The sequence below is a fragment of the Carcharhinus amblyrhynchos genome, chromosome 27 (assembly GCF_965287045.1).
Source record: "Carcharhinus amblyrhynchos chromosome 27, sCarAmb.v2.hapA, whole genome shotgun sequence".
NCBI classification, from domain to species: Eukaryota; Metazoa; Chordata; class Chondrichthyes; order Carcharhiniformes; family Carcharhinidae; genus Carcharhinus; species Carcharhinus amblyrhynchos.
The window spans coordinates 7,846,729-7,963,485 of NC_137350.1; the positions used below are offsets into that span (position 1 = coordinate 7,846,729).

Here is a 116,757-nt window from a genome sequence, read left to right on the forward strand (position 1 = left end):
ACACACTGTTCAAGGAAACTATCCCAGCAGCATTCCAAGAACTCATCCTCAAGCCCACCGCGTCCAACATGGGTCGACCAATCAATATGTAGATTGAAATCCCCCATAAATCCCACTGTATACTTCACTATGTGGATGCTGCCACTCTCCAATCCTCCATTGATCCTTTTCTGTGTCAAGCACCTTAATATGTTACAAGTAGGCTTACATTAACACTGCAACAAAGTTACTGTGAAAATCCCCCTAGTCGCCACACTTCGGTGCCTGTTCAGGTACACTGAGGGAGAATTTAGCATGGCCAATGCACCTAACTAGCACATCTTTTCAGACTGTGGGAGGAAAGCAGAGCAGTCGGAGGAAACCCACACAAACACGGGGAGAACGTGCAAACTCCTCACAGACAGTGACCCAAGCCAGGAGTCGAACCCAGGTCCCTGGCGCTGTGAGGGAGTGGTGCTAATCACTGTGCCACCATGTCACCCTTGCCAGCTCATTCTCAACCTCAGTCTGTTACTTGTGAAGGAAATGGTCATGGATCTCTATTTCTGATGCTTGAGTTGTGTGAAAATGTTCCTTATCTTTTTACTGGCTCCATTCCATCGACCATTTGATCAAACTGGTCCTTGTTCTATTAGTTATTACTGTATTAGTGTGACTATTTCAGCAACCTTGTTCTGGTGTACGATCTCAGTTTCTTTCTCTGTCTGAATTGCTGCTTTCTTGCGCTCTCTCCGGCCCAACTGGGTGGCTTCGTTTACCACCCTCTTCCTTTCGTTCTCTGCATCAACCCATCCTCCTCACCTCCTCCACCTGGAACGTTACACTCAGCCTCTGCCAGTCCAGTCTGAGCCGGTTCCAACTCCACCTCCACACAGTTACTTTTTCCTTCATCTCAGTATTCATCTGAAGTCCCTTATGACGAACGGACAATTTTAAGGGGCTCCTCTCTGTTAAAAGAGTTTTTTTGCAATGATTACAATCTTCAGCCTCTTCCTGAATTTATTCCAGAATTAATTTTATTTCCCTACGATTGCTGACCCAATCTGTCACGCAGGATTTCGTTATATCCAATGATTAGCTGCTCTGCTTGGCTTCAGGTTCCCATTCTCAGTATGTGCTGGTTTTACTCTGAGCCCATTGCTCTCAGTTTAAAATTCATTCAGTTTATGCATTTCTGAGCTCCTTCTAAGGTGACCTCGACAATTTCTTCTCACATGAAATAACAATCTCTCCTTACTCATGGAATTATAGAATTTTACAGTGCAGAGAAAGCCATTCGGCCCATCGAGTCTGCACCGACCACAATCCCACCCAGGCCTTATCCCCATAATCCTAAGCATTTACCCTGGCTTGTCCCCCTGACACACTAAGGGGCAATTTAGCATGGCCAATCCACCTAACCCGCATATCTTTAGACTGTGGGAGGAAATTGGAGCACCCAGAGGCTGGCACCTTGAGGCTGCAGTGCCAAGTGCTGTCCTGAGATCTTGCATTTCCACCCAAGCGGGCAGACTGGTTTAACATACAAGAGACAGAATGAGAACCTGTCTCTCCACCAGCACAAAGTAATGGCAAAGTGTTCACAACCATTTAAACCTTTTTCCCATCCTGTTATAGCTGTTCTGCATGTTTAAAAATTTAAAAGAGTTTTCATTAAGGCAAGGCAGCTTTAAGTTCATTCATATTTCAAAACCTGTAAGAAATAGTCGTCTATATATTCATACACGGAGAGTCATACATGCCCCAGTCACAGGGGCACTGTGATTCCCTCAGGGATACAGCATCCAAAATAAAACGTCTTTCATCCTGTAAACCATGTGTAACAATCCTGACACGGCGGAAGCTTTATTTAATCTTGGCAATGTCCCAAGAACTCCTTCCCCTGGTTCGCAATAACGTGACCTGTAGTCACAGGAAGGTTAGGCTGGGTAGGGCTGGCAACTTGAAATAAAAACAGCAAATACTGGAAATACCCCAAGTGGTGCATTTCTGTAGCAATTTCCACGACCACAGGAATTATCCAAAGACAATTGAGTATCTTAGAATCGTGGTCACTCTTATAATATAGAAAATGCAGCAGCAACCCTGCACACAGCAAGATCCCATAAACAATAACAAGATAATAACCAGATAGAATGTATTTTAGTAATATTGGCTGTTTTTTAAAGTTTATTTATTAGTCTCACAAGTAGGCTTACATTAACACTGCAATGAAGTTGTTGTGAAAATCTCCTAGTTGCCACACTCCGGTGTCAGTTTGGGTACACTGAGGGAGAATGTAGCACGGGCAATTCATATAACCAGCACGTCTTTCGGACTGTGGGAGGATATCAGGGCAACCGGAGGAAACCCACGCAGACACGGGGAAAATGTGCAGATTCCGCAGAGACAGTGATCCTAGCTGGGAATCAAACCCAAGTCCCTGGTCCCTGTGAGGCAACAGCGCTAACCACTGTGCCACCATGCAATCTCAAGAGATAAATATTGACCAGGACACAGTGGGTTCCTTGTTCAAAATGCAGCCATGGGATTGCTTGTATCTACCTGAGAGACTGGGCAGCCCACAGGTTTAACGGAAAGTTCTGGAAAAATCTCAGCAGGTCTGGCAGCATCCATGGAGGGCAAACAGAGTTAATGTTTCGAGTCCAGAATGTGACTCTTCTTCCAGCCAGAGTAACATTGCTTTAACTTGCTTCAACATCTCTCTCAGTACCTTTGGAAAGTGAGAAAGGGTTGAACGTTTCAGGTCCGTGATCTTTTCTTGAAAGAGGTGAAAAGATAGGAATGTATAGATTCATAGAACATAGAACACTACAGCACAAACAGGCCCTTCAGCCCACAAGTTGCACCGATCATATCCCTACCTACTAGGCCTATCTATAACCCACAATCCCATGTACTCATCCAGAAGTCTCTTAAAAGACCCCAATGAGTTCGCCTCCACCACCACCAATGGCAGCCGATTCCACTCACCCACCACCATCTGAGTGAAAAACTTACCCCTGACATCTCCTCTGTACTTGCTTCCCAGCACCTTAAACCTGTGTCCTCTTGTAGCGACCATTTCAGCCCTGGGAAATAGCCTCCGAGAATCCACCCTATCTATCAACACCTTATAAACCTCTATCAGAGCAAGTGACTGAGGGAGTGGTCCAGGGGAACGAAAGGGAGGGTTCAGGATGGAGTGGAGGGCAGGGGTGATTAAATAACACAAGGCTTCAGGGCGTAGGGTCAAAGGGCATATGTCATGTGACAAGCAAAGAAAGGCAACATGCGGCTAGAGGAGGTGTGATTGGCGAGATAGCGACTGTCTGAATGCAATAAAAAGTTCCATGCTTGGACAGGCGCTGGTCATTCAGCAGCTTAACCTGGGCCAAATCTACAGATGATTGGATTTAAACATGGTCAATCTCATCACTGACCATAGTGAGATCTGGGGCAGGATTTTCCAACCTCACTCGGGCGAGGCTCATAAAATCCCACCCGGGGCCAACTGAGAATTCCGTTCTGTGAGCCTTGTCCGTCCTGATTCTGGAGCGGGTGAGTCTGTAACATTCCGATCCTGAACTCTGGATTACCAGTCTGGTACCATAACCGCTAAACTACCACAGCTCAAACCATTCATCTTTCGTTTGCCAGTCAGTGAGTTGTCCTGTTTCCAACCAGGAAGGAAAGGACTGCGCAGTTTTTTTTATTTATTTGTTCACAGGATATAGGCATCAATCACTAGACCAGCTTTTATTGCCCACCCCTAATTGCCCTCGAGTCAGTGGAGAGATAACCAGCCTGTCATGTTGTATGCTGATCCCTTAGCGCTAGTGAAATACGCTTTATCAGGTCATTATCCCATTACTGCTTGTGGGATCTTGCTGTGTGTAAATTTGCTGTTGTGTACAAGACTGAAATATTCTAAAATACTCTATTGGCTGTCAAACGCTTTGGAAAAGCTGCAAAGAGCTTTTGACAAAGGGTCATCTGGACTTGAAACATCAGCTCTTTTCTCTCCTTCCAGATGCTGCCAGGCCTGCTGAGATTTTCCAGCATTTTCTCTTTAGGTTTGCTGTTCTTATTTCAATCTGCCAGGCCACCCTAGTCTAACCTTCCTGTGGCTACAGTTCACATTATCTCGAAATAGGGGAAACAATTTCTCGGGACATTGCCAAAATTAAATAAAGCTTTTTCGAACCGCTGCAGTCCCCGAGGTGTAGGTACATCCACAGCGCTGTTAGGGAAAGAGCTCTAGGATTTTGACCCAGTGATAGGGAAGGAGTCTAATTGGTGGCTAAATCTTAAATCATAATTGCCAGGATCTGTTACTATTCGACAGCTTAAAATATCTGAGGAATATTGGGGAAAGGGATACACTGGCAATGTGGATTCCAGTAAGAAGTCTCACAACACCAGGTTAAAGTCCAACCAGTTTATTTGATAGTAATCTCTACATTTCTACATCAATGTGGATCCCCACAGACTCCCAAAGCAGCTGTCTTTTATTTGTCTGCTTTCTCTGGTGGGTGAAAACCATCCCCTAATTTGAAGAAGAACAGGGGGTTCCCGAGTGTGTCCTGGTCAAACTTTATCCCTTAGCCAACATTACTAAAATACACGATATTATCCCAGGATGGTATGGTGGCACAGTGATTAGCACTGCTACCTTCCAATGCGAGGGTCCCTCGTTCGATTCCCAGCTTGGGTCACTGTGCAGAATCTGCACATTCTCCCTGTGTCTGCATGGGTTTCCACCCACAGTCCGAAAGACATGCCGGTTAGGTGCATTAGCCATGCCAAATTCCCCCTCAATGTACCCAAACAGGTGCTGGAGTGCGGCAATTACGGGATTTTCACAGTAAATTCATTGCAGTGTTAATTTAAGCCTACTCGTGACACTAATAAATAAACTTTAAATATTACTGTTTGTGGGATCTTGCTATGTTAAAATTGGTGGCTGCATTTCCTACATGGCTGCATTTTAAAAGTATTGGTGCCCTCTAGCTGTCAGCAGCCAGCTCCCTGGCGAGAATACACTCTGTCCACTCCCCCTACTGGAGTGAATCACACTTTGCCTTTTTTTTGCACTATGCGGCATAAGATCATGTCCGAGAGACTGCTAAAAATACAAACACAATTCTTTCCCATTTTCACTCTCATTTGGCACTTAGAATGTTTTTGTTAAAATCGCCCCCTTAGTCTTTCTTACCATGGCTACATTTGTAACTGGGTGTCCCTAGAGAGGGAGCATGTGGAGTCGGGCACTATCAAGGCCTTCTGTGCCCATTGAGCCCCACAGGGGCTGGGGCGTATTATTAAAACCTTTAACCACATCTTGATTCAATGTTTTAAGTTCCCTTTACACATTGGTTTATTTTGCTCTGGGTGGTTGCCACTCTTTTTAAGGAACCGCCCCTTTCATTTTGTCCCTCAGTTTATTTGATTTAGTTTATTTGATTTGCCAAAGTGATGCCTTAGTCCTTCTTGCTCTCAGTTGGACACTCTCTGTGCAGAAAGGCATCACTGCCATTAACCTCCTCTAGGCCTCAGGCATCTCCCTTCCTCCCTCCAGAGAGAGAGAGACAATTTTTGGCGACTCGTAGGCACCTCCTCTTAAGCACGAGGTAAGTTTGGGAGAATATGATAGATAGTCCAGGAAGTACCACAGCCACTTTGGGGATGGAGCCCTCACCACTGGCATCATTCTGCATCACATTCTGGCTAACACACTGTGGGGCGGCATGGTGACACAGTGGTTAGCACTGCTGCCTCACAGTGCCAGGGACCTGGGTTCAATTCCCAGCTCGGGTCACTGTGCGGAGTCTGCACGTTCTCCCCATGTCTGCGAGGGTTTCCTCTGGGTGCTCTGGTCTCCTCCCAATGTTAAGTGCATTGATCCGATCAGGAGCCAGAATGTGGCAACTAGAGGAATTTCACAGTAACTTCGTTGCAATGTTAATGTCAGCCTTACTTGTGACCAATAAGTAAACCCAACCTTACTTTAACTGGGCTAACCAAACCCCGCAGAAAGGCTGGAGAATTATATTTATAGTTGAACAGGTCCAAACATTCCAAAATTCTGATCATTCCAAACTCGTAAAAAAAACTAACGATTCCCCAAGTACAGATGTGATTATGTAATTGTTTACCTGAATATATTACAGCAATGAAACAACCAACAAACTGAGCAATTTGTCTGCAAAGCTTTGACCCTGAATCTGGATGGAATAAAAAGTTGGACATTTGAGGCCTGATGTGATATTTAACCCCAATTTCTCAGCTAACCAAACAGCCAGTTAGGTTATGAATCATTTAATACATCTACTTAATATTTCATGCACAGTTCTCTGGGATATTGAGAGCTTTCTCGGTCTATATCAGCGTCAGTGCAATTCAGGATTTCAGCTTTCCTTCTCGATTGTTTCCCAGCGAAAAGTCCAGGTTCATCCATCAGAAAATACTTCCAGTTTGTCGCTTGTTTTCAACTAGTGGCAACTGTCAGCGTAGGAGAATGGGTACACCTTTCAACAGCGATCCAGACAGATTTAAGAGCGGTACTACTGAGAAACAGCAGGTGTACCGAGAAACGGCAGCTGGACCGAGAAACGGCAGCTGTTTTTGCGAGCTCTGAAAATCACACTGAATCAGTGAATCCTACACAGAGAGCGAGGCCTTTGGTAAATTCTGTCTGTGGTGAATCTTTGAAAGAGCTCTCCAATATCACCCCAAACTCCAGCTGTTTTCTTGTAACTTGTAGATTAAGTATCATAGAATCCTACAGTGCAGAAAGAGGCCATTCGGCCCATCGAGTCTGCACTGACTACAATCCCACCCAGGCCCTATCCCCATATCCCTACATATTTTATCCACTAATCCCCCTAACCTAAGCATCGGGACACTAAGGGACAATTTTAGCATGGCCTATCAACCCTAACCAGCACATCTTTGGACTGTGGGAGGAAACCGGAGCTCCTGGAGGAAACCCACGCAGACACGAGGAGAATGTGCAAACTCCATACAGACAGTGACCCGAGCCGGGAATCGAATCCAGGGCCCTGAGCTGTGAAGCGGCAGTGCTAACCACTGTGCTACCGTGCACATATCCAATACCGAGTGCATATCCAATTCTTTTCTAACAGTTTCCCTGATCTCTCAGTCCACCAGCCTTTTCCATTGTGCTTTCCAGATTATAACAAGTCTGAAAGACGTGCTAGTTAGGTGCATTGGCCATGATAAAGTCTCCCTCAGTGTTCCCCAACAGGTGCTGGAGTGCGGCGACTAGGGGGATTTTCATAATAACTTCATTGCAGTGTTAAGATTGGGGGAACGGCAAATTGTGCGGAGGGTGTGGAGAGTCTGCAGAAGGATCTAGATAGGCTGGGCGAATGGGCCAGGAAATGGCAAATGGAATTTAATGTTGGCAAGTGTGAGGTGGTCCACTTTGGTAGGAAGAATGGTAGGAAGGACTATTACTTACGTGGCGAAAAACTGCAGCAGGCGACGGTGCAGAGGGACCTCGGGGTCCTTGTGCATGAGTCGCAAAAACCCAGCTTGCAGGTGCAGCAGGTGGTCAGGAAGGCGAATGGGATGCTGGCCTTCATAGCGAGGGGGATTGAATATAAAAGTAGGGAGGTCTTGCTGCAGCTGTATAGGGCATTGGTGAGGCCGCAGCTGGAGTACTGTGTGCAGTTTTGGGCGCCGCACCTGCGCAAGGATATTTTGGCCCTGGAGGGAGTGCAGAGGAGGTTTACTAGGCTGATACCGGAGTTGAGGGGATTGAGCTATGAGGAGAGGCTGAATAAACTAGGCTTGTACTCGTTAGAGTTTAGAAGAATGAGGGGAGATCTCATTGAGACGTATAAGATGATGAATGGGATGGATAGGATAGAGGTGGAGAGACTCTTCCCGCTCAAAAAAGACAGTAGGACTAGGGGGCACAGCCTCAAGATAAAGGGGAGGCGGTTTAGAACGGAGTTGAGGAGGAACTTCTTCACTCAAAGGGTGGTGAATCTCTGGAATTCTCTGCCCGTTGAAGTGGTGGAGGCTGCCTCGCTAAATATTTTTAAGAAGCGGGTTGATGGGTTTTTGATAAGAGAAGGGATTAAGGGTTATGGGGAGAGGGCGGGAAAGTGGAACTGAGCCACGACAGATCAGCCATGATCTTATTGAATGGCGGGGCAGGCTCGAAGGGCTAGATGGCCTACTCCTGCTCCTATTTCTTATGTTCTTATGTTAATGTAAGCCTACTTGTGACACTAATAAACAAACTTTAAACCCTCAGCCCCATGCCAGTCTCTCAGCACCTGCACCACATTGAAAATTGTACATTTAAGTTCACGCTGCCTCCAATCAGTTTTTTGAACAAAACGAACCACTTCACGGATCTCAGTGTTACATTTCATTGGCCCCTGTGTCTGCCCCATACACCAGTCTGGCCACAACTCACTGCCGTTTGGTACTGCCCTCCTCGCTGTTTACCGTCCCCAGCTTTGTGCTATCCACAAACATTGAAATGATATCCTGTCCTGTCCGTCTACATCTGCTCATTAGCAGGATAAATGTTTGGGGTTACAGGAATGGACCGGGGGGGGGGAAGGGAGGGGGGGTACTGGGTAAGATGCTCTGTTAGAAAGTCAGTGCCAACTTGATGGGCTGAATGGCCTATTTCTGCACTGTAGGAGTTAAATGATTCTATTCTACGATTGTATAGAATCATCATAGAATCCCGACAGTGCAGGAGGAGGCCATTGGGCCCATCAATTCTGCATGGATCACAATCCCATCCTGGCCCTATCCCCATAACCCCGTGCATTTACCCTGCAGGTCCCCTTAACACTAAGGGGCAATTTAGCATGACCAATCCACCTAACCCGCACAACTTTGAATAGTGGAAGGAAACCGGAGCAACCAGAGGAAACCCACACAGACATGGGGAGAATGTGCAAACTCCCCACAGACAGTGATGCAAACTGGGAATCAAACCCAGATCACTGGCACTGTGAGGCAGCAGTGCTAATCACTATGCCACCATGCCACCCCTAGGATTATAGATAGGAAGTGCAGGGGTCCTAACAGCCCCTGTTTAACTGAAGAACAACTGTTCACTTAATCTCTGACCTATGACCTTTTAACTCTCAGCAATTTATCTACCTAGGTTACCCTAGCACTTTCCCCCTCCCCCTCCCCCTGAATAAGTCTCTGAACTTTGTCACTTGCTCATCAACCCTCTTCATCACATTACATTACACCCCCTCCACCATCATCCTCAACACCAGTGCCCCACAAGGCTGTATTCTCAACCCCCTACTATACTCCTTATACACCCATAACTGTGTTGCTAAATTCCCCTCCAATTTGATTTTCACGTGTGCTGACGACACCACCATGGTGGGTCGGATCTCAAACAATGACAAGACACAGTACAGAAATGAGATAGAGAATCTGGTGAACTGGTGCGGCAACAATAATCTCTCCCTCAATGTCAACTAAACAAAGGAGATTGTCATCAACTTCAGGAAGCATAAAAAGAGAGCATGCCCCTGTCTACATCAATGGGGACGAAGTAGAAATGGTCGAGAGCTTCAAGTTTTTAGGTGTCCAGATCACCAACAACCTGTCCTGCTCCCCCCATGCTGACACTATTGTTAAGAAAACCCACCAACGCCTCTACTTTCTCGGAAGACTAAGGAAATTTGGCATGTCAGCTACGACTCTCACCAACTTTTACAGATGCACCATAGAAAACATTCTTTCTGGTTGTATCACAGCTTGGTATGGCTCCTGATCTGCCCAAGACCGCAAGGAACTACAAAAGGTTTCAAATGTAGCCCAATCCATTATGCAAACCAGCCTCCCATCCAGTGACTCTGTCTACACTTCCCACTGCCTCAGCAAAGCAGCCAGGATAATTAAGGACCCCATGCATCCCAGACATTCTTTCTTCCACCTTCTTCCTCCTGAAGAAAGATACAAAAGTCTGAGATCTTGTACCAACTGACTCAAGAACATCTTCTTCCCTGCTGCTGTCAGACTTCGGAACCTTGCATTAAGTTGATCTTTCTCTACACCCTAGCTATGACTGTAACACTACATTCTGCACTTTCTCATTTCCTTCTCTATAAAAGGTATATTTTATCTGTATAGCATGCAAGAAACAATACTTTTCATTGTATGTTAATACATATGATAATAATAAATCAAATCAAATCAAATCACATCATATTGCTGCAACCTTCTAACACCTCTCTGTGCTGCAGTGATAATCTCTCACAAGCAGGCTGAGTGATGAAGCTTCATTCTAAACGTGTTAATTGATGTAAAAGGATGTAAATGTAGAATCACTGCCTCATTTCAGCATCATCCGTCACTTCTTACATCACAAGGCCCTTTGCAAAGCTGTGCAGTGAAACAGTGAGAGAGAGAGAGAGTGAGAGACTGCACCTCCTCTTGTCCCTTCACCCTCACCAGACAGAGCGTGGATACTCCCAAGGGTGAGCGCGGGCACTCCCCATGCCGAGCGCAGTATTCCCCTGCTTGGGAGTGGATATTTCCCTGGGTGAGTGTGGATATTCCAGGACTGATGGCCCGATTCTCCCATCATTTTGTGCTCATTTTCAGGTGCGAAAACTTAGTGAAGTCGGGCGTGATTAGTGCAATCCGTACCCATCTCCACGTCGGTTCACCCTTTACCAAGGCCTGAAAAGGCAAGCATTTGAGTGTATTTAAATTGAATTACTAGGCTATCCGCCCAACTTTATAAGAACATAAGAAATAGGAGCAGGAGTAGGCCATCTAGCCCTTCGAGCCTGCCCCGCCATTCAATAAGATCATGGCTGATCTGTCGCTGCTCAGTTCCACATTCCCGCCCTCTCCCCATAACCCTTAATCCCCTCTCCTATCAAAAACCCATCAACCCGCGTCTTAAAAATATTTAGCGAGGCAGCCTCCACCACTTCAACGGGCAGAGAATTCCAGAGATTCACCACCCTTTGAGTGAAGAAGTTCCTCCTCAACTCCGTTCTAAACCGCTTTACCACAGCACTCACCAATGCGGAAGCGACACAAAACAGACTTCCTCCATAAAAGTCCGATTTGGGCGCTCCACCAGTGAGGATGTAAGTGTGTCGTGTCCTACGGCTCACTATAGCTTACTGGTGTCCTTTCGTTGTGACCATTTTCTTTTTCAGGTGGGTGGCAGCTCTGCGAGTGTGTGTGCGTTGGGGGAGGGAGGGGGGGCTGTTGCTCAGCAGGGTCTCCGATGCCCGACTTGCAGCACGGACCCTGGTCTCAGCACTGACCTTGAGTACTGCGGTGCTGCTGGGTCCTAGTGCACTCAGCACACTTCCAGCTGAAGAATGTGCACAAAACACTTGCAAATTACACTGCTGCAACCCCTCAAATTTGCAAAGAGCTGCTGTGATTGTGGGGAGCACATGGCTGGGGAATTGGGGGGTATGGACAGTGGCTGCAGATGTGCTAGGGGCAAGTGGCGTTCCTTAACCTTTACATGCTTTCCTCTTCATCTCCCCCCCACTTTCAGAGTGACGAGATGGTTTTTGCAATGCAGCCAATCGATCTTGCTGTTCTTTTGGTTGCTGCTGGAGCTGAGGACGAGGAGCTGGAGGAAGAATTCCGGGCAGAGGAGGCCCGGGCCCTTCCACTTACAGGATTAGAGGGAGAATGACCAGCAGGGGGAGGAAGTGGCTGCCATTCATCCAAAGTGGGGGGGGTCACAGGAGAAGGAGGGAGTGAAGACCCCGGCAGCTCCGAGCACAAGTGTCATTTGAACAGGTGTCGGACACCGAGTGCCGCCCACATCCCCGCCTCCGAAAGGAGAGAGTGCAACATCTGTGCCCCTGCTGCAGGACCCGGCACCGAGAGGCAGGGTGGTGGTGGTGGTGGTGGGGGGGGGGGGGTTTCGGGGGGGCACCCGCTCTCGGTGGCTGTCAAATTGACAGCCGCTCTGAACTTTTATGCGACTGGCTCCTTCCAGACCCCTAGCGGAGGTGTATGTGGCACCTCCCAGTCAGCCGTCCACACCTGTGTCAAGCAGGGTCCCTGTGTGCCCGGGGGCTGGGCAGTATCTCAAATTTAACCTGGACCAGGCCCCAGCAGGAAGCCCGGGCTGCGGGGTTCACAGCCATTACGGGGATGCCTAACGTACAGGGAGCCATCGGCTGCACCCACATCGCCCTCAAGGACCCACAACAGAATCCATGGAGATTCATCAACAGAAAGGAGTTCCACTCCCTGAATGTTCAACTAGTGTGTGACCATAACATGAATATTATGCATGTCTACGTAAGACACCCAGGCAGCGTGCGTGATGGCTTCATTGTCAGGAGCTCAGACATCCCGGAGGAGGAGCCCAGGGTGTGGGGGTGGCTCCTGGGTTACCCGCTTCGGACATGGCTGATGACACCTGTGAGTGAGACGGAGACCCGCTATAATGAGGCCCATGTAGCCACCCGCGCAATAGAGGAGAGATGCACTGGGCTCTTCAAGATGTGGTTCCAGTGCTTGGACTGATCTGGTGGGGCCTCCAATACAGCCCAGTGATCTCTTCCTGCATTGTGGTCATGTGCTGTCCTTGCACAACCTGACTCTGCAGAGAGGTGACCTATTGGAGGAGGAGGAGGAGGACGTGGAGGCTGACCAGCCTAGCATCGCTAGGGAGGCTGACCAGCAGGAGGAGGAGGAAGGGGAGGAGGAGGAGGAGCATGCCAAGGAATACCACCCAGGTGTTGGAGAACTGGCAGCCCAAATGAGGCATGTGAGGGCGGCAAAGGGAGGCCCTGATCACCAGGCGGTTCAGTCACTAGGGGTTTGTGTCTGTGGGTTCCATCCTCCTCCAAAACTCCTTCTAGCTCCTGCAACGTCGTCACGCCAGAGTGGTGGGCCTGAGTCCTCTGTGTTAGCGAGTTTCTTTGGCAGGCAGGAGGGTGATGATACCTCGCGAAACGTCCGACGCCCACTCCTCAAAGGGGCGAGGACCCGGAGGCCCAGCTCACCACCTCCTGTCTTCGCCGTCTCACAGGTGTTATAGTCGGTCTTCTCCTGTGGAGACAGACGGAGCCATGAGTGAAATGATGGTGTGACTCCTGCAGAGTATCAGGTGGTGGGCCTTAGAGGGCAAGAGCAGTGGGGCTCTTGGGCTGGGAAGGAAGGAGGTGCCGGGGGGTGGGGGGGTGGGGGGGGGAGCTCAGGAGCTGGAAGTATGCAGGGTGCTGGGGATAGGAGGATCTTGGGGGGGAGAGTTAGGGGAAGATGTAAGGGGTTCAGCACTCACTCTTGCTTCACAGATGAGGTCATTGATTTTTTTCCAGCACTGCCTCGCGTTTCGGTGGGGGGGGGGGGGGGGGGGGGGGTGCCAGTGCCCTGGCATTGACCGAGGCGGCGACTTCCTCCCAGGCCATATTTCCAACAGCCTCCCTTGGACTGCATCCTCCTGGGGGAACAGGGTGTCCTGTCTCATCTCTGCTACATCCAGTAGCCTGTCTAGGTCGCCCTCAGAGAATCAGGGTGCTGGTTGTGCGCGCACATTGTCCTGTACTGCCTGACTGTCCACCCTTGAGTTTTTAATGGATCTGCCCCTTGTTAGGGCAAATCAGCTGCAGGCAGTTTAGCAGAGCACGCCAGCAAGTTCCACGCAGTTTGCTTGTTAACGTTGAGGGGAAACAAGTGAGCACTTACAGGTGCACCGACGGGGAGAGGGGTGCGGGTGGATCAACTGGATCAGCTGGAGTACTGTGTGCAGTTTTGGGCGCCGCACCTGCGCAAGGATATTTTGGCCCTGGAGGGAGTGCAGAGGAGGTTTACTAGGCTGATACCGGAGTTGAGGGGGTTGAGCTATGAGGAGAGGCTGAATAAACTAGGCTTGTACTCGTTAGAGTTTAGAAGAATGAGGGGAGATCTCATTGAGACGTATAAGATGATGAATGGGATGGATAGGATAGAGGTGGAAAGACTCTTCCCGCTCAAAAAAGACAGTAGGACTAGGGGGCACAGCCTCAAGATAAAGGGGGGGCGGTTCAGAACGGAGTTGAGGAGGAACTTCTTCACTCAAAGGGTGGTGAATCTCTGGAATTCTCTGCCCGTTGAAGTGGTGGAGGCTGCCTCGCTAAATATTTTTAAGAAGCGGGTTGATGGGTTTTTGATAAGAGAGGGGATTAAGGGTTATGGGGAGAGGGCGGGAAAGTGGAACTGAGCCACGACAGATCAGCCATGATCTTATTGAATGGCGGGGCAGGCTCGAAGGGCCAGATGGCCTACTCCTGCTCCTATTTCTTATGTTCTTATGTTCTAATGCCTCAATGAGTGGGGATGGGGAGAGAGAGGGAGGTATCACACAGCCATCCGGCTCAGGAGGAGATGGGGGCCTTGTGCAGGAGGGTCCTGCGTGGGGGTGAGGGAGTCACCCTGCCTGATAGCTGTAGGGTGGAGGGTGGATCTCTCTGCCTGAGAGCAGTGGGGTGGGGGGGGAGAAGGAGTGGAGGGGCCTATGATCTATCTGGAGGGGGAATAACGTTGTAGGGGTGGGGCAATGTCTACGGGGGGCTGGGGGAGGCACTAGCTGGCCCGGGCTGATGTGGCAGGGGAGCAGCATTTTATCTCTTTTTTCTCTGCGCACGCGCAGTTGGAAGCGCCGATCGGAGCTGCAGGATTTCGGGGGCGTTTCGCTCCCTCCACAAGCTTGTGCAGCGCGATTCGGAATCACTGATATTTTTGCAGGCAGAATGCGTATGGTGAACGGGTCTGAAAGTCGGATCTGAAACACTCCCAGTTTCAAGTCCGCCCAGCACTTAGAATCAAAATGGTAAAATCGGGGGCCTCAGTGCGGATCTGTCTGATGCAGGGTTTTAAATGTATACACAGCTCACAATTTCATTCTGCAGTAAAGAGCTCCCTCTCGAGGATATTTACTGAACAGCAGCATTATCTGGATACACTGATCGAGCAAGAGCTGTACCCGCTGCTGGGCAGGAGTACCAGGTAAAGTAGGACAGGTAAGCACCTACCATCTTCCAGCCTACTACCAAACCCACCCCCAAAACAGCATCCCACCCACCCTATTTAAATAAAGAATCAACTGATCTTGTTCACAAACCAATCCTGCCCAATGATATGCTCAGTAAGGAGTCTTACAACACCAGGTTAAAGTCCAACAGGTTTATTTGGTAGCAAACACCACTGGCTTTCGGAGCGCTGGCTGCCCCTTCCCCAGTAATCTGAAAGCTAGTGGTGTTTACTACCAAATAAACCTGTTAGACTTTAAACCTGGTGTTGTGAGACTTCTTACTGTGTTTACCCCAGTCCAACACCGGCATCTCCACATCGATAACATGCTGCCATTGGCATGACACAGTGTGGCCAGTCACGTGACAGTGCTTCTTAAAGAGAATTTTTTAAAAGTCAGGAAGGAAGGGAGCTTTGGAGGGTGCCCTTTGCACATCGGGGGGTGGGGGCGGAATGGGGAAGCTTCCTAACTTTGTACCCACCCCCTGCCTTCTTCCGAAACTCCTGCTCACTAAGTCCCACCAGCCCATTGCTCCCTCCCTAAGCTGCCCATACCCTCCCTGGCCCGTATCCCGGACACAGCTCACTCTGGGATCCATTCCAGATTTCTTCTCGCGATTGGTTGAAGCCATGGCAGCGCCCACCAATGAGCTGCCAGAACCGCTAGAGCTATGGGCCAATAGGGTTATCCAGTAGCTCCCGAGGGCGGGGACCTCTCCACATTTGGAGGGGGGGGAGGGGTGGTTGGGAGGGGTGTGGGATACTAGGGACACTGCCAGAGGTTATGGCTGTGGGACACTAGGGACACTGCCAGAGGTTATGGCTGTGGGACAGGCTAACCTGGAGCTAGTCCACTTACAGCCAACCCACATCACCCCTCCCAACCCAGTGGGATGCAGACCCGCAATACGCAGCCCAAAGTCCTACATTTCTATAGGCCCTTTTACAGCCTCAGGACATCCCAACATGTATATTAAATATCATTATAAACACAGGGTTTCTCTCCAGCTACACATTACCTACAGACACTTCTGCACTGAAGATATATTTGCAAATGCTTGGAGTTGGGGATGTGAGTGCTGCATTACATCTGTCCTCTGTTGTGCAGAGTAAAACAGACCTAGTGCCCAAGCTTCAGTCGGACTGATTTCTGAAGTTTGGCGAGTGGTGTGGCTAATTCTGGACCACAAATGGTCAGCAGTGCAGCAGCGACTCAGTCAGAACCGATCGTCCTTGCTGAATCTGGTGCCTTCAGCCATTCCTTCCTATCACATTACTGGGCCTAATTGGTTGAAGACTGGTATCTGTGATGTTGGGGACCCGAGGAAGAGGCTGAGATGGATCATCTCGCCGTCTCCACAACAGATTGCAATGTAGCCCAAACAGCAACCCAAACATACACAGCAAGGCCTCACAAACAACAAGGTGATAATAAGTTAATGACCAGGTGACTGGTTTTAGTGATGTTGGTTGAAGCTTGGCCAGTCCAATGGGGAGATCTGATAAAGGAAAAGAAATTGATGTGATGTAATGCCTGTCACACCATAGGTGACCCCAAAGTGCTTTCCAGCCAATGCAGGGTGAGTGAAGTGTAGCTGCTGTTATGCTGTAGGGAACTCCCCAGCTCCTCTTCAAGATTGTATTATATTACCTTTCACATCCATCTCAGATACAGACAAGGCCGTGCTTTAACATTTCATCCGAAGGACAGCACCTGTGGCCGTGCAGCACCCCCTCAGCGCTCCACTGAGTGTTAGCCTCGATTTTAAGCTCGAGACTCTACACTGAAGCTTGAGCTCATAGTTTCCCACACTGAATTTTGATTCGATTTATTATTGCCACACGTATTAACATACAATGAAAAGTCTTGTTTCTTGTGCGCTATACAGACGAAGCATACCGTTCATAGAGAAGGAAAAGAGAGAATGCAGAACGTAGTGTTACAGTCATAGCTAGGGTGTAGAGAAAGATCAACTTAGTGCGAGGTATGTCCATTCAAAAGTCTGACAGCAGCAGAGAAGAAGCTGTTCTTGAGTCGGTTGGCATGCGACCTCAGATTTTTGTATCTTTTTCCTGACAGAAGAAGGTGGAAGAGAGAATGTCCAGGGTGCACGGGGTCCTTGATTATGCCGGCTGCTTTCCCGAGGCAGCAGTAAGTGTAGACAGAGTCAATGGATGGGAGGCTGGTTTGCGTGATGGATTGGGCTACATTCATGACTTTTTGTCGTTCCTTGCAGTCTTGGGCAGAGCAGGAGCCCATACCAAGCTGTGATACAACCAGAAAGAATGCTTTATATGGTATAAAAATTGGTGAGAGCTATCGTTGACATGCCCAGTTTCCTTAGTCTTCTGAGAAAGTAGAGGCATCAGTGGACTTTCTTAACTATGGGGTGGGGGGAAGAACCAGGACAGGCTGTTGATGATCTGGATACCTAAAAACTTGAAGCTCTTGACCCTTTCTACTTCAGCGCGACTCACTGAGCTGCAGCGAAAGCACACAGCTGGCGGATGGTATCTCCAACAATGCAGCACTCCTTCCAGAATGCCCCTGCAGACCAGTCTGGGTTATATTCACAACTCCTTGAGTAGCACTCAAATTCATCAGCAATTGACCCTGAGGTGATATAGGTGCCAGCTAGATTATAAGATTATACAAAGGTGTGGGAGAGGCAATTCTTGCATCCCGCTGCGCTGCTTTTGAAGCACAGCAGACTGGGAGACTCGAGTGGCAGTAAGCACATAATTCATAGTGTCAGCTCTGCGCCTGAGCGTGGGGCTGCATCATGTACACAGAAGGTAATTTAAATAAATTTTAAACCAGGCCTGGGACTGAAGTCTCCAGACCTGCTAGAATCTCCCCCTCAGTCAGGAGTGCTTCACTCCAGTAGGGTTTAATATAGCTTCCCACATGAAGGGACCCGATGGTCCGACCCCACTGGACTGAAGGGGGGGGGGATGCAATCAAGGCCCCTCACAGGATCAGGTAGTTGGGGAGGGTGCCCCCTGGGCATTGCCACCTTGGCAGTGCCAGCCTGAGCCTCTGGCACTGCCCAAGGAGCAAAGTACCAATGCCCAGTGGCACCTTGGCACTGCCCATTGGGCATCGGGCAGTGCCAAGGGGTGGGGCTTAATGGGGTGTGGGCATAACGGGGAGGGGGGGGAGGGGTCGATCACTGTGGGAGGGGGTAGGAAGGTCCCACTGCCACTCTGAATTTGGGCTGAATGAGAGAGTTGGGTGGCTGGGCATCGGGGTGGGGGAGGGGAGGGGGCAGTGTGGTCAGCCTGCTTGGAGGGATTGGGGCTGCAAGGGGTTGGGGGGGGAGGGTTGAGGACAGCTGTTTGGGGGGGGCCAGCCAACAGGCTGTGGGAGGTGCAGGGGGGGCCAGCGATGGGGAGTCGTGGGGCTGTTCAGCAATCAAGCTGGCCAGCGATTGGGAGGTCAGGAGTGTGGGTCTATTGCACATGCACTAATCTCAGCTCTGACAGAAAAGGTACATGCGCAGTGGCCCACTCAGCACTCTGCTGCCGGTCTCCCGGCCAGAAATAGGCCCCGTCCACAGCACTTTAACATGATTCACACTAATGCAGTCTGCAGGGTACAGAGTGTGGGAGATCCACTTTGAAAATCCCATTGAAAAATCCAGCATGATTTACGTGACGTTTTACGTGAATTTGACACTTGGAATTTTTTTTGGGAGAATCACCCCATGAATTTGGAGTAGGAATGGGCCATTCGGCCCTTCGAGACTATTCTATCATTTAGTAAGATCACAGCTGGATTTGATTGTGGTTTCTACCTCAGCTTTGGCCTTACCCTGATAACACTGACTCCGTTATTTGTCGCCTCTGCTTCAGCAATTAGTGTGGGAGCTGAAAGCTCCCAAAGTGATGGTGAGCTGACAGATAATTGTTGAGTTTTTCTCTGGAGCTGCGTATAACATGTGAGCTGGAATTTTACCGCCCCACCTGCCACGGGGATCGCAGCAGGCAAGGGACAGACAACGGAAAGGTCTGTTGGCCTCAGGCGGGATCTTACGGTTTCGGGATGAGCGAGGCTGTAGAATCCCACGCACGTACTATAAATTCTGATAGTTAATAGCTGGAAATGCAGGATGCTTCGCATGGACTATAAATACTGATTAAATAAGAAGGAAACTCTGCCTATTAGTAACTTTCCCAAGTATTCGCTCTTAAATTAAACTTCCCTTTAAACTGCGTCAGATTGGTTTAGTCACCATTACCTTCTCTGTTGTGTCAAATAAAACTGCCGCTGGAAAAGATCCTCAGTTAAAAAAAGATCTGAACTGACTCAGAGCTTTTCACTGATACTTGTTTGGGTTTTGTAATGAGTTCATTTTAGGTGACTGCAGAGATAGGGTCTCCCAGAGTTTGTGTTCCTTCTGTACAATCAGCTTCTAATTAGTTATCATCCCAAGCCTCTCAAAACAAGATGATTTTGGGATAAAGCAATTCTCAAAACAAAACATAACAAACAGGAAGGTCTGGCCTTATTCCTAGCAGTGCTTTCATTTCCTCTCTCTTCAGAGGATGTTTGACTTACTTTGGACTTGTACATCATCTCTACATAACAATAAATTTACCATGGATGTTCCAGCAAATTCTGCATCAAAAGCAAACCAGGATCTGACAGAAATCAACAACCTCCAAAACTGTTGATGTCCACGTACCTAACATGCTGATGCTTTCTCCAGAACAAGACCGGGTGACGTGGTGGCACAGCGGTTAGCACTGTCTTGCAGTGTCAAGGACCCAGATTTGATTCTCAGCTTGGGCCACTGTCTGTACAGACTCTGCCCGTTCTCCCCATGTCTGTGTGGGCTTCCTCCAGGTGCTCCGGTTTCCTCCCACAGTCCAAAAGACAAGCTGGTTAGGCCATGCTAAATTCTCCCTCAGTATACCGAACAGGTGCTGGAGTGTGACGACTGGGGGATTTTCACAGTAACTTCACTGCACTGTTAATGTAAGCCTGATTGTGACACTAATAATTTAACTTTAAAACTTTGCTTTACACTTACACACCACCTGGAATGTAATAAAACAAGCTGAGGTGCTTCATGGAAATATTATACAACAAAATATGACAGTGAGCCACGTAGGGAAGTATGAGGGCAGATAAACAAAACTTGGTCAAAGGCAGAAAGATGCAGTGGGGGAGGTGTGGTGATGCAGTGGGCATGTGGGGGTGGGAAGTTCAGAGCTTGGGCCCAGGCAACTGAAGCCACCAATGATGGGGTGACTATAACTGGGAATGAACAAGAGAATAGAATTAGATGGTTGCAGGTATTTCCAAGGGTTGTGGGGTGGGAGAGGATTACAGAGATAGGGAAGGCATGAATCTTGGGGGGGACACGGGGGGGGGGGGGAATTTGGAAACGAGGATGAGAATTTAAAACTCAAGGTGTTGTTTGAGCAGGAGAACACAAGTGATCGAGTGCAGGGTGTGATAGGGGAACGGAACCTGCAGCAAGTTAAAAATTTTCGATGATCTCAAATTGATGGAGGGTGAAATGTTGGAGGGGCGGGGGGGGGGGGCGGGTGTTGCGATGAGGGGCCAGGAATGTTGGAATGGTCGAGTTGAGAGGCTACAGGCACAAGGATGAAGTTTTCAGCAGCAGCTGAGCTGATGGGGGTGAAGTGAAGTGAGTCATGGTAGTGAAGGTACAAGGCCTGGAGTGATGATGCTAAAATGAGGTTGGAATTTCATCTCGGAATTAAGTGGGACACAAAAGTTGTGATCAGACTGACTCAATCTTAGACTGTTGGTAGGGAGATGGAGTCTGTTGCTAGGGCACATTAAACTACCTTCCCCTCTCTAACCACTTCCCCGAGACTATCCTCCCCTCTCTAACCTCTTCCCCCCCCCAGACTATCCTCCCCTCTCTAACTGCTCTTTTTGCCTCTGGTCTCCTGTGCCCCCATCAGTTTCCCCATCCAACAGTCATTGCACCTTCAGCCATGGAGGTCCCACCCTCTGAGGTTCCCAACGTTCTACCTGTCTATTATTTGGCTTATAAATCTCAGGATAAGGATTGGATAGGGTGGACAGTGAAAGCCTTTTTCCTCAGATGGTGATGGCTAACACGAAGAGACATAGCTTTAAATTAAGGGGTGGTAGTTATAGGATGGATGTCAGAGGTAGGTTCTTTACTCAGAGGGTAGTAAGGGCGTGGAATGCCCTGCCTGCAGCAGTTGTAGATTCGCCAACTTTAAGGGCGTTCAAATGGTCACTGGATAGGCATAAGGATAACATTGGAATAGTTTGGGTTAGAGGGTCATTAGATTGGTTCCACTGGTCAGCGCAACATTGAGGGCCGAAGGGCCTATACTGCGCTGTAATGTTCTATGTTCTATATCTCGAATTGGTGCAAAGTTTCAAGGAGGTGTCACAAGTTTCATTTACAACACTTTCAAATGTCTGCTGCAGCCTCCAGCTCTTTCAATGGATTTGTTTGCTTTTCTCTGAGTCTGCGCCCAATCAACCACAGCGAACATCAATAGTAAACAGATTCACATAATTAAACACAGAACAATTCACTGTTACCTCTTTTCCCCTTGGTAAAAACCAAAAACCTCATTTTAAATTAAACCATCCTAATAACAAACACATGTACACCGAGTCATTTCTCAGAATGAAGCTGGTCTGTTTTCTCCAAGTACAGAAATGTGAAGTGTTCTGATGAGATCTACAAGCTTGAGGTTGTGGTTCTGTGCAATCAGTTCGATGGGGTGGATGATCAACATCACAACCGCTCATTGGAAAAGGAAATGCATCCTCAGAATCATTCTCCTGGAAATATCCTAGTCTGCTTCCAATTTGTGTTGCTATCCAACAGCTATGCATTGGGACTGAACGGTGACTAATCTGCTCAGTCCCTGGTGCTGTGGGATAGCAGTGCTAACCACCATGCCACTGCACCACCCCTCTCCACATGCTCAAAATCCAGAGAGCACAATTTGTGCTAGTGAGTTTCTGAGTTCAGATCTTACTGGCCCCTCGCTGGTGGAGTGGCCTGAAACACTCTGCGGGATCTCATGTCCACATGACTGATGTCAGATGGTGAGGAATTCCAATAATTTGCTCAGAACCCAGTGAACTAGATAGAATAGTGGGTAAATATAGATTAGTGGGTAAATGTAGATTAGTGGGTAAATGTGTGGGGGGGTAGGGTCTGGGTGGGATTGTGGTCAGTGCAGACTCGATGGGCCAAATGGCCTCTTTCTGCACAGTAGGGTTTCTAGGAACTGACTGGAAACTAACTGCAGCCCATTGTCTCTGGAAAACCCCGTTTTCTAACAAGTTGCCAAGCACGTCAATGGTTATGGAATTTGCTGTGGCGATTTCCGGCCATTTGTTACATCGATCATGAACAACAATCAGAAAACGCTGCGTCCGAGAGGCACTTCTCCTAAAGTGTCAAGTCGGAGTTGTTGTCATGGTTTTCCTGGGCGGAAGTTGAGTTGAAGTGGTGTGGTTCATGATTTCTCACTCAGTGTACAAACTCCAGTGTTTCTAACAAACTCTTCAAACAGCGACCTACTGCTGACCACCAGACTGCTTCACTGGATCATTGCTTCTACATAACAAACCCGGGTCTACTGCACGGGCACGCCCAATACATGTTGATATTTACGAGATAATTTCTCGAGGTGTGTGTGCATAACTGTATGAGACAAACACACCCTTGGTTCCATGTCACTTGGCTTTTGGTATTCCTGCAGTTTGCTGTCTCTGATGCCGCCCTCAACTCTTCTCCCATTACAAAATTCACGATCGCTTGCAAAGGCATTAGCATCATGTTATTTTCAACATGACTAATGCGGCCTTAGGAAGTAGCATGGCTCAGCATGTCAGAAACTCAACCGACCAGTGAACCTGGGCGACACCCAGCCTTGGAGCTACACTGATGAAGACAATCTGACCATCTGTAGACACACAGAAGTCAATGACTAATCAGCTAGCAGACGATCCACTTATACAGTTTAATCGCAGATCTGGTGACAATGTTGTAGTGGCCAACGGGGGAGGGGGTGGGTAACCCTCAGGGAAGTTTCTGGAATTGCAGTGGGGTAAATGTGCTTCCTATAAGGACCATCATTTCCGAGTGTGAACCATTTGTCTGCACAGCAGTTTGTGAATCAGTAAGTTGTCCTCAGCAGCAGCACAGCTCCTTGTTCCACGTTGTAAGCTGTAGCATGAAAGGAATTGCTCAATCTGGTTCAGTGAAACCGGACTTTAAAAATTTGCCTCGATAAAAGATCCAGAGAGGAGATGAGGAAAATGATCTTCAGGCAGAGCTGCTCCGATCTGGAAAATTCCGGAAGCAAATTAAACACGGAGTTGGATGAATAATTGGAAAGTAAACATTTGCATGGGGACAGAGGCAGGATCTTGGATGAATTGAATAGCTTTATCCAGAGCCAGCAGAGGCAGTATAGGTTGAAGGGCCTCTGAAAAGCCGGCACGATGGCACAGGGGTTAGCACTGCTGCCTCACAGCGCCAGGGACCTGGGTTCCATCCTGACCTTGGGTCACTGTTTTTGTGGGTTTCCTCCAGTTGCCCTGGTTTCCTCCCACGGTCCAAAGATGTGTAGGTTAGGTGAATTGGCCATGGTAAATTGTCCCTTGGTGTCCCAAGATATATAGGTTAGCGGAATTAGGATAAATATGCGGGCGTACAGGAATGGCCCTAGATGAGATGCTCTGTTAGAGAGTCAATGCAAACTTGATAGGCTGAAAGGCTTCCTTCTGCACTTGCAGGGATTCAATATTCCACTGTAAGTAGCCATAACTCTGAGCCTGTTTGCATCCTTTATAAAATCCCATGAGAAACTTATACTGAAGAATAAAGAAATAGGATGACCTTTTGTTTCATCTCTAGCTAATGCATGCATTACTCTCAAAATCCTGCTAAAGTATGTTTGTGTGGCATCAAAGAGCTCTAAAAAAAGATGGAGTCAATGGGAATCAGGGAAAACCCTCGCTGGTTGGTGTCATACCTGGCACAAAGGAAGATGGTTATGCTGGTTGGAGATCAATCATCTCAATTCCAGGACATCACTGGAGGAGTTCCTCAGGGAAGTATTCTAGGCCAAATCATCTTCAGCTGCTTCATCAACAACCTTCCTTCCAAAATAAGGAAGAGGTGGAGATGTTCACTAATGTTTGCACAATGTTCAGTACCATTTAAGACAGTTCAGTCCATGTCCAAATGCAGCAAGACCTGGACAACATTCACACGGGGGTTGGGCTGGGCAAAGTGACATTCACACCACACAAGCACCGGGCAATGGCCATCTCCAACAAGAGAGGATCTAAGCATCTCCTCTTGACATTCAATAGCATTACCATTACTGAATCCCCACTATTAACATCCTGGGGGTTACCATTGACCAGACCTGAACTGGACTAGCCAATGTAAACACTGTAGGCAGCACAGCAGGTCAGAGGCTAGGAATTCTGCAGAGAGTAACTGCCCTCCTGACTCCCCAAATCCTGTCCATCTTCTACAAGCAGAGGTCAGGAGTGTGATGAAATACTTTCCATCATACTCTGGACTTGTGCTTGGAGAAGGGTGGTATGGTGGCACAGTGGTTAGCACTGCGGCCTCACAGCACTAGGGAGGCAGCCTCGGAGCACTGTCTGTGTGGAGTTTGCACATTCTCCCCGTGTCTGCGTAGGTTTCCTCCAGATGCTCCGGTTTCCTCCCACAATCCAAAGATGTGTGGGTTAGGTGGGTTGGCCTTGATAAATTGCTCCTTAGTGTCAGGGGGATTGGCAGGATAAATATGTGGGTCATGGGAATATGGTGGGATTGCGGTCAGTGTAGGCTGGGTGGGCCAAATGTCCTCCTTCTGCTCTGTACAATTCTATGATTCTCTGACATATGGATGAGTGCAGCTCCAATCAGTCTCAAGAGTTTGTCAACTTCCAGGCAAAACAGCCTGCTTGATTGACACCCTATCCATTCCCTCTCTCACCTATGCACAGTGGCAGCAATGTGTACCATCTACATTGCAGCTACTCTCCAAGATTCCTTATTCGCCAGCACCTTCCAAACCCACAACCACTGCCACCGAGAAGGGCGAGGGCTGCAGGACATCATCTTCCAAGTCACTCAGCTTCCTGACTTGGAACTATATCGCCGTTCCTTCACTGTTGCTGGGTCAAAATTCAGAACTTTTTTCCTAACAGCACTGTGGGTGTACCTACACCAGATAACTGTAGCAGTTCAAGAATATGGTTATGGACATTTAGGAATGGATAATAATTGCTGGCCTAGCTGACTATGCCTACATCCTGAGAAATAAAAATCTGAAGATGCTTCATTCCAGTTTACTCCATTTTCAGAGAAAGTTTCCAGCCTCCTGTCATCAATTTGATGAGTCATTTACCATTTCTTTAGACACTGTTCCTCTTGGATTCCATGATGTGGAGATGCTGGCGTTGGACTGGGGTAAATACAGTATGAAGTCTCACAACACCAGGTTAAAGTCCAACAGGTTTATTTGGTAGGAAAAGCCACTAGCTTTCGGAGCACTGCCCCTTCATCAGGTGAGTGGGAGTTCTGTTCACAAATAGGGCATGTAAAGACAAACTCAATTTACAAAATAATAGTTGGAATGCGAGTCTTTACAGGTAATCAATTCTTAAAGATACAGACAATGTGACTGGAGAGAGGGTTAAGCACAGGTTAAAGAGATATGTATTGTCTTCAGCTAGGACAGTTAGATTTTGCAAGCCCAGGGAAGTTGTGGGGGGTACAAATGGTGTGACATGAACCCAACATTCCAGATGAGGCCATCCTCATGTGTACAGAACTTGGCTATCTGTCTCTGCTCAGCAACTCTACATTGTCATGTGTTGTGAAAGCTGTCTTGGAGAAAGCTTACCTGAAGATCAGAGGCCAAATGCCTATGACTGCCAAAGTGTTCCCCAACAGGATGAGAACACTCTTGCCTGGTGATTATCGAGCAGTGTTCATTCATCCGTTGTCGTATCGTCTGCACGGTCGCGTCAGTGTACCTTGCCTCGGGACATCCTTTCCTGCAGCAATATTGGGTAGACAACGTTGGCCAAGTTGCAAGAGTATGTACTGTGTACCTGGTGGATGCTGTTCTCTCATGAAATGATGGCATCTGTGTCGATGATCCAGCATGTCTTTTCACAGCTTTTGCTACCAAATAAACCTGTTGGTTTCGCCATGCTCAGATTTGTTTTCTCCAGCAATTCCTTTAAAACTTTGTATGTTCAAACAGAAGGTCATGGGGCGCCCACAAGTTTCACACCCCTCACCAGAGCGCTTTCGCAGCCACCTCCTTGGGAGCTCCTGGATTACAGTTTCATGGTCACCATTACTGAATCTGATTTTAATTTCAGATTACCATGGCAGGTGTAGGAGGGAATGAACAAACTGAGGCTTCCAAGACCACATAAAACTTCAACAAAAACAGCTTTATTCAACAAGTATGTAGGGGAGCAGAATTCACAACTGTAACTCCAGCTATCTTCCAATCTACTTTACTAATAATCAGTTCTTATATATTCTTTATACCCTTGCAAATTAAAAAATGAATGCTATGATTCAATGTCATAAATCTTCCCTACCTTTTCCCCAAGCAGAGACCTGTCCTCCACCCCACCCAGCTCCGTTCCTTCCTCTGGAATCACTTAAAACCTAGTACACCTCCAGCTTAGCTCTATTTCTTACTCCCCAGTTGCTATCAGACTTGCTGAGTATTTCAACCACTTTCTGCTTTTACTTCTAACATCTCATGCAAAAGGTTGCTAAATTTTTCTTGATAAAGCTTCTAAACAGTATTTTACTATATTAAAGATGCTATATAAATGCAAGCTGTTATTGCTGCTTGAATTCCTTGTGTTTATTAAGTCATTCTGTGAAGATGTGATCAACTTCCATCTGTGGCCTGTTCGACATGGAAGGGGGAGGCGATGGTCCAGTAGTATTGTTGCTAGACTATTAATCCAGGAACTCAGCTAACACTCTAGGGACCCAGATTTGAATCCCGCCACAGTAGATGGTGGAATTTGAATTCAATAAAAAAAATCTGGTATTAAGAATCTACTGGTCACCTGTCGGATAAACCCATCTGGTTCACTAACGTCCTTTAGGGATGGATGTTTACCCAGTCCGACCTACATGTGACTCCAAAGCTATAGCAATTGCCCTCAGGCAACTAGGGATGGGCAATAAATGCTGGCCAGCCAGTGATGCCCATGTCCCACAAATGAATAAAACCCAAAAAAAAATTGAATCTTCAGAGGATGCAGTAATCTAATAAATCTTTGCACATCTACCTCAAATTTGTTGTGGACTCTAGACAGTTGAAAACTTAACAGGATAAATAGAGAGAGTGAAAGAGAGAGGCAGAAAGGATGGAACTGGGGGTGGAGGGGTGGTTGAGTGGTACTGAGCTGCAATTGATTGTTGGAGGCGATGATGAGCTGCTTGGTAAACAGATTCACTTATTATAAAATGTCAGACCACAAACTGGCATCATTTGTACAGATTTGTGCATCTTCTGTATACGTCCTGTGTGTTGAATTTCTGTAAATAAACTGAGTTGGTTTATTTACAATCTGAATCCAGGCATGGAGTGGTTTGTTTATAGCATCTACTGGAATATTCTTATTGCACTAAAGTGCAACAACTACAAGTTGTTACCACAACAACAAGTGATGCAGAGTTGTGTGGATTATAAGCAGGTTATTGTCCCACAAGCTACAGGTTCCTAGAGGATAAGTATTTTACATTGTGTCTGTACTGGGTCTGGTGCAATGCCTGTATCCAATGCCAGGTGTTAGACTAACAACTCCACTGTTGCTAAATCCATCTCCGACTCCGTACTGGAGATTAAACTATCATTGAGGTTAACATTGATGGATAATATTAGCATCTCAAAATGGATTTATTGGAGAGGCAGCAACTATTATAGACCTATCTGCATAAAATTGAGTATTTTACAAGATAGAACTGGTTGAATAAGTTAAAAGGTGTTTCCCTTCTGTGACTCAGTGCCAATGTCTGCGGCCTGACCTGTGAACTCAGCAATGAACCAGGATGATGACGGACAGTGGCTAACTTCACAATCCTCAATAATTGATGTTTTTAATCCCCAAAATAAAGAGAAATTCCTCTCCAGTCAGGTCTTGGCCAGACTGGGCTTTCATCTCAGAGGGTGGTGATAAACAGTCTGAGAGAGGAACCCTCAGGCTGCAAACCTGCAAAGGGATTCTCTTCAGCTCTGAACTAAAAGACATTCACTTAAAGGCGAACTCTCCTCTCTGAGCAGCTGAGTGTAAAGTCATCTCGTTCCATTAAGTGTTACAGTGTGAAAGGCTCCAGGCCACTGATTCTCACCAGTGTTTTTTTTCCAGTATTGAAGAGAGTTGCAGGATGCATCTTACACAGCACCTAACAGTCAATAGAGTACATTAACTCAACATCCACAAAGCACTGTTCTGGTACTGAGTATACCTGACTTGCTATTTTTAATCAGAAGTTCCATCTTAATTAATGGTTACCTGTGTCTGAAGGCTGCAACTCCAAACCTCATTCCAGGATCTAACTGCAGACAGAAAACGTTGGAAAATTTCAATAGGTCTGACAGCATCTGCAGAGAGAGAATAGAGCAAACGTTTTGAGTCTGTTGGCTCTAGTCTCTCTCCGCAGATGCTGTCAGACCTGCCGAGATTTTCCAGCATTTTGTGTTTTTGTTTCTAATTCCAGCATCCGCAGTAATTTGCCTTCATCTAACCGTGCAGTCTGGGTTCAACCTTCAGTGCAGTGCTCAGGGAGAGCAGCTATGGTAAAACCATTAGTCTGAGCAACCCTCCCGCCCAAGCTCCCAGGTGGATGTTCAAGAACTAGAGGCACGATTTGAAGATGACAAGGGAAGTTGTCCCAGACGTCTCCTCCTCTTTTTAGGCAGTCCCTTGTAGTCGAGGATGATTTGCTTCCACACTAAAACTGAGTTCTCAGGTGACTAAGGCGTCCAACGTGTGATCTACAGCCTCTGTCACTGGCAGGGCAGATGGTGATTGAAGGAATGGATCAATGCAGTGCCTGGTGGGTGGTGAAGGGATGCCCTGGTTGCCATGTGTTCCTTTCCCTGGTGACACTTGGCTTCAGCTTGTTCTCAGCGAAGAATCCCAAAGTGTTTGGCTCCTTTCTGGATGCTTTTCCTCCACTTTGGATGGTCTTAGCATTCCCAGGTGTCAATGGGGATGTTGCATTTTTTTCAAGCAGGCTTTGGGGGTGTCCTCAAACTGTTAAATCTGCCTTCCTGGAATCTGCTTGCCATGTCGAAGCTCTAAGTAGCGCGTTGGTTTTGGGAACATCAGGCATGCGGACGATCTGGCCCATCCAGTGGAGCCGATCGAGGGTGGTCAATGTTTCAATGCTGGGGACGTGGCCTGAACGAGAACACTGATGTTGGTGAGCCTATCCTGCCAATGGATTTACAGGATCTTGCGGAAGCGGCACTGGAGGTACTTCTCCACAGTTTTGAGGTGCCTGTTGTATATATTCCACATCGCTTGAATCACATAGGAGGGCTGGTATCCCTACTGCTCAGTAGACCATGAGTGTTGTTGCAATGGCTGGGTCCTGGTCTTCAAACAAACATTCTCCTCCTCGGGTGACCGAAGGCTGTCCCGGCACGCTGAAGTCAGTGTCGCACCTCATTGCCCATGATAAGAGAGGGGATTAAGGGTTATGGGGAGAGGGCGGGAATGTGGAACTGAGCCACGACAGATCAGCCATGATCTTATTGAATGGCGGGACAGGCTCGAAGGGCCAAATGGCCTACTCCTGCTCCCATTTCTTATGTTCTTATGTCTACCCTCATTGACATTTTTTATACTACAACCACTACCAATACAAGCAGATAGACTTGTTACTCAGTTTCATGCTTATTCTGGAACTTGGCTGTATATAAATGTGTCTGTAGATAACAGCGATTCCATCTTCACAAACAGTTAATTGGCTAAGTAGTACTTTGGGCAGTCTGAAAATGTTAAATGTGCTATATCAAGATGCTGTTTTTCTTTGACTATTTAGGTAAATTCAGAATATAGGACCTGATTGACAGAACAGGTAAAATAGATCGTTTTATAGTCTGGAGTTCATACTCTGTATATTTATCAGATATACTGAGTGATTTCAGAACTGTTGCTGCTTTGTCATTCTTTCAATGGAACCCTCCTCTGTACGTTTACACAATGACTTGCATTTTGAAAGTGCCTTTCCTGTCCCTCTGGAAATCAGAAAGAGTCTTACACTCGGTGAAATATTTACTGGGCAATTACCTTGTAATTATAGGGAACATGGACAGCCACAAGATCCAACAAAAAAAAACAAGTAATTCAATTACCCTGCAATGGGCAACAGTGGTTGAGAAATTAATTTTGGCCAGGACATTGGGAGAATTCTGCTGTTCTTCCAAGATTGCCCCAGGATCTACACTACCCATGGGACATCAGTTTAACCAGTCTTGGTTTTACCCAAAAGATTGAACCCACTCCCTGACTAACGCACTGAACCATCAGACCCTGGAGTAGGGCTTGAATACACAAGCTCCCACCTCAAGAGTGCTACCCAACTAAGCACAGCTGACATTTCAGCCTGAAGCCTTTGACAAAGCTCACACTTCGGCACTGTTTAAAAAAAACTGACAAATAAATATTGTGGAGTTTTACATCAAGTGACTACCAAGGGACCATGCGGGCAAATATTTGTTGTTATTGAGGGAACTAATGAGACTCCAAGGCCCATAGTGAAGAAAACCACTGGGTTAACTGAAATTAGTTAAGGCCAAGCTTGAGTTTTGAAAGCCAACAGAAAGAAGAGCAATGGGAGAGATAACAATTTCCAGTTCGACATTCCCGTGAAACAATCAGCTGGAGTAATAAACCACACAAATCTGTGCTAACTCTACAATTAGAACAAAAGTACAAATCTGCCACTTACCTCATTACTCAAGCCCTTTGGCTGCAAATCTATAAATAAGTGTGACAGTCATAGTGTACCCAGGTACATCTCCAGGGTATTTGAGCCCAAGCAGAGACAAGTTATTCTAAAAATGTATAGTACACTGCTCAGACTTTTGGGATGTTGGCATGACTGCCCAGTATCTACTTCCATTATGCAGTGTGTACCAAGACATGTGAGCTCTACCCCAACTCTCTGCAGCTTTTGACATCCTACCATCCAAAAAGCATTTTAAAAAAATATTGCAACACTGAGTTCAGAGAGATACGAGGTATGATGAGAGACTCATGGAGATTCCAGTGGGGAAATGATAATTGGAAGTGGACATCATCCAGATTTGTGAAATACTGAGGGGCACAGATATTTTTTCATTTATTAATTGGTCACAAGTAGGTTTATATTAGCATTGCAATGAAGTTACTGCAAAAGTCCCCTTCTGTAAATTGCCCGCTTTCACTCTGTCTCAGCTCATCTGCTACTGAAGCCTTCGTTCGTGGCTTTGCTACCTTAAGACTTGTCCAATCCAATATACGCTTTTTGGCCCCTCACATTATACCTGCCATGAAGATGAGGTCGGCACCACTCTGCCACCTATGTTGAACCCACTGGCTCCTAACACCCTTATGCTTACTGATCTATGTCGCCTCTCACTTAAACTTTGTGATCCGATGATAGAGATCATTCCTAAGGCCATGGTTGGGAAGGAACTACAACAAAGACCGCAGCAACATGGTGGCGGCCAACAAGAATAGCTATTCTCAACTTAATACAATTTGTGTTGCAATGCCAAGTATTGATCGATAAGCAAGTTTGCAGCTGAAAAACCACTAATGCTGATTGTATAGTTTGTCCAGGATATTAATAGCTCATTTACTTGTTTAAATTTGCTAGCATTTCTATTCATCATTGAAAATTATCAGGTAATCAGGTGCCAAATATTCACAAACAATTAATAATCAAACAGATTTAAAACAGTAAAGTAAATGCATTCTGACTCATTTGAACCATCAGATGCATGGGGCTCACAATAAACACTGTTCTTAAAATGCTTTATCACACTTTACTTTATTAAGGCAAATGATAACATGTTCCTTTTTTTTCGCTTTAACTAAATGAAGTTCGTAACCAGAATGGCCGACCAAGACAAACAGGTCACAGGGAAGGGATCAAGCATTCGGGAAAATATTTTGCCTGTTCTCTACGAGTTCAGAAGAACATGTGATGATTTTTATTGAAACATTCAAGATTCTGAGGAGGTGAAGAGTGGAAGCTCAGAGGATGTTCTCTCTGATGTTAGAACTAGGTGGACAGTTTCAACATCAGGAATCTACCATTTATAAGATGGAGGCGAGTAGAAATTTCACCTCAAAGGATCTTTCATGTTTGGAATTCTCTCCCCCAGAGCAGTGGAGGCTGGGTCATTGAATAAATTCAAGACTAAGTTTTTTTTTTGTACAGATTTTTTACAAGAGAGTCAGAGGTTATGAGGGGTAGGCAGGAACAGAGTTAAGGCCACAGTCCGATCAGCCATAATCTTGTTGAATGGCAGAGTAGACAAGAGCAGCCTACTACTATCCCTGAGCGTCATGATGGCACAGTGGTTAGCACTGCTGCCTCACAGCACCAGCCACTTGTGGCTTGGGACACAGTCTGTGCAGAGTCTGCACATTCTCCCCATGTTTGCATGGGTTTCCTCCGGGTGCTCCGGTTCCCCCCCCATTGTCCAAAAGACGTGCTGGTTTGGTGCACTGGCCATGCTAAATTCTCCCTCAGTGTACCCGAGCAGGGGGCCGAGCATGGTGACGAGGGGATTTTCACAATAATTCCATTAACATAAGCCTACTTGTGACACTAATAAATAAACTTTAAACTCATGTTCTTGTGAAAACACTCCTCACATGTAGTGATTCCTCAAATTGATGAGGAAAATAGTAGTTTGAGGGAGTAAACTCTGAGTTGAGTGAAGACTGCAGCTCCCTGTTGCATTACATAGATTGCTTGGCTAATAACTTTCAAATGACTTCAACAAATAAGTATTTTCTTACTGATTGCTACACATAAAGTAAGACAGTAGCAACTGACAAAAGATGGAAAAACAAAATGTACAGAACATTGAAACCAGCGAGGGCCCTCCAAATCAGAGGCCTGAGGCACCCTGTCACAAGGGCCAATGTTATTGCAATAAAGCTCTTGTCAAAGGAAATGGGACAAAAGCAAGAGCAAAGCTGAACAGAAGTGAAATAGAGATTACCAGTAGGGTAGCCATCAAATAGAAAGTCTTACATTACCTCAGGGCCTCCCAAATGCTTAACAGCCAATTAAATATTTTCTTTTATCTGCAGTCACTGTTGGAATGTAGGAAAACACAGCAGACATGGTGCGACACTGGAGTGTTAGCCTGTAGAGGGACTTGAACCCCTAGCTTCTGATTCAGGGGGCAAGAATGAACCAAGTTTACACCAATCGTGCCTATTAAAAGGATTCCATCAACAATGAAATAGTTATTTAAAAACCAACAAGTGTGACAGAAATAGTTCTGAAATTGACATCAAACCTGAATGAGGATATGGAAATTAAGACATTCCTCAATATCTGGACAAATTGAAACATAAATTTGATCAGATTTATTATTGTCATGTGTATTGTTTCTTGCGCCCCACAGACAAAGCATACCGTTCATAGATTAGAATGAGAGTAAAAGGTAGAATTAGAGGGTACGCTGGGGGAGGCTTGCGAGAAGTCGCCCCACTCCAGCACCATCTTGAAATTTTTCTTTTAAATTCTGAATAACCTGGCACGAAGGTCTCAAAAGGTAATCAACTCTTTGGGTCATACAATCCATACAGTGCAGGAGATGGCCATTCAGCCCATCAGCTCTGCACTGATCACAATTCCACCCACGCCCTATTCCCTGAACCTCTCATATTTATCCTGCTAATCCCACTGACATTCCGGTCAATTTAGCATGGCCAAGCCACCTAACCTGCATATCTTTGCACATTCTCCCCGTGTCTGCATGCGTTTCCTTTCACACTCCAAACCCCACACAGACTGTGACCTGAGGCCAGAATTGAATCTGGGTTCCTGATGCTCCGAAGCAGCAGTGCTAACCACTGTGCCGCCCCACTAGTCACATCTATAAAATATTTTTAGCAGTAATCTGTCATATCTATTCCTTCCCAATTAAGCTCTAAGGGAACAATTTGCAACTGCAGGCACCTATTCTTGTCCAAGTGGGGAGGAGGTTTTGAAGCTGCTCTCTTAACATCCCACGCCTGTTTGAAGCAATTTTCAGGATGGACAACATGCCTTCCTGTTTCGAGCAGGGTTACCTAAATATGCACATTGTGATACCACACAAGTAATACAATGTTGAGGCACAAAAGGAGAAAAGGCCCAAAAATTTCTCTGGACAATTTCTGTAGGGCCAGCAGGATCAGAACTGCTGCTCCTGGATTCACAGTAATACTCTCCAATTTGTGTGTCATCCTTGCGCAGGGACTATGCTAATCTGCTCTGTATCGTTCCAATTTTCATGCACTTGCTGCTGAAGCGAGCATTCTCTGAGCTACTGAGACTGCCTCAGATCAGCTCCTCCTCACGCCTGACTCGCTGGTTCAGTGTAAGAGTTGGCCAATTTCCAACCCTCCCATAACTGATGGCAGGTTCCCACACTTCACCAGTTGCATTCGTCTGTGGCCTGGACCCCAATTTCACGCGCAGACGTAATGCTCCCATCCATAATAAGTGTGGGGCAGAACTTATGAACAAGCTGCGTTTTGCCCTCACTATTAATGGCGTGCATTTGCAAAAGATGTTCCGAGCCGCTTGCCTTCACACCTGTTTCAGGTGTTAAAAACCGCCCACTTCCTTCCAAAGAGCTTTCAATGCACTTGTTGCTTTAACCCACTTGTTTGATGACTCTCACTGATCAGCGGCGGCAGCAAGCTCAGAGACGTCAATGGGTTTATTAAGAAATATATTTACCTTATTCAGTTCAATACGATCCATTGGAATTTATCACAAATTAAATATTTAAAACAAGCACTTAAGAACAGATAATAACAAAAAATGAAAATAAAATCAAGATAACTCCAAAGCAATTAAATATTGCTTTCCGAGAACAACTGCCCAAAACACAGACCAATTCTTCAAAACTAAAGAAACACATACAGATCAAACGTCAGCCATGAAATTGTTGTTTCTTTTGCCACTTCACCCCCTTTAAATGTGTCTGAATGTTCTTCAGTATTTTTATGTTTTACTGGTTCCCCCATATTACTTCCTCACCTACATGCTTTGGACAAGGCATCATTATTCCCAGTTAAACAGCAAATAATGTAAATACAATCTACCTCCTAGTGGCCTCACTTTTCCAGTGGTATGTTTGACTTCAGTGCAAAATATCTCCTTTTACAGGTGTTTATTTTAGAAACAAAAAGCATAATAATGAAAAAGACAAAATACTGTGGATGCTGGAATCTGAAACAGAAGCAGAAAATGCTGGAAAATGACAGCAGATCCAACAGCATCTGTAGAGAGACAACATTTTGAGCCTGGATGACTCCATCAGAGCTAAAGACAACTGGAAATAGGAGGAGGTTTATACTGCTGTGCAAAGGAGAGGTGTGGAGCAGTAGGGGCTGGATGGAGGGCCAGAGATGGAGGCAAGGGAGAGATTGACAAAGATGATATGGACAAGACGACAAACGGAATGTAAATGGTGGTGATCGTGGTTGAGAAGTGTCCTGAAAGCGGGACATTAAAGGGATCAGAATGTGTTAATGGCAGAATAAAGTCCAGCAGTGTGCCAAAGGACAACCTGAAGGGGTAACAGATGGTTCTGGTGGGAGGGGAGACAATTGTGAGGGAAAACCAGATGGAAAGTGACATAGGAAAGAGAATTGAAAAATGAATCAATGGAAGAAGTAGAGTAAATTGATTGAAATCAAAAATGGGGTGAAGGTGGAGGAGAGAGTTCATGCTGTGAAGTTGTTGAACTCCATGTTCAGTCCGGAAGGCTGTAAAATCCCAATCGGAAGATGAGGTGCTGTTCCTCCAGTTTGCGATGGGCTTCAGTGGAATGTTGCAACAGGCCCAGGATGGACATGTGGGCATAAAAACAGGATGGCGTGTTGAAATGGAAAGCGACAGGAAGGTCTGGGTCCTGCTTGCCGACAGGACGAAGGTGGCTTGCAGAGTGGTCACCCAGTTTGTGGTTAGTCTCTCCAATGTAGAGTAGACTGCACTGGGAGCAGTGAATACAATGGACCAGATTGAAGGAGCTGCATGTGAAATACTGCTTCACCTGAAGAGTGTGTTTAGGCTTTGGATGATGAGCAGGGACAAGGTGAAGAGGCAGGCGTTGCACCTTCTACGATTGCGTCAAATCAAACTTATTAAATAATCCACCGAAACATTTTGCAATTATTGAGATTAACCTGTTTTTAAGTGCAGAATGCTTGCATTCAGGGCAGGCAACTTCATAACTCGAAATGATCTAATAAGAAAATAAAGTCAAATTAATCTGTCAACCATCACCAAATATAGCAATGATTTATCAGGGTGACAGGTACACAAACATCATGTGACAGTTTAAAGCACGCTCATTTGCAAAGTTAATCAAGGGCCTCGGGGCAGTGGAAAGGTTTACAGGGCAAGAATTCCTGAGCTTTGGGCTACTTGTTCACCTGGGTGTAGGGAACACACAGGAAAACTGGGTGGGAAGTGCATACTCCCCGACTGGAGTCAGCCTAATTTCCACTATTACTTTAAATAGACAAAAGATCAGACAAGCTCCCTTACTGTTGTGCACTCCTCCCAGCCCAACTTCCTGCATGTTCTCAGTCCAGGCAATCCAATCATCCCAGGCACAGGAAGTGGAACGCCTGCCTCCTAAGACTTGGATTAAAATCTACATTACATATTCAAAACCTATTGAGTTAGAAAGACAGGATTCACAGTCTGATGGACAGAATGTCAAAATAAATTACTGCCCACATCTCGTGCAGTGGTAGCATGAAACCATTAAAATTTTAAGTATGCACAGTCACAAGTCGAACCATTTGTAGAGCCATTCCATCACAAGACACACGAGGTATCGTAACACAGTCAGAAGCAACTTTGGACTTTAATAGACATACAGGGTATCGATGAATGTCTGAACAGAGATTATTTTAATGTTTCTAAAATGCAGTTTAGGCCAGTCTACATTCAGAATGACAAGTACAATCCTTTTAAGCATGAAAAGAACATTGAACTCAAAACAAAAGAGCAATGAGCAAAGGTGGGAGGGTGAGGGGGTGGAGAAATTTAATTTTTTTTATTGAGGGCACAGTAGCTATTTTCTAGTCATTCCAGAGCATCCTGCAGGCTAAGAGTCAATACCGTGGAACATGATCACACACTCTGGAATAACCTATAAGCCCACTGTGCGTCAAAGAGGAACAATTCACGTCACATATTTTCTCCAACTCCATTCTGTTCTGGTGCAGGCATGCTAAGGATACCATTTCTCATCCTCACACTGAATTGTGATGATATCTAGGCACCATATAAACTGAATAAGTAAAATGTAGTCTGCTGCCTTATAATAAATAGGGGCTTGAACAACAAGGGTAGAATCCTTCATTAGGAGGAGCGTGTTCTTTTAAGTCTAACTCCTGTTTCTCCCAAGTCTGTAATTTTTTTTTGGAAATGATTACAGGGAGAATACGGAGGGGAGGAGAAGGAGAGCTTGTGCACTGTCCTCTCAATGCTGATTGGAACTCACCGTTAGATGGCGAGGGCGGGCGGCCTGAGTTCACTCGTCCGAGAGTTTCTGGTAGACCATATGGAAAACCACTCCCAAGTCAGCAGTTGCCATGACCGGAATCAGGAACTTTGTTCTCCAGGGGATTGTGGGGTCAACAGCGTAGCGGGATAATGCAACTCCAGGCAACTAGCCAACACCTGAAGCACCAGGTTGCAGTGTTTGTCAGGAGACATATGGAATGCTTCATGAGGTTTTGTTGAATAATGTTCTCTCTGAAATGGTCAGCTCAAACACCTGGAATTACTTGATTTCTTTCCAAAGGGAAAAGCCAGGGGTGGAGAGGAGGAGGAGAAACAATTACTATAAAGTGGTTTCCTGCTTTCTCAATGACATGCTTATTAAGTGAAGGTTTCTTCTCCTCCAGTTGCCACAAAACTAAAATGATCAGAATCCTGCAGTGTAGTTATTGAAATCATTGGCCTTTATCAAATCTTTGATCAATGGTTCTATCCGAAATAATTGTAAGCTTTATTACAAATCATGTAGAGCATTTCATCCAGAATGGCAGTCCAGATTTTCTGTGTTAACTTTCAAATAGGGAATTGAGGGCAGAAGTCTGAAAGCAATGAGCCAGAAAAGAACTCGGGCAGTCCTTTCATGGACTTGTTTTTGAGAGTCCACTGTCTACTCATGTCAAGTACTTAACCGCCAAGACCATGATGATACAAGTGACGACCATCCCTCCAATCATGATGAACTTGTCCTGGAAGGACCGTTTCTCAATTAGCCGCATCACAGTGTTTGACATTCCCAACATATTTGCCACATCCAGAATCTTCTTTTGTGCTCCCTGCAACGATGGATAAATTATTAGACAAAGCGCGACACAGTCATAAAAACAGAGTACAACTTCAAAACCTTCAACATGGGCAGGGTCATTCTTTTCTGATCAAGAGGCTATTAAACACCCAGATTAGCCAAAACATTGATTCAATTCTCTCTCAGGTGGATGCTAAGCAGATTCATGGAAACAGGCACAAATTCCCCTCCTCTTCACACACCATCCCAACTCCAAAATATATCACTGCTCTTTCAGTGTTTTGGAACTCTCCCTCTAACAACGTGGAGACATTGACACCACACGGTCTGCAGTGATTCAACAAAGCTCACCATCAACAGCTTTGTAACGATACTCAGATCCCTGAAGAGATTAAAAAAATGTCTTGAAGTCCTGTAAGGTAGCATGGCTTCACAGTGGTTAGCACTGCTGCCTCACAACACCAGGAACCTGTGTTCAAAACCAGTCTTCGGCATCTGCTTTTAGTTTGCATGTTCGCCCCACGTCTGTGTGGGTTTCTTCCGAGTGCTCTGGTTCCCCCCCCCCCCACAGTCCAAAGATGTGCAGGTTAGGTTGATTGGCCATGATAAAGTGCCTTAAATGTTCCAACAAGTACAGGTTAGGGGTAAATATATGAGGTCACTGGGATAGGGCCTCAGTAAGATGCTCTGATGGAGAGTTGGTGCAAACTTAATGGGCCGAAAGACCTCCTTCTGCACCGTAGGGATTATATGATAAGTTGCCATCTAAACATTTTTTTGTTTATAATACCAATGTTAAAAAGTACAGACGACTCCTTGGTCAGTAGAGTTGCTCTTGTAGATTTACAGGACTTGTCCATTCAAAACTATAAGGTGCCAACGAAAACCATCAATGAGTTCCAAGGGCAATTTGGGATGGGCAATAATTGCTGGCCCTGCGAGCGATGAAAGAATACCTAGCAAAGCAGATCAATTCACCACTGATTTTACTGCTGTCTGTGAGCTTGCACTGGCTGAATATTTGCTTACATAGCATTAGGCGCTGCACTTTAAAGTAATCAATTGCATAAATTGCCTTTTGATGTCTGAGTGCAATTGTAATATGAACGGTACCACGGTAATTACATTCTATCACTGGAGGCATTGTGGTACCACTGGCAGAAGTAATAACAGTGTGACAATTTTAAACACTGCAGTTCAACAGGTTTACGTAGACAGTTCCCATTATAAATGTGTAATTTATAATGGAAACTTTAAAAGTTAGGACTAAAAGTATGACTCTAAAATGAAAATGGAATATGTATGCATGTTCCAGCCCAATTATACCTTGGCATATAATCCCATTTCAATTGAAGATTAAACAAACAACTGAGTAATAACAAAAGTAGCACACATAGACAAAATGTGCATAATGTATCATCTGTACAGCAGCATACTTCAAAAGAGTAAGCAATCCCATAATGTAAAGTGAAATCTGGAATACTTTTGAGACCTATAAGACTCATGAGGAAAGGCTGTCGAGGACCATGGAAGATGGGTTCCATACATTAAAAGCTAGGTTTTGACATCCCCAAACATTCAGATATGTTAACAATGTTTGTTTTGGTAGGATATAGCATGGTCAATGGATTGATGCCATGGTGGCTAAATGACAAAGTCATGTTTTAAAGAATGTGACTGAGCATCGGGAAAAAAAACCATGATGCTGTGGACAGGAATCAAGTGTAGGACTGGTTGAAAGAAAAGTAGATTCTGGAATCCAATTGATGTAGGGATGCCAGCATTGGACTGTGGTGGGCACATTAGGAAGTCTCACAAAACCAGGTTAAATTCCAACAGATTTATTTGGTAGCCACGAGCTTTCGGAACGCTGGTCCTTCATCAGGTCATTCACCACTCACCTGACGAAGGAGCAATGCTCCAAAAGCTTGTGCTACCAAATAAACTTGTTGGACTTTAACCTGGTTTTGTGACACTCCTTATTGTGGAATCCAACTGGTCAGTTTCAGGGTGTGTTTTTGAAGAGATAGTGATTTTTTATTCTGCAATTTGATGATTCAAAAAAAAAAACACAATTTTAATATATTTATGATTTAATTAATTTGAAAGGGCACCAACAATGAAGCTGCCATTTAAAAGTTTTATACATTAAGCAAATTATATTTCAGTCATTTTTTTCTCATGCTACCAAAATTGCCCTCAATTTGCTTCTATTAGCTAGAGAGTCAAGGTTCAATTTAGCATACAGACATATGAAATGCTTCAGTAAGTCACATCTATTAGATTGTTTCAGTTATCAGCGGAATCACATTATATTATAAGGTCATTAAGTAAATCAATTTGCAAACTTCCTGATGTTAAAACTAATTTTGGCAAATCTTCATTCACTCCTGCGGAGGTTCAATTATAGAGCTCTGTACCCATATCAACATAAAACTATCGCCAAATCTGCAGAGATTTAAAGCAAACAATACTGCCAATTCTTCCCACAGGAGAAATGTACAATCGTGGGTTGGCATAAATTATAATCTGTAACACTCAAGTATCCAGATGTAGATAAATACAAGGCTGTGCATATTGGATAAGGTACCAGGTACACATGATGAATTGGCCAGAATAGCAAAGATGGCTAAGTATCTAGGTTTGATTATTGATCACCACGATCAGTAATTATCGCTCTGAAATTAGAGGGATTTTGGACAAAATTACAATATGCTCAAAAAGCACTTTGGTAGCTGTACAAACTGAATATCCACTTGTGGGAAGCAGTCCTCAATATGGTTCAATGACATTTGATTAAAAACTGAAACACATTATTCCAGGATTGTGCCAATCGCTGTTGAACCACATTGTAGAACAGGCATGTACACTCGGATGCCACCCTTGTAAAATCACAAGGGTACGTTTAAAGAATTCAGGGAAGAGCGTGGAAAAGGATTGCAAGTTTTAACTAAAGAGAGAGAGAGAGAAAAGCAAGATGCACCCAGTGCTGATCTGCAAGGATCCTCAACCAGTCACCATGTTTAGTAAAGACTTAAATGATTGTTCAGAAACTCACTCAAAAAGGTAACAGGCATGATAAGCAGTGCCGAGTAACCATAACATTTTTAAGTGATATTAACAGATTAAGCAAATGATTTCAGTATCAGTCAATATGAGGTCATCTACTCTGGTATTAAAAATGAGAGATCAAACTACTTTCTAAATGGTGAAAGGATAAAACAGTGAAGGTGCAAAACAAAAACTTGGAAGCCCAGATATATAGATGATGGAAATGTCATTGATAGCTATAACAGTCAGCATTTCATCAATCTTTCTTGTACCCAAGTTTATTTATTAGTGTCACAAGTAGGGTTACATTAACACTACAATGAAGTTACTGTGAAAATCCCCTAGTCGCCACACTCCGTTGCCTGTTCGGGTACACTGACGGAGAATTTATCATGGCCAATGCACCCAACCAGCACAGCTTTCGGACTATGGGATGAAACCAGAGCACCCGGAGGAAACGCACACAGATATAGAGAGAACATGGAGATACCGCACCGACAGTGACCCAAGCCAGGAACTGAACGCAGGTCCCTGGTGCTGTGAGGCAGCAGTGCTAGCCACTGTGCCACCGTGCTGCCCTGGAAGACAGAAAATATTAGGAATGGGTGGGGAAACTTGAGCAAAAGTTGGACAGGTTAGGTTTGCATCTGCTGAAGTTTAGAAGAGTAAGTGGTGACTTAATTGAAATATACAAGGAAGGTCCCGAGGGGTCTTGGTGGGATCGCTGCAGAGAAGGTGGTTCCTCGTGGAAGAATCTAGAACTTGGAATGACTGTTTAAAAATAAGAGATTGCCCATTAAAGACAGAGATGAGGAGAAATCTTTTCTTTCTAAGGGTTGACAGTCTTTGGAATGTTCAAAATGAGGTGGCAGCAGAGCTTTTGAGTATAGAATCACAGAATCCCTACAGTACAGAAAGGAGGCCGTTTGGCCCATCGAACCTGCGCCATCAACAATCCCACCGTACCCCCGTTACCCCACATATTTACCCTGCTTATCCCCCCCCAAAACTAGGATCAATTTAGCAGGACCAATCAACCTAACCCGCACATCTTTGGAGTGTGGAAGAAAACCAGAGCACCCTGAGGAAACCCACGCAGACACAGGGAGAACGTGCAAACGCCACACAGATAGTGACCTAAGCCAGGAATCGAACCTGGGTCCTTGGTACCTGTTTGGGTACAGTGAGCAAGAATTCAGCATGGCCAATGCACCTAACCAGCATGTCTTTTGGAGTGTGGGAGAAAAATCAAAGCAATTTCTAAGGTAAAGGTAGATAGATACTTGGTAAGAGGGTTCTGCAGAGGAGGTAGGTGGGAATGTGGAGTTGAGGTTACAATTGGTGGAGCAATTCTAAGGGCTTACAGGCCTACTCCTGCTCTTAATCTGTAACACAAAGGAGTGGAAATCATTCTTCAGAGGTGAGAAAGGGCAAGTCTGGACTTTCTCAGCAGGCTAGAACCAGAGGTGCTCAGCCCTGACCAAATAAGGACAGTGCTTGTGCATTCCCCAGTCTTAGCCTCTTGTTCAAAAAATGGTTTGAATGAACTGAAGAAGTTCTATTGAGCACTTTGATAGAGGTAGCTCACCAATGGAGATAATGAACAATTGATATGGAGTTTTTGTTGGACTGGTCACTAACTGTGCAATCATGCAAGAGACCATTCAGCCCATTGCATCATAGCCAGCTCTTTGAAAAAGTTATCCATTTAGCCTCAGTTCCCTTCTTCATGTTCTCATAATTCTGCAAATCAATATTTTCTCAACTCCTTTTTGAAAGTCACTATTGAATCTTCTCCCGACACCCTTTCAGGCAATGCAATCCTGATAATAACAACTATCTTTTTTCTCCACGTATCACTCACCAACACATGGAGGGGTTGGGAGTGATTTCCCATTTGGCCGCCATCGGAATCATAGCAGGCAGGCGTTGGCAGGGGGGCATGGACTATACAAAAGGCATGTTGATTGTGGGTGGGATTTTTCCATTCTCGGGCTAGCGCAGCAGCAAAATCCCACCCGCAAAACTCCCCTAGTATTGAGCACCTTCAGAAGAGCCAATTTATTTCTTGGCAGTTAGAGGATCTGAAAGTATATTCCCATTTGATGTGATGAAGCCTCTGTGTTTATGGCAATTTAACACAGCGTACTGCCATTGTGCGCACCATAGACAGAAGTTTCACCTTTGTACCACACTACGCAACAAACAAGCTGACGGGCACCATTGAGGTCATCATGCACAGAGCATGTTAGGAGGGCATTTATGATTTATCTGCATAAGCTACAGAATTCTTTTTCTACGCAATTAAGTACATTTCATTCACCAATTATTAAGAGGAAATACATTGTACTGAACTGGGCTAATTTTTAAGGCCTGTCAATTGTAGGATTTTATAAAACATTATAAATGATTGTAGTAAGGGAGGTGACACTTTCTCCACCTTCATGTCCCTGGAATAAAATCTATATGAGCCAGTTCACTCCTCCTGATGCTGGGGAACACAGGGTGCAGACATTTCCCAGTCTCTGTCTCTCCCTCCAGCCGTTTCTTTCAAAATTTCATCTCCTATTGGCAGGTTCGATTCCTGGCTTGGATCACTGTCTGTGCGGAGTCTGCACGTTCTCCCCGACAGGTGCTCCAGTTTCCCCCCACACAGTCCGAAACATGTGCTTGTTAGGTGCATTGGCAATGCTAAATTCTCCCTCGGCCATGCCGAATGTGGGGACTAGGGGATTTTCACAGTTACTTCACTGTAGTGTTAATGTAAGCCTACTTATGACACAAATAAATCAACTTTAGTATGTTTCTAAATCGACACAATCATGTGTCCTCTTAGTTGAGGGTTGGGGCTGAGGATGGGTGAACAGAAGTGGACCCCATTTGCCCCTTGCTCTTTCTAGCCCTGTATGACAGATTTGGGTGAACTGTGGATGGCAGGCATTGTTTGAAGTATTAACTTCATGCTACCAGTGATGACTGTGCTGCAAAATGGCAGTCAAACAACTGCACATGCAAAGAGAGCAAGAACAGGAAAGAGAGGTTAGAACACCATGCCTACTCCATAAGCTATACAGAAGAGGTACCAAGACACAAGTGTTAACTAGTACCAGAATATGTACCAACTGGTAACCAGGTACCATGTCTGGAGTCCACCGATAAAGACCATCTCAGAACGTGATGGCAGCAGTGGAGACATCAATGTTACTGAAGGAACCCTAGAGTGAAAGAAAGCATGATAGCAGCTCATACTTATGACTGAAGGGAAGGACGTGGCAAGCTGGAGAGACATAGTGATGACCATACCTGCTGAACATTCTCTGCCCCTACCCTACCCATTTGACTATCTTGAGTGTCCATTGAAGGAAATGGTATTTCCAAAGCTGTCAATGTCGAACAGCATCATGCTATACAGCAAGAGCATCAAGTCAGTTTCTTCCTTTATGCTGTAGTTCCAGTGGCAATGTTCTCCTGAGACAGGGAATGGAGGGTCCATCTTGGACTTTGAGACCATTCTCAAAGCCTTTGATACCTATGTTAGCCTGCATCAAAACTTAAATCACAGAGCAGGTATGTTTTAACCAATGGAAGTTTGGTTGGGACCCAACAACTTGGGGAATCAATTGAGTTATTTGTACCAATCCGCATCACCTAGCTAGCTCTTGTGGACAAGTGGTGTTGAAGGATGAGCTAACCCGCATTCACATAGTCATAGAGTCGAGACAAAAATCTCTCCAACTCTCTGCATACCAAAGATGATCTTACTTTTGAAAAAGCAATACAATATGCGAGACATGTTGAGCTTAGAGAATTCAACCAGTCTCTAATTCAACACGACTGTGAGGCTTCACATGACTCAGTTGATTGGATTGACTCACAGACAGCAATCCTGCCCGTAAAAAAAAAACCATCAACCCAACTGAAAGAAAGAGGGCAACGTTCAACAGTGGCAGCCCTCGAGGTGCTTGTGCTGTGGTGTGGAGAACCGACAGAGACACCAGGACTGCCCAGCAGGGGGTGCAGAATGCTGCAAAACTGGACATCAAGTATTTCTGCACTTCCAACAACTTAATCAAAGTTGAAGACAAGGAAACATTTATGAAATGCTCCCTATCAAAGAAATTATTAATCATGTAAAAGGTGAAATTACAGAATTTCCAAGGGAAGTTAATAGTCCAGGCTGCTAATCAGTGACAGTGCTTTAATACCACCTTTAGCATTGATACTAGGGCTGCTAACATACTAGATAATCTCAACTGCCTTCCACAGATACTTCATCCATCAAATTATCTACAAAGAGATATAGACAGGTTAAGTGAGCAGATAAACAATTGTCAGGTGAAGAATAATATGGGAATGTATGAACTTGTCCATTTTGGCAGGAAAATAGAAAAGCAGTACACTAGTGAGAGAGAGAGAGAGACAGAGAGAGAGAGACAGAGAGACAGACACACAGACTGTTGAATGGTACAGAGGGATCTGGGTGCCCTGGTACATGTATCATAAAATGCTAGAATGCAGGTACAGCAAGTGATTGGGGAAGCAAAAGAAATGTTGGTGTTTATTGCAAGGGTAACGTTATATAGAACTAGGAATGTTTCACTGCAGCTGTACACGGCTTTGGCGAGACTGCATCTGATGTACTGTGTACATTTTGATCTCCTTATTTGAAGGAGGATATAACTATGTCAGCAATTAAGAGAAGTTCACACAATTTCTTCCTGGGATGAAGGGCTTATCTTAGGAACAAAGGTTGACTCCCCAAAACCTGTCCACAAGCCAGGAGTGTGATGGAATATTCTCACCTTGACTGGATGGGTGCAGCTCCAAAACACACAAATAGCTTGACATCATCCAGGACAATGCAACTCGCCTGATTGACACTCCTGCCACAAACATTCACTCCCACCACCAACAACAACAGTAGCAAGAGAGTGTGTATAATTTACAAGACATATTGCAGGAACTTGCCAAGACTCCTTAGACAGCACCTTCCAAACTCACGATTGTTACCATCAAGAAGGACAAGGACAGCAGATACATGAGAATATCACCGTCTTCAAGTTCCCCTCCAAGCCACTCACCATCCTGATTTAGAAACGTATCGTCATTCTTTCACTATCACTGGGTCAAAATTCTGGTACCTATAATCATATGGATTGCAGTGGTTCAAGGTGGCAGCTCACCGCTACCTTCACAAGGGCAATTAGGGATGCATAATGAAGGCTGGCCGAGCCAGTGATGCCCACATCCCTTGAACGAATGAAGAAATGCAAAGGTTGGTTGCTATTTTGTCAGCCTGAATCCAGTTCACTATCTGATCCTTCCAGGGAATCAGTTACAACTGAAAACAAGCCCATTGCTCTGTAAGATCCAGAGTTGAGTTGGAGTCAACACTTAAAGAAAGAATTTCTACAGGGATTCGGCGGCTGATCACATTCAGCAGAAATAATCGCAAACCTTTTTTAACTGGTGAAAAAGCAAACTGCCGCAGGTTCTGGGGCTTTGAGATAGGAGATGACTGCTGCATGACTACAATACGGGCACAGCATGCCCCTGTGTATACTGAGCATGGGGTCTCCCAAGAGCTCAACTTTACTGCTACCTGATAAGGAGGCTGTACGACAATAATCATTGATGGAGCTGCTGCCATTCAGGAAAGTCTCTTGTAACGGACCCCTGCATTGGTTGCTCCAAGTGGCTCCATAGTTGGCAGAGTGCACTGACAAACCACATTCAACACCGCAGCAGTACAGCAGAATCTCCTTTTCATAGAATAGGATACCCACAGTGCAGAAGAGGCCATCCGATCCATCAAATCTGCACGGATTCTCTCAAGAGTACTGCTAGGAGCAATGCATAAACATCAGGTCACACTGTGCTCTAACTTTTTAAGCTTGGTTTTCTACTTGAGCTATTATTTCTCAATCACTTCTATTCCTCAAACGTTAGTATTTATAGTTACCGCAATAGCGTCCCTTCAGCAGGGTCACAGAAATAACAACAATGCAGAATGATAGAGCTGGCAAGAATATCTCCTTCCATTCAAAAAAAGACAGGAACAAAATCTGAAACACCTTTACTGCAGACACTTGTTAACCAGAGAGAACATGAAATGAGTCTTCTGCATGCATTCAGCAAAGTTTGCTGTGGCCGTCTAATTGTGGTTAGACGCTATCTGTTGTTTATATAGTTTACAGTTTAGATCATTTCTGAAGTTGCAAAAACACCCCAAGGACACAGATGTTTTCTATCTGGAGGAAGCCACTTTGGAATTGATGATTAAATCTGTGGCGTGGGAACCAAGATCTACTCATCAAATCGATAGATCGGAGCCATCCGATTCCAAATCCAAACCAATAGCTAGGTAGCTTGGGATTTCCCTTTCAAAAGGGAAACAAGTGTAACACGTGCATTCCTGTTGTCAGACTGTTCAATCTAATAGCCAGATGCCAGTATATTGGTAAGAATATTCCAGCCTGCCATGGAGGTTTAACTACAAGAGATTCTGACTTCATTTAATTCTCTGCTCCCTGATAGAAGCAGACAGGCCTTGTGTTTCTCACAGTTCTGCTGTCTGCTCCTCAGTTCCCAGGGACCACACCTTAGATAAAGAGACTGACATGCTTCCAACTGGCTGCCAACACAGATACAGAAAAGGGCTATGACAGAAGTGAGGGGGGGGTAAAATTCAACTGAATGCTGAACAAACACAAATAAAAGCCAAGTTACATTCTCACACCCATCTTGGCAATTGGGCAAGATTTTTTTCTACACACTACATAATCCAAACTTCAAGTAACCCATTAACATTTATAATCTGCAGAATGCCTGTGACATTACAAGAACTGTAATTGTTGGAAATGTACCATTTAATCAATGGGAAAGTTACATGGTTTGATAAGTATTCTTGCAATCATTTTTAAATATGTATAAAACAACTCTTATCACTGAGATTGACAGAATGGGCAGAGTGGACTTTTCAAGATTTGATATTTATGATTTACATCAGGTCTATCAAAGCAAGTTCCAAAGTAATCATTGCCGAAGTGACAATATTGCAGCACCTTCTACTGTACGAATACTAACAACTGAGGAATAAAAGTGATTGCGAAATAATTACAAGTTTAAAATCAAGTTAAAAGGTTAGATCGCAGTGTGAACTTATGTTTATGTATTACTCCTCACAGTACATTCTGCAGTACTAGTGGGACATATGCATGCAGTTTGCCAGCGCACTGTGCCAAGTATGGAGTCACTCAGCTTGTCTTGAGGCAGCCAATGCAGGGGTCAGCTACAGGAGGCTAGCTGAACGGCAACAACCTGGAGGAATGTACAATTCAAATTCTTGTAACAGGATAGCAGCAGAGGTTTCATTCTCCTAAACATTCAAATGCATCATCGATTACAGACTGCTTTTGCAAAGGTGACAATTACCAGGCAAGACCCAAAGAAAAATCTCACTGGCCAGTTCTGAAGTTTATAATATTGTAAGGAATTATGTAAAATTACAATGAGTACCTCACATAACCTTTCTTCTGCGAACACACTGAAGACTTTTGCCCAAAGAGTTCAACAAGAGGAATAGTGAATGCAGCTACATTTGCGAATTTGTTTAAGTCATGGGTAGGTAGATTTCTGATAGACAGGGGAATTAAGGGTTATGGGGAGAAAGCGGGAAAGTGGAACTGATCCACTTCAGATCAGCCATGATCTTATTGAATGGTGGGGCAGGTTCAAAGGGCTAGATGGCCTACTCCTGCTCCTATTTCTTGTGTTCTTATGTTCTAATAGACTGGGACTTTTTTCTCTGGAGTGTTGAACACTGAGGGGTGACCTTAAAGAGGTCTATAAAATAATGAGGGGCACAGGTTAGCTAGATAGTCAATATCTTTTCCCAAAGATAGGGGAGTCTAAAACTAGAGGGTATAGGTTTAAGGAGAGAGGTGAGAGATACAAAAAAGTGTCCAGGGACCCAAGTTTTTCACACAGAGGGTGGTGAATGTCTGGAACAAGCTGCCAGAGATTGTAGTAGAGGTGGGTACTATTTTGTCTTTTAAAAAATATTTAGACAGTTACATGGGTAAAATGGCTGTAGAGGGATATGGGCCAAATGTGGGCAATTGGGATTAGATTAGGGGTTTAAAAAAAAAGGGTGGCATGGACAAGTTGGGCTGAAGGGCCTGTTTCCATGCTGTAAACCTCTATGACTCTATGGAAACCCAGCAGCCACAATGATGCAGCTTTCAGGACATTACACAGTTGACAGAGCACATACAAGTAATATCTGCCATAATGTCATAATGTTCACACTAAGTACATTTCCTCAGAATCAATGCTTCATCCTGTCAACACAAACATTCAAGTAATGCAGAAAAATATCTCTAAATTTCACCCAACAGCATCCACTTTCAGTTTTTATATCTTCTACAGAAACAAGAATGATGATTTCCATCACCAAAGAGAGGAGAAGGAATTTCTTCCTCCTTCTCCCCTATCCTGCACACCACATATCATCTTTAAGCTGAAGAGACATCCCATTGAATTTCACAACTAGAAGCATGGAAACTCAGATAAGGGAGGGTGGGATGGGTTTGCGGTTGAGTGGGCTGAAAGCTTGATCAAAGAAACAAGTCCTAGATAGGTTTTTGAAGGTGGCGATATCTAGGGAGAAATTATCAAAGGCAGAACACAAGAACTAGAAGCTTGAGTAGGCCACCATGTCCTTCAAGCCTGCCCTGTCATTCAAAATGATCATGGCTGATCTATGCCAGCCTCAACTCCTTTTCTGCGCCATTTCCCCATAGCCCTCTAATACTCGATCTATCAAATATTTATCCATCTCCACTTTGAATATTTCTAATAATCTAGCCTTCACCATCCTTTGGGGCAGAGATTTCCAGAGATTCACCACACTCTGCAAGAAGAACTTTCTATGCACCTCAGTTTTACATGACTGGTGCTTTATCCTGTAGTTACATTTGAGACTCACCCACTGGTGAAAACCATCTACCCAGTCAAGCCCCCTCAGGATCTTATTTGTTTGAATAAGGTCACTCCACACATTTCTTAATGCCAAGGAATATAGACGCAGACGGGTGGCACACTGGTTAGCACTGCTGCCTCACAGCGCCAGAGATTCAGCTTTGATTCCGGCTGGGGTCACTATGTGTGGAGTTTGCACAATTCTCCCCGTGTCTGCATGAGTCTCCTCTCAGTCCAAAGATGTGCGGGTTAGGTGGACTGGCCATGCTAAAAAAACAAAATTGCCCTTTAGTGTTAGGGGGAACAGGTAGGATAAATGCATAGGGTTATGGGGATAGGGTCTGGGTGGGATTGTGGTCGGTGCAGACTCAATGAGCCGAATGGCCTCCTTCTGGACTGTATGATTCTATGATTCTAGACTATTTGGTCTCTTGATAGGACAACCCTCGCATCTCAGGATTTAGCCTAGTGAATCTCTTTTGGGCTGCCTCCAATGTTACTAAATTTTTTTTTCAGGTAAGGGGATCAAGACTGCATGCGATATTCCTGGTGAAGTCTCATCAACACTGTACAAATGCAACAAAACCTCTCTATTTTTCTTCTCCAACCTCTTTGCAATAAAGGCCAAAATGTTTGTCTTTTTAACCAATTAGAAAAGATATACTCGGATGCTGCCGGGACTTGATGGATTGAGTTATAAGGAGAGGCTGGACAGACTGGGACTTTTTCTCTGGAGTGTAGGAGGTTGAGGGGTGATCTTATAGTGGACTTTAACATAATGAGGGGCACAGATCATCTAGATAGTTGATAACTTTTGCCAAAGTTAGGGGAGACTAAAACTAGAGGGCATAGGTTTAAGGTGAGAGGGGAGAGATACAAAAGTGTCCAGAGGGGCAGCTTTTCCACACAGAAGGTGGGGAGTAGTAGTAGAGGGGGGTACAATTTTGCCTTTTAAAAAGCATTTAGACAGTTACATGGGTATAATGGGTACAGAAGGATAGGGACCAAATGCATGCAATTGGGGTTAGCTTAGGGATTTGAAAAAAAAGGTGGCATGGACAAGTTGGGCCAAAGGGCCTGTTTCAATGCTGCAAACTTCTATGACTCTACTTGTGGAACTGCCTGCTCGTTTTTTGTGATTCATGCACTAAAACACCTAGATCCCTCACCTGCAGTGTCTCTCCATTTAGATAATAATCTGCCTTTTGATTTCTCCTACTGAAGTGCATGAACTCACTTCTTCATATTAAACTCCATTTGCCAGATTTTCACCCAGTCACCCAATCTACCTCTCTCCTGCTGCAGATTCAATATCCTCATCACAATATGCCCTTCCACCTATCTTCATACCATCAACAACTCTGGAACCTCATATTCTGTTACTTCCTCCAGTTCATTAATATAATGAGTGAATAACTGTGGGACAAGAACTGATCCCTGTGACACTCCATTAGTTACATCTTTCCACTCTGAAGAGTACCCATTTATTCCAACTCTCTGTTTTCTGTATGACAGGCTCGATCCAATGCTAACATACTTCCATCAATTTCATGGGCTTTTACTTTGTGTACCAGCCTCTTAGGTGGCACCTTGCCAATTCTCTTTGAAATCTAAGCATATCACATCTACAAATTAGGGTGGCACAGTAGTTAGCACTGCTGCTTCACAGCTCCAGGGTCCTGGGTTCGATTCCCAGCTCGGGTCACTATCTGTGTGGAGTTTGCACGTTCTCCTGTCTGCATGGATTTCCTCCGGGTGCTCCGGTTTCCTCCCACAGTCCAAAGATGTGTGGGTTAGGTTAATTGGCTGTGCTAAAATTGCCCCTTAGTGTCTTAAGATGCTTAGGTTAGAGGGGTTAGCTGATAATAATACGTGGAGGTAGGGCCTGGGTGGGATTGTCGTTGGTGCAGACTCGATGGGCCGAAGGGCCTCTTTCTGCACTGTAGGGTTCTATTATGATACAAGTTCCTTGTATAAGGGACTTTATAAGTCCCCTGTCAGGCCCCACTTGGAGTACTGTGTGCAGTTCTGGTCGCCTCACTATAGGAAGGACGTAGAAGCTATTGAAAGGGTACAGAGGAGATTTACAAGGATGTTGCCTGGATTGGGAGGCATGCCTTATGAAGATAGGTTGAGGGAGCTGGGACTCTTCTCCCTGGAGAGACGAAGGTTGAGAGGCGACCTCATAGAGGTTTATAAAATGTTGAGAGGAATAGATTCTCAGAGGCTATTTCCCCAGGTTGAAATGGTCGCTATGAGAGGACACAGATATAAGGTGCAGGGAAGCAAGTACAGAGGTGATGTTAGGGGTAAGTTTTTCACTCAGAGGGTGGTGAGTGAATGGAATCGGCTGCCGTCAGTGGTGGTGGAGGCGAACTCGCTGGGGTCTTTTAAAAGACTTCTGGATGAGTATATGGGATTTAATAAGATTGGGGGTTATAGATAGGTCTACGGATTGGTAGGTATTGATGTGATCGGTGCAACTTGTGGGCCGAAGGGCCTGTTTGTGCTGTAGTGTTCTATGTTCCCCTCTATCTACCTTGCCTATTACATCCTCAAAGAATTTAGGCACATTTACTTTTCATAAACCATGTTGACGAGGTTTGATTATATTCAGATTTCCTAAGCAATTGACTATTTCCTCTTTGATTATTGATTCGAGCATTTTGCCAATAATAGATGTTAAATTAATTGGCCCATATTTTCCTGTCTGTCTCCCTTTTTGAACAAAGGAGTCAAATTGGCTATTTTCCAATCTTCTAGTGCCCTCCCAGAATTTAGTGTGTAATGAAAAAATTCAACCAATGGATTCACCATGTCTGCAACCACTTCCATTAAAACTCTAGCATGCAGTTCACTGGGTCCAGGCAACGTGTCTGCCTTTAGTCCCCTGAGTTACTTTAATACTCTTTCCCTTGTGATTGGGATTTTTGTAAGTTCTACCGTGTTATTTGAAAATCAGCCCATCCGATATCTTAAGGATATTTGTAATGTCTTCCATGGTGAAGACTGATGCAAAAAAATTTATTTAGCATATCCACCATTTCTTTTTTTGCTGTTAGTAATTCACTCGCCTCATTCAGAAGAGGTCCCATATTTACCTTAGCCACTGCTTCCTATTTACATATCCATAGAAACGCTTGCTGCTTGTTTCTATGCTGCATAAAAGTTCTCTCTCGAAATTCACTTACTCCCTGCTTATGAGCTTTTTAGTCTTTTGCTGCTGGATCCTAAGAACTTCCCAGTCCTCTGGTCTTCCACTATCCCTTGGCACTCTGATATCCTACTTTACAATTTAACATTATCCTTGATCTCCTGCGTTAACCATGGATTTTACCTCTTTCTCAGGTAGCCCTTCTTTTTGATTGGGATAAACTCCTGCTGAGGTGTTTGAATATCTGCTACTCCTCATCTTAGCCTGTTTATCCAGTTCACCTTAAACAACTCCCCCTTCATACCAATATAATTGCCCTTATTTAGCATAAAGACACTGGTTTTGGATCGGATGGTATTCACCACCCTCAAACTGTATCTGGAGTTCCATCACATTGTGGTTACTACACCCCCTAGGGGATCCTTCTTCATTACACAAAATCAAATCTAAAATAGCGCATTCCCGGTTAGGTTCCACAACGTACTGCTCTAAAAAAAAAGTCCCTAATGCACTCCACAAATCCTTCTTCTACGCTACCCTTGGCAGTTTGGTTTGTCCAATCAATATACAGGTTAAAGGCTCTGCCACCAAAAGTGGGGATGGAAGAGAGCGCGAGAGAGAGAGAGAGAGAGAGAAACAAGGAAGGAGGGATTGCACCATAGACAAAGGAAAGGATTGTAAATTGAACATGCTGCAAAATGTGTAGAAGATCAGTAGCTGGGAATGGAGCAGGACAGACAATTAACATTCCACCAAGTATTAAATTACTGCAGGGCAACCAGGAGTACAGATAGGTAGGTTGGCCACTGACGTTTTTGCTGGGAGTGGGTGCAGAAACCACTGTGCACACACAAAGATGTGCTGGTTACGTGGTTTGGCGGTTTGGCTATGCTAAATTGACCCTAGTGTCAGGGGGATTAGCAGGATAAATGGGTGGGATTGTGGTTGTATGGACTTGATGGGCTGAAGGGCCTTTTTCTGTGAAGGGCCTTTTTCTGTACTGAAGGGATTCTGTGAACATAAAATCCTGCCCGTTGCATCCCTCTCTGTAGTCAGTTGACCTTTGCATCCTAATCAATTCCCATTATTTCCTTCAAATTCAATCTGCAAGCTTCTTTCTTAACTAAATTTCCTCAATCCTATACCAATTCCTTGCTGACAAAATAATCTGAAAAGAATCTGTAATACAAGTATAGTGTTTGCTGTTTACATTTTCTTTAATTTTATAAACCTGGCCTCTCTCCTTCAGTGATTATTCAGAGATGGGAATTTTCTAAAATCTAAAAATAGAAAATCCGTTCTTTGCTAAAATACCACTTTCCCCAAGAGATCACATGAATTGATGGCAACTGCTGGTCTAAAGATCCTGTTTGTTTGTGTGTAGCCCAAGTATATGACAGAGCAGTGCTCTAAATACTCTTCATAATAACAACAACAAATGCTGACCATACAATATGACATTAATAACAGTCTGTTTTTATATAATGCCTTGGGTGGCACAGTGGTTAGCACTGCTGCCTCAGAGCACCAGGGGCCTGGGTTTGATTCCCAGTTTGGGTGACTGTCTGTTCTCCCCGTGTATGTGTGGGTTTCTCCTGGTGTTCCAGTTTCCTCTTGCAGTTTGAAAGATGCATTAGGTTAGCTGCATTGGCCGTGGTAAATACTGTCTGTGGAATTCTGTATATGGAATATGCCATAGGTCCATCACCCCTTTATCCCAAATACCACATGTTCTGTTATATCGTTTACCAACACCATTTTTCAATCACCTGAGATAGGTGACTGCTTTAAAATAATCGTTCTGTCAATTCCTGAAAAGACTCCAAAACAAAAAATATTTTCAGAGGAGCATAGTCAATAAGCCAATATTATTCGGCTTCCATAATTCTTTTACGTTTTGCATGGATTGTAAGCAGATGCATTGCAGGAAGTTTTCTAAGTCTGTCCAAAGCAAGTAGGCGGGAAGGATTTATTCCATCTCACCCACATTCAGGAAGATATCGACAGGCTGAAATGTGGCACCGTTATAATTGAGGGGGGAGAATTGCAGGGAGGAAATTGAAAAATTAAACAATTAAGCTTAAACAGATGTGCAGCCCATGATTTAGGACGTGACGATGGAGATTTATTAAAACTAACAGAACCACAATGTCTCCAGTTCAGTAAGTACAGTGCAGGCAGGTTCTTTTGGAGACAATATTTACATAAGGGAGCCCAGCTGAATGATTGGAAATGCTGTATGCAAAATATTGTGTTCTTATTTCAAGCATTTGCAGAATTTTACCTTTTGTTTTAGACTGAAGAATTTTTGAGTCTGTTACATCCTTTCCAACTTATTTAAATGGAATATTATTCAAACTTGTTCACAGTTTAATTTTGGGAAAAAACAAACATCTATTTGTGCTGTTATCCAGTTTGAAGCATTAGCAAAACCATTACTGAGCACTTCAGGCTTTTTAAACTTGATTCAGGAGAAAATATACACATATATTTCAAGACTGATACAAGGATTGCGGATTAGAGAAAATGGAACTTTTCTCCTTAGAGCACAGAGGGAGGGGGTATAATAGAGGAATGCAAAATCATAAAAGGACTTTGGTAGAGCAAACAAGGAGAAAGAATTTCCATGTGTAGGGGTAAAAACAAAAACAAAACCTGGACATACTCAGCAGGCCTGACAGCACCAGTAGAGATAGAAACAGAGTTAACTGCCGGGATTTTACCAGGACATCTGTCTGAGGTTTGTATGATCCCACCTGAGGCCAAGGGAGAATGCTGTTCTCTGAGCCTCGCCCGCCCCAAGAATCAGGGCCAAAAAATTCCAGCCAACATTTCAAATCTGTCACTTCATCAGAAATAGGAAACACTGCACGAGAGTCAAGAAGCAGATTCAAGACAATTTAAGAACTAAGAGGGGATTTTTAAAAACACAACAAAATTATTTCAACTGTGCTACATGTATCAGGCAAATTCAGTAACTTCATTGCAGTGTTAATGCAAGCTTCCCTGTAACACTAATTAATAAACTAAACTAAAACAATAGTAACATTCAAAAGTGAGTTTGATATTTAGCTACAAACAAAAAGTTTTGTAGGACTGCAGGAGAGATGATGGGAGTGAGGATAACGAGTAGTTTTCAAAGAGCTGGCACAGATATGGTGGACCAAATGGCTTCCTTACAAATAGTTACACTACAGTTGCGCACATAATGGGAACAGAGCAAGGCACTCAAAAGCATTAGGCAATACTACCTGGCTTTTGGCTAGGTCAAGGGATATCAATCACTGTCTTAAATGCTGTCAGGTTTGATTACTGCAAACACTTGCTCTTTTATTTTCCTTGTACGGCAGCAACAATTTATCCAACAATTCTAGTTACAAAAACCACGGTCTGACATTGTCAAGCTTGCTGCTAATATTGCTATGTTTTACTTGAGCCAAAGAGAGGTGTACATCAATATCTTCTCTCTGATTCTACATGGATATCTGTGCAAGAGTGTTGACACTTGTGCTGGCAATGTGTTGTACAAGAGTGATAGTCTATCTATACAGCTCTACACAATTGTGGGAAACTGATGGAAGCCAATGTACACTTGGATCAAATGCAAAACAAAGAGTCCTGGCTGCTTAATTTATTAACTGAACTGGATACTTCTTGAAGTAGGCAAAATCCAACATCCACATCTAAGTCTCCTCTTATCACCCTTGGAGAGGAAATCAAAGGTTTTCATTTGGTCTGAATCAGGCCTGATGGGTCAGTGGATGCACCATGATAGCGCATCAACAACATACAAATGTAGCCCCTCAAGGCTGTTCCACCATTCAATAAGGTCATGGTTGATCTAATTCTGGCCTCAACTCCACACCAGACACATCTACCTCAGCCTCCACTGCCTCTCTTCCCTGGGGAAGAGAGTTCCAAAGATTCAGACTCTCAAACATAAGACTTCTTCTCATTTCCGTCTTAAATGGGAGACCCCTCTTTTTTAAAAAAAGTTACGTCCCCTAATTTGAGTCTCTCTTACAAGAGGAGACATCCTTTTAGCATTCACCCTGTCAAATCCCCTCAGGATCTTACATACATTAGATCACCTCTCATTCTTCTAAACTTCAACAGAAACACACCAACCTGTCTAGCCTGAATTTGTACTCCCTGGTTCCAGACTCTCAATCAAGAGAAAACATTTTGCGTGCATCTCCCCTGTCTATTCCTTCAAGTATTTTGCACTTTTCAACAAGATCACCATTGATCTTTCCTCGTAAACCATCCCCATCCTAGGTTATCAGTTGAGTGGACCTTCTCCGATCTGCCTCTAATTCTTCTTAATATGGAGACCATAACTGTATATAGTCCTCTAGATGTGGGTCTCAGAGCCCTGTACAACTGTAGCAAAACATCCCTACTTTTATATCCCCACCCTTACTATAAACGACAACATTCCATTTGCTATAACTGCATACTAACTTTTCTTGATTCATGTACCAGGACACTCTACTCCCTCTTCACCTTAAGAGTTCTGGAATCTCTCTCCATTTAAATAATATGCTGCTTTTCTATTCCCCTGCTAAAATGAATAGGTTCATATTTTCCTCATGAAACCCCATACATATGAACATACAGATTAGGAGCAGGAGTAGCCATTAGCCACGTTTTTGCTACCTCATGTATGCCCCTTTACAGACTCCTTATGTTTTTTTCACAACTTACTTTCCTAACCATCTTTGTATCATCAACAAATTTAGCAAGCATACATTCGGTCCCTTCATCCAAGTCATTGCTATAAACTGTAATCTTACTTACTACATGGTAAGAAATTACAAAGTGTAGATATACGAAGAGACCTGGGTGTCCTTATCAAGTCACTTAAGGCTAGTGCACAGGTGCAGCAAGTTATTGAAAAGAATAGCCTTTACCACGAGAGGATGAGTACAGGATAGCGAGGTCTTGCTTCAATTGTACAGGAGCTTGGCTAAACACATCTGGAGATGTGCGCTCAGTTTTGGTTCCTTTACCACAGAAAGCATACTATTGCCATAGAGGGAGTGCAAAGGTTCACTAGACTTGTTCCAGGATTTCAGGACCATCTTATGAAGAGAAACTGGCAAAACTAGACCTGTATTCTCGAGAGTCACGAAGACTCAGTGATCTTGTTGAAAAGTACAAAATACCTAAAGGAATAGACAGGGGAGATGCAGGTAAGAGGTCTTCTCTTGATTGAGAGTCTAGAACCAGGGAGTACCAATTCAAAATAAAGGGGGATACTACTGAGGACCAAGATGAGGAGACATTGCTTTACAAAGAGGGTTGTGAATCTTTGAAATTCTGTACCCCAGAGAGCTGTAGATGCTTGTCATTTGGTCATATTTAGAACAGAGATTGATCGATTTCTGATTAACAATAAAAGGTTATGGTAATAGTGGGTGTAAAAGGCATTGAAGTGTTGATCGACCATGACCTCATTAACTGGCAGGGTAGGCTTCACAGGCTGAATAGCCTACTCTTGTTCCTATGTTCCTAAGTAGTCGAGGTTGCAGCGCTGATCCATACAGAACTCAACATCACATCTTGTCAAACCAAAAATGACCCATTGATGCCTATTCTCCATTTCCTGTCAACTAATATATTCTCTATCTATGCTAATATGCCCCAACAGCAGGAGATTTTACTTTGTATCATTGATCTTGTCAAACATACCAGTGGCATCTTGTCAAATGCTTTCTGGAAATGGAACTACAGCACATCCACAAGCTCTCCTTTATCCACATTGCTTAATATTTCCTCAAAGAACTCCAACAAATTAGTCAAACATGATTTCCCTTTTACAAAACCATATTGACACTGCTTGATTGCACGAGATTTTCTAAGTGCCTCCCCAAAATAGATTCCAGCAACTTTCCAGAGATAACTGTTAAAATTTCCTGCTTTCTGTTTCTCTTTCTTGAATGTACAAGTCACACTCAGATTTCCACACTGGTGACATACCTTTTCCGAATCTCAGAAATTTTGGAAAATTGAAACAAATGCATGTACTACCTCAGCAGCTACTTCCAAGACCTTAGGTGAAGCCCATTAGTTAGTTTAGTTATTAGTGTCACAAGTAAGCTTACATTAACACTGCAATGAAGTTACTGTGAAATTCCCCTAGTTGCCGCACTTCAGCATCTGTTCGGGTGCACTGAGGGAGAATGCCGCACGGTCAATGCGCCTAACCAGCACAGCTTTCGGACTGTGGGAGGAGACCAGAGCACCGAGAGGAAACCCACACAGACATGGGGAGAACATGCAGACTCTGCACAGACAGTGACCAATACCGTGAATCAAACCCGGGTTCCTGGCACTGAGAGACAGCAATGCTACCACTGTGCCGCTGATGGTAGACTTGTCAGTTTTTAGTTCTAATCATTTTCCCCTGGTGATTGTATTGGTTTTAAGTTCCTCCCTTCTTTTCACCTCCTAATTCACAATTATTTCTTAGATTTCCTGTCCTTGAACATTCAGGTCTCAGTCATCTCACAGCTATGTCTCTGTAATGGTGATCAGGTCATACATATTTATTTCTATTTGTATTGTCAGTTCATCTACTTTGTTATGAATAAGACATTCAGATACAAAGCCTTCTTTAATTCTGTCTTTTCACTATTTTTGTAAACTCTAGGTTTTAGCTGCTGGGGCATTCTTGGATTTGTCTTGGAACACACTGTCCCTTCCTGCCACACTCTGATCATCAATTTCCTTATAGCTTCTTTGCTCCGTTGTCTCATCTTTCTCCATTTCATTTATCACATCTTCCTAAACTTGCTCCCACTATTTTGTTTAAAGGCCACTCTACCACCCTAGCTGTGTGGCTCGACAGAACATTCCTCCCAGCACCATTCAAGTGAAGACCGTCCCAACAGTCCAGCTCCCACTTTCCCCACTCAGACTAGGGAATTAAGGGTTATGGGGAGAAAGCGGGAAAGTGGAACTGATCCACTTCAGATCAGCCATGATCTTATTGAACGGGGGGGGCAGGCTCAAAGGGCTAGATGGCCTACTCCTACTCCTATTTCTTATGTTCTTATGTATCGAAACCCATTTCTCCCGCACCATTTTTTAAGCCATACATATAATTCTCTAATCTGATTCACTAATGCTAATTTGTGCATGGATCAGGTAGACATTTATTATCTTTGAGCTTTTGCTTTTTAATATAGCCCTGAGCTGCTCATTTTCCCTCACTAGAACCTCTTTCCTAGTCCTACCTATGTCATTGGTACCTACATGACGTGGAGATGCCGGCATTGAGAACAGTAAGAAGTCTCACAACACCAGGATAAAGTCCAACAGGTTTATCACAAGTTCTCAAAACGCTGCTCCTTCATCAGGTGAAGTCACTCACCATTGAATCCAACCATAACTATCGAATCCTAAACTCCTCTCCAAAGCAATTTCTCTCTAACCCTGAGCAGATGTCCCAAACACTGGCATCAGACAGACAACACAGCCGCGTGGGCTCCCACTCTTACTGCAGAGAACAGTGTCTAACCCATTAAACATGTACTCTGTCCCCAAATATGCAACATTACTATTACTTCCTCAACCGGAGAGCTTCATGATCATTTTGCTACAGCTTATCACAGCTACTAAAAACTTACAATTAACTAATAAAGTTGTACAGGTTTTGAAGATAAACAAACAAAGTAGTCACAATCCAATCACTTATCTAGTTTCCTCTGACGTTACACATTGAATTGGAATAAAAACAAAAAAAAAAGAGAAATCAATCAAGTCCAATTCAGAGTCTCAACAAGTTGAGACATTCCCCATCCAAGCTGATAAGACAGGGCTCTCACTTCCTGTCTTGGGCTTGGTCTACATGATCCAAGCTGATTGGAGTAGGCATAGCTCCCCCTCCCAGGCTTGACCTCATCTGCATCTTAGCCAAAAAGCCGAGATGAATGCAGCCCCTCCACTCTGGGGGCACATACTGGGCTGCACGGCCGGGTGGTGGCTACTGTCTCTGGATCCTTTTGACCCTACTCTTTCAGGTGGTAATTGCTGCCTCTTTCTTCTAGGTGTTGGTTACTGCCTCCAGGTCCTCTTTTTGCCTGGTCTTCTGGATTAATAGATCTTGGGTTCAAATGCTGCCTTGTGCCATTTAATCAATCTCAACCAAAGCAACACTAGGAGCATAATAGCCCCGAGCACTACCTGATGACCAATTTGGAAAGTGTGTGTGTGTGTGTGTGTGTGTGTGTGTGTGTGTGTGTGTGTGTATATAAATAAAAGGACAAAACCATCCATGGTCACAAATTACCTCACTGCACATTAGTGATTTGGCATTCAGTCCAGATCAAATGTAAAAACACCCATTTGAACAATCTACAGGTGTATAACCTAAGATAGAAAAAAAATGAAATTTGGTTTCCTGAAAGCTGCAACACTGCATAATACAGTCCATAAATGCTGGCCAGCCAGTGACACCCATGTCCCACGAATGAATAAAAATAATGCAGAACTGAACCATACAATAACCAAACAACAATTTGCTTTTATATAGCACCTGCAACATCCCAAAGCACTTCATTAAGTGTAATCAAACAAAGCAACATTGAGTCAAATGTGGAAGTGACAAAAAAAATCTAAAAGTAAAATCAAAGTTTACTTATTAGTCACAAGTAAGGCTTACATTAACACTGCAATGAAGTTGCCATGAAATTCCCCTAGTTGCCACACTCCGGCACCTGTTCAGGTCAATGCGCTTAACAACACGTTTTTCAGACTGTGGGAGGAAACCGGAGCATCTGGCCGAAACACACGCTTAAAACGGGATGAACATGTGAACTCCACACAGTGAGACCCAAGCTGGGAATTGAACCCCCAGGTCCCTGGCACTGAGGGGCAGCAGTGCTAACCACTGTGCTACTCAGCAAAGAGATAAGTATTACATAATGTCTAAAAAGGAAGAGAGGCAGAGAAGTTAAGGAGGGGGGCAGGGGGCATAATTCTAGAGAGCTTTTAGTGTTTAGGCAACTGAAGGTGCAACTGTCAATGGTGGAGGTGGTGAAAATCAGGAACGTGTAAAAAGCCAGAATTGGAAGAGTACATATAATGGAAAATTGCATGGCTATAAGAGGCTAGAGAGAAAGGAGGCATTTCAAAACAAGGATGAGAATTTTAAATTGAGGCATTGCTAAACAAAGTCAACGTAGAGTCAGTAAAAAAAAAGAGTAAGTGGCATTAGGTACAAGTTAGGATACAGCTATAAAAAAGGAGAAAATACACAGCAAAATCTGAAGGAGAGACAAGATTGATATTTTAGGTTGAAAACTATTGGGACTGAGTAGCAGTAAGGAAAATCTGTAATCATTTGAAAAATGTACAGGGTATCTTTAATTGCTTTATTTTTGAAAAGTTAATTAAGAGAATAATTGTAAATTTTCTTAAGACAAAAAATATGATCTATGTTGCTGACACTTGACCTGGAAGCATCACCAAAGAGAAGGAAATTAAGATATGAAAGCTAGGTGGCAAGGCAGACCAAAGACAAGGAAACTACTGCTGTAAAGAACACAAGAAAGCTGTGGGCAGGAGGTGATCAGCACTCAGATGCAGACACAAGCAAAAAGCAGAGAAAAACCGAGGGAGGAACTGACAACTCGTATGAGAAGCCAACAAAGCTCTCAATGCAAGGGTCAGTTTTCTGCTGGGCACAAAGGAAAATAGAATTCCAGAAGTACTGGTGAAACAATGTTTGAGCAAGGAAAAACAGGCTGGAATACTGCTTGGATAAGCTGAGAGACTGAAACTGAGGCTAGAGGCAGAGTAGTCAGCTTAATAAACTCAATAAGATAGTCCCTGCTGTATCTGCTACCCCACGTGAAATTTATAGCTTTTTTCCTATTAATTCACATTTAATTTGCAGTGATTCTGATTTGTGTTAATGTGACTATCACAAAAAGTGAAACCAATGTTGGCATTTTCTTCATCGTGAGAGGCTCTTTAGTAAATTTGGGTTATCGTCTTCCCCCGGGATTCTGGCAAAACTGGAAAACATTGGACGTAGGTTTTAAACAAGGCAAGGCACTAAAAGGACCAAAATATGGATGGTGAAGTAAAAAAAGGAGTCTAAAGACACTTCAAATGGCAAGAGAGAACCATTACCAACACCTGCCGTTATAAGAGAGACATGATTATAATCTGAAATTGCTGATCATAATGTTGAGGCCAGAAGATTTTAGGTGCTTACTTGAACAATCAGGTGCTGTTACTTTAACTTCTGTCAAGCTTCACCAAAACAGCATGCAAGGCAGAGGACAGAGAGGTCAGAGCGAGACAGAGTATTACAACAGCAAGCGATCTGAAGCTCAATGTCATGCTTCCAATCTAACTTGAGCAAAACTGATCAAACTGCATTTGGTCTCCCCAGTATAAAAAACAGCATTGTGAGCATGGAATAAAATTGGAAGTAAAATGAGTAAAATGCTCTTTAGCTTGGAAGGAGCGTTTGAAGGCCTGGATGACAGGAAGTGAGGAACTCAGAGGGCAGGACTTGCGTCCCATGCACTTGCATGGAAAGCTGCAATAGGAAAGGAACGACTGAAGTATGGACCAAGACACTGCAAAGGAAGCAGGACTTTCAGAATGCTGAAAAGGGAGCGGGAAATTTAGTAGAAGCATCAGGTTGGGAGGATGATCTGTTGAATGTGATGGGGTGGAAGGAGAGTACATGCGGAACCCATCGTGGTTCTGGAAGAGAGGGAAAGTAGTGTGGGAAATTAAAACAAACTCAATTGAGGGCCTTGCCCACAAACCGTCAGAATGCAGGTATGTTGGCTTTTATTGCAAAGGGACTGGAGGACAGGAAAAAAAAAGTTTAGCTACAATTACATAGAGTTTTGCTGAGGCTGCATCTGGAGTGCAGTTTTGATCTTCACATTTAAGGAGGATGTACTTGCATTGGAGATAGTACAAAGGTCCACTAAAATGGTCCTTGGGATGAGGGGGTTGTCCTATGACAATAAGTTAAGTAAATTGGGCCTACATTCTCTGGCGTTTAGAAGAATGACAGGGGATCTCACTGAAACCTACAAAATTCTGAAGGGGTTTGTTAGGGTGGATGCTGAGAGATTGTTTGTACTGGTCAGGAAATCTGAAAGTCTCAGGATAAGGGGCCGATCATTTCGCAGAGGAGGAGGAGGAGAAATTACTTCACTCAAAGGGTTATGCTAGGAAGTTGGAGTGAAATGAAAAGTAAAGAACTAGATAAAGAGGAAACTGATAGGCAATTAGCTTCGCTGAGGGCTTGTGAGATGCAGATTAAACTAGTAGCAGGGTGAAACCCTGTTAAGCAAAGTGGAGTCTAGCAGTTTAGTTTCCCAAAATACAGTCACGTCCTGGTTGTAAACAAGAGGTTTTTTTTTCCTCCAAGTCAAGTTGTTGCACCAAAAGCAGAAGTAGTTATTTGTATTAGATCCCAGAAATTCTACTCTAAACTAAAAGGGTTCCTAAAAGAAAACTACAGCAATTGGATTTAGGGTGAGATAGTTCTAGGTTTTGATCCCTGTTCAGCGACCCTACTAGAAAGTATTCAAGTGTGAGGATATCTGGAGGGGGCTGGCACCAAGTGCTTTGGCCTCTGCTTGAATAGTTGTCTTTGTAACAATGGGCAACAAAGGAACCGTACAACCACGAGACAATCACCAGAGGACAGTGAAATAATCCACATTACAAAGAAGTTTATGTGAAACAGAAAGTTATACTGCTTCAGAGGTTGAACAAGCTGTGCATTTATCCATGGGCTTCACTTAATACAAGATTCACAATGGAAAGCTGTGGCTTATTCCATATTAACTATAGTCCAGGATCATATCACATATGTGGAGAAATAATTAAGGTGTCAGATAATTGTTGAAAAACTATACTCTCACGTAATGAACACTAAGTAAAAGGAACTGACGTTTTCACATTGATCTAAATTTCAATAAAACGTGCTCTCAAACTGTACAATCTTTGCTGATTTACGATAAACAAAACCTAGCAGAAGCCAGCTTTCCAAATCTTCCCAGTGCGCTGACGAGGTTAAGGCGTTATATTATTATCATACATAAAGAGTTCATTGTATCAATGTGCTTTAAACTATTCACCATTAGATTTCTAGTCTGTGGCATCTTAGATCGAAGGTGAATTCCACTCACGTTGTTTAAACTTAAAATGACTGCTCAAGACTCATTTATCCAGTTTCCAGAATGCTGAGTGAATTAGGTCATTTGTTTAAAATTGCATTAATATGGTTCCAAAGTGTGCATTTTCCTTCTCATTTGCATTCCATGGGATCATTGTAGTGCAGATTAGAAAAAAAAGTTGAAGAATGTAAGGCATTAAGAGTACAAGACAATGTAATCTGTTGAAAGGGTCTTTGTTGCTTTGATCCCAACAACCACATCTTCAAAAGAACTGGGAATAAAACTAGGTTTGGGGTGCCTGGTGTTCACCTTGAAGAAATCCTTGATGCATCTGACTGTATTTTGCCTGTTAAAGACTCACAATTCATAAGGCTGATTCAAAAGGAAAGCCCAAGTATTTTTCTTAATTCATTAGTGGGACATGTGCATTGTTAACTGGTATTTATCGCCCATCCCTAGTTGCCCTTGGAGGGCAGTTGATAGTCAACGACATTGCTGTGGCTCCGCAGTCATACGTCGGTCAGACCAGGTAAGGACGACAGATTTCCTTCCCTAAAGGACATTAGTGAACCAGATGATTTTCCGACAATGAACAATGGTTTCATAGTAGGTTCTTAATTTCAGTTTTTTTTTTACTGGATTCAAATTCTATCATCGGCCGTGGCAAGATTCGAACTCAAGTCCCCAGAACATTAGCTAAGTTTCTGGATTAATAGTCAAATGATAATACCACTAAGACACTGCCTCCCTCCCCATCCACTAATGCAAGTAGTATTCAACTGTAAATAACTAAAAGGAGAGAATTAACCCTTGTGCACTATTTTTAGATGTTTTACATATATTTGTGCTTTACAGTACTATTATTTAAATATGAATATCTTGGTTTTTTTTAATGATTTATCATGAATTTTGTTTTTGCCTTTAAAGACACTCAACAGAATGGGAATTTAAATCAGAATAATTAAACATGGTCTCTATTCATTCCTGAGAAATTAGAAAGTGAAAGAGTGGTCACAGATTGAAAGGCACACAGCTCATCAAGTTGCTTCAAGCAAGAAAATTGTGCTCAAGAATTCTACACTTAACTATTATATAAAAAAAAACTGGTTCCCAGCAATAGACCAACTCTAAATCTGCATAGAGTTTTAATTTAATAACCAAGGCAGATCTAACCCTTTCAACTGTGGAAATTCAATTATTAATTCACCGAGAACAATATCAGCAGGCCAACATGAGATGCTATCTTCCTTTTGCTTATGCATCCAAATTGGAAGGAAGGAAAGCAGGCAATCACCCTGAGCCAGTCATGTGCACCTTTGTATCATTGTGCTAGAAATGCCACTTGCAAAGGTAAGAACCCAGTCCATTTTTTTCAACAAACAGGGAAAACATTTAAGGAGGCAGGAGACACGAGACACCAACTGAAATCCTTTCCCTTTTTAATCAAGGACATTAATAATCTGCTTCTTCCATCCTCTTCTCTTTTATTGTTTTTTTTTTGGTTGTCAGGTTCTTTGTTTTCCAGTTTTTGCCTCATCTGATCCAAGGTTAGCATTCAGCCCTTTCTTCGACCCCTCTCACCTAAGCCGAAACAATGCAATACCAGGCAAGATTACAATAGTAGTACCTGAATTACAGGAAATAGAGTTCTATTAAAACTGGAGATAATTAGAGGAACTTCACCCATGTTGTATCAGTTGATGTAGTCTGACTTTTAACAAAATAACGGGCAGATAAAAAAAAGAGGCTGAATTCTAGTTCTACCAACAGCCCACAGCCTAGCAGTGAAGAGGAATAACAGATAGGTGTAGCAGCTGACCTCTAAAGCTGGCAGCTAAAAGGAAAGCATTCTCTTTCCAACTCAATGGCTTGCGTTTGACTTTAGAGCAAAGTACAATAATAAGAGCCTTCTCTGTCTGGGTGCCATTTGGGCAATGCAAATTTGGGCAGTCATAAATTACAGCCCAGTCCAGCATTAAGATGCACTTTCAATTCTTCTGCAGAAACAGAGCCACAAACATGGCTGAGATCTGAACAATTGAAACAATAGAGAACCTGTCTATACACTATAGAACAAAGCCCTGTTTGATAGATTACATATATTTATAACACATACATGAAATGCCATGATATTGCGCTTGCTGCATTTGCTGTCCATCTTGCAGAATCATAACAGGTAAATTTTGACTTGAAGCTAAACTGAAACTAATTAAACATTACTCATTCCCACAAAAAAACTATACTGCTGGAAGGTTTTTGTGAACGGCAGTTGGGTGGGGGATGAGTAACATTTATAAAATGACCCTAACAGGGAGGTAATTCATTCATTTGGAACTGCACCCTCTGCACATAAGTGGCACAAATTTCAGAGGATGGGAGTGCTAAAGGTGGAGAAAGCATAACAGGCCAGTCTACTAAAGGCATCACTTAAATCTCTGCAGTAATATTTCACGAATTGCAAGGGCTGCTTCACAAGTATCCTATACATCATCAAAAGGGAACATGATTTAGTTATGCTCAGGAACAAATAAAATCATCGTCAAGTCTGTTCCTCAGCTTCCTTCCTGCAAAATGGCTTTAGCAGAATTGGATGAACTTAACCATCCATTGGTTACTGTTGCTTAGTGACCCAGTTACTTTGGTTCTTTGAGCCATGAGCAAAGAAAAACTGCTGAGGTGATCTATGTTTCTTTGTGAGAGGTCTGGAGTTCTGACAATTATCTACATCAAGGAGATGATGTCCCAATTCTGTGCCCATCACAACAAAAGCCAACGATAAAAATGATTTTTCTACCCAACAACATTAGGAATTGATCCAAGGGAAAGACTCCTGTGGAGCATTTTCCCAGCTGCAACACAACGACGCCATTTCCTTTTATACAAATTACATTGGTTCCAAACCGAGGGAGTGACATTAAAGCTCCTACATTATGTTGAGGATACTAAATGAAGATACAATACAGTCAGGTTATATTAAAAAGATTTCATTCCAGATAGAAAATATAAATTAAATGACATATAAAACACAGGTGTGAAAATAAAGTAAAAATTCAACATCATCAGATTCAAACTGATCTTGTAAAATAATCAAAGTGTTGGAATCTTAAGAACCAAGTAAAACAAAAGTAGCAGTTTAAAACTGTATGGCAAGTGAACATAATGGCAATGTTAACCAGATTATATGATTGAAGAAATCATAGAACTCCTACAGTAAAAAAAAGGCCATTCGGCCCATTGAGACTGCACCGACTACAATCCCAGAGAGACCCTATCCCTATAATCCCACACTTTTACCCTGCTATCCCCTGACACTAGGGTCAATTTAGCCTGGCCAATCAACCTAACCAGCATGTCTTTCGGACTGTGGGAGGAACCCGGAGCACCCAGAGGAAACCTAGATCTGTGCGAAGTCTGTACATTCTCCCATCTGTGTGGGTTTCTTCCCACAGTCCAAAAGGCGTGCCGGTTATGTGCACTGGCCATCCTAAGATCTCCCCTCAGCATAATCAAACAGGCACCAAAGTGTGGCAACTAGGGGATTTTCACAGTAGCTTCATTGCAGTGTTAATGCAAGTCTATTTTTGACACTAATAAATAAACTTTAAAAACATTTCCATCCTCAAAAGCAGGATAGAAAGGAAATATATGAGAGGACATTCTCACCTACCTAAAGATTGAGACTTTTACTTCAGAAGTGCAACCAAATTGGCGAACGCTACAAAATTATTCTTCTTAGTTTCTAGAATATTGACTTCTAGGAAATCCACAAGGAATTATTTCATCTTATTGAGGCAAAGGGCATTAAAATTCCTTCATTTTTACACAAGTGAAGGAAACCATTTATGCAAGATGTATATAGAAACATTGGACATAAAAAAAATGTGGATTTCACTTGGTTCATATGTGAAAAGTCTGGAGATAATGGCCTTTCTCTGGAAAATATTTTTATCTGTCAACATTACAAAGAGGATACTTTGATTCTCCTCTTCCACATCAGATAAATCCTCCATCTACAAGCCCCTAATCAACAAATGCTCCATTAAATTTACATGGTCAACAGGGGTTCAATATTGCTTTTCAACTGTTCAGTATTTTATTGCTGTACTATTTTGTTGGGAATTGCTGGACACAAAGATGAACTGCTCTTAGGCTCAAGACATTGAACTGAAAAGATGGGAGACCCCACCATAAAAAACTAACAAAAAAAAATCCAGGAGATTTATGACACCAGTTAGTAACAGGAGTAAGATAGAACAATCTGATTGGGCCATACCGGCCCATTCATTTATGTTGGAAAATCTCAGCAGGTCTGTCAGCGTCCATAAGGAGAGAAAAGAGGTGACGTTTCAAGTCCAGATGACTCTGTCAAAAAGCTTTTGACAAAGGGTCATCTGGACTCAAAATGTCAGCTCTTTTCTCTCCTTATAGATGCTGACAGACCTGCTGAGATTTTCCAGCATTTTCGCTTTTGGTTTCAGATTCCAGCCTCTGCAATAATTTGCTTTCGTTCATTTATGTTTCACTCCCTCTCAAGTTAGTAATCTTATTCAATAGAAATGTTATGAAATATTGTGTTAAAAGCCAATGAAAGATAATTCAACATAAAAAGATTACAATCAACAGGGTCCTTTCAGAGATCCTGTATGTTTTGTTTTGTCCCACCTTGAGTGTCATCCGCTGATCCCGCAGTCCAGTTAGAATAGAAGCCCCGCTCCCCAGGAGATCATCCATTCCTCTGTGTGCATTGATTATAGAAGTGTTAAACTGCAAGGACTCGTCTATTGCTATTGAGGTGTCAGCATCCTGCACAAAAAATGGGAGGTCCTCATTACCCGCTCCGATTCCTCTCGGTATCAATATAAAACAAAGTGTATACGGTACAGTCTAGTACTTTTATTCAAACATTTGATTATTTGGGCAATTTTGCTTACAGGTTATCCTTAGTCCTTATTGGGATATTGTGTTTCTTCTTTTCAAAAAAGTAGATTGTGGAAATAAATTAATAAAAATGTAAATGTCAAACAATATGAAAACACGAGGCCTGCACTCATTGCAAAGTTGAGGTAATTATCTACTTGATCCATATTATCGTGATACTATTCAGGAGCAAAGAAGAGCATCCGTCTCATCATTCATTGAATTTGTTCCTATGAAAATGTGTGCGAGGTTTAATTCTGCATCTGCACCACAACTATAATATAGCGCAAACCTGTTTTGTGGTTTTGACTAAGACTTCCTGTTTCTCTCAAGTTATCCTGACTCAGGATTTACCTTGCAACTTAGCACTGCTGAGAGATGCAAAGAGTCAAACCAAATCTACTGTTGTAGTGATTAAGCTCCGTCAAATGAAATTCAAATGTGCTTCAACCTGCTAATGCAGCCAGTTGGTCATCTGTACTGAATTAGGTCTCAGTTAGGAAGGCGAGCAAGGACATCAAGACATTGTTTGTGGTTTTGGGAGGAGGGACGATGGTAGGAGGAGCATGAAATTTCACTGTGACGAAGGGTCATCTAGATTTGAAACATTGGCTCTATTCTCTCTCTCTCTCTCTCTCTCTCTCCACAGATGCTGTCAGGCCTGAGATTTTCCAGCATTTTTTGTTTAAGATTCCAACATCCGCAGTATTTTGCGTTTAGTGTGAGATTTCTTGTTTGCTGTCAGTAACTGATGGAAATACACACTTGTGGGTTTCAGAGGACAGATATCAGACTCATGGTTGAGTTCCACATCAACACTCATGTGACAAATAGTCACTCAGACAGCACATATCCACAGAACATTACCGTTGTAATGTGTCAAAGGCGTGGATTTTCCAGTCCCGCGTGGTGGATTTTCAGGCAGTGCAGGAGAGTCACCACTAGCTGGCGGCAGGATCTCCTGGTCCTGCTGAAGACAACGGCCATTTGCATTGCTCACCGGCCGCACTGCCAGGAAACCTGCCAACCCTCCTCCATCGGCAAAGGGAGGTAAAATTCTGACTAACGTCTCAAAAGGGGAAGAGGGAATGAATTATTGGGAAAAATGGTTGCAAAACATAGGGAGAGACGGGCTGCGAAAACCAAACCCGACAGTTTGTTCAAGAAATGAACAGTGATCAATTCTTTGATAAATCAAGGTCTCTTCCAGTGTGGTAACATTTCAAAGGGTCAAATAGAGAATAACTGTAACAATGCTTTCAGATACTCCTAGCCAGCATTAGGTGAAGCAACTTGGGTTCAGATTTTTAGCCAAAGAGAATTTCTTCACAGAAGATGGGGGTCAAGGAGGGTGGTGGAGTAAGATCAACTCCTTCAAGAAACTTAGGCAATGATGGAAGTTTAACAAGGTCATATTCCAGAAGGATAAGATCAAATAGGTTGAAGGGCTTTCTGCATCCAAACCTATTGCTGATTATGGTCCACCCTATTTAGTAACACATTATATTCCTCAACATTGCATCTTAACTTCGTAAATTACCTTTTTGCTTTGTTAATTGGTGTGCAAAGTTGCAAATATTATAGCTACTCAAGTAGCCTGCCAAAAATGAGAGTAATTTTTATTACATGGCATGAATGGAGCTATTTTGCCAGAATACCGGCCATCATTCACAAAAATTCAGAGAATAAACATATACAAAACTTTATTAAGCCACTGCACTCCGAGATCTAGCAGGATGATCGGTATTTCACACAGATTTGCATTTCCCACTTACCTTTTTATACAAGTTTTTCTTTTAAATCACTTGATACCTCATGAAATGAGCATCAGGACAAACAGGTTGTTCTGTAACTGCACAGGCAATGCTCTGGTTTATAATACTACTGCTCAACTTACAACCAATTTCCTCCTCCAGTTACAGAAACAAGCAGCAGCAGCATCCTGATTGCAGGAAAGTGGGAATCTGAATCTTCTAGTTCTCAAGTTTAATAAAACTTTTAATATCAGATTATTTTTTGCAAAAGGCAACTGACTCAATAACACTGCATGGTTCTATAGTGGAAAGTAGCAGCTTTCATGTGCTATCCACTAATTTAGTTCTGCTGTCAGAAGAAATTAAAAATGAATGTGATCTTACACATTCTTTTTGAGATAGCAATCCAATTCCCTTTTGAATACCTTAATCAAACTTGCCTCCACTACCGTCTCAGGATGTTTGTTCCAGACTCCAACCACAATCAGGGTTTTTCCCTCATCATTTTTGTTGCTTTTGCCAATTATTTTGAATTTGTGCCCTCTCGTTCTTGATGCTCTTTTGACTGAGAACAGTTTCTCTTGAAAGCCTCTATCAAGTCTCCTCTGTCTTCATTTCTCCAAGGAAAATGGTTCCAAACCTCTCCAACCAATACTCAGCCACAGTTTTTAACTGACGTATACAATTGTTCTTGATTCGCGAAGTGCCACTTCTGTAGTATTCCTCTGCCAAAGCCTACCGTTTTGACTGGGCTTGCAAAATCCTACCAACTGCCCTAGCTTGTGACAATTCACACCTCTAACCTGCGATTATCCCCCTCTTCACTCACATTGTCTGTACTTATAAAGATTTGCATTCCAACCATTATCTTGCAATTGCGTCTCTGTCTATATATACCGTGTTTGTGAACCCAACTCTCCACTCACTGAGGAAGTAGCAACACTCCGAAAGCTCACAATTCCAAATAAATCTGTTGGACTTTAACCTGATGTCGTGAGACTTCTTACTGTGCTCACCCCAGTCCAACACTAGCATCTCCACATCAAAGCTAATGTCGTTGTTCTCCTGTTTAAAAAGAGCCCAGCACACATTCTTCAGTTCAGTCTGGTGGCTGCTTCATCTGGCAAGTGTGCCATTGCCATCCCTATCTTCTAACCATTATCGTTAAATCTGTCCTCACCATGTCTTCGATTCCATCCACCATACAGAGAAGAATATAGTTCAAGGAGTCAAACGTATTTTTTATCAGATTGTAATGGTGGATTTTAAACCCTCCCAGCCTTTCCACAGTTTTCTGTGGTGATGACTCATTCTAACTTCACCACCATCCATCTCCAACACTGTGTCAGTAAATAAGAGCATATTCTACTCACTGATTCACTTCGTGCCATCTCCAATAAAATGTCCTATCATGTTTCTATTTCCACCTGTCTGAACAGCAGTCAAATTAGTCCTTCAAAGTTCAAATGGACAACTCGGACAAGCTACCTCTCAATATTACCACCCACAGGCACACTGCCGAGATCCAGCTTTCCTTCTCTGCGTACACTCTCAAATGCACAAAACTTTGCTGACAATTGCTTGCTCATGATAAGCCAGAATTTCCTTCAGTTGAAAACTGGAAAACAGGTGCCATTCTTTGTAGCCTTCACCTAACAACGCTGCATCTTAAACACAATCTTAACCATCTCATTAACTATGAGAATCGAATTCAGGCTGAACCTAACAGTGTACAATCTCAGACCCCTGCATAGCTAACATCTTCCACATCAAAAATTTGCCTTTATGCCACACACTTAACAAAGTAAAGCACCCTAAGGTGCTGCACAAAACATGCACACAAAACAGTAAGCCACATAAGAGAGAAAAGGTGACCAAAAACCTGGTCAAAGGGGAAAGAGGTTAAGATAGACAGAGTGGATGGTGGCTTTGGGAGAAATTTCCAGGGAGTACAAGTTTAAGGTTTCATCAACTGAAGTCATGGCCTTCAACAGTGGAGCTATTAAAATCAGATATCACAAGGAACCAGAATTGGAAGAGAGATCAGAGGACTTCCAAGTGATAAAAGGAGTTGAAAACAAGTTAGAGTTGGACACAATTTTAAAATTGTGGTATTTTGTGATCAGAAGTCATTGCAGATTAGTGAGCGCAGAAGCAGTGGGTGAACAAAAGCTGGTGCATTAGGACGTAAAGTTTATGGAGAGTAGAAGATGGCAGGAGACCACCAGGACAGGCAAGTGTCAAAGTAACAGAGACATGAAATGAGGGTTTCAGTTGCAGATGCCCCTAGATAGGAGCGGAGACAGGTAATGTTATGCAGATACAGGTACGTGGTCTTAGCGATGGAGTGAAGTGGTCAGGCATTGAGGTCTATCTTGGAACATCTATTTCCAGCTCTGCAATATTTCCCACCATCTCCACCACTTTAGTAGCACTGGCACTGAAACTCGATCCACATCTCCACGTCCAATGTTTCGAAAGCTGTCAGCTACCCAAGCATTCACTTTCACATTGATCTCACTGCAGTACACAATTCCAGTTGGACACACTCTTCAGCTAGTCATTCTGTTCTAAATATGTACACAGCAGCTTGAGAAGCACCTACGCCCATTTTAGAACGTAGCTGCGGGTTATATATAACAAACACAACAGATTTCACAGCAAGGGTGAGGTAATGGTCAGCCAAAGCAAATATAACATGTGGCAAAGGCCCCTGAAGGAGAATATTTCTCATGCACTTTGAAGAAATAACAAAACTTCTAGAATCAAATTAGACTATTCTTTAGCAAGTGAAGAATGATTTTTCACACTGCCTTTCTCCTGTTTAATCTGAAAGGCACGGGCATCATAATCTCCTAGAAAGAAGCACTAACTCAGGAGAATTACATTTTTCCAAATTTACTTCAGGCACAGTTTATTTAATTTATTGGTGCACAAGTAGGCTTACATTAACATGGCAATGAAGTTGCTGTGAAAATCCCCTAGTCACCACACTCTGGCGCCTGTTCAGGTACACCCAGAGAGAATTTAGCATGGTCGATGCATCTAATCAGCACGTCTTTTGGACTGTGGGAGGAAAGACTGGAGCACCTGGAGGAAGCCCACGCAGACATGGGGAGGAAGTACAAACTCCAACAGTGACCCAAGCCAGGAATTGAACCTGGGTTCATGACAGTGAGGCAGCAGTGCTAACCACTGTGCTACCGTGCCGATAGTGGCGATTACAGTTAACTACAACATGACATTTTCTTCTGTTCCCTTAACTAAGGATTGACTAAACTCCTTCAATAAGGCCTAAAACACTCTCTCTTTTAAAAAAAGGTAAGACTTAAAGCTGCAGCATCTAGGCTGTCCTGTAACTGTAAATGAATGGCATAGGAGTCTGAAGCAGTTAGCTTCTCTCCCTTAGAAAAACAGAATCATAACAGTAGTGGTTATAAAATGGTCTGGCTTCAGGAACAAACCATAATCTGCAGTATTGCTGTCATAGCAATCTCAGTCCAACCATGCAGGCCGACAAGAGACTGGGTTATAAGAAATAGTGGTTAGCACTTATGCCTTACAGTGCCAGGGACCCAGGTTCAATTCCAGCCATGGGTGAATGTCTCTGTGGTGTTTACATGTTCTCACGGTGTTTGAGAGAGTTTCCTCTGGGTGTCCTGGTTTATTCCCACGGTCCTAAAGATTAGTGCAGGTTAGGTGGATTGGCCATGCTAAATTGCACAGGGTTACGGGGATAGGGCAGGGAGTTGGGCCTGGGTAAGATGCTTTTTCAGAGAGCCTGTGCAGAATTGATGAGCTGAATAGCCTCCATTGTACCATAAGGATTCTATGGATAATGAAGTTTAACTGGTTTTTGCCAGATATTTCATCTGTTGAGCATATGTTGCAGATTTTGAGGACAAAACACATTCAGGAAACAAAGTCTGAGAATAAAGGGCACGCCATTTAGGATTGAGATGAGGAGGAGCTTCTTCATTCAGTGATTAATCTTTGGAACTCTCTGCTCCAGAGAGCTGTGGAAGCTCAGTCATTGAACACGTTCCAGGCTAAGATCAACAGATTTCTACATATTAAAAACATCAAGGGATAAGTGGATCGTGCAGGAAAATGGTGTTCAAGATCAGCCATGATCTCATTGAAAAGTGGAGAGGACTTGAAGGGCCGAATGGCCTACTCCTGCTCCTATTTCTTATGTTCTTATTATTTTTAGAAAGTGTTTTTCAATCAATAACCAGTTGTTAATCAACAGGAGCCAAAAGGGGAACAGGATCACAAAAATTGCAAATTCTGACATTAGCTCCCATTCAATTACGAATACCTGCATAATTTCGATAGAAAATATTTTTTTTTAAGAGCTTCTTAGCTTCCTAACAAAGCAATTTAGAAATGGAGACAGTGTGTGTGTTAATACTACCATTACAACAGGAGTTGAGGAGGAACTTCTTCACTCAAAGGGTGGTGAATCTCTGGAATTCTCTGCCCGTTGAAGTGGTGGAGGCTGCCTCGCTAAATATTTTTAAGACGCGGGTTGATGGGTTTTTGATAAGAGAGGGGATTAAGGGTTGTGGGGAGAAAGCGGAACTGAGCAGCGACAGATCAGCCATGATCTTATTGAATGGCGGGGCGGGCTCGAAGGGCTAGATGGCCTACTCCTGCTCCTATTTCTTATGTTCTTATGTTCTTATTACAGCAAAATATACCTTTTAATTGAAGGCAAAGGATTTCTCCTCCGCCATCTCATCGCCCCTAAAAAAAAGGAAAATAAATAACTGTTTTATGTTCTTTATACTGATTGCTATTGAGCAGCCCAGGTGAGGACATTACTGGGTTTGGCTGTGATCCAATTGGTCAAAAAGGACTGCTCCATTTCTTACGGGACTTTTGCCATGCAAGGGCAGGTGGTGGCTGTTCTTTTACCACCTTCCATCTCACCATTGTAGGCTTCAAAAGCTCCTTCCAAATGAAGGAGTGATTTTGCTGCACCTCTTTCAATTTAATACAGGGTATTTGCTGCTCACAACAATGTCTTCTTTACATTGGAAACACCGATCATTGACTGGCTGATTACCTTGGGGAACACCCTCATTTAGTATGCGTGCATGACTCTGAACTTCCTGCCACGTCATTTTAATTCTCCACTTCATTCCCACTTGGATCTTCCTTTTCCTGGCCAGCTACTGTGTTCCCATGAAGCTTGAGGAGCAGGACTTCATCTTTTGACTGGGTTCTTGAAAGTCTTCTGGACTCAACACCACAATCAGATTATAACCTCAACTCCCATTTTGTTCAGTGCTTGTTTTTGGCTCTGGTTCACCTTTTCGAGTACTGTTATTTTGCATTTGGATGTCTGCTATATTGCCAGTCACACCTTGCCTAGTATATTTATCCCATTAAAACCCCTTTTGGCTTTTTACCTTTGTTGTTTAATTTGTCCTGCCCTCCACCCTATCATAAACTTCCCATTCACTCTTCTTCCGCACATCCCTTTTCACTCAAAACCCATTACATTCCTCAAATCTGATGAAAGGGCACAGACATGAAACGTTAACTCTTATTTCTCTCCACAGAGGAGTATTTCTAGTCTTCTCTGCCTTTATTTCAAATTTCCAGCAACCGTCGTATTTTGCTGTTTGAATTTCTCCTCTCTTGTTCTGGGCAATCACCAAATCTCTGCATTGCACCTTTTGCATATGAAGACATGTCAGACCCAAATCCCACCATTCCACAAGACGGAGCGTTAGCTTTCTTTTAACGTACAAATGTGAGTTAACCAGTCTCACCAATGACGTAAAAAGGTTAAAACAGTGTTAATAATTCCTTACATTGGTTGTGAACGTGCGAGATAACAGCTCCTCTCGCTCTCGATCTTGTTGCTCACGGGTATACCGCCGGTGCTGGAAGTTCTTCAGAGCTGTTTGTAGGTGCTGGCAGTCATATTTCAGTTGATCCACTCGGCTACAGGAGAGAAAGTACGAGTCGAAACCAAATTTAAAAAACACAACAACTATCATAAAAATATTCCAGAGCAAACACTAAATGCAGTAGGCCCTGCTAAGGAGGATATTGATCCCAAATGGTTTTCGAACTCATTTAGAGCACATGAACAAACATGAAGTGGTTAAGATAAAGTATTTGCTTTTATATGACACTTCTCACAACTTAAACATGTCCCAAGACACTTCAAAGCCAATTATTGTTTCTTAAGTGCAAACACAGGAGCCAAATTTGCCTGCAGCAACTCACAGAAAACAGTAACCTTTTTCAAGAGAAAGAGTTTGCTGCTACCTACAAGATTTTTTAAAAATGATGCAATCCAATAGATCCATTGATGCACATGCCTGCGAGGCTAGTGCTCGATGCAAGTTTGCTTATCCAGATGCACAATGCTCAACTCTCTTAGAAGTCTCTTTATTGTTAGGAGAGAACAAGGAGGATAAGGAAATAAAAAAGTTTAAAAAGTAACAACCATTGGGAGAGAATGAGCAAGATAAAGAAACAGAAAAGAGAAAGAAGAAGTAAGAAAAATGCTTTTATAATCATACCATCTGTGTGCACAGAACATCCAAAAATGTTTAGCCGATTTCAGGGTTACCTTACTTTTGCGTCAACATGCAGCAGAAACTATACATTGAAGCAAACATGGCAACATAACTGCAGCCCAAAAACAAACTTAAAGCTCAATCATATTTCCAAACGACTTTTCCTTAAGCAGTATCTTACAATAACCTTCAGGGACCCAGACATCATTCACGTGGCTAAGTCTTCTTTCAGATTTACAAGTTGATTTTTTTCTCTCTGGTTTCTTATTTCAGTCACATCAATCTGTCACGCATTATACTGCCCAGATTGCCAATGGCAGGTTTCATTTTCAGTTAAAGGAAAATGTCATTGCAAGTGCACACTGCCCACTCCTTGCTTCATTCAGTGCATGTATGACTGGAGCCTGGGGAGAACAGGCAAAATATACGGTTTGTGAAATAACTAGCCTCTTGGGTTATACAGTTATTTGGTGCCATAAATCTCTTGCACCTCAAGTTTCCTCCTGGTCCAGATTTCTTACTTCAGATAGAGTTGTACAGCTCCAATACAAGAGTCATTGGGAGGAGGGGTGGCAATGGAGAGTTTGGGGGTGGGATGGGGCAAATGAAGTATTAAGTTCACAGTTACACCAGCCCAGAACATGCTGGCAAAGCAACACTGTACCATACCCTTGTGAATCATGCAACCTGGGAGATGATTTAACTTTGCAGTGTACTGAAGCCCAGAGATATGCTGGTTTAATTAGTCCTTGTTCTGATCAGCTTAGGAAACTTCTCACTGTGGACTGAGGAATAGATTCAGGTTAAGCGCAGACCCAGGATGATTCCTAATACGAGCAAAAGAGTGAAGTGCTGGAATCCTGGATTTTGATCAGAATTCACGGCACAAAACTACGATGCAACTTCCAAAGGCCGTTAGCAGATAAAAAGCATAAATCAGTGCTTAAAAATTAAAGAAGGAATAATTTAATGAAAAGCACATCATCATCATCATGGGATTTACAACATTAACTCAGGGCAGCAATCAAACGCAAGTTTAAATGGTATATGGAGACATCTGTTCTGGGCTCCAATGTGTTTCATATTAAGATTCATATATTAGAAGTATATATTTTAAGTACACTACAACTATCCTATTACACTGAATTTGGGCACTGCTTGGAAATTCCTGAACAATAAAAAAAACTGAACAAACCCCCTCTGCTTCACCTAGTTTGTTTAAGCCTGGGTTTTTGCGCAACAGTCAACATTTATCTCAATAAATAAATCTGCAATGAAGTAACAACGATCATTAAAATGACAATCACACTTACAGTTTGGCATTCTGCCGTCTGTTTGGGGGCTCTTTGCTGGTCAGTATTTCAAGTCGCTCCAGATTGCTGAAAATCTGATCTATTCTGGCTTGGATTTCATTTTCCACCACTGTAGCAGTAACATAATTGTCAGATCATTACAACAATGCAAGTAGTAATGGATGAACTGCACAATTTCCTTAAGTCATACTGTCGGCATCTAATGCACCAACTCATCTGTGTGTTAACACTGTGCATTTACTGTGTCAGCGGTAAAGCTCTCGCCAGAAATCAGAAGATTGCAGGTCCCAGTCCCACTCCAGGGACTCGACCACAAAAATCAAGGTGGACACTCCACTGAGAGGCCAAGAGTGTCCCAGTGTTGAAGGATCTGTCTTTCCGTTGAGACGTTAACCGGGGCAACTCAGAGGTAAACGTTAATGGTCCCATGGCACTATTTTGAAGACTAACAGAAGTGTTATCCCCAGTGTCCTGGTCAATAATTCTCTCTTAATCAGCTTCACAAAAACAAACATGATGATTATCACATTTAGGAGTTTGCTGCATGCAAACTGACTGCTGTTGTATTTCATAGATTACAACAGTAGGAAGAAAAGTAATGAAAGTACTTTACAGCCAATTAGGACATCCTGAGGCAGTGAAAAGCAATATCTTTCCTTTCTGTTAGTACCTACAAGGTCAACTGCTATGGAATAGCAAAAACAACTTTATACTGGCTGTTTCAAAATATGATAAACAATGGCGGCGGCAGCATTCCAAGAACTTTAAATCCTGAATTATGCAAACTCCAATTAAGAGAATATCAGGGTGCTTCCCTGATGGCTCAGCTGGTAACCTGCAATGAAGACATACAGCCCACGAGCTCGATTTCAGTCTGCTGAGTTAAGTGATTTAATTTGGGGTGGCAGCAAAGGACACTACTACTGGCCTTAGTGTCCTGAGTGAACAAGGGGAAAGAAAATCAGCTAGGATTCCTGCTCTCTGCTCTGCAATTCCTAAAAGAAAGATGAACCTCGGGCTAGGACAAGATCTTGCTTCAGTTCCAGCACAACACAAGTCTGGGAGTGATCTCGTTGGGAAAGTATAAGGGGGTGATTGTTGCTAACTAGGTCCAAGCAGGAAATCAGTAACTTCAGGAGGCAGTAGAGTCAGATAAAGTCAACCAAGCAGAAACAGAATGTTTGTAGCCACAAAGCTACTGAAATAGCCATTCTGAACAAAGTCAAAAAATTCTGCATCTCTTCAAAATACACAGTCCTTTAAAAGGTGCTTTGCTCTAATGGCAAACCATGGGCTCCATTTACCAGACTTCCTGGGTGTGAATGGACATATTACATACAACACTGGACTGCCAACAGCAAACATCATATGGCAAATAGCCAACAAAATTTAAAACGCTTCTTTTCTGATATATTATCTAGTAATGTTGCCACCATGTAAACATACATTATGTGAAATTTATTTACTCAGTAATTTTACCAACAGCTGTCCTAATGTTTTAGCAGTACATGGTATCAGCTAGGTATGTACTTGAAATGTTGCACAGTGGCGAAGATGGAAGCACAAGCTTCTATCGGGGGACTTTGCGAATCGGGACTGCACGTAGCAATCATTCTTGAGATGATGGTCAGTTTACCACTTGTAGAAAAGGTCAGAAATTCGTGTTCATCTATGGGCACTCCGATCAGCCAAACCTCAGGAGGATATTTTTAGGGTCAATCCAGACTGCAGCCCAGGGAACCTCACTTGAAATTAGTGTATTCTGAGCAGTTCCTCATAGCCTCAAGTCCATCACTGGAAATATCAGCCTCCCTCCATCAGGATCATAGAAATTTTACATTGCAGAAGGAGGCCGTTTGGTCCATCAACTCTCCAAAAGCGAATTCCACCCAGGCAATATCCCCATAGCCCATGTATTTACCCTGCTAATCCTCTTAACCCATACATCTTTGGACCTTATCTTTGGACACTAAGGGGCAATTTAGCATGGCCAATCCACAAAACCCGCACATCTTTGGACTGTGGGAGGAAACCAGGGCACCCAGAGGACACCCACACAGACACAGGCGGCACGGTGGCAGTGATTAGCACAGTGACTGGATCACAGCACCAGGGACCCAGCTTGGGTCACTGTCTGCGCTCCCGCTCAAAAAAGACAGTAGGACTAGGGGGCACAGCCTCAAGATAAAAGGGGGGCGGTTTAGAACGGAGTTGAGGAGGAACTTCTTCACTCAAAGGGTGGTGAATCTCTGGAATTCTCTGCCCGTTGAAGTGGTGGAGGCTGCCTCGCTAAATATTTTTAAGACGCGGGTTGATGGGTTTTTGATAAGAGAGGGGATTAAGGGTTATGGGGAGAAAGCGGGAAAGTGGAACTGAGCAGCGACAGATCAGCCATGATCTTATTGAATGGCAGGGCAGGCTCGAAGGGCTAGATGGCCTACTCCTGCTCCTATTTCTTATGTTTTTATGTTCTTATGTTCTCCCCATGTCTGCATGGGTTTCCTCTGGGCGCTCCAGTGTCCTGCCACAGTCCATAAGACATGCAGATTAGATTTGTTGGCAATGCCAAATCCTCCCTCAGTGTACCCAAACAGGCGCCAGAGAGTGTGGTGACCAGGGGATTTTCACACTAACTTCATTACAGTGTTAATGTTGGCCAACTTGTGACACTGATAAATAAACTTTAAGAACGTATAAAGTCCACACACTGACTATCATGCAAGGCTGGAATCGAAACTGGCCTCTGGCGCTGTGATGAGCAGTGTTAAACCACTAAGCAAATATCCCATTGGTACAGTTAGGTGCTGCTTTTCTGAGCTTGGGATTACTGTGGTACATTAGGTAAGCCAAATTGATCTTAATCCATGCCAAATCTATCCTGCATCAGGGCCGGAAGGAATTGCAGATCTCGGAAAGTGTAGCAGTGATATCCTCACCTTCATGTCGACAAAAGTTTCACCCTCAAATAAAACACAGATTTGTCCATTAAATGAATAAGGAACAGAGGTAAAGTTTCAGCGTTGCCAGGGGATCCTGCACAAAACCCCACAGAGCACAGATACTTAGATCAACATCCACGTAGGCCCACTTCCCAAGCAAGTCATAACAAGCCACTTCTGAAAAAGGACCCAAAAAAGTTAACTTTGTTTCTCTCTCCATAGATGCGGCCAGACTTGATGAGTTTTTCCCAGCACTTTTTGTTTTTATAATGAACGATTTGTTTTGTGAAAGAATTCTTTCCCACCAAAAGACATACGAGCCAAGGCAAGCCAAAGCCCATCTCTTGAACTATCGACACGCTGAACATCAGAAAGTAATCTGTGGCAAGAAAATAAACATTATTCCTGGCCATAGGATCATTGGAGATGTTGGTAAAAGTCATGTGTTGTCTTTGTTTGAAAGCAAAGTTAGTTGTGGTTTGTTACTTACCTAGGCCAGCTTAATAAAGATATAGTTGTACAAAAAGAGAACAAAAAAAAACTTAAGAGCTGTAGGAAGCAAGCACATAATTAAGCAGCTTATGGAAATGATAGTAAGATTCTCAACACACGAGAATAACTCCATCCTCTTATCCAACAGCCCATCTGACTGGCAGTGTACTGCCAATGAATTCGACGTCAAGGCACAAAGACAGTCACACCAAGTGTTTAATGACTTGTATAATCCCAGCAAGTTTCGTATGAATAGTACATTTGTTCATCACAACAGAACAAGTATATTTTAAACAGACGAGTTCAAAGTTACAATTCATGGAACTCTGGCTTTGCAGTACTCTGGGGAAATTTCAAACCTTTATGTAGAATGATTTTGACAAAAATCAGTAAGTGTCCCTCAGTGAGGCGTGGGTTATGCCACTATAAGATGGTGATGTAATAAGCCACCCCACCAGGACTGAAAACAATGTCATTATTTCTTCTGGCAAAGCTTTGTGCCCACGTCACCTCCTCCCCTGCCTTGGCACCAGGCTGGCTCTGTTTACATATCTTAATTATGAATACTTACAGTGAACAGACTGTGCATCCGCCTTCTCCAGCTGCCCCATGTGGGTCTGCACCTCATGGATCTGCCTGTGAGGAGAGGCAGGAGGAAATGGGTGGGTTAGCGTCTATCTACAAACATGGGCAGGGCCCCAGAGGAAAGAGGATTTTTTTCCCCCCCTTACATTCTGTACAAGGACTCCCTATCAGCACTTGGAAAAAAACATGACAAAAGCACAAGGAGTGGCTCCATTTTCACAGCACAACTGATGGCAGAGATAGACAGAGACTGTGACAAATCGCTGGATCTTCCGGTACGGAATATACCTATAATCAGTAGCTGCAAGTCCTGGGTCATTGTGAAAACAAAACTGGTTAACAGGGTTAAGGAAAATGCTATTTCACAAGTAAGTTTTGCTGGGAGTCATGGGGGTGGAGGGGCGGGGAGGTAAAAGTCAATAACCTAAAAAGAGAAAAAAAAGAGGTAAATTTAGAAGATGAACCCACCTACTTAAGCCAGTATTACAAAGTATTTAGAGCACAAAAACTGGCCAGGAGGTCCCACATCAATATTTATCTTCCTCATGAGCTTCCTCCCACCTGTCTTGATCCAACCATTTATTTCTCCCTTGTTTCTATCCAGCTTCCCCTTCAAAATTTGTGTTAGTCACTCCTTGTAGTAGTAAGCTCCATGTCTTAACCACTCTCAAGCAGAACTATAGTTACGAAAGTCAAGCTTTTATTTCCAATGAAGCATAAGACATCAACTCCACAATTATACACATAAATGGCATACAAGGCCACTCTAGATAAACATACCACTCTCAAACCAGAGGGCTTAGACTGTGGGACTCACTACCACAAGAAGCAGTTGAGATAAACTGCACTTAAAGGAAAACCTGACACACGGGAGAAAGGAACAGAAGATTATGCTGATAAGGTTGGATGAAACGGGCTGATAGGAGGTTCACATGGAGCATTAATACCAGCATGGACCATTAGGCTGAAGAATGTATGGCCTGGAAACAGGCCTCTGTAATTTGATGAAAATGTGTCACATACAGAGCGGGTGGGCCATAAAGACCTAGGAAGTATTGGTTAAATTAAATTCTGATGGATTCCAATTCAGCAGACCTCAGTCAGAGTATTGCAGTTAGCTTCAGTGTCACCAAGTGGACAGAAAGCCTAATTAAGCTCATCTGTGATGGATCAATAGCAGAGTACTGACATTCATGATTGATTACCAGCCAGTAACCGACAGCAAGGGGAACCAAATGTTAAACTTAATATTTTAATATGCTGACGACAAGAGTGCAGACAAGAGGGGCTGCTGTTTAATTTAATACTCTTTCTGCTGAGTTCAGTAATTTGCTCCTGACCGAATGCAGCAGTTTCACCACCGTGCACTGTCCCAAACAAAAAAGTTAAGATATTTTTAAAGGAGATCAGAACAGAGAGATGGATGTCAACTGTTTTTTTTAAAAAGGTGTATTTAGTTTTTGAAAGTAAGCACAGGTAAAGGACGGGAGTTATTTAATCCACAGAAATCACCAGTCTTAGCATAAAAAAAACTTAAAAGAAACTGAACAAAGCAGAAAGTTAAACAGGACTTTGGCCCTTGATAAACACCCAGTAGAAACTATAACTTTTCTCTTTAAAAGCATTCGGTAAGTCAATCTCCATGTTCCCCATTATTTTCAATGGTGCCTTACCTCCTTTCCAGTGTGCCAAGCTTAACCAACACAACCATTCACCACTATGTGCCCACCGGGCAGGCATATCTGATCACGGACAATAACTTGTATCATATTTCATAAAGTTGATGAAATGGCAAATTATTAATTGAGATGTAAAGAGATTCCGCTCACCAAACCTTCGACGAAGATTAAATATTTAGATTTTTTTTAAACAAATGATTGAAGTGAAAACAGGCATACTAGAGAATTGCTGCAGGAACATAATTTACAGCACAGATACGATTGGCAGAAAGGCCTCTTTCTATGTTTGATGCAGAATTTTCTATGTTACAATGAATTCATTCTCAAGGGAAGAATCTTGGGGTAGCAGAGAACAAAAGTACTGATGCAGCATTCACAATGAAAAGCTAGCTCAAAGCTTTTTTTGTCAGGGCATGATAATCAGAGGCTAAAATTTCTGAAAGGAATAGATTGAGAAGAAATAAAAAATTGACATTGCCAGGTCACTGAGGGCTTCTTGAAAAGCAACTGGCTAGAATGATTGGAGTCTTGGTGATTAATTCAGTGTGATACAGGTAGATGGTGGTGTAGTGATATTGTCACAGGGGTTGCAATCGAGACTTGGGTGAATGCTTTGCGGGCACAGGTTCAAATCCCATCCTGGCAGCTGGTGGAATTTTAATCTTACACAGTTAATAAACCTGAAATGGAAAACTAGTCTCAGTTAAGCTATCATCAAATGCCATTAGGACCCATGACATACTCTAGGAAAGGAAAATCTGCCTCCTTCACTGATCTGCCCTACATGTGACTTGAAATCCATGTCAACGTGGTTGACTCTTAACTGCCATTTGCAAAGGTCCAGCAAGCCACTCATACGTAACCAAATTGCTGCATAAAGTTCAAACTAGATGGACTGTAGCGGTTCCAGAAGATGGCTCACCACCTTCTTAAGGGCAGATTGGGATGGGGAACAAATGCTGCCCTTTCCTCCGTTGCCCATGTTCCTTGAGAGAATACATTTTTAAAAGTTCAAATTTTAGTTGAATCTTGTAATGTTACACAGTTTTGCAATAAGTTATTCCATAGCAGTTGCTGTACCTACCTTCCTGATTCACTGACAATTTCTGATTACCAAGATTTTAATTATATTCAAGCAAGCATCATCCACAGGTGGGTTTCAAGCTTTTAAGACATAGATCACAGAAACCCTTCAGTGCAGAAGAAGCCATTTGGCCCATTGAGTCTACATGGTTCTCCATTAGAGTATCATGCCCAAGCCCACTCTATCCCCGTAAACCCACACATTTCTCATGGCTAATCCATCTAACCTGTACGTCTTGGGACACTAAGTGACAGTGGCTAGCTTTGCTGCCTCACAGCACCAGGGACTCAGGTTCAATTCTGCCCTCGGGTCACTGTCTGTGTGGAGTTTATCCATTCTCCCCAGCTGATCCAGTTTCCTCCCACAGTGTAAGATGTGTGGGTTAGGTTGATTGGCCAAACTAACTTGACCCTGGTGTCATGGGATTAATATATGGAGTTACAGGAATTGGGCCTGGGTGGGATTGTGTTTGGTGCAGGCTCAAGGAGCTGAATGGCATCCTTCTGCACTGTAAGCATTCAATGGATTCCATGATCTAATCTATACATAGTGGGACACAAAAGGGGCAATTTAGCTTGGCCAATCCACCTAACCTGCATATCTTTGGACTGTGGGAGGAAACCAGAGCACCAAAAGAAACCCATGCAGACTCGGAAAGAACATGTAAACTGCACACACGGTCACCCAAGGCTGGAATTGAACCTGGGCCCCTAGTAATGTGAGGCAGCAGTACTAAATCAGTACGCCACCATGCTACCTATATACGCCATACATAGTATATATAAATGCATATTTGACTGTGATCACGACGTACATCTTCATGAAATACCTAGAGCCCACATAGATTGGGTTAACGTTCAGAATCATACAACACAGGAGGAGGCCATTTGTCCCCTTGTGTCTGACCAGCTCTTTGAAAAAAGCTATCCAATTAGTTTTATACTGTAGTACAGTAAGCCAATTTTTTCATCTTTTCCCATTTGAGTGGCAAAACTTCTGAAATAAACAATTTGCTCTGGAAGCCAAAATTCAAATACTGAAAATAACAGGGGCTGTAAGATGTGATATTCATGCCCTTTGCAACTGGTGAAAGGAGAACTTTTTAAAAAATGCAATTCAGTGACAGAATAATAATGTTAGTCAGGGTTTCAGTAAAGAGTAATAAAAATGTTCAAAGTGAGTTTATTTGAACTGCAAAAGACATCCAGCAGTACAATTATAGGTTCTGTTCTTCTGAACTTGGAAGACTTCTCCAACATGCACTTTGAGCTGTACAACACTAGGGTGAAGTACTGGGCGTTGCAGGCTCGTCACTGATGGTGGCAGTACTAGGAGAAACGTGTGAAGTAAGAATTCACACAGTCTGTACTGTAATGACTATTTTCCCAATGGCTTACTGCAGCCAAAACTGAAAATACATTGAAACTGCAGCATCAATACATTTAAAACACAACCATAATAAACGGCAATTAAATACAAAGTACAAATTACTCATACACCTTGAATCAAAAGAGCAAAGGTTCAAGTCCGACTCCAACTAGAGATTATCTAGACTGACTCTCCAGTGCAATGCTAAGGCTGCGCAATGCTGTCAGAGATGTGATCTTTCAAATGAGACGTTAAACAGAAGCACTCAGCTGGATGGAGAAGATCCCAAGACACTGTTTCGAAGAAAAGGAGGGAGGTTTCCTAAGTACCCTGGTCAATATTTATTCTTCAAATCAACATCAATAAAACAGATTATCTGTTCATTACTGTGCTCAAATTGATTGCAATGTTTCCTACATGACGAAACTCGAAAGGTATTTCACTGGCTCTAAAGTGCCTTGGGTGTCCATGGGCTGTAAAAGGTGCTATATAAACACAAATCTCCTTTATACAACAAGAACATTGGGACCAAAAACAAACCTGCTGTCCATCTGCCTAGTCCTCAATCAACTATAACCTGAAATATCTACCCAATTATCATTCAAACTTTTCCACATGACCTACCTTCATCACCTCCCTGCACATCTCAGCTGTATAAATTTAAAATCTACCTTCTTTAAGTTTCAGACTATGTTTCCTAGAAGTAGATATTTTAAATCTCAATTTTTTTTCCCCACAAAAATCTTGAATACCTGAACAACATTTCTCAGAAGCCTTTCTGCCCAAGAATGACCCACCATTGTAATAGAGATGCCTCAAGTTAGGCATTAGTTTGATTGTCATTTTCTGTACGGCCTCTTTGATATGTAACGAACAAAATTGTACACAAGAATCTACATGTGGCCATACTATTGCTATATACAGACAGATTAATAACTCCTGGGATTCATGCTTGAAACCTCTGGCTATAGATGGAAAGATTCGCTCAATCTTCTTTACTACTTGAGGATTGGTTAGTTAGGTGATTAATGGAAAAAGCAGAAGAGCTTTGATAACTGGACCAGCATATGGAATGAGCACTACTGATCAATGGGTTAAATAATCTGTTTCCATGCTGTAATTTCTATGTATAATATTCCACATCAGCTCATTGGACTGCTGCTAATGTATGAGCCTAAGACTTGGACTTAGTCATAGAAAACAGCAACAGGACTAGGCTATTTGGCTCTTCAAGCCTGCTCCACTATTCATCATGATCATTGCTGATGACTTGGTCCCACTTTCCCCATATCCTTTGATTCCTTTAACCCCAAGAGTAATATCCAACTCCTTCTTAGAAACATATAATGTTTTCGTAGTACAGAGTTCCACAAGCTCACCATTCTCTGGATGTAGAAATTTTTCCTCATCTCTGTCTTAAGTGGTCTACCCCATATCGTCAGACTGTGACCCCTGATTCTGGACTCCCTGCCATCCAGGAACATTGTTCTTGCATCTACCCTGGTAATCCTATTAGATTCCCCCCTCATTCTTCCAAACACCAGTAAATATAATCCAAACCAACTCACTCAATCTCTCCTCAGTCTTGCTATCCCACGTTATCAGTCTGGGAAACATTCGCTGCACTCCCTCCATAAAAGAATATCCTCCCTCAGATAAGGAAACCAAAACAGCACACAATATTCCAGGCATGGTCTAACCAAGGCCCTCTATAAATGCAGCAAGATATCCATACTTGTACTCAAATACTCTCGCTATAAAGGCCAACATGCTATTTGCCTTCTTCACTGAATGATTAGTTTCAGCTGCTGGTGTGACACCCAGGACTCTTGGCACATGTGTTTCTCAGTCAGTTTATCTGCCTTCCTGTTTTTGCTACCCAAGTGGATAACCTCACCTGTCCACGTTATACTGCATCTGCCATACATTTGCATACTCACTCAACTTGTTAAAAATCATGCCTAAGCATCCCTGCATCCTCCTCACAGCTCACCCTCCCATCCAGCTTGTGTCACCTGGAAATTTGGAGATATTACATTTAGTTCCCTCATGTAAATCATTATATAGTGAATGGCTGGTGTTCTAGCATTGATCCTTGCAGTACCCACCAGTCACTACTGCCATTTGGAAAAAGATGCATTTTGAAGTCTTGGACCAATAACTTTTTGATTCAGACGCAGAGTGACTCCAACTGATCAATGCTAATATTTTGCTTAATAGCTCCCTGCTTGTAATGCCTCCACTAATATACTGAGGTCATGTCTCCTTGTTCTAAAGATTTTCAGTCTGAAGCATTTTAAGGTTTAATAGTGTTCATGTGCTCTTGCTGCCAACAGCAATTTCTACTCTTGTTTGTAACTGAGGATTATAACACCTCTAAAGCATCACCATGAAGGAACCCAATTACGAGGTTTGGGGGTTATCAGAATTTAAACAGTAGTTAAATGAACGTACAAATCCTAACACAGAGGGTAATTTGCACTGCAACACTGCCGCCAGTGATCTGCAAAGTATAAATTCAGATGCGATTGGGAAGTGGTGTGAAATCCCCACTAGCAGGTAACCTTATTGCTTAGGTTGACACTAAATGAAGTGTAAATCCAGTGAAGTATCAATATAGACATAAAAGGCATCTGAAACATGAGGAGCTCAGGTATAGAAGCATAGAATCCTTACACTGCAAAAGGAGGCCACTGAGCCCATTGAGTCTGTACCAACTCAGCCAGGCTTATCCCACAATCCTACTCTGCTAATCCTCATAACCTATATATCTTGGGACACTAAGGGGCAATTCAGCATGGCCAATCAACCTAACCTGCACATCTTTGGACTGTGGGAGGAAACCAGAGCACCCGGAGGAAACCCATGCTGACATGAGGAGAACATGCAAACTCCACACATAGTGACTCAAGGCCTGAATTAAACCCAGGTCTCTGGTGCTGTGAGGCAGCAGTGCTAACCACTGTGCCACCTGTAAACTCACATTTTAAATCCACATTCATTGAACATAAGTGTTCAGATACCACCATAAGTACTAACCAAAACTGTACTTATTAGCTCAAGCCTGAATACTGTCCAGATCTTGCTGCACATGATCAAGGATTGCTTTAGTATTGGAAGAGTCACGAAGGGGTGGTGGTTAACACTGCTGCCTCACAGAGCCAGGGTCCCAAGTTATTGATTCCAGCTTTGGGTAACTGTCTGCATGCAAACTCTACATTTTCGCATGTCTGTGTGGGTTTCCTCTGGGTGCTCCGCTTTCCACCCACAATCCAAAGATGTGCGGGTTAGGTAGATTGGCCATGCTAAATTGCCCCTTATGTGTCCGAAGATGTCTCGGTTAGGTGGATTAGCCATGATAAATGCGCAGATTACAGGGGTGTGGGGTAAGCCTAGGAAAGATATTTTTTCGGAGAATCAGTGCAAACACGATGAGCCAAATGGCCTCTTTCTGCTCTATAGAGATTTTATGGTGGTGAATATTGTGCAGTTATCAGCGAACCTCACTACTTATAACCTTATGACCGAGGAAAGGATAAAGATCGAAGGATAAAGCAGCTGAAGATGGTTGAGTCTCGGAATACAAGCTGGTGTTGCTCAGGTTCGATGGAATTTTCTTTATAGCATAAACAGTGCAAAATTCACAGTGCCAGAATAATACAGAATCTCTCGTATTGAAGTACAGCTGTAATTTAAAGATGGCCTAAAATTCACACTGCATTGGACTGCTTAGTCTGGAGCATAAACTTATTCACAGACATGGACCTTTTAATGTTAATGGCTGTAATTTCAGTAAGTTAACCTGAAATCTCCTCAACATAGTGACCTTTAGGCTCCTTAAACTACTAGAAGGTGAAAACATCAGGTTAATATCTTTCACAAGAGAACAGATTCATATTATCTATTGTAAGAGTTTTAGGGCAGATCACTTCGGGTTACCTGCCCTCCCTGCCACCTCACTTGTATTGAATTTGCACAGCAGTAATTACATTGAGTGTAAGTCGTCACAGTGCTGCAGCTCTCCTGGCTGCTTTTCCTCAGTTAGATCTGTAATAAGTTTCCAGCACCTGTTCTATGAGCAGATGTGATTTCTAGCATTCCTTGCATTAGCAGTCAACGCAATAGATTGTTTCATTTACTGGCTCAATTTACAAGTTGGAAGGAATGAAAACAATTAAAAAGCTAAATTAAATCTCCGTAAACAGAGATGCTGCAGCCCCCAGGCTGACAATAAAAATGTCTGCTTGGAATAACTAAACTACAAGGGGACATGAAGCCTCAGGGATGAGTTAGTAGTTTGATCTGATCTATATCAGCACACAGGGCCACATATAGGGCAACAGATGTGACGATGAGTTCGAGCTTAACGCAATTCAATCAAATAGTTCTCCTGACATAACTGGCGAGAACAAAACTTGCGGATCTTGAATGCCAAAACTTTGAGATTGAATTTCTTACTTTGCTGCCAAGCTTTATTTTCCCCTGTAGGTTTTTTAAGAATATTTGTTACTTTTATACAGCTGAGAATGGGAGAGGCAGAATAGGAGCACTGGGAAAGCTCATGATCTTTCGTGATTTGTGACATGCTGACACCACAGCTAACACAGTTTTGTGTTAACCATAGATTTGTAGAAATTAAGGAAGTGATATGGCATCAGTAGCATTCCACATGACTAAAGCAGGTCTTCCAAGAATGCTGCCAGAGCTAGAAAAGTGTAGCTATGAGGAGAGATTGGATAGGTTGGGGTTATTTTCCTTGGAACAAAGAAAGCTAAGGGGTAACTTGACAGAGGTGTACAAACTTATGAGAGGAAGAGATAGAGTGGACAGGATAAAATTGTTTTCCTAGGTGGACAAATCTAAAACCAGGGGACATATTTACAAGTTAAGCAGCAGTAAGTGTAGAGGGGACATGAGGAAGAACTTATTACGCAAAGGTGTCTAGAATTCATTGCCCAAGTTGGTGGCAGAGACAGAGACCTTAAACTCTTAAAACATACCTAGATCTGTGCCTTAACTACTGTAAGCTATAGGGCTATTGGCCAGATGTAGGAAGGTAGGATTAGAAAGAGCACCTGCATGTCTTTGGACTGGCATGGACAAGATGGGCCTCTTTCTGTGCTGTAACTTTTCTATGGTTCTGTAGTTTCTTAACCCTCCAGCAATGAAGCATACCTTAGAATGAGAAGTAAGCCCCCTTCATTCGGGTCTCTAGCACGCCCCCAAATTTTAATCTCCATCATCAGTGGCATCCCTTTAGTCAAGGCCCTAAAATTCTCTGAAAAACTTTCCACCTATTTCCTCTGTAAAGATGCACCTTAAAACCTCCAAGTTTTTGATCATCTGGCCTATTATGTCCTAATGTGGCTCAGTATCAAATTTTGTCTTATAACAGCTGCAAAGTGCCCCTCAAAGTTTTATGTTAAAAGGTGTTATATAAATACAGGTAGCTGTACTTACTTCAATTAACCATTTTCACAATTGCTAAATTCCAGTTTCTAAAAACACATGCAATTTTGTTGCGAAGTGTACGCAAAGTAACAGTTCGTGAGGAGATAAGACGGAGGTGCAAACTCTGCCTCAGACTTCGAAACAAGCCTTTAAGTTATTGTACATTGGATATTTTTGGCTTTCAGTTCCCCGAACATCTAGTGGATATTATTCATACAAGCTCAGATTGGGTGGCACAGTGGTTAGCACTGTTGCCTCACAGCGCCAGGGACTCAGGTTCAATTCAGGTCACTGTGTGAAGTTGCACATTCTCCCCATGTCTGCATGGGTTTCCCCCAGGTGTTTCGGTTTCCTCCCAATTGTCCAAAGATGTGCGGGTTAGGTTGATTGGCTCTGCTAAATTGACTGTAGTATCGGGGGAGTAGCAGGGTAAATATATGGGGTTACAGGAATAGGCCCTGGGTGGAATGGCAGTCGGTGCAACTTGATGGGCCGAATGACCTCCTTCTGCACTGTAGGAATTCAATGATAAGAGTGTTTTTTCACTTGCATATGCATTACAGCAGGTAACTAAATCAAAACACTCTCACTTTCCTTGCTATGCCATGCAGGCAATCCCTCAGCTTTCCTATTACCCTGATCTAGCTAGATGTCACTGGATACAGAAATCCAGATCTAGCTACCCTGATGGTACAAATCAGCTTACTACTTTATCTCAATCATTTCGGTGAAAAACAAACAGGTATGAAAATTTAACAATTATGTCAATATGTCTAAGAACAGAAGCATACCACATACTGCCCAATTTACTACTAATTGCTGCAACTAAGTTACTGTTTTCAGGCTATAAAGTCAAAAAATGTAAAATAAAAAGCGATGTCAATTGAAGTCTGAAGTTAATAGTTTGCAATGCTCTTGTAAAACTTCAAAATGTACAGATATATCAATTACTGGAAGACAGTTTATTCTTTCAAGGAATGTGGGCGTTGCTGGCAAGGCCAGCATTTGTTCCCCATTCCTAATTACCCTTGAACTGGGTGGCTTAGCAGATGACTTCAGAGGACAGATTAGAGTCTGTCACATTACAGTAGATCTGAGACCACATGTAGGCCAGACAGGTGAGGACGGCAAATTTCAATCCCTAATGGACATTAGTGAACCAGATGGGTTTTTACAAAACTTTATAATCAGTTTCATGGTCACTATTACAGACTCTAGCTTTAAAAAAAATTCCAGACATTTTTTTTAAATTAAAAATGAGCCACCAGCTGCCATGGGGGGTTCGATTTAAACCCATGTCCTCAGAGCAGAAAGGTTCAGTAACATTATCACTATGTCACCATCTCCCCAAACTATTTCTCCAATCTAGTTTGACCCAGATATTCCAGTCAGTGAGGATATCACAGAGATCATCGATGACTGCAATTAAAAAATACGCTTGTTTTTTTCCCTGCCATTGCAGCCCGGACTTGGTGTGAGGTAGCTGTGAATTGTTCAGGTTTAGTTTGAAATTAATTTTTAAGCCTTCCCAATACAGCACCTGCCATTAATCACTATCAACCCTCGTCCTCTGTCCGTGATTAAAGAGGAGGAGTATTTTAGGATAAACTTCTGTGGGTTAGGTTGACTGGCCATGCTAAATTGGCCCTTAATGTCAAGGGGATTAGCAGGGTAAATACGTGGAGTTATGGGGATAGGGCCTGGATGGGATTATTTTCAGCACAGGCTCAATGAGCTGAATGGCCTCCTTCTAACGATTCTAATGAAGTACAGGGAATCAAGACCAAATCTTCAAAATTAAAGTCCATGTCAGAGGTATTATTGGAGGTGCCCACTGCAGATAGAAGTTTAAACTTCCCGGGTAAATAGCATGCACGGGATTGCCTCAGTCTCAACAACAGTGGACGACTGAACTTTCAACTTGGTTGCCACCAGAATATCCAAACTAAATATGAAGAACACCGATAGCAACTTGACATCACTTCATTTTGAACTTATTTCCCAAGCATTGCTGTTAATCTGTCGATGACATTAAAAAATTCAGAGGTCCTCAGAAACATTCAGCTTCCTCAGTCAGATTCAGTATTTTCTCATCCCTGGCAGTTTTCTTGATGAGATCACCACAACGTAATTTAAAAACAAAAGTAACCAAAGTCAAAAACAGGGTAAAAAATATTGTAACCATAGCCATGTGTAATCATTTAATTACAGATGGTGCGAGTCCTCTTTATAATATGCATGTTCCAAATCTGTCTCCACCAATGAAGTGAAAGAAAAGATGGTGTGATTTTTAAAAACATATAAAGCGGGGATTCTCTGACAGCTACTTATTAGGTTAACCAAAGGCAAATAAACCAAAAAGTGGTCCTCTGTTTGACCCCAGGCCTGTGGTGCTATCTGACCTCACCTGAGACTCTTACCAGAGTATGGCAACTCACCTCAGCGCCACTAGCCTGGGCTAAAGTAGAAAAGGACCAAAGAAAACAATGCCCGCTCTTTAACCAATGATCCCTGAAGTGCATGCGGCCAAAGGCTAGATTATACATTACCGTGAAGCTATTCTTTGTCAAATAACTATATTATGGTCACTGAAGAGCAGTTATCAGAAAGCATGGGTGGAACCATTTGCAGCAAGGTTTTTTTTAAATGACCGAGGGGAAGAGTGCAGAGTTCGACGAGCTGCACTACTCCACAGGTCGCACAAGTAGTTTAAAAGTTTAATTCACTCACCAAAATGATCAATTTTCAACCTTTGCTACTGTCACCCAGAATGAGAGAGACTTTAACCAGACTTCTTCAATAAGCCACACACTGATTGAGTTCATTATAAAACCAATATATCAAATACAAAGGCAAAACTTGCTAACAATATGAAACAATAAAATATACTAACTGCTCTTTTGAGATACCCCAAGACTCTCTCACATACAAAAATAGAGGAATTCTGCCAAAGGTCAATGATTCAAAGGAAAAGGAAAGATAGTGGAATTCTTGAACTAGGTTCCAGGTTCTCTAGGAAACAATCAGTGACCCTTGCACTACTTTTCAGGCAGACTCCAGGAACTCTATCCCTCAGGAGGATGCCGAGATGGGTCATCCACTTGGCACTTCTGGCTGATGATTCCGAATGCTTCAGCCTTGTACAGATGTGCCGAGCTCCCTCATCATTGCAGCATGGTGGCCCAGTGGTTAGCACTGCTGCCTCACAGCTCCAGGGGCCTGGGTTTGATTCCCAGCTTAGGTCACTGTCTGTGTGGAGTTTGTACAATTCTCCTCGTATCTGCGTGGGTTTCCTCCGGGTGCTTCAGTTTCTTCCTACAGTCCAAAGATGTGCGGGCTAGGTTGATTGGCCATGCTAAATTGCCCATTAGTGTCCCAGGATGCATAGGTTAGAGGGAATACCGGGGTAAATATGTGGATAGGGTCTGGGGTGGGATCGTCATCGGTGCAGACTCAATGGGCTGAATGGCCTTCTTCTACACTGTAGGGTTTCTATGATTGAGGACAGGGATCTTGGAGTCCCTTAATCTTGCTATTTCATTGTTCACTACTGTTCCCAACTGGCAGGACTGCAATGTTTTGACCTGGCCTGTCAATTGTGGGGTAGTGCTAGCAAACACAAGAGAAAGCCAAGAAAATGCAAGCCTGTCAAATGTGTTAACTGCATTAAAGCCAGCCAAAGATTGTTTTAAAAGTGGAACAAAGATTTTCTATGATGAATTTAAAACTGACTTAAATACTTAATGAGTAGTTAGTTTTTGCACTATCGACATTTTTACTCGCTGATCTTCCCACTCTTGCCAAGCGAGGCAAAACGAAATTTCCTCATGCTTTAAAGTATCAGCACACTGCGGCTGAAATTACTAAAGCAGGTCTATGTTCCTCAAAGTTAGTATAATTATAGAATCAAAAACATTGAAGGAGGCCATTCAGCCCACTGTGCCTGTGCCAGCTCTCTGAAAGAGCTATTCAATTAGTAGCACTCCCATTCATCTCTCCCCGTGGCCTTCAATTTTTTATCCTTTCAGTATGTAGTACCCTATCTTGAAATAATACAAGTAAAAAAATGTTTTCCAGGCATGGGTGGAAGTATAAAAAAAATCCAAACAAACTAAGATCAGTAATTTGTTCTAAACCCGTAACAGCATCCACACCACAGAGTGAAGCTGCATTCAAGAGGCATTTCTTCACTGCATCCATAGACTTTTGAGAGGAGAGAATGGGGAATACTCCTACAGAACTTCCCTAAAATTTATAGGGAAGCTACTCTAAGCTAAACATCTACCTTAAATCTTCAAATTACAGTTAGAGGAACTGCATTACAGGAGACATAATGGAAAGTTGCTATATCTTTAAGAACAAGTACTTAAGCCCGACAGACCAATGGACTTGGTTGCTAGTTTGTGCAGAGTCAGCACTTTGTTTGCTGCAACTAGCATCACTCCCACTGGGATGAGAAGAGAAAAATATAAACCAGGCTGTGTCTCCCGACTATGATCGCTACCCAGGGACTGCTGCTACAGTGTGCACAGAATGATGGGCGAAAACAGGACTGGGCTCAGCTGTGACCTAACCCAGGTCAAACAGCCTGTCAACACTCATTACCCCAGCTCACGTACAAAACTGCCTTTGGAGGAATGACTGTGCTGGTGGAACCAGCCCAGTCAGAGTCACTGCTGTCAGCGGACAAGGGGAGATCGTTCTTTTTGAAAAAGGATAGCAATATGGTAGATTCACAGATGGACCACCTGAGTTTAACCAAAGGAGGGGCAAGAAGTAATAATCTGTAGAAAATAATTAAGAAAACCAGGAAGCCTAGTGTCCATCTTAAAAAAAAAATCAGAAAAATTGCCCAGAAATGAATCCTGATAAGAGTTATCAATACCACCCAATTTCAAGTGGAGGCTAGGAGCAGATCTTTTGACAGCCCTGCTTTAGGGTGCCTAGACTGTTTCCAAGCTGGTGGGAGGGTCACAACCATAAACTGCACAAGGAAGTCCTGAAAACTTTCAACCAACTCTCACCAGGTCAGTTGAGATGAGACTAATCTTGTACTATTCTGTGGTACCTGTTGTTTTTTTTATTCATTCTTTGGACATGGGTATCACTGGCTGGCCAGCATTTATTGTCCATACCTACCTTCTCAACAGTACGTAGGGATCGGCAATAAATGTTGGCCAGCCAGCGATGCCCATGCCCCACGAATGAATTAAAAAAAAAACCATAAAGGTACCACAAGAATAGCCTTTTCAGCTACAATGCTCGCTAGATCTAACAGGGCCTAACTGCATTTCCCATGTGTTGAACAAAATAGCTCAATTCTCTTTTTGTCCCAAATCTGGGACATGTTGTAATTGGGTGAGATTTGTCTTCCATTTCAAGAATCTCATTTCATTCCTCTCAGAAATTTTGGGAGGCCACAACTTCCTACTTCCTTTTGTAGAAAAATAAATGTTGCCAAGGTCGCCATTTCTTTAAATTAATTTTATAGATGTGACACAATTGGCTAGCCAGCATTTACTGCCCATCTATAGTGGGCCTTGAGAAAGGGACGAGGAGATGCCTTCAACTGCTGCAGTCCCAATGGTGGATACACCACTGTGCTGTTAGGGAGGGAGTTCCAGGATTTTGACCCAACAACACTGAAGGAATGGTGATATATTTCATATTATGGTAAATGACTTAGGGGAACTTCCAGATAGTGTCTGCTGTTCTCTTCCTTCTAGATGGCAGTGTTCCTGTGTTTGGAAGGAGCTGCCAAGGAGCCTTGGTGAGTTCCTGCAGGGCATCTTGTAGATGCTATTGTGCATTGATGGTGGAGGGAGTAAATGTTTATGCAGGGGTGCCAACCAAACAGACTGTTTAGTCCTGGATGTTGTCGAACTTCTTGAGTGTTGTTGGAGCTGCATTCATCCTGTCAAGGGGGTAGTATTCCATCACACTCTTCATGTGTCTCGATGATGGCTGACAGGCTTTGGGGAGTCAGGTGAGTTACTCAGATAGTACACCCTGTACCTAACTTACTGGAGGAGGCCTAGATGGATCATCCACTCAGCACTTCTGGCTAAGACTGTTGACTGTGGAGAAAGAGAGGCTTAAAGAAAAAGGACATACATTTCAAACGTGACATCCTGGCTGAATTCACAAAAAGCTCAGCGAGATATACCAGCTCACACAGCAATCTACTAATCATGGGACAGATATTATTACACTCGAAAGGAAGAGTGACAAGCAACCAACGTGATTCTGGGTGACAAACTTAAATTATGAAATTACTTATACAGCACCTTCAATTTGGAAAGAATTCTGGAGGAAAATATAATATGTAAGAGAATAGACTCTGAACCACATGCCAACAGCTTTTGAGAAGGTTCTTTATGCTGAAAATGAGACACAGAGCAGGTTCAGAGTTCCGACAGAAGCTAGAAATGTGGGCCAGCAACACACAAAGCCAGCAGGACCTGCCCCTCCATTTTACTGGTAGCAGCTCATTAATAAACCATTGCCAGGTTTGCCATAACATACAGGATGATCACCCTTTCAGAGGACCAGCAGCATCGCAAGAGCAGCTAGGTCCACATTTTAATATAATTCAACTAATGGAGAAGGAACCTCTCCAAATAAAATGGTGGGATTCTCTTCCCTGCTCACTTTGAATGATTTGATTTATTATCGTCATGTGTGTTCGCACACAGAGAAAAGTTTTGTTTCTTGCACTATACAGACAAAGCATACCGTTCATAGAGAAGGAAACGAGACAGTGCAGAATGTAGTGTTACAGTCATAGCTAGGACGTAGAGAAAGATCAACTTAATGCAAGATAGGTCCATTCAAAATGAAGAAAAATATATCCGCCCCACTGGCATGTAGTTGACCTGCCATCGGCATTTTGCCAACAGTGTGACTAATAATGGGCTATTTCTATATTTAAACTTGCTTCCTACTGTCTTATGGCAGGGAGGCTGCGCCAAAAGCCAGTCCCACTATTGATGAAATTCCCCATGGTAGAACCATGTTGGGGAAACAACCTGACTCTCTTCCCCATAATTTTACTGCCCCTACCCCAGACACCCTTCCCGGGAGCTGGTAAAATCCTCCCCATATTAAAGAGCGGCAGTCCCAAAAATTACAGCTAAGGTTGAAGCTCCAATAACGGGGCGAAAAAAAAATGAACCGACACAAAAGGTCAGTGGATGGAAAGGTGTGGCAGATGGTGCACAGCTTGAGGATATCACAAAAATAGGGTGGATGAGGCAGAGGAGTGATCAGACAAGGATTAAGTTAAATGCATTCAGGGAATTGAGATCAACGTAGGTTAATAAGAGTAAGAGGTGTGCAGAACTTAGCTACCCATATCTGGTCCTATGCTAAGCTTGAAATCTTCAGAAATTAATAATGGATTTTTTGAAAGCTAGCAATTTATTCAATTTGTAAATAATTCAAACACCAAGCATTACCAGATAAATATTAGCAAGCAAAAAATGAGAAGCAAAGTCAGACTCACTTTAGCCAAAAACACCAGGCCTCTCTAATAAGCCACCAAACAAGGTGCACTATTCCATTTTCCAACTTACTGTTTGTACAAGTTCACTCATCATAGTTTCAACCTAACTCAATGACTGACCTTTCCCTGAAGGAATGGTCAGTCATAAGTAGAAACAAAAAGTAGTAGTTCATGCCTATATGTAGCAAGGCTGGCACAAGTAAAATTTGCACCACAAACGTGTCAACCAGTAACCATCTCCAAGACAGAGCTTAACCATCTTCAACTTATATTGAATGGAATCATCGCCAAGCCCCACATCAAATTGTCCGGAAACTGAATTGAACTGGCAACATAAATACTGTGGCTATTAAGGCAGATCAGAAGCTCAGTATTCTGTGGAAAATGGCACACTTTATCACTCATGAAGCCCCTCCACCATCTACAAAACATGCATGGAGCAGTATGGAATACAGTCCAACTGCCTAAGTGAGTCCAGTTGTAACAACACTGAAGAAGCTCACCACCATGAGAACTGCTTTGTCCTGGATGATCAGCAGTTCACCCCTGGTTTAATCGTATACAATCTTCATCACACAGCTGCAGGGTGTACTATCTGCACGGCAACTCATCAAGGCTTCTTCAGTAGTACCTCCTGAACATCACTGAAGACGAATACAGAGGACAAAAGCAGCGGGTGCATGGAAATGCCATCCTGACTATCCAGACTTTGACATACACTGCTGCCCCTTGTTAAACCCTATAGCACAGACAGCACTTTGATCATATGGACTACAGAGCTGAAGGAGGTAACTCAACACCAGCACCAAGAGCAACTCAGGATTAACAATAAATGCCACCCTTGCCAGTGATCTGACAAGTGCCACCGATTTGTGAAGATGATGCACACCAAGAAGATTCCCTTGGAACATGCCCTTGCAACCAGTCTGTTGAGACAAGATAATATATTTCTAGTCTTCCAAATGCTGGCATTGCATACACTTTCAGCATTGCCAAGGCATATTTTTAATACAACAGCATCAAATCAAAACAGAAGTGAAATATTGTCGTGCAAGACATTTGAAATCAGACCAGCCCCAGTGCTGCAACATTAGAGATTGGAAGTGTGCAAGTGGAACATAGGCAGAATTACTGAACATAAATCGGCATGAGATGCAAGTTCTGAGGCACAAGGAAGTTATACTATTATATAACAGTACATCATTTTTGGACTTCAGTTTTCCACCCATACACAGTGTTGCTATATTAGAAAAAAGCATCATTACCCAAGTTTCTCTCAGTCCTTGGTGGGTCAATATTGCAATTCCCATTTTATAGTAACACCATTTCTCAGAAAGGAATACAAGTGACAGATCGGCTAAACCCCACGAACTTGTAGCTCAACCCACTCCCTGAACACACAATACAAAACCCACTGTCTCACGCTGAAGGGAGACAACATCAGATGGATGGAAAGCAAACTGCTCCTTTAAATAGTTTTGGTATGTTTCAAGCAGATTAAAAGGTGCCGAAATGTTCTCATGATCTCATGTTGTGATGCAATGATTCCAGTGATGGGCCATTATAAAAATAATCCACTCAGTATTGCTTGCTGATATTGACACAATGCGTGTCATCTACTGACAGAACAGCTGGTGACTGCTGAATTACAGGTGTGCAATGCTCCAAATTGATTGAAGATCAGTAGGCTGTCTGTGGATGATCCTAAACCAACAGTGGATCCAATGCAGCTGCAACTCATTCATCAGTTACTTTCAGGATTTTCAGGGCAAGTGTATGCATGATGCAGACACACTAAAGGAGACTGAAACCTGGGAGATGCCAGGCACAACAGAAGACAACAGAGATGGATAAGAAGGCTATTCTTTATAGCTCCACAAACAAATAAACTAATACATGACTGGATTTTTTATGCTGCGGTTCCAATGAAAATGCTCTCAGTGCATTCTTTTGCAAAGCTAAGAAAAATAGCTTTGGGGTGGTGGTGGGAAGAGGAGGGTGGTCCGAATATTAATTCAAATAGCAACATTTTCTATGCAGTGTTCTGTGTTAGAGATTTCTCTATTCATTCATGGGATGTGGCCATCACTAGCTAGATCAGCATTTATTGCCCATCCCACCTGCCCTTCAGTGAGGTGGAGGTGAGCTGTCTTCATGAACCGCTGCAGTCCATGTAGCATAGTACACGCAACAGTGCTGTTAGGGATGGAGTTTATACTTATCTACTTGTAAGTAAAATTGTCCCAAAGGCAATGTGATTGACAGAGGTGAGGAGATACTGAGTCACAGGCTGTCCCAGAACCAATTCAACGAGCTCAGTTCTGAATATGTATTTGGAAGTGAAGAAAGTAGACAGATAGGTGATAGCTCCAGCACTAATAGAGTGAAAGAGAGAGAAGTATTAGAGTATCAAAGGGATTAAGTTTGCCAACCCTCCCGGAATGGCCAGAGACCTACTGGAATCAGTATTAATATCTAGGCGGCAAAGAAAGCATTCCATGGATTTAAGAACGATATGTTAAAGAAACCAGTCTCATAATTTGCCATCAGCAACAAGCAAGTTGAGGAAGAAACAACAGATCCCATTACGAGATGTTGCCACAAGATGATATCACAACTGGCACAGCCCCTCCCAAACCTTGAAGCAAAGAAAAATGGTTTCTCACTGGTTGGGCTGCAATAGGATCGATGGGTTCGAGCTTCATTGAGGCTTCAGGAGTGAACCAAAAGTGTTAGTCTGAGTGCAACAGGCACAAGCAGCGTTCACATCACTTTGCTAAAGACAGAGACAGAGAAAAACAAATTCTTTTCTCCCCACTCTTGGCAGCTTTTAATATCCCTGTTTGAAACCATGGCTTCAGATCTTGCATCAAACCCCTGAAGCTTTTTTCTCCTCTGAACTTTAATCATTATTCACCCTCGCTGCCAATTCATCCCGTTGGTCTCATGGAAATTTGATTTGTTTTCTTCCCTCTCCCGTTCCCTTGAGCCACACTACCGGCATTCCATAAAGTTACTCCCACCGTCTCTCTGAATATATCCGGCCAGAAACTGGCAACCATAGAAGAGATACAGGCATAGAGGAAATTGGAGTGAAATTGTGGGGTACAGAAATGATTTGATGTCACACGTACTGGGTTGAAGAGAGCCAATGCAGATTTGTGAAAATGGGGAGATAATTGGCAAATGCAATTAGTGTAGGATGGGAGAGGGGTCTGTGCAATTGAGTTTATGGAAGAGGGAAATCTGGTGAGGAATGATTTTGGCCTTTATTGCAAGTGGATTGGAGTACAAGAATACAGAAGTCTTGTTACAAATGTACAGGGTTTTGGAGTGACCACATCTGGAATGCGTGTGCAGTTTTGGTCTCCACATTTAAGAAGGATAGACTAGCATTGGAAACGATGCAGCAAAAAGTCACTAGATTAGTAACTGGGATGAGGGGGTTGTCTCATGATGAGAGGCAAAGTAAATTGGGCACATATTCTCTGGTGTTCAGAAGAATGAGAGATGATCACACGGAAACCTACATACTTCTGAAGGGGCCTGAGGGGGTAGTTGCTGAGAGATTATTTCTACTCGTCTGGAAATCTAAAACATGATGGCACAGTCGCAGGATAAAGGGCAAATTCATTTAGGACTGAGCTAGCGTTGTAATCTTTGGAATTCTGTACTGCAGAGGTTATGGATGCTCCATCGTTGAATACATTTAAGACTTGGCCAAGCTCTAAAAGAATCAAGGGAAAGGGGGAGCAGCTGGGAAAATTGAGTTGAAGCTCGAAGATGAGCCATGATCATACTGAATGGCGGAGCAGGCTCAACAGGTCGTGTGGTCTACTTCTAATCCTATTTCTTATGTTCCTGGATAAGTCAACCGTTGAGGTGGCAAAAGCAAGTAAAAGAGTTTCAGTGGTCAAGGAAATGAGATAGAAAGTGTCGTGGAGTAGATGAGCAGCATTGTTGATGGGGATATGTGGGGATGCTCAAGATCTAGCCTGTCACTAATTATGGGGTCACGTACAGCAGACCAAAGCAATTAAGTTCTCCCCATCCGCTGACTACAAGGTGCAAAAGGAGTTTGGGCAGTTACAATTTCAGTTTCTTTAGAGAAAATAAATCAGCCAAATACGCAATACTGCACTAAACTGATACTTATTCGAGGCTACAAGTGCAGAAAATGTTGTTAAATTAAGGAACGCTGTCTGAAGCTTGGGCAGACTAGAAGATCTTTTACATCTGATACTGTGTGAAAGAGTCCGATTTTGATATCAGACATGCTTCACCCAAATGTCCAGTAGTTTTTACAATCATCAAGAATAACAATTCTCATTGTGATTGCAAACTGCTAGTTTAATAATACATTAATGCAGAGTTTACAAACCTGTGAGCTTGTAGAAGGTGTTCCTTTAATTTTCACGCTAAAAGTGCAGATTTCCAGAGATTAAACATCAACACACAAAGCCTGCACTTCAACTAATACCAGGTCTGAATATCTCAGCCTACTATTTTTGGAACTTAATATTTAAGTTACAATTCATTTACAATATCTAACTAAAAAGGTTGTTCCCTCGAACATGCAATGAAAAAAACTGCAATATACATCATATCAAACAATAACAACGCTAGTGACACTGTGGCATGTATTCTCTGCAGTATTTCTCTCTTCTTGGCCTTTTGGCTAAGATCAAGTGTAGTATCGACATGCTGCACTTGGTTGGAGTCATTAGGTTACATTTCAGCTTCAGTTGAAGCAATTTTTTAAAGCAGCATTTCGGCCTTTTGGCTAAGATGCGAATAAGATCAAGCCTTGGAGGAGGAGCTACAGCTACTCCAATCAGCTTGGATCATGTAGCTCAAGCCCAAGACAGGTGGTGAGAGCCCTGTCTTGTCAGCTTGGATCAGGAATGTCCCAACTTGTTGGGACTCTGAATTGGCTTTAATTTGACTTGATTGGATTGGAATAAAGTAAACAAAAAATAAATGTATTCTCTCTGCTATCAAACTGTTATTCCAGTCAAACTGCACAGGCACAGTGGAAATTGTTCAGCAACATGGAGCAATTACAAACTTTCCAAATTTACCCAGTTGACAGTACAGGCAGGTTCAAGTACTGCAACAACCAAAGTACCAAACACACACGGATGGTTCATCAGTATCTGTATTGAGAATGATAACAACTTAGTACCTCTAATTTAGGATTAAAAAATTCCAAGGCACTTCATAATACTGGAATCAGACCCCAAAAAAGTCAAACAATAATAGGTAGGCAAGTTTAAAGGAAAAAAACAGAGAGGTGGGGAGGTTTGGGGAGCATTTCCTTAACTAGACAGTTGATTGAGGAAGACAGCGGTGTATTGGTATTGACGCTAGACTGGACCTCTGGGGACAGGTTTCGAATCCCTCTATGACAGATTTAAATTCAATAAGAATCTGGAATTAAAAGTCTAATGGTGCCATTTTCAACTGTTGTAAAAAAAAATCTGGTTCACTAATGTCCTTTAGAGAATGAAATTTGCTACCCTTATCTGGTCTGGCCAACATGCAACTTCAGATACATAACAATGTAGTTGACTACCTCTGAACTGACCTAGCAAGCCACTCAGTTTAACCATAGAATCCCTATAGTACAGAGAGAGGCCATTCAGCCCATTGAGTCTGGACGAACCACAATCCCACCTAGACCAATCCCTGTAACCCCATGTATTCACCCTGCTAGTCCTCCAATCAACCTAACCTGTACATCTTTGGACAGTGGGACGAACACGGAGCACCCAGAGGAAACCCACGCAGACACAGGGAGAACATGCAAACTCCACACAGACAGTCACCTGAGGCAGGAATTGAACCCAGCTCCCTGGTGCTGTGAGGCAGCAGTGCTAACCACTGTGCCATGCCACAATTATTAATGAGCAATAAAAGCTGGCCCAGCCAACAACACCTACATCCCACAAATTAATTTTTATCCAGCACTAGCTGTCATAAACCAAGCAAGCTTAAAAGTCCAACCATGTTTGAAGGTCTTTGACAAGGTAAGTGGTATTGACGCTAGACCAGACCTCTGGGGACAGGGTTCAAATCCCACCATGACAGATTTAAATTCAATAAAAATCTGGACTTAGAAGTCCAATGGTTACCCAGAAACTAGAAGTAGTTTTCATTTTTCTATCTTTTACTAGAGAATGATTATGTAACACAGTCAGCACCAAAGTTTGCTATTTAAAAATCAAATTTTCAAATGATTCCCAGTGCAGGATAACTGACCAGACTTTTACTCTTCCCAGGTAACCGCCGTGCAAGCCTTACCTGGGAACCAGTGCATCTTTGGGGTACCCCCCATCAAAATGCAACACCCTGGAGCTTGGACGTTACAGCCCATGCTTCTTGAGGGGCTACATGACATTAAATTGTGAGGTGGAGGGCAGTACTGCAGAAGGATTTTGAACACACGGATAAGAACCTTGTAAAAAAAAAATCGAGACTTTGCTGGGCCAGGAGCCAATGTGACTCAGCAAACACAGGCATAGTGTGTGAATGGGACTTGTTGAATGGTGCAAAAACAATTTTAGTTGGGCTCAGGTTTATGAAGGACGAACAAAAGCCAGCCAGGGTGACCAGTGGAATCATCAAGTTTGCAAGGTCAAGCAACTATGCAGATTTCAGTACATGGAGGGCAATGGCACTGCTGCCTCATGGTGCCAGGGACCCAGGTTTGATTTCCAGCTTGGGCGATTGCCTGTATGGAGTCTGCACATACTCCCCATGTCTACGTGGGTTTCCTCCAGGTGCTCTGGTTTCCTCCCACAGTCCAAAAGACGTGCTGGTTAGGTGGATTGTCCATGATAGATTTTCCCTCAGTGTACCCAAATAGGCTTCAGAGCGTGGCAACTAGGGGGATTTTTCACAGTAATTTCATTGTAGTGTCAATCTAAACCTACCTCAATTTTAGTAAAGCGTTTGACAAAGTCCCTCATGGCAGGCTGGTGCAAAAGGTTAAGTCTCACGGGATAAAAGGGGAGGTAGCTAGATGGGTGGAGAACTGGCTTGGCCATAGAAGACAGACAGTAGCAGTGAAGGGGTCTTTTTCGTTGGAGGTTTGTGACGAGTGGTGTTCCACAGGGCTCTGTACTGGGGCCTCTGCTGTTTGTGATATATATAAATGGTCAGTAAGTTTGCGGATGACACAAAGATTGCTGGACTTGCGGATAGTGGTGAACATTGTCAGAATACAGCAGGATATAGATAGACTGGAAAATTGGGCAGAGAAATGGCAGATGGGATTTAATCCAGATAAATGGAAGTGATGCATTTTGACAGATCTAATGTAGGGAGGAGCTATACAATAAATAGCAGAACCATCAGGAGTATAGACACACAGAGGGACCTGGGAGTGCAAGTCCACAGATCCCGAAAGGTGGCAGCACAGGTGGAGAGGGTGGTGAAGGAGGCATATGGCATGCTTGCCTTTATTGGACAGGGCATATGTTGCAGCCATATAGAACGTTGGTAGGCCACATTTGGAATACTGCGTCCAGTTCTGGTCGCCACACTACCAGAAGGACATGGAGGCTTTGGGGAGAATACAAAAATGGTTTAACAGGATGTTGCCTGTTATGGAGGGTCTTAGCTATGAGGAGAGATTGGGCAAACTGGAGTTGTTCTCCCTGGAAAGACAGAGGGTGAGGGGTGACCTAATAGAGGTGTGTAAAATTGTGAAGGGCATAGATAGGGTGAACAATGGAAAGCTTTTTCCCAGGTTGGAGGTGACGAACACAAGGTGTCACAAGTTCAAGGTTAAGGGAGCAAGGTTCAACACAGATGTCAGGGGGAAGTATTTTACACAGAGGGTGGTGGGCACCTGGAATGCACTGCCAAGGTAGTTGAGGTGGACACCTGGGATCGTTTAAGACTTATCTAGATAGCCACATGAACAGACTGGGATACAAACGAATGGTCTAGTTGGGTGCATGAGCGATGCAGGCTTGGAGGGCCGAAGGGCCTGTTCCTGTGCTGTACTGTTCTTTGTACTTGTGACACTAATACATGTTAAACATGCTGGGGGAAAGACATTAGGTATCAGAAGTGAATATAGGCGATATTGGTGATGGACAGAATAAGAGTTCAGATTGAAGATTGGAAGCAAAACATGATGCTGATGTTGCAGTCAATTGTGGTTCAGCCAAACAGTTTCTAAGGAAGGGAAGAGAATTGGTGGCCCTAGGACAGTGTGAGATGTAAATGCAATACACTAGTTTCAGTCCTTCCAGTATTTAACTGAAGGAAATTTCTGGATGAGATATAAGAAATGATCTCTACAAACATGCTGTGTGATTAAACATTGAACAGCCTCCACGTTGGTCAGCTCTATGCCACCCACCCCCCGGGAATGTTACAATCAACTACATTTCAGCAAGTTGAGTTGAAAATAGTCCAGGAAACTAGACTATTTTGCTCCTATCAACGCAAAAAGGGAAATAAGATTATCAAAACAGAAGCATACCCACAAATATCAATGAACAAAGAAAACTACAGCAGATGAAGAGGGCCTTTGGTCCTCTGACCATGCTGCCCATCTGAACTGTAACCCCCTGCCCTTCTAGGGAACACATCCTTCTATTCCCATCCTATCCTTTAATAATAAATCACAATTGTAAAAGGGCCCAGAAGTCACAGAACCTGACAACACTGAAGGCATGTCCGCTTGACCTCAGGACTTGATGCTTCCAGTGGTCACCTGCCTTGTTTCCTTTAATCCATTCTTCATAAATTAGTTCCCTATTAAAACTCATGGATCATCACCATTCACCAACACCCCCAACCCCACAGTTCCCCCACTCCCAGTCCCTCATCCCCCAGTGCCCCTCATCCCCCCCAGTGCCCCTCATTCCCCCCCAGTCCCTCATCCCCCAGTGCCCCTCATTCCCCCCCAGTCCCTCATCCCCCAGTGCCCCTCATTCCCCCCCAGTCCCTCATCCCCCCAGTGCCCCTCATTCCCCCCCAGTCCCTCATCCCCCAGTGCCCCTCATTCCCCCCCAGTCCCTCATCCCCCAGTGCCCCTCATTCCCCCCCAGTCCCTCATCCCCCAGTGCCCCTCATTCCCCCCCAGTCCCTCATCCCCCAGTGCCCCTCATTCCCCCCCAGTCCCTCATCCCCCAGTGCCCCTCATTCCCCCCCAGTCCCTCATCCCCCAGTGCCCCTCATTCCCCCCCAGTCCCTCATCCCCCAGTGCCCCTCATTCCCCCCCAGTCCCTCATCCCCCAGTGCCCCTCATTCCCCCCCAGTCCCTCATCCCCCAGTGCCCCTCATTCCCCCCCAGTCCCTCATCCCCCAGTGCCCCTCATTCCCCCCCAGTCCCTCATCCCCCAGTGCCCCTCATTCCCCCCCAGTCCCTCATCCCCCAGTGCCCCTCATTCCCCCCCAGTCCCTCATCCCCCAGTGCCCCTCATCCCCCAGTGCCCCTCATTCCCCCCCAGTCCCTCTCATTCCCCCCCAGTCCCTCTCATTCCCCCCCAGTGCCCCTCATCCCCCAGTGCCCCTCATTCCCGCCGTGCCCCTCATTCCCCCCAGTCCCTCATCCCCCAGTGCCCCTCATCCCCCCCACACACACCCCCCCCCAGTGCCCCTCATCCCCCCCACCCCCCCCCCCCAGTGCCCCACACACCCCCCCCAGTGCCCCACACACCCCCCCCCCAGTGCCCCACACCCCCCCCCCCAGTGCCCCACACACCCCCCCCCCCAGTGCCCCTCATCCCCCAATCATCCACAGTCTCGCTACTCCCCACCCCCCCATAGTGCCCCCTTCCATGCCCTCCAGCTCCCTCCTCCACTCCCAAGACGAGTCAACCCCCCCCCTCCCTATGCCAGGCCCTCAACCTCCAACTCCAACCCCAGGCCCGATTTCCTCCTCACAGCGGCCGCCACTTACTTATTGGTCTGGTGGTAGAGAGTCTCCATCCCGGCAGCGAGTCGGCCCGGAGGCTGTGCCCGGGGGGGTCCGGGTCCGGGGCTGGGGACGCGGGCGGCCCTCTCTGTGTCCGGCTCCCTCTCTCTCTGCCTCTCTCTCAGGAACACGTCAGCAGCCGCTGCCCGAGGGCTGAGGCCCCACCGCCCGGAGCGCCACGGGGTCGGAACTCGGCAGGCTCTCAGCCTGTCCTTCCCGCCGCCTGCCCGGCTTTATTCCCCGCGCGCTGTCTTCCCCCACTCCGGCGCTGGGGACCGCACCGGCACCGAGCGGGGCAGCCTGGGTGTCAGGACCCCGTTACCAAGGCCGCTGGATCCGGACCAGAGGCAGCGGCCGCAGCAGCAGAGCCGGATCAGTGCCTCAGCAACAGGGGCAAAAACCACAGCAACACCGGCCTCTGGAACAGCAGTGGGGCGGAATATTTACAGGTTAGCACTGCTGCCTCACAACGCCAGGGACCCGGGTTCAATTCCCGGCTTGAGTCACTGTCTGTGTGGAGTTTGCACCTTCTCCCCGTGTCTGCATGGGTTTCCTCCCACAGTCCGAAAGGCTGTGCTGGTTAGGTGCATTGGCCATGCTAAATTCTCCCTCTTTGCACCCAAACAGCTGCTGGAGTGCGGGACTAGGGGATTTTCACAGTAACTTCACTGCAGTATTAATGTAAGTCTACTTGTGACACTAATAAATAAACTTTAAACATTTCACAAACAGGAGCGGATCCAGATCAGAAACAGGAGCAATCAACTCAGGGACAGGAGGAGATTCAGCACAGAACGACAGTGATTCACACTGCTGCTTCACAGCGCCAGGGACCCGGGTTCAATTCCCAGCTTGGGTCACTATCTGTGTGGAGTTTGTACATCCTCCCTGTGTCTGCATGGGTTTCCTCCCACAGACTGAAAGGCTGTGCTGGTTCGGAGGATTGGCCGTGCTAAATTCTCCCTCAGTGTACCCGGAGTGTGGGGACTAGGGGATTTTCACAGTAACTTCATTGCAGTGTTAACGTGAGCCTACTTGTGACACTAATAAATAAACTTTAAACTTTTCACAAACAGGAGCAGATCCAGATCAGAAACAGGGGCAATCAACTCAGGGATGGAAGGAGATTCAGCACAGAACGACAGTGATTCACACTGCTGCTTCACAGCGCCAGGGACCCGGGTTTGATTCCCGGCTTGAGTCACTGTCTGTGTGCAGTCTGCACGTTCTCCTCGTGTCTACATGGATTTCCTCCCACAGTCCAAAAGACTGTGCCAGTTTGGCGGATTGGCCATGCTAAATTCTCCGTCAGTGTACCCGGACAGGCGCCGGAGTGTGGCAACTAGGGGATTTTCACAGTAACTTCATTGCAATGTTACGTGAGCCTACTTGTGACACTAATAAATAAACTTGTCACAAACAGGAGCAGATCCAGATCAGAAACAGGAACAATCAACTCAGGGACTGGAGGACACTCAGCACAGAGCAATGCAGTGGTTGGCACTGTTGCTTCACAGCGCCAGGGACCTGGGTTCAATCCCCGGCTTGGGTCACTGTCTATGTGGAGTTTTGCACATTCTCCCCGTGTCTGCATGGGTTTCCTCCCACAGACCGAAAGACTGTGCTGGTTCGGTGGATTGGCCATGCTAAATTCTCCCTCAGTGTACCCAGAGTGTGGGGACTAGGGAATTTTCACAGTAACTTCATTGCAGTGTTAACGTGAGCCTACTTGTGACACTAATAAATAAACTTTAAACTTTTCACAAACAGGAGCAGATCCAGATCAGAAACAAGGGCAATCAACTCAGGGACAGGAGGGGATTCAGCACAGAGCGACACAGTGATTCACACTGCTGCTTCACAGTGCCAGGGACCCAGGTTCGATTCTCGGCTTGGGTCACTGTCTATGTGGAGTATGCACATTCTCCCCATGTCTGCATGGGTTTCCTCCCACAGTCCAAAAGGCGTGCTGGTTAGATGCATTGGCCATGCTAAATTCTCCCTCAGTGTACCCGGACAGGCGCCAGAGTGTGGCAACTAGGGGATTTTCACAGTAACTTCATTGCAGTGTTAATATCAGCCTACTTGTGACACTAATAAATAAACTTTAAACTTTTCACAAAGAGGAGCAGATCCAGATCAGAAACAGGGGCAATCAATTCAGGGACTGGAGGACATTCAGCACAGAGCGACACAGTGGTTGGCACTGTTGCTTCACTGTGCCAGGGTTCAATTCCCAGCTTGGGTCACTGTCTGTGTGGAGTTTGATGTGGAGATGCCGGCGTTGGATGGGGGTAAACACAGTAAGAAGTCTCACAACACCAGGTTAAAGTCCAAAGGTTTATTTGGTAGCAAACACCACTAGCTTTTGGATCGCCGCTCCTTCGTCAGGTGAGTGCTCACTCATCTGACAAAGGAGCAGCAAGAGCTCCAAAAGCTAGTGGCATTTGCTACCAAATAAACCTGTTGGACTTTAACCTGATGTTGTAAGACTTCTTACTGTTTGGAGTTTGGCTATGGGTTTCCTCCAGGTGCTCTGGTTTCCTTCGACAGTCCAGAGATGTGCAGGTTGGGTTGATTGGCCGTGTTAAATTGCTCCTTAGTATCCCAGGCTGTGTAGGTTAGAGAGATTGGGGAGGGCAAATAATGAGAGGTTACAGAGTTAAAACCTTCTGTTATACATTTGGAGAGACGTTGGCCAGAATCTTACCACCATTCACGCCAATGGGATTTTCCCATCCCGCCGCAGGGAACATCAATCTGGCTGGCCTCCAAATTCTCTGACCTCGCTGCAGCAAGAGCATGGGTGACGCAGTAGCATGGTGGTTAGCACTGCTACCTCACAGCGCCAGGGACCCGGGTTCAATTCCCAGCTTGGGTCACTATCTGTGCAGAGTCTGCATGTTCTCTCCGTGTCTGTGTGGGTTTCCTCCAGGTGCTCCAGTTTCCTCCCACATTCTAAAAGACTGGGGGCACAAGGGGAATTTCACAGTAACCTCATGGCAGCGTTAATGTAAGCCTTACTTATGACTAATAAATAAACTTTACAGAGACGGGAACCGATCCAGATCCAGTTCAGGAACAAGAGCAAATCCAGATCCAGCTCGGGGACTGCTGCAGATCCAGCTCAGGCAGCTCCACATTGAGACTTATCTCCAGCCCAGGCTTCAGAGAGCCTGTTCTGTTATTACAACAATTGTAGCCATTGCAATATGCATTGATGTAATAATTAATTTACACAAAACTTTGGGCATAACTCTAAAAACATAGCACCGAAGCAAAAGATTGTGAATGCTGTAAGTTAAAAAATACTGAACACACACAGCAGCTTTGGCAGAATGTGTGAAAAGTGGGCAGTAACCTATCCCTGTATCCCCACATATTTATCCCACTCATTCTCACTCCCCCCATTCCTGCGTGGCTTTCCTCCGGATGTTCCAGTTTCCTCTCACAGTCTGAAAGACGTGCTGAGTGGCACAGTGATTAGCATTGCTGCCTCACTGTGCCAGGGACCCAGGTTCGATTCTGGCTTCGGGTCACTGTCTGTGTGGAATTTGCACATTCTCCCCATGTCTTCAAGGGTTTCCTCTGGTTTCCTCCCACAGTTGAAAGACGTGCAGGTTAGATGGATTGGCCATGCTAAATTGATCCTTCGTGTCAGAGGGATCAGCAAAGTAAATATGTGAAGTCATTGGAATACAGCCTGGGTGGGATTGCTGTTGGTGCAGGTTTGATGGGCCGAATGGCCTCTTTCTGCACTGTAGGGATTCTAGGAGTGAGTGTTTCCAATCAATTAAACATCATCAGAGCTAATTCTTTCTCAACAGTTTAGAAATTTTCTAACACATAGTTCTGCAACATTGTGAACATTTTAATGCCACATTTCTCAGTGAGATATTGTTAGAGCAAGCTTTCTAGAGGCGCAAGATACCAAAAGACAGCAATCTCCCGATATCCATCTTTAACTGCACTTGTGTGGTCATCAGAAGTTGCCGTCCAATTTACCTTTCAATAAATATCAGTAAATCGAAAGCCTCACCATTATTTTCATTGCATAATCCAGGCTAACAAGACGGCTGACCAAACACTTGGTCAAAATGATAGGTTTTAAGGACATTCTTAGGCAAGAGGCCTAAGCAGAAGCCCAGAAAGAATGGGAATTCCAGAGTTTAATGTTATATTCCAGGAAGCAGGACAATGAAAAGCATAGAACTGAACAAATCTTTAACATTTTAATAGCCTTTATTTACAAGAGTTCCACAAGATAATGATGCACCTCCTAACCCAACAAGTGTAATTTGAGTTTATTCAGTAGAGGGACACAAGTAAATCCCTGGTTACTGCCCATCATCTGCATATATTCAAAGAAAAGTTAATATACAATTAACTCAGAGGATCTTGACAGCTGAAGGCATGGCTGCCAAATGTGGGATGATAAGAGGCCAGTATTAGTGGAATTAGTAGAGGATTGTAAGAATTGGGGATGTACCACACACAAATATACATATATACCTTATACCGGCAACCACTTTCCGTCAATTAATTCCACCTTCGAAATGGAAATAGCCTATATAATCTTGTCACACCATGATTTCATCTGAATCATGTCCCATGCACTGGAGGCCCTAAAGGGTCATCACAAATGGGAGGGTCTAATTAAACCTAACAGGTTTCCATTGGCAGTTTCCATTATAATGGCAGATATAAGAATTATTGTGGTAAATTAACATAGTGTGCAGCAGTTTTACTGCCAAGGATAGAGGGTTAGCGAGTCAAAAGATGACATCATCTCAGCAACCCAAAATAATCCCATGTATCTTCAGTTTTAACCCTACTCATCTGCATGTGAATGGGAGCCCCCTTGGAGCTGTTGGGTAAGTAACTAAAATATATAAAGAAGCACTTCACTTCAGCTTTAATTGCCAGCGCATGAGTTTCCTGAGTTCTGTAGAACTCACCAGGACCAAAGCAGTGAGAGAATTATAGAATCTCGACACTACAGAAGGAGGCCATTCAGCCCATCATGTCTGTGCTGACAGTCTGAAAGACCATCCTACCCAAGCCCATACCTGCAACATTGCACATTTACCATGGTTAATCCACCTAACCTATACATCTTTGGACACTAATGAGAAATTCAGCATGGCCAAACCACCTAACCTGCACATTAGCACTACAGCCTCACAGTGCCAAGGACCCAAATTCGGTTCCAGCCTCTGATGACTGTGTGGAGT

The 116,757-nt window shown here is 43.7% G+C and overlaps 1 protein-coding gene and 2 non-coding genes across 5 annotated transcripts; 1 reads left to right on the forward strand and 2 right to left on the reverse strand.

The window, feature by feature from the left end:
- Positions 1–34,487: 34,487 nt before the first annotated feature.
- LOC145359376 (U6 spliceosomal RNA) lies at positions 34,488–34,590 on the reverse strand. Its single transcript, XR_013889580.1, has one exon. It is a non-coding gene; the product is annotated as a U6 spliceosomal RNA (small nuclear RNA).
- Positions 34,591–37,145: 2,555 nt separating this feature from the next.
- Positions 37,146–112,013, reverse strand: gosr2 (golgi SNAP receptor complex member 2). 3 transcript variants are annotated; one of them, XM_080213708.1, is made up of 6 exons: positions 111,509–112,002; positions 84,487–84,551; positions 80,485–80,593; positions 78,455–78,587; positions 70,621–70,761; positions 37,146–38,638 (listed from the first exon to the last, which is right to left on the reverse strand). In XM_080213708.1, exons 1-6 carry the CDS (start codon positions 111,535–111,537, stop codon positions 38,477–38,479), a joined length of 639 nt encoding a protein of 212 aa, XP_080069834.1. In that variant the 5' UTR covers positions 111,538–112,002; the 3' UTR covers positions 37,146–38,476. The 3 variants fall into 3 exon arrangements, with proteins under 3 accessions (XP_080069834.1, XP_080069836.1, XP_080069835.1); XM_080213710.1 differs by lacking the exon at positions 70,621–70,761 and having other exon boundaries at positions 111,509–112,013; XM_080213709.1 differs by lacking the exon at positions 84,487–84,551 and having other exon boundaries at positions 111,509–112,006.
- Positions 106,245–106,443, forward strand: LOC145359356 (U2 spliceosomal RNA). The gene has a single exon (XR_013889570.1). It is a non-coding gene; the product is annotated as a U2 spliceosomal RNA (small nuclear RNA).
- Positions 112,014–116,757: the final 4,744 nt, after the last annotated feature.

Coding starts and splice junctions, on each gene's coding strand:
- gosr2 (XM_080213708.1), bottom strand. CDS start 111,537: ATGGAGACTCTCTACCACCAGACCAATAA. Junction 84,552..111,508: donor CTCTACCACCAGACCAATAA/GTAAGTGGCGGC, acceptor CTCTCCTCACAG/GCAGATCCATGAGGTGCAGA. Junction 38,639..70,620: donor ATCAGCGGATGACACTCAAG/GTGGGACAAAAC, acceptor CCATCGTTGCAG/GGAGCACAAAAGAAGATTCT.